Consider the following 144179-nt stretch of genomic DNA (forward strand, 5'->3'; position numbering starts at 1 on the left):
AGCTAGTCAATAAAGCTACAAAAGCCCAAAATCGTTCACATCATTCTAAGTTGAGGCAGGCACACGCCAATGTTCATCTCCCAAGCACACATGCCCATACACACACGCACATATGAAATCACATAGGCATAGAAATGCTTCTACAAGTGATCTCCCATAATTGTAAGCATCGCAGCCCATGCGTACACACAATCAAATGTATATATGTACATACATATGTACGTATGTATGTATGTGAGCACTTCACAAGATCGACCAAATGCAAATGCTGGGATTTAAAATTGCTACTGGCAGCAAGAGCTTCGCACACAGGCACACAAATGCTCATAGTACATGTAGCAAGGGAGAGTGTGTGCGTGCACGCTCGTCGCGAAAGCATTTTCACTATGAGCACCAACGCTTTCATACCCTTTCCACAAATAAAATCGAAAACACATATACATATTTTGTACGAGCTTGGCAAACAGTTTGATAAGTTCGGTATACTCTTCACACAGAAGGGAAGGCATGGGTTCTTGCTGCGAAGAAATTTCAATTTTCGTGAGCTGGCAGCTCAGAGCTGCTGCTTGTGCTCACATGCATACACACATATACACATTTGAGAGAGCAAAGAGCATCGAGAGAGAGAGAGAGCAAGGGAAACATTGAGCGCAGAGTGATCTTTTGCTCAACCATCGACCATCTCGGTCGAGCGCATAAAGCGAAATGATTGTGCTCTCGCATATTTTTGTAGTCCGACCCCTAAAAGTGATGAGCCGAGCAAATACGAAGTTGACTGGGAGATTACCCTCGAAAATAAGTGTGCAAAACACTTTACACTACGTGTCCGGTCTATGTGCTCTCTGGTTAGTGCTCGTACTGCGTATGGTATACACGAGTATGCATGCCAAATTTCAACTCTCTAGCTTTTGTATCTTCTGAGATCGACGCACTCATACAGACGGACGGACGGCCGGACAGACGGACAGGGCTATATCGACTCAGCCCATTGTCCTGATCAAGAATATATATACTTTATGATTTCTTTTGCCCGTTACATACTTTTACACAAAACCATTATACCCTGCTTTCTCATTTTCAATGGGTTCAGGGTATACAAAAAATTTTTGCTTCGCTACGGAGCATTTGCATTGTTTTTCTCTTTTCCTTTTCTGTTGCTTCCGTAGTTGCTCTCGTAACTGCTCTCGTAGTTTCTCTCGTAGCTTTTGTCGTGGCTGCTTTCATATTTGCTTCCATAGCAGCTCTCCATTTTGTCGCGTGCCACATATTCCCGGTATAATTGTTTGCATGAATTTCTCTAAGTCTTTTTTACAAGCGCATAATATTAATTTAGCTCTTGTGTAAACCTGCATCCTCGAAAAAACTCGTTTGATATTTTTAAATATTTTGGAGACGATGGGTCGTGCAAATCTTGTGATCGGGTTTTAAAAGAAATTTAAAAAAAAACATATTACTGGAGTGCACAAAATAAGAATAGATTATCAAGATAATGAGTACTCTTGTTCAGAAAACATATCACAACCCAGAAAAGAAACACTCAAAGTTAAAATAAACAAAAACCAGTTAATTCGTTCGCACATAGGACTGGTGACAGAACAAAGTGTACCTTTCAATGTTTTAAATTCGGAAAACATGAAAAACATAATATATCCTATTTGTGACGGTCTTACAGAAAAGAGCGGAAAAAGCTTTAAGCTAAATGGCAGTAAATGCAAAAACATGCTAAAACATGTGGCTGAAAACATTCGCAGTGAAATGCGCATCTCGGCTTAACCGTAATATTTTTGGAATTAGCGCGCAATTTATTAATGAAAATGAAATTATCTCCCGGATATTAGGCTTGTCTGAAATTAAAGGCACTAGTGGAAGTACATCTAAAAATCTGGCCAAAGAAATTGTAGCCACTTGTCCAAAGTCCAATATCCGATTGAATCAAATAGTTTCAATTACTTCAGACAATGGAGCTAATATGATTAGAACAACAAAAATTTTATCACATATCTGATGATGATTTTGAAAGCACAGAGGAAGTGGAAAAAAACATAGACTACACTGAGAAAATTGATAATTTGAGACTCCTGAAGAATTGCATGTGGGTAATATACAAATATGCCGGTGTGTAGCACATACTGCACAACTTTGTGCACTTGATGTTTTAAAAAAGGCAGAAATTAAAAGCTATTTACCTCAATTTCGTAACATAACGAAATACATTTGTAAGCCATATGAGAGCAGCTACGAGAGCAATAGGAAAGGAAAAGAGAAAAACAATGCAAAAACTCCGTAGCAGTAGCAAATAAAATTTTTTTCATTTGCTCTGCTCTCATCTCGCTTTCAATGCTTGTGCTATCGCTACAACTACAAATAACGACAAATTTTTTGCTATTGCTATTGCTCTTTGCTCCGATGTTCTATGCTATGGAGCAGAGCAGAGGAGCATTCATTTTGTTTTTGTACTGTCTGCTATGCTATCAGAGCAGTAGCGAGAGCAAAAAAAATACTCCGTTGCAGCATAGCATTTTCAATCAGTGGTCGTGAACAAAAATTTCAAATTTTGTGCGCGGTTGAGAGTGATGATTTCAGCGACCATAGAGAGCGAGAAATAGGGACTGAGAGAGAGAGAGAGAGGGTAGAAATAATACACATAGCTGTTCTTCATATGGAATTGGGACCATTTGGATCGAGCGCTCACAGCGCACTGTTTTTGTCGTGCAGTATTTACACTGCTCGAACCTCCAGCGAGCCGAGCAAATACGAAGTATAGTGACCAACTTAATAGTTTCGAGCTGTAGAAAAATTTGTTCTACACGTCTAGTCTATGTGTTCTCTAGTCAGTGGTATAGTATAACTTGTTTTTTATTTGTCTCTTTTTATGTTATTAGCTTTTTGTAATTAATCTTTGAACCGTTGATAAGCTCGTCTTAACACCGGTTTTATCCCTAATCTTGGTAGTCGATTCATGGGATTAATGCTCGTCTATCTGCATATGAAATCACATGATTATTGCCGCTGCCAAAACTAAAAATATTTTTTAAGAAATCGAGTACTTTGAGCTCCACAAAAAATTGGGTGAGTGCAATTGCCAAAATAAGCAAGATAACTACAATTGCATTTGAGGGCGCTAATTTGATACGCAAAATAAGTGCACGCATTCTATTCGAAAATAAAGAAGAATGTAAAATAAAACATAACTGGCTTTCTCTCGCGCTTTTTTTTTTTTTTTTTTTTTTTTTTTTTTTTTTTTGTTATGAGGAACATCTCATATGATGATAATAATAATAAAACAAAAGTTAAGAGGTTGCGTGCAATTGGCAAAGAGAAAAGTTTAAAGGAAAGGAGTGTAAGCGGGGGCACTAACCTTACGACGAGCAGTGTATGTGAATTCATATTTTTACTAAATTATATGTTTTTAAGTGACACAGATATTATTATTTGGCGAATTGTCTGCATTTATTAGCAGAAGTTCACTCGTGTTTTGCCCCCTATCTACGACAAAATAATAATTTTAGGTTTGGTTTGCTTACACCAAATCCTGTAAATTTAACGCATTCAAATTACCCTTAATAAAAGCCAATATCCAACATTAGAGGCAATTTATTAATTCGAGTAATTATCCGCCTAATGCTCAAATTTTTTTTGTGATAAGTTAGATTAGATAATTATTTAATAATTAATTTACAGTGCTTCTGACATTAATTGTTACTGTTTTATCAGAATGATTAGTATTTACAGATACAGTAAGATTTTTAAAAGATATAAGCCATTTTTAATCAACAATGAAAATAATAAAAATACTTTTTTAATTTAAATGAAACCCTTTTTCCTTTGTTGCTGTTAATAATCGATCTTTCATAATTTCTTCAGACGGGTAGTCCGGAAGCTTTAAGTAATGAACGCAGGTATTCACAGATGGATAACTTCCTTGTCCAGCATCCACTTTTCTTACGACTGTAAGCCTAGGATGTAAATTAGCCAATCCTCCCGGAGGCAGGCTACTACAGCCTGTAGTAAATTGCAAAAATGCTTTACGCTCAGCGCCCGAAAAGCTCAAAAGAACATTAACAAAACGTAAAAATCCAGGACTAGAAAAAAAAAATTAGTGAACGCAATGTAAATTGATGTTTGAGCCTTACCTATCCTTGGAATAGCCTAATTTGGGCTCAGTAAACGCCATTAGATCCTCGCGGCTCCATTGAGGATATTGCTCTCCACATATCATCATTCTAGCTTCGAACGGGTTAAATGCGGCCAATTTATTTAACGGAAATACTTCGCAAAACCCATCATAGAATGCCTGCATTTGCTTCGCAATACCATCGTGCAACATAAAGTTTACAAGCAATTCCCAATATGCTTCAAGGTTATTTATATTGACTTCAGTTAAATATCCATTTGGAATAAGCTCTACGTATGTATATCCATACACAGACGAGCTTGGCAAATAAGTAAATGTGAGGCCCAGGTCTTCCAGAGCTACTTCAATATCATTTTTAGTGCGCAATTTAAGATTCTTTATCAACTTTTGTTTTTCTTCACAGTTTAAAGTGTCATCTATATCAATAGCTTGTTTACGCATTAACAAGTCCTGTAGTTCAATTAAAAATTGATAACGTGTTGGATCAATTTCTTTTAAGTTTTCAATATTAAGAATTCCATTAATCCAGTTGCACTGTGTAAGATCCCCGTTTAAAAATTGTGCATATATATTTGCAAGCTCGGTATCTTTCGAAACAACTGAGCTCGCCATCAGATCTTGGAAACGTGATTTTGACCTAAGCTTTAAATCATTTCGAGATAATACTTTGTTATGACAAAGTAACTGTAAAAATGAGTTGGACAAGGGCATATCAACAAGTCGCATATCCTGCAATACTTTGGCAAGAAAAACGCCGAAAAACCAAAAATATTTAGAAACCTGCTCACAGAGTTCTGAATCTTGTGGCAAAGGTGCTGGGAACAATCCATTCTCGCGCCTATTTACGTAATATCCAACGGGCTTCGAGCCATCTTCTATGTTGTGAAATTGAGGTTCGTTATGAGTTTCACTATATTCATCATCACATAGCCACATACATAAATCAGATCGTTGAATTTCTGCAGCTACTAAAGCATAGAATTCAAGTGTTGGACCTAGTCCAGTTCCTTCTTCATCTAAAAACTCTACTTCTAGCACAGACTTCCGATTACAATGTGCCTTCATGACTTGAATAGCCCACTTAAGTAAATCTTTATTCCGTGGAACTTTTACACGCTCGTGTTTTAATCTTCCAACACGGAAGTCATGTTGATCGTCTCGACGTGGACTCATAATGGGAACTCTTTGCCGTTCAGTTGTCAGATCACGTTGAGATTGTAAGCATACAATACTTCTAGATGCTCCAAATGCAGTACAATTAAAATATAATTGTCGGGTCTCGAACGGAAATAAAAATGGACAGGATTGATTTAAATCCTCACACCAATTGGGCAGAGCGTTGCTTGAAAGAACAAGAGGATCATGAATTTGCTGCTGTAACTTATTTGTAATTTTTTTGCTCATAAATAGCTCAGCTGGTAAATATGAACTTTTTTGTAATGATGCGGTATTATCGGCGGATTCAGTTTCATATTGATTTAGTGCGTTAATTTGTGTAAGTAACTCTAAAACATCCTCGACGGAGCATAGGTTATTGTCAGTTATACTTAATCCACCATGGACTGGGGAGTTCGGCGATAATGTCGAAGCACCACTTCTCGATGAAACACCTGGCGTTTTTTGTCCTTCAGGTTCGATATACGAACATTCCTGAACTGTTGGATATGTTTCACGATAAACAATTGTATAGGTCGGCTCCCATAATTTGCGAAATTTGTCATTTTTATTTATTTGACTGTTTTGTAATAGTTCTTGTACTGCTCTAAATATAGTCCACTCACTATTGTCCAAATCAATTTCAACGTCTGGAATTCCTCCGACACCAGGCCCGCGCAACTTTAAGCTAAGCGTTGTTAGCTCAGGGATTATTTTTTCACTTTGTTGAGAAGCTTCCAGATTTGTGTCTGGTGGACAAATTTCCAAATCGGAAGTCTGATTGACATTTGTACGACCTGGTCTAGGGTCAAATGCTGGTATTAAGGCTGAAAATTGTCTTTTTAAAACAAATTCATCATCCCATGATTTACGCTTGCTTACACCTGCCAATCTATTTTCCAGGGACTCATCGTCCATAAATGTTAAAAGGTTGCGAGATACCATGACCTGCAAAAGTGTATTTCCTACTTCTTCATATTCATCCTCGTTTTCTTCCTCATCATTTTCTTCCTCCATATCATCTTCATCTTCCATATCGCCCAGCAATGTCGGAGCTCTGCAACTTTCTAAGAAGTCTTCTAAGGAAACTTGTTCACTATCACTTGATGTAGAAGTTAAGCTCATTGTTAACGTTGGATTAATGGACGAAGTAGGTGGCTGACCAACTTTTTTATTAGTGGGATTCGATGAAGCATTTTCTCCATTGTTAGATGAGAGGCTAGGATAACTTTGCGCAGTACTTAATAAGCCAGAATGAAAATTGCTAGATAGAGCTAGTTTTACCAAGCTTGTTACGGAGTTAGGTCCTCTGGCGAAAAATGAACCTGTTCCAACGTTTTGATTACTATGTTCAATTTTATTAGAAATTGCATTGTTTGACTGATTTGCATCATTGTTGGTGTCTTGTGAAGTGCGACGACGTGCAATAGCTGTGAATGTTTCTAATAGACCAGTATGAACAGCAACTTCTGATGTAGATGAAACTTCAGACGATGTTGTTAAATTGGGCACACTAATACTCATTTGGTTAGAGACGGAGACAACATCATCTGTAGCCTGGGGGTTTATAATGTTCTCGATTTGACCAGAAAAAGTTGATGCTTGTGGAGTTTTGGAATCAGAAAGGTTTTTATTTGGGGTGGAGGAATTAACAGATTCGTTACCTACACCATCTAATATTTCAGATTTTACAGAAGACTCCGGTTGTATTAATACCGAGAATTTAGCATTTTCCTTTGAAGTTGATGAAACGCTTGTACGAGGTTTTTGTGATTCATCTGCAGACAGTATATTATTAGTATTGTTGCGTAACATGTCTACACCATCATGCATTTTATCAATAATCTCTCGAGGTTCTGTAGAAAACTGAGAAGCACAATGAGAACTAGCTGAATTCATTTGCCTTAAATTTATCAATAGTCCTTTTGCCAAATTATTGACAGAGTTATTGACATTCATCTTATTGTTTTCTTCTATATAAGGTTTACGTTTTACGTCGTTTGATACGATGGAATTAATTTCACCTGGTTTATGTTCACTATGATTCGTACTACTACTTTCTTTTGAAAGCTCAACAACTGACAAACTTTCTGAAATTGTAGCCAGGTCTGACACATTGGGTAAATTAATCGCAGGCATTGAATTATTTATTGTAGATAAGTCCGCAATGTGCTGTAATTCACGAATTAACGGTGATGGAATATTCGATGTCACCAAGGAAGTTTGGTCGCAGATTGCCTCATTGAATATAGCTTGTGTTTCTTTTACTGAACCGGTGCTCGACTGACTTGTTGCTATGTGAGTCTTTGCTGAGGTAAATACATTTTCTGTTATGGTCTCTACAGTATGTTTCCATGCTAGGTTATCAGCTGAAACAGTTTGATTGGATGTATCTTCCGAATTTTTATTTATCTCAGTAGCTTCAGGAAGCGATGGGGTTGAACTAGATTTTCGAGAAACTAACACGTTTGTCTTATCAATTTTTTTAGGTCCTGAAGAAACTGGTAGTATTGAATTAACTCCTTCGAAAATAGAAGCATTCTCCAAGCTAGCTAATTTTAAATCGTATTTACCTTCAGCGCCCATACGATAGGAATTTCTTACACCATGGTCCCATTTAACATCAATCCAACCATTGTGAATTTCTCCAGTTACAGTACCTTCGCAAGACCCATCCTGATCTTCCCAACGCCAGTCAACTCCTCGAACTACTCGTGCTCCACTCGTAATGTGTTTAAGTTGAGCTCGAATTTGACGTCTTTCCCTGCGTGTTTTAGCTTCCGCTTCTTTAATGGTTTTACCTATATCATCACAAACACCTACGACCCGTCCGTAAATTTCAAACCCACTTAAGCTCAAATAATGAGTTTGATTAGAGGCGTTACGACCATTTTGTTGGATTTTTATGTGACGATATCCTTTTGTATCATCAGAAGAACATATTATGGGCCATGTGGCTGTACTTCCGGGTTCTGACAAACTCTTATCATCAACATGATTTATGAGTGTAGTCCAGTTAATTCCGTCTTTTGATGCTTGCAAATGCCAATTTCTTAGCGCGGAGCGACCGTATCCTCTAGCATGGCGCAAAGTGTAAGCGGTTGGCAGAATATATACTCCAAGATCTATTGAAAACCAAGCCTTTTTATTATCTTTTGTGTGGCAGTTGAGGGAAACCCCGTCACGTGACAGTATATCTTCTAGTTTTCCATAGGGCAAAGTTTTACCCTCAGAGCTTGTAACTTGCACTAGACCGTATTGCGCAGGATTGACCCACTCACATGTTTTTCCATTTGATCCAATGTAGTAAATAAGGCCCTCTTCATCAAAATCGAAATTGTACGTAAAGGAAATACCTTGCTTCTGTTCACGCAACTGTTTTAAGTATAAAAATGTAGATCGATCGAGGTCATACCATTGTTTGGCAACCATTTTTAGCAAGTATTTGGCGAGTTGTCCCACTGTTGCCAAAGGTTCTACTTTTAATGTCCGACCCGTTCTATCAAAAAGAGTACTCTCAGAAGGCGCACGTTCCAGTCGAAAGCGAAGTCGTTTTTGAAGTATTTGTAAACCGTAACCAGAGCCGGGAGCATCATACAGGAACAATGGAAGTTTTTCAGTACTTTCTAAGACAGCGACAAGCTTTTGTATAAGGATACTTGCTGTATTTTTCGTATTATATATATTTGAGTCATCACATTCACCGAAAATACATTTTTTAAATATATCAATACGATCCTTTAGCATTTTATTAGTTTTGCAACGTGACACATTGAATTCCCAATAGTTATTAGATAAAACTGCAACCAATGCTTGAACAAGGCCGGAAGAATGCATTTCATATGCACTTACAACACCATCTTCATGAATTAACTTCGAAAGATTGGTTAAAGCCGTCACCAACGTGTTTGACCATTTACTATTAGATGCCACACGTTGTTCCTCAATAGCAAGATTGATTTGCTTCACAATAGCAGTTAGCTTTGCTACTGCTCCACGCGGTATTACTTGAGCGGATTTAAAATATTTATTATAAATTTCACGAGATAAGTTTGACACTTGAACTTTCTGTATATCTGTCTTTGATTTGGAACGTTTTTTTTTTTCAGTAGACCATCCTGAAGCAAAATCGGCACCTAAGGTTGTTTCCGCTGTAAATGAATGTTTTGTTCCTCTGTTACTTTCAAATATAAAGCCTTGAATATCATCTTGTAGTATAGTAACTTGATGACCTTCTGTGTTGTGTATTTGCAGCTGATTAGGTTTATTTGATTGCAACACCCAATTTCCAACAACAAGCCTTAGTACACATACAGTTGGTAAGATTGGCTGTGATGGCGTGCCTGGGCTTACGCTAGATCGAGCTCGTACTAGTTTTTCTAAGAACTCCCCACGATTTTCTGAAAAAAAAATTAAGACATATTCATATTATTCATGATGAAAGCTTAAAAGTATCATATTCATATAATCATTTTAAATATTAAATTTTTGGTATTTTTGAAAAAAAAAAAAAAATCAAGTAAGGCTCTAGTCGAGACAGCTGGACTAGAATACGCCCTGAATCCTCTTTAACCGATATTCTATTCAATCTGCACTTCTTTTATGCACAAATGCATACACGCATCCACACGCACGTTTAATCACGCGCTCTGCTGACAGTGCAGTGTGGGCAATATTATGAGAATTTACTTGTTGAATAATTTCTTTAATATGTGTTTACATTCCAAAGCACATACTTTTAGTACTTGAGTTTTATGCAAATTGGGGCGAAGGGGCGTGGTATCCAAAATCTGTAAATAGCAAAATCTTCGTATCGATCAACTGTATATACACAGTAAATCTGAACTCTCTTGGTCATAGTGTGTTCAAATTAGGCTGAAAAAACGAAATCAATTTTTCGATTGCTCTCGATAAAAAAGTAATCGGATGAATTATCGAAAAAATATGATAAACTTGTATTGCATATGGTACACACGAGTATGCATTCCAATTTTCCGCTCTCTAGCTCTTAGCTTTTGAGATTCGACGCATTTATAAGAACGGACGGATGGGGGTATATCGATTCAGCTCGTCGTGCTGATCAAGAATATATATACTTTATGGAGTCTGCGATGGTTCCTTCTGCCCGTTACATACTTTTTTACAAATCTATTACACCCGGATTTCTCATTTTCAATGGGTTCAGGGTATAAAAACTGGATGGTAATATAATCTAATCTGATTCATTGTAAAAAACTTGCTGAAAATAAGAGGTACACTCATCTTCTTCAACCTGACAAAATAGCAATTAGAATACGAAATAATAAAATAGAAATCATACTTCCTATAGATGGTAAAAGTCGAAAAACAATTATTAATTTCGCATGTAGATGGGCCGAGTGCGGTACGAAACTGATGAACAGATCTCTTAATTTCGTGCGAAATGCTTTAAAGGTGCACCAAAAAAGGCAATAAGTAGACGTCCATCGACAACCAAACCAAAACGTATTAAGATAAATTCAAAAGCCGACACTTTCAAATCTTCAAAGTTCATTGAATCGGTAATGGATATTATTATTAATGCTTCTTCAATTCGGAAATGACTTTAAATGGGTAAGCTATCAGGTCGGATCCAAAACAGGATTCCTTTAATGCGCACTAAAAATTTGATGATGAAGCAAAATTTTGCTGAAGACCACATCACATGGGAAGGATCTTTTATGCACATACACATATTTTAATTTAAACAAGTAAGAACGTTGCAGTCGGGCGTTACCAACTGCAGAATACTCATTCACACCTCATAAGCAATTTAGTAGCTAAGTTTAGCTCTAATACCGTAGAAAGTTCAGTTTTTCTCGATTTGCCCCGCCCCTACTGGGCGTAGACTCTTCATTTGGTCAGCTTAGAGAACAAGCTAACGATAACCTAGCAGCAAAATTAGGATGCTTACGCTCCAAAAATGAAAAAATGCAGGATATTGTTTGATATTTCACGCCCCTAAAGAGGCGTAACAATATTATTTAGGGAATCGATAGAGGAGGTTACTGGTAAATAATGAAATTATATAAATAATAAAATTTTTTGAGTGAAAGCAATAATATCATATTGAACACTGAAACTATGTACGACTAGTATAGTATTTAAGCCGCGTACATATTGGTAAACTAGGGACATATGAGTAGAATATTGTAAACTGTTCAGTTTTTTTGTATAATTTTCTATGTTGATGGCACAGAAGGTAGATTCAAGGAAACAGGGTTCGATTTGTTACGATTCTTAGGTTTGAATTCATACACAACTACATGAGGTGGCCAGAAATTAGAATCACATAAAGTTTTAAAATATTCTACCGGCACATTTATTTTGAAAGCAGCAATTTCACGCGGAGTTGCGAAGCTAAGCTTCAATATAAATAATAAATTAGCCGAAGTCTTGTTTGCAATAGAAGCAGATACTACCTCACTAGTCGTATCAGATGAAAACTTGCTTTCGAGGAGAGACGATAACTCATGGTTTGATAAACAATTGGAGAAGAATCCAATTTTTGAACAGGGAATTGAGGTTCAATAGCAGCCTCGACAGAAGAACCAATAGATTCAGGAACAGGTGATATGGGATCAAGTGAATTAGGAGCGGATGACAAAACGGAAGCACAAGGTGAGGGAGAGGCAAGCAAATTAGGTGACGGTGTTGGTACAGAAGAAGGTATCAACAACGAAAAAGCCTCCAAGTGAGAAGGGCGACTCTCGAAATTATACTGGGTTAATATATATTCAGCAGAAGCCATATCACTGGATAAATGCTTAGAAATCTACTTCTGTTTTAAAAACTGAGCCCTTACAGCGCTGTACACTACCAATTTTTACCGTGGACATAATCTTGTCGTAATCACGACCAGTGAGACCTGCACATTTAATATGCATCATATTATCGCACAACCAGCAATTGACAAATTGCGCTTGTGCAGAGTCCACTGCCTGCCTGAACGTACAAGATTTTTTGCAGCAGCTCATATTGCCAATTGGGATCAAATTAGAAATTAAAGAAATGCAGCAGAAATAAAAAACAAAGAGTTTAAAATATGTTGACAGAGCGAGTCCAACAGCCGTTGAAGAGCAGAGCGAAAGATTATGTTGAGAGAGATAGTCAACAACAAACAGCCGTTACACACAGAGTTATTTGCACAGCACGGCGATCGAAATCGAGAGAGCAAACGGAGAGAGCGCCAGAAAATAGAAACACTATACCAAAGTGAAAAATAATGCAAATACGACGCTGCACCAAACTTCAAAAAATTAAAAAGCAATTAACAAGAGACAGCAATCCGCAGATCAAACCTTGCACAGGAATATTCAACACTGGCAAAAAACAACCGACCGCAGTTGTGTGACAGTTTAATAACAAGTAAGAAAGCTCTATGAGCGTCATTAGGTCCGTCATCCTCTATGCTGCGCCCATATGGGCAAGAGCGATGGCAACGCCGAGCTACAGCCGGGGCATTTGCGCGATTTACAGACTGAGCGCAATCAGAGTCAGCTGCGATTTCAGGACTATCTCCGATGACGCGGCGCTCGTCATAGCTGGTATGGTACCACTGGAGTACTTGGTCGCCAAAGCCGTGGAGCGAAATTCGCACGCGCCTGCGCGACTCAACGCTATCAGGGCGAACAGCATTGCACGATGGCAAAGAAAGTGGAATAACTCAGCTAAAGGGCGGTGGACGCACAAGCTCATCCCGGAGCTTGAACCATGGGTCAACCGCAAGCAGGGCGAGGTAAACTTCTACCTTACGCAGATCCTCTCGGGACATGAATGCTTTCGGAGCTATTTGAAGCGCTTTGGCCACGAGGAATCTGACGAGTGCCCCTGGTGCGAGCGAGGGCATGTGGAAGACGCCAACCACATTCTTTTCGAATGTGGACGGTTCCTGGAGGAGAGGCGTCGTCTGGAAGAGGCAGTGGGCCGCTCCATCAGAGTGGACAACATTGTCAACGCCATGCTGAAATCGGAGGAAGCTTGGGAACTAACAAGCACCTTCGCGGCCACAGTGATGATGGAGCTCCGCAGAGTCGAGCGAATGAGAAGTCGAGCTGCCCTAGGCTAAGGTAGCGCACAGTGCTTGCGAAGCAATGCTTTACGGCCGTCCCGCAAGCATCGCGCACTATCCTAGCCACCACGCAACTTGCATCCTGTATTATTATAAAAAACTGTTAATAAACGAATATATATATAAAAAAAAAAAAAAAAACCACACACACACACACGCGCATACATACATGGTAATGAAACTTTCAGAACGTAATCATATTGTTTAAATGTATGTATATGCCGAAGCTCAAGTCTCTAGTATTTGAAATACGCCTTTTACAAATATTAGGGTGAAGGGGTGGTTATAGGGGTAGGGGGCAAATTTTAACAAAAACCGAAATTGTATAAAATACATCTTAATATACATATTAAATTTGGAAACTATAGCTTTAAAGATGTGGGAGATATAATTTTATAACTGGTCTTCGATATGGATTTTTATCTAGCTCTTATATCTTCTGAGATCGACGCGTTCATACATACGGACAGACAGACGGACGGACAGACAGACAGACGGACAGGGCCAAATCGACTCAGCTCGTCGCCCTGATCAAGACTATATATATTTTGTGGGGTCTGCCACGCCTCCTTCTGCCTGTTAAATACATTTCAAGAAAACCATTATACCCTGATAATTATAAAAATCAGGCAAATTTGCAGAGCAGAAAACAAAAACGTCTGTACACTCTCACTGAGAATGAATATGCAGACTAAATCTGAAGTCTCCAGGTGCAATACTATTCAAATGAGGCTCAAAAACAAAATCCATTTTTCGACTATTCTCGATAAAAAAAGTTAGTTAAGTTTTTTGGAAAAAATAAGACAAACTTGTACTGCGCAACGGATACACGAGTATGCATGCCAAATTTCAGCTCTCTATCTTTTATATCTTGTGTTTTGTTTCACTGTCAAACATTTTTAATTTGGTCTATAATCTAACCATGAATCGTCATACAAACGATCAACGCTTTCATTGAATTTGATTATTAAAATGCGTGCTCTGTTAAGAAAATTCATCGCACGCTTCTTCCATTTTAACCAGTTTCATCGACCCACTGAAGCGGCTATTCGGGCTATTGTGACTAAATTTCGCACCAAATTTACATTATTGGACACGCTTACGTAACGTGCGAACTGAAGAAAATATCACAGATGTATCGGCCAGTGTTAATGATAATGAATAATCGATTCGTCACCCTTCGCAGCGATTGGGCCTCTGTTACTCAATTAGCGACGCACACCGTGCGATATAACGCCTTCAGACTATTTTTTGTGCCGCTATGTCTATTAAGACAAGCCCGCTTCAATAGACGCATTGGAAGACAACATTGAAGCATTAATTCGTGAGATACCAGCCGAAATGTTGGAAAAACTATGCCAAAATTGGAATAAGCGTATGGACCATTTGATGGCAGTCGCGGTCAACATTTACATGAAATAATCTTTAAATGCACCGTACTACCGATTCAAATAAAGGTTTCAAGCATTTTTATGAATTCTATATCTTTTAGAAAATCACCCTTTATTTTAGTCAACACCAATGAGCTGCAATTTCGTTTTTTTAATACCCTGAACCCATTAAAATTGGGGTATAATGAAATGTACATATATAACAGACAGAAGGAGGCGAGGCCTCGCAAATTATTTATATTACTGATCAGGGCGATGTGCTGAGTCGATTTAGCCCTGTCCGTCTAACCGTATGTTTAAATGCGTCGATCTCAGAAGATATAAGAGCTAGAGACCTAAAAAGCACGGAGCTTAACTTAAAAATCGAAAACATAACATCCCGTTATGATTTTATAGATTAAAAACATTCAAGCTAGCTAGCTAGCTAATTGTGGATGATTTTCAATTCTTTTTTTTTGTTTTTAATTGTGAGTTGGCGTTATGACTAGCAGCGCGACGCTCAACCTAGATGTCTCGGACTAAAATCCAGATCGTGCAATGTGTGTTTATTTTTTAATTGTTTCGAAATTCTTATATTTTTAATAAATTTAGTTTTATTTCATTTCTTATTTTAAATATATCTAAATTGAAATTTTACCCACACTTACTTTTACTTACTATTTTCAGCAAACAAATAACACACTAAGACGTAGTCTGTTTTACCCTCTCTTCTAGGGGCTCTTTTGTGCCTCAATTTATATACCCATTCACGAAAGTGAAGTGAGTATATTTGTGTCTTTCTGTCCGTCCGTCTATCCGTATGAGCGCAGTTTATTTCGGCGCTATTGAAGCTAGAGACTTGAAATTTGGAACACATACTCGTGTATATCCGATTTATAAAGTGTTGAAATTTTATCGATCCGCCCACTAGGGGCGTGGGAAATCGGAGAATGCATTTTCCGATATACCAGAAATCATATTAGTTGATGAGCTAGAAAGCTGATATTTGCAATGTAGATCCGCGTCCACCACGTGGCTCATCAAAAAAAACCTTGTAATTTTTTTTATTTTTTTAGTGTAGGCATCCAACTTTTGCAGCTTTTTTACCGTTAGCTTGTTTACGAGTGTGCCAAATATGAAGGGTCTACGCCCAGTATGGGCGTATTATTTCTACAGTATTAGAGCAAAACTTAAATTCTAAATTGTTGATGGAGTGTGAATGAGTATTTCGAAGTCGGTAACGCCCGACTGCAACGTTCTTACTTGTTTTTTAATTGATAACTCTCATTTACGGTCTCTTGTTTTAACTTTCTCGGTTTTCCAGTGTATCAGTTTTGTCGTCCTTAATAGATTTACCTGTATTTTTAAAATATATATTTGGTACTAGACTGCTATTGCAACGTGGGCGTGTGTTACTTTAATTAAAATTGCATTAATATATTAAAGGTTAAAAATATGACCCTACTAGACATACTTATAAAACAATAAATTTCAGTTAAATTAGATATAATTAAGTGTGAACACTTCTTGGAAAATTCTAGAAGCATAGATCAACAAAAAGTAAGATTGCTTATATTTACCTGAGCTGTCATTTCCATTTTCGGGGCTTCCGCTTGAATACATTGTAGCTAATTTTCCGTCAAGTATAAAGCGGAACCAGCCATTGGAACCATTAGAAAGCTCTAATGCAGCGGAATCTGACCAAACGTATAAACAATCTCGACCTCGACAAATGCTCCAGTCCCGCCAATGATAGGGCTTGCCTTGCAAAATTTCTTTAGCATCCTCCACTAAATCATCTACAAACAGAAATATAATAATTTGGCATTCTGATTAATACAAAAGTTTTGTTCTAAGACTACCTGAAACTGATCTACTCGGCATACAATAAGTTGATCCCTTTTGTGTTGACGAAAACTCTGGAGAGCCTGACGAGAATTGTGATGAATGGTCTTCGTTTTGATCCATCAGAGCTTGTACTTTAGAAAATACTCCCAATCGCGCAAAGTGCTCAATATATTCTTCTTGCGCCTTACACATCAGCTCCTCAATAATTTTCAAAATAACTACGTGGCCATCTTCATCATCCTAAAAAATTATAAAACTTGAATACACAATAAAATATATGTAATATATTATATTTTTACCTCGCTGTCCAAGACGCTAGCGATAACTTCAGTTAGCAAGTTTCCAACACTTTGAGTGGCTATTGAAGTTGTGGGTTCATCACACTTTCCACAAATATTTTTAAGAACTGAAGGGTGTGCATACTGAACAATCTTTTTTATTAGACTCAAACTAGCTCGTCGAACACTAGAAAGCATAGAACCCTGAAATGTTCGACAGAGTATGGGCAAAAGTAGTTTTAAATAGACCGGTGCCATTTCAGGATCCCCGCGCGGTTCTATAGATGTGTACATTTGTCCTTCCTTATTTGTCAGTATGTTTCCAGAAGACATCCATTCACCAGGAGATTGCAAAATCGCAGCAACTTCGCGGTGGCCATCATCTGATCTTTCACGCGCTTTATCAAGAGGTGTTTTTCCATCTTCATCGCGCAAATCTGGATAAGCACCAAATTTAAGTAAAATCTTTGCTATTCCAGGGCGGCCAAAGCAAGCAGCATAGTGAAGAGATGAGCTTCTCTGTCCTTTGTTCACATCCGCGCCCTTCTCACATAAATATTCAACCATTTCCAAAGTACCAAAAGCAGATGCCCAATTCAATAGAGTTTGCCCTACGTCATCCATACAATTCACATCAACACCGCAAGTTTCGATTGCCTCTTGCAAAGCTTCGGTATCTTTTGATCGTATGCAATCTATAAGTTGTCGATGAGTACGATCAGTACTGGAGTCATTCCGTTTTGGTCTTGGAGCCAATTGGCCTTGATTACTATTGGCACTGACCCTGTTCAATGCTTGCCGACCTTCAAATAAGAGGAGAAGTAATAGATCTGCAAATCGCATGCAGTCAAGCACGCAGCGTTCATCCCCCTTTAGAGCTCTTTCAATGGCATTCGGTAACGGAGACCTTAAGATATCACGCGTTATAGATGGTGATCCACGACATAATGTAGACAGCAGCGAAATTGTTGTCGATATTGATTGTGGCGACCGGAATTCGTTTGCTTGAATTTTTCCTGCTGCGTTCGATGATCCTGAACCATTTTCATTAAGTCGGTCTGCATTAAGGTTGGCGGATGCAGGCCCACTTAATTTAGATGTAGATAGGGAGTGACTATTGACGCCAGCAGCATTTTCTAGACGTTTGAGCAGTTCGGCAACTAAGCCATATTCAGCTAAAGGTGCAGGGTCAACCCATTTCCGTGTAAATCGATCCGCAACAGATGCAAAGCATTTTAAAGCACCATCCGATACCAGTGCATCTTCGTGTTGCAGTAAAGTACTTAAACTTTCCACGCAGTTATCTATACATGGTGAATTGGGTTCCACTTTAGTGCAAAGTCGTGAAACAACAGACATGGCTGAATGTAGTGTGTCTTTGTGAACTTGGGAACCACAGTCCCGAATAAATGACAAAACACAATTTAAACCACTGCCTTCAAAAACTGCTCCTGCTTCTCTACTGCATATAAGTTCAAGAACTTTAATACATTGCTCTGCAAGATCACGTGATGTACGTGAAGATAAGTCGGCAACAACTAATCGGTTACAAATGGCTTTAATGGCGCCATCGATGGAAACAATTCTTCGGGTACACTCCGCAGATACATCCAGATAATAGGTTATGGCGCGTGCAGTAACTTCAAGAACATTTTCAGGTGCAAGCTCATCCAAAAATATCTTGCATAAAGCTGGCAGAAATGTTCGAGGAGGACAACTGAAAGAAATCAAAAACCACATGGATTTATTTATTAAATAATAATCTACAGAATAATCTATCACGGACCAAAAAAAGCCCCAATGGCGTAGGTATATCCGCCGTTGTATCCTCAAATCAACTTTCTAAATCTCAAACCTATCACTTCAACTAACGTAGTTTCTTAGATGCCGGAAAATGCATTTTCCAATTTTCCACGACCCTCATGTGTGGATAGAAAGTCAAACTACTTTGTAATAAAGGCTGCATTTGGCTGCATTTAAAAATCCAAATTGTATCAAATTCACAATTTATATACCAAATTTGAAGACTCTAGCTCTACAAAAAAGATCAAATCTCATAACTGATTTCAGGTAACAAACTTCATCTTGAGACGAATTCCCCTGAACCCTACGAAGAATTGATATTTCAAAATTTCTTCGTGTCTTTTTGCTTACAAAGGTACACATATGGATGCAAGCATGAACACGCATTGGCTGCAGCGTGGGCTTACTATGGAAATTTAATTGCTTAATAACTTTTCATGTTGAGCTTTGCTCGTGAAAGTTCAGGTCGTTATTATAACATGAAATACGTCTTTTACAAAGTTGAGGGTGAGGGGGAGGATGTAAGGGTAGAAGGTGAATTACAACAAAAATCGTAATTATATAAAATACATATGAGTCTACATTTAAAATTTAGCGTCTCTACCGTTAAAGGTGTAGGAGATATAATCAAATAACTAGCCTTCGATAAGGGTTTTAATCAATAATACAATATCAGGATGAGATATAATTACAAAACAACGAACTAGGAAAATTTCTCAGCTCGTCGCCCTGATCAAGAATATATATACTTTATGGGGTCTGTTACATACTTTTAACAAAACCATTATACCCTGATTTCCCATTTTCAATGGGTTCAGGGTATAAAAGCAGATTACAGCAGTGGTGACAGATAATGGCGCAAATATTGTTAAGGCAATACATCAAAGCTTTGGAAAATCCCAACATATTCCATGCTTCGCGCATACTTTGAATTTAGTGTGCATGCTTTGGATATAAAAGAAGCATCGGAATTAATTACCAAATGCCGTAACATAGTAGTTTGGCTAAAACGCGGTGGAAAATCCAAAGAGAACTTGCAACAATGGCACTTCGGTACCATTGGAGCGTCTTTTTTCCAAAGCGGGTGCCACATTAACCGAAAAAAGGAACAGGCTAACGACAGACCACCTTTCCCAACTACTATTTCTTAACTCAATTTTACTGTTCTTGTTGTTATTGTTGCTTTTAAAAAATGTTCATGAAAAAAAAATTAAGCGCATTAAAAAAATCATTTAATTAACACCTAAATAAACCACCTAAAATAAATCATATGATTAAATAATCGAACAATAGTTCGATCCCCTCGACAACGAAATCCCCTGAATCTTTCGAGAAACTAATGTATAAGAAACACTCACACAGAGAAAAACATAGGGATGCAAACATTAACTTACTATGGAAACTTAATTGCTCAATAACTTTTCTCTTTGAAGAGCTATGCTCATGAAACGTGGTAGTACTAAAAAACGGTACTAATTTTCAAAAACCAAATAAACAAGGCGTTGAACCGATGGACGTCGATTCATCTTCACGTTGGCGGCAGCCAACAAATGCAAAGAGAAATTCAGGTGCAGGAGACCAATCTATGCGAACTACACAAGAATTGCATAACTTATCACATCAGCAGTCCCAGGATAACTATGAACACGCCTCACAGCAAGACATAGCTGAATCAGAGGACGAAGTATCCAATCAGTCCGAAACTTGCAATAATCTATATCAAGCCGCTCTCAGGGCTTTCATATTTCGTGCCAGTAGATAAACCATTTCACGTAAAGTAAAAGATCTCGTAAATACAAATGTGGTCAACGCGATTTGCTGCGAGCTACCTATTTTAGCTTACATTCAACATGCGTTAGCAGAGGCTTTTTCGTCGACTACCTTTCGGCATGGCAAGACATTAGTCACCGATGTGACAAATGAAACTGAGCAAAGAGAAATTGCTACTGCCGAACATAATCGAGCGCATCGTGCAGCAATAAAATGCGAGGCAGATACTGCGGGACTATTTTTTCTCAAAAATCGGCAGGTACAGCAGAAATAGCCGCAAACTGCAAAATATGCTCTGTGCTTTTGGCCACCATAAATTATAGCACGTCAATAAATAGAGCTACGGGTGAAAAATCAGTAGACATTATCCATTAAAACTAGGACATTATCAGCACAGGAAAGGAAGAAACACTTAACCAGGCCAACAAAAGTAGAGCCAACAAACAGTACCAAACCAGAGAAAAAAATTCTAATAAAGTCAAACAAAAGGCTAGGTAACAAACTATCTCCCCACTATGCTAAACAGGTACTTGAGGCAGATCTAGGAATGACAATTCACACCACGAACATAACAACTTACGAAGAGACTAGAAGAGAAACAAACGACATTTCATAAGACAACTTACGAAAATTACTTATGACAGACCTTGAACATATTGAAGACTTATTAGCCACCATTAAAGTGCATAATAGACAGGCGCGGAGTGTAAACCTCTTGGAGTCCGCACTTAGGTAATTGCAAACACACCAGACTTCGACGAATGGGAACACATTATTTATGCGAAATTATTATGTCAAGAAACAGAATGGTTATCACACATCTAGAGGATTTACTTCTTACAGTTACATTAGCTACAGAAAATTTAATAAGCCCCCTTTTTAGATAGCATTGATATAAAAGAATTGGCAAAGGAACACGCCATAAATATAAGTCGAGCAAATATATTTAAAGTATTTAATATGAAGGCTTTCCAGACTTCCGAAATGTATTTTCACATCAAATACCCTAAACACTGTACGCTGTGCCCTGTGCGCAGCAACTAATATCTGGATCTGTCGCCCATTAAACCAAACTCGACCCGATCATCTGCCACCAACGACATAAGGTTGGTTGGCGTCATAATCTTCAACGACGTCACCATGAATGTTGAGAACAAGGGTAATGACCAAACTATAAACGGAACATATTTGGCGGTCTCTGACGACAGTGTACTTTTAAATGGTACACTTTACGCGAGCGGCCGTGGAATCGTAAGAAAGAAGCCTAATGTATACATCACTACACAATTAATTGTGACCGACAGCCACCAACAGTTGAGTCCTCCCTTCCTCCACAGCCGAAATCTGAAAAACCCGCAACATATTTGCGGCTTGCAATAAGCGCAGATAATAAGACTTTGGACTAGCAGCGTTGTGATCTTCGTTCTCGTCCTGACTTACTACGGCGCTATTTGGGCGATACGTCGCAACCGCGAATACCCATCCGAGCGAGAGGCTTCTACAGGGAAATCCGGGGACGGCTTTGCCTTAAGAGAGGGAAGAGTCAACACGCACGCGCTAAGAATTGGTGATCCAGGCAAAGGGCCGGACATTGAGCAACACAGCTGTAATGAAACTCAAAGCCACCGCGCCAGAGGCGCTGCATCAGCGATTCTGTCTCCAGCGCCGCTCCCTATAGTATCGTGGCTACTATAAGAATATTTTAAGTTCAGTTGAAAAATAATGCTCATTACAATCACATCGCGATTGTTCTAAAATACAAAATATCTCGTCTCGTTCACTTATATAATTGCTTTCATTATAATATAAAAGACAACAGCAGCTAGTCATTTAAGAATTTACGTATTTTAAAATAAGTGAGTACATAAAATAATCTTATGCAATTAATTGTAACTTCGCTGCCGCCTGGAAAATAAACGTACCTTTCGAAACACCGATCAACATTATCGGACATTAAAAGTAGCATACATAGCTGCTCTAATGCGATTAACTGCATGTCCCTTTCATCTCCTTGGCCCATCGATAACCATTCCAACAACGTTTCGGGATCAACATCGCCCATCTGAAAAATAATTTATTAATTAAGATTTTAATCTGACTGTAAACTAGTCGGCATAAGTATTTTGACGAAAACGTGCTGTGACAATTAAAACTGGCATTGTTTAGTACTGTTATATAAATGAGAGAAATGGTGAGCAAAGCAACGAGTATTAATAGCTCTATGCATGCCAAATTTTATGCTTTTTAGCATAAATATTTTTACGAAAGTTTTATTCGAATGTCTATTCACTTTTGTGCAGTTGTACTTAGTTGTGCTCTAGTCGAGACTGCTCGACTACAAAAACCCTTGAACCCTTCTAAGAATTGATATTTCATAATAGTTCTTCGAATCTATATGCTTACACAAAAACAGACACACTCACACACAGATCAAGTAAGAAAGCTCTAGTCGAGACTGCTCGAATAGGAGATACCCTGTACCCTCCAAGCTGATATTCTTATCATTCTTCACTTCTTGTATGCACGCATACATACATACATATGCATCCACCCCCACGGAAAAGCGCTCTGCGAACTGCGCAGTAAGCATCGATTGCGCTTGGGCTTCGCTGCAAAGTGGGCAATATTATGAGAACTTATTTGTTGAATAATTTAATTTCTAGACGTACGATCTTTATGAAACTTTCTGAACGTAATCATACTGATCTAATGTATGTACATTCCGAAGCACAAGTCTCTAGTATTTGAAATGCATTTTTTTGCAAATTGGGCAAAACGTTTCTAATCACCATATGTATATACACAGTAAATCTGAAGCTTCCAGGTCTAATAGTGTTCAAATGAGGCTAAAAAAAAACAAAATCAAATTTTCGATTATTCTCGATAAAAAAGTTATCGGATGAGTTATTGAAAAAACGGTATACACGAGTATGCAGGCCAAATTTCAGTTTTTGTATCTTCTGAGATCGACGCACTCATACAGACGGACAGGGCTATATAGACTCAGCTCGTCGTCCTGATCAAGAATATATATACTTTATGGGGTCTGCGATGATTCCTTCTGCCCGTTACATACTTTTACTCAAAACCATTATACCCTGAATTCCCGGTTTCATAGTGCGTGTATTTATCTACATTTAAAATTTGGCGACTCTGTCTAAACGATTACACTTGACTTTGATGGTGTTTAGTTTTTGTATTGATTCTTCGGAGCCTGGGTTTATATACCCAGACTCATGTATAATTTCAACCCTTAAGTCTAATGTATCTATTGCTGAGTGTGTAAGGCTCAGCATTGGTCTATTAGCTATTCTTATCCTTTCGCTGAGTTTGTAAGGCTCAGCGCTCGTCTCTTACGTTATCTTGTCGCTAAGAGTCAAAGTCATATTTTATGCTAGTTTGATAGTTCACACTTTCACATATGGTATCTATTTTATGTGTTATCTGTCGAGTGCATAGATGTTCCTATACTTATAATATTTCGATGTTTATGCACAATAACTAGCTTTCGATAACGGTCTTAATCGATAATACAATAACAGGATGACTTATCGACACGGACTTACGAAACAAAATTTCAACTCTCTAGCTCTTATATCTGAGATCGACGCGTTCGAACGCACGGATGGACAGGGCTAAACCGACTGAGCTCGTCGCCCTGAACAAGAATATATACACTCATGATGAAAATAATAGGTACACTTCTTAAAATTGAGTTTAGTTTAGCAAAACATTTTTTCTACTGACCCAAACATTAAAATTTTAATGCACGTTTCTGTTTTAGGTATATATAAAAGAAAATAAGTAAATTTGGAAAAAAAAAATTTATTTTTTCAAAAGTTACAAACAAAAAATCAAAAGTGCAGCTTTTGTGCTTGACTGAAATAATAGGTACACTTTACTTTGAAAAGTTGTATTTAAATTTTTGATCTTCAAATCATTAAAAATCTTTTGCTATTATATTGTTGGATTAATATCCTATATATCCTTTTTGATTTTTAATAAATATTTCTATCCGCTTGGACATACTCCTAATTCAAGTTTGGCAGGTCCCAATCGGAATCTCTCTTCAAGTTTCTTGGATGCAATCCTATAACTGGCGTTTGTTATCACATTTTTTCTTTACCATTTGCTTTTTCAATTCACTCCACGAGTTTTCGATTCGATTCAGATCAAGAGAATGACTGGATCAAGCGAGAGTTTCCACTTTATTAACAAAAAACCAAGTTTTTACTCTTTTTAGACGGGTGTTTCGGGCCATTATCGTGCTGAAAATCCCACCGCAGGGGCATGTTTTTCTCAGCATATGTTATTTTTATATTTGCGATAATATCCCTGTAGTCAGCTGTTCTCATATTGCCAGATATTAGAAAAATCGGATATACTCCATACCAAAAGAAGCATCTCCACACCATAATGTTTCCACCGCCATGCTTCACTATTTTTTTTGTTTAGCGAGGATCCAATTTTTTTCCTTTAGGGATTCTTACATGTCTAGAATAATCATTTCTATATAGGCAAATTTTGGTTCCGTCGATAAATAGGATATTACGCCACTTTTTTTGACTTTCAGATCCTTCCCAGGTGATGTGGTCTTTAGCAAAAGTTTTGCATTATCATCAAATTTTTTAATGCGTATTAAAGAACCATTTTTTTGGTGCGACCTGGTAGCTTAGCCATATGTAGTCATCCCCCAATTGAAAAAGCATCAATAATATTATCTATTTCGGATGCATTAACCCTTGAAGATTTGAAAGGGTCAGATTGTGCAATTCTTGTAATGCATCTGTCCAGTTCTGCTGTGGTTTTTGATGAACGTCCACGTGTTTCTTTTTTATTTTGCACCCTTATAGCAAAATTAAGAGATCTGTTCATCAGTTTGGCGATTTCCCGCAAAGATTTGCCACTCCTTATAAGATTTTTAGCAATTCTGCGTTCCTCACTGGAACAATGAATATTCCGACCCATCTACATATGATATTGATTATTTTTTTTTTACTTATAACGTCTCTGTGAAGACTACTTAATATTTTATAACAATAAAAGACGTTTTTCTTTGGTTAAAATTTTTTTCCAGACTGAAGAGATCGAGTGTACCTATTATTTTCAGCAAGCTCTTTTCAATGAATTGTGACTACAAAAAATTTACGGGAAAATACAAAAATTTTTTTGGCATGCATCATATTGCCAGATGGTTTCCTTAAAGTTACCATCAAATTTTTTTCAAAAATATCAAATATTAATTAGTTATGACAGAATCTCTAAAAAAAAATTTGGTGTACCTATTATTTTCATCATGAGTGTATATTTTGTGGGGACTGCCACGCCTTCTTCTGCCAATTACATTCATTTTAACAATACCAAAACCAAAAACCTCATTTACATTCCATCAGCAAAGCATAGCTAAACTCTAATACTATAAAAAATTCAGTTTTTCTCATTTGCCACGGCTCTCCTGGGCCTAGACATCTCATTTTTGACCAGTTCTTAAAGAAAGGTAACGGTCACTTAACTGCTTAGCTCATGCTCTAAAAATATAAAAATTACAGTGTGTTTTTCGATATGTCACGCTCCTACAGAAGCGAAACAATTATTTTTGGCTCATCGATCGATGCAGTTACTAGTAATTAACTATTCAACTTTGAAGCTTCTAGCTATTATACTTTAGGAGATAAAATTTGGCGGTTTGCCACGCCCCGTCATAGCCTTATGGGTAGTCAGCCCGAGTATCATATTTGAGGTCTCTAGCATGCCACGCCTCCAATGATCATAGATATATCCGCCATAGCTCGCGATGGCTGGGGTCGACACGGATCTACATTCAAATTTCAGCTTTCTAGCTCCTCAAGTTATATGATTTCTGGCATATCGAAAAATGCATTTTCAGGTCTGTCATGCCCCTAGTGGGCGAATCGGGAAAATTTTACGACTTTATAAATCGGAGATATACGAGTATGTGTTCCAAATTTCAAGACTCTAGCTTGAATATAGAGAAAATTGGGTTCCTACGGACAGACGGACGGACAAGACGGGCATTGCACAAAACCAATATACTCATACTCATACTGAGTATAAAAACCAATGAGTTAAGTAACTTCATTCCTATCACTGACTCAATGGAATATGGCCAATATTTGAGAATCCTAAATGATAATGTCTTTCTCTATGACGATAGTCATATCGGACAATAATTTTTCCAATAGCACGATAATGTAGGGGTTGGAGGTAAATTACAATGAAAATCTAAATTATATTTAATACTAAAAGTCTACATTTTTAATTTGGAAGCTCTAGCTCTTAAGGTGTAGGACATATATTTAATTGATAATAAAACATCGGGAGTAGTTATCGATTTTTAAAGAAAAACTCGCTATGCGCGTGATTTACGCGGACCTAGGAAAAAACAAGTAAGAAGACTCTAGTCGAGACTGCTCGACTAGGAGATACCCTGAACCCTCCAGTCTGATATTCCAATCACTCTGCACCTTTTTTAGGCACACATACATACACGTATTAAACGTACGTATTAAAACGCGCTCTGCTAACTGCGCAGTAAGCAGCGACCGCGCTTGGGCTGCGCTGCAGTGTGTTCAATATTAAACGAATTTAGTTATTGAATAATTTATTTTCTAGACGTCCAATCTTAATGAAACTTTCAGAACATACTCATAATGTTCAAATGAATGTACATTCCAAAGCACAAGTCTCTACTACTTATACGCCTTGTACAAAGGTGAGGGTGAGAAGTCGAATTTAGGGGTGTGGGGTAAATTTTAACAAAACCCGAATTTATATAAAATACACATGAATCTACATATGAAATTTGGAAGCTTTAGCTCTAAAGGTGTAGGCGCTATAATTAAATAACTAGCTTTCGATAAGGTTTTTAATCGATAATAAAATATCGGGAGTAGTTATCGATTTTTAGTGATAAACTTGATATGCGCGTGATATACACGGACCTAGGAAAAAAAATTTCAAGTCTCTAGCTCTTATATCTTTTGAGATCGACGCGTTCATACATACGGACGGACGGACAGACATACAGACGGACAGGGCCAAATTGACTCAGCTCGTCGCCCTGATCAAGAATATATATACTTTGTGGGGTCTGCCACGCCTCCTTCTGCCTGTTACATACTTTTAACAAAACGATTATACCCTGATTTCCCATTTTCAATGGGATCAGGGTATAAAAATTTCAAGTCCGTATCTCTTATATCTTCTGAGATCGACGCGTTTATACATCGGCGAATCGGGAAAATTAAAATTTCAAATGTCTAGCTCTAATAGCGCCGAAAAAAATTGCCTTCATACGGACAACCGGACGGACAATAAACGAATTTTATTGAATGAGTACACAAATTAATTGATCTATCTATAATGACATCTACGTCAACACACATCGGCTTACTTTGATAAATTTATAGCTTAATTATAGTTTTATTTACATTATGCATTGCTCTTACATTGTTTTCTTAATATCCAACACACTATATAATTAGGGGACAATTAGATCTGAAAGTAATAGAAAAAAATATATAATTAAATAATTACCACTAGCGAAGCACGATTTGCAAATACATATACAGTTTTCTACAGTACAAAAACATTACACTTTTATATAACAGTGGAGTTATGTTGATCTCGTCCGATGACTCAAAACGGTCGATATATATATAATATATATATATAATTTAGCTCGAGGCTTGTGTTCAATCCGAACGACTCCGCGGTTCATCTTCCAGTGATGTCATATTTTCCAGAATCTCATATGCCTGATTTCCCATTTTCAATGGATTCAGGTAAAAACTCACATTTAGTATGGTAAAAATTTCAATATATATAAGAATATATAAGAAATTGAAAACACAGTTAATTAAATATATAAATATTTAAAAACTAAAAAAAAAAAAACAAGTAAGAAAGCTCTAGTCGAGACTGCTCGACTACGAGATCCCCTGAACCCTTTGAGCAACTGATATTTCAATAGTAATTCGCACATAAACACGCACACGCACACACACACACACGCATACAAACAAACACACGCACACACAGGCGATTGCGCTTGGGTTGCGCAGCAGTGTTGGTGATATTATGAGAACTTATTTGTTGAATAATTTAATTTCTCGACGTACGATCGTAATGAAAACAGAATGTAATCATGATGTATAAATGTATGTGTATACCAAAACTCAAGTCTCTAGTATTTGATATACGACTTTTACAGGATATAGGGGCGGAAGGGTAAATTTTAACAAAAACCGAAATTGTATAAAATGCGTCTTAATATATATTTAAAATTCGGGCACTGTAGCTTTAATGATGTAGGAGATATCATTTTTTAACTGACTTTCGATAAGGTTTTTTATCGATAAAAAAATATAGGAATTAGTTATCGTTTTTTAGTGATAAAATCGATATGCGCGCGATATATACAGACATTTTTTAAAAAAAGTTGAAGTCTCTAGCGCTTATATCTTCTGAGATCGACGCGTTCATACATACGGACAGACGGACAGACAGACAGGGCTAAATGGACTCAGCTCGTCGCTCTGATCAAGAATATATATACTTTGTGGGGTCTGTCACGCCTCCTGCCTGTTACATACTTTTAACAAAACCATTATTTTGTTTTTACAGACAAAGTTTAACAAATACATTCGTATTTCGGGGAGTATTACTTGTAGTGAGCACGTTAGAGAACTCAAGTAAAAATTGTATTTTATGTGTAAAAGTGTGCTGAAATGGATCTCATACGTTTGCAGCCAATTATGAGTTTGCCATTTACTCTGATCATGTCGACCAGTTTGATCATTTAAAAGAAAATATAATTTTATCAACCACATTATAAAGTATTTGACAAAGGTCAAGAATTGCTTGCAATGATTTAAAGTGACTTTCAAGGTGCGTTTTGCAGCCGAATATCTTTTGTTTGATGTAAGGATTAGTCCATCGCCATCTATAATGAACAAACACTGATCTATTTAGGGGCCGAGATCCGAATGAAAGGAATACTATGAACTTCAAAATTTGACTTTATGACAGAAAATCGGGACTACTTCAGAAGATACAAACTTTTTGTCGATTTGCCTCACATAAAGTGTTCGAAAATATATCCACTCTATATTTTATATAAGACGATAATATTTCAAATTTGTCACACCAGACTCTTCTAAGGATTGTCAAAAAATATACTGTCTACGCCTACTCGAAAGCCGAAAACTTAAATCGGAAAAAGTGTATCTTTTATAGGTTAAAAGACAGAGACTCATATTTCAGCTTAGAGTTGCAAAGTTCTTACGAAGTCATTGAAAATGAAATGAAGGTATATTGGTTGATTTTATTGCTTCTAAGTTTGTGTATGGCACACACAGATTTTCACATAATTGTTATCGTCTGACTGACTGACTAATCATTATTTCCACAAAAAAATTTTAAAACAAGTAAGAAAGCTCTAGTCGAGACTACTCTACTACTACTACGAAGTAGCCTAAACCCTTCAAAGATTTGATAATTCACGATAATTCCTCACACAAAAAACATAGGAATACAAGCATAAACACGTATTGGGTGCAGTGTGGGCTTACTATGTAAACCTAATTGTTAAATAATTTTTCTTGTTGATGAACTATGGTCTTATATATGCCAAAGCACAAGTCTCAAGTATTTGAAATACGCCTTTAAAAAGGTGAGGGTAAGGGAGTGGATATAAGGGTTGGGGTGAATCATAACAAAAATCGAAATTATATTAAACACATGTTAGTCTACATTTAAAATTTGGAAGCTCTAACTTTAAAGGTGTGGAAGATTTAATTGAATAACTAGCTTAATCGATAATAAAAATATCGGGAATACTTATTTTGAAAGAAACGCGTGATAGTTTTAATCTTCAACATTAAAAAAAAAAAACAAGTAAGAAAGCTCTAGTCGAGACTGCTCGTCTACGAGATCCCCTGAACCCTACAAGCAACTGATATTTCAATAATAATTCGCTCACACACACACACACACACACACACACGCCGATAAACAAACACAAGCACACACACACACGCACATATACAGGCGATTGCGCTTGGGTTGCGCTGCAGTCTTGGCAGTATTATGAGAATTTATTTGTTGATTAATTTAAATTCTAGACTTACGAACTTAATTTAACTTTCTGAACATAATCATATTGTTTAAGTGTATGTATATTCCGAAGCTCAAGTCTCTAGTATTTGAAATACGCCTTTTACAAATACGAGGGTGAGGTGTGTATAAAATGCATCTTAATATACATATTAAATTTGGAGACTCTAACATTAAAGATGTGAGAGATATAATTTTATAACTGATTTTCGATAAGGTTTTTTATCGATAAAAATATCGGAATAAGTTATCGTTTTTTAGTGATAAACTCGATATGCGCGCGATATATACGGACATTTTAAAAAAAGTTGAAGTCTTTAGCTCTTATATCTTCCGAGATAGACGCGTTTATACATACGGACAGACGGACGGGCGGACAGACAGACAAACGGACAGGGCCAAATCGACTCAGCTCGTCGCTCTGATCAAGAATATATATACTTTGTGGGGTCTGCCACGCCTCCGTCTGCCAGTTACATACATTTCAACAAAACCATTATACCCTGATTTCCCATTTTCAATGGGTTCCGGGTATAAAAACAATAACAACAACAAAGATATTCAAATACAAATAATTTTGCACAGGGCTAAAGATTTCAAAATAAGGCAATATTAACTATATCAAACTAACTAACTATCAAAATTAAAGTTTTGAAGGACCCCCATTGGCTTCAATAACCGCTACTAACCGTCTACTCAGGGAATTTATTAGTTTTTTAACATATTCCACCGGCGTCTTCTCCCATTCCTCTAATATATAAGCCTTAGATCTCTTTTGTTTGTTGGACCTCGCTTGGCTGTTCTTTTCTTGAGATGGGCCCACAGATTCTCTATGGGATTAAGGTCGGGGCTTCGTGCACAATTGTAAAGAAGCCAACACACCTTACTGTGTTTGCTTTGTGTTTGGGGTCATTATCTTGGTAAAACCTAAATGTTGGACCATCACTTTAAGTTTTCTGAGAACTATATTGTTCCGCTCAAGGGCTTTCAACGGCTTTCGCAAAACACGGCTGGGTCCATCGTTGTAGTACATCATCTTCGTCTCGTCGCAAAATATGGTTTCACCGCAATATGAATCCACATGTCCCACATGCATCCCGGCGAATGCTAGACGTCTTTTTTCATGATCCGACGACAATGTTTTTTTCTGCTCGACTCGGGATACAGTCCCTTTCCTTTTTAGGCCTCTGCGCACACTTTCGCAGGATACGTCAATACGACATTCCTCCCGCAGCTCCCTAGCAAGCGCTCTGGTCGAAATTGTTGGGTTATCATTAACTTTCCTGGCCAGAATACGCTCTGCCCTATCTGTTAACGATCTCGGGGTCGTCCAGTTCGATTCATTGTTATGTGCGCGGCTTAAAATATTGTAAACAGTCCCCTTCGACATTATAAACATTTTTGCAATCTCCGACACCGATTTCCCCATGGAGTTGCTATAATAAACCAGTTGAATTATGTCAAACGGCAATCGCTTCCCTGGCATTTTTAAATTGTTCAAGATTGTATCGGTTTTAACAAAATGCGAACTTAGCAATAAGAAGAAATAAAGAATAGTATGTGTGCAAACATTTTCGTGTTACTTGAATTTGAATATCTTTGTTGTTATTGTTTTTAAGCTTGGTTTAAAAGTTTTTTTAATTTTTAAAAATGGTTTTTGTAAGACAACAACTTGCAAGACATAACATAAAAAAATTTTTTTGGAATCTCAGACTTAGTATATTTCTTTTAATGTTAAGATGAAAAATATAATTTTTTGCCCATGTAAAAACAATACTGCCAAACTGTATGTATGTACATGTACATACATATGTATGTACATATGTATGTACATACATGTGTACACATTCTTCTGCTATAAAAATATTTAATCTACGCAGTTATTACAACTTATTTAATATGTAAATATAAACAAAATAGTTATATAATAAAAAAAAAAGCGCTGTAGCTAAAATTATAAACGTATACATTTGATTATCATTTAGTTTTTACCCCATTGAAAAAACAAAGCATATACATACATATGTATGTACATATGCACATATGTATATACTATATACACGTGAATTTAATAATTACCTCAAGCTCCAAAGCTTGGCACTTCATATCTCCAGCCTACAAAACTTGTTACGCTTTTTTTAAATACACATTTGCAAATTTTCACAAGCTATTTTAGTATTAAATTTTCTCTTTAATATTGCCTAAAACTAAATGTCTATTGAAAATACACATACATGTTACACATATTCACAATGAACTGACAGCTATTCGATTAAAACTCTATCCTATCGATTATTCTTTTATAAGTAACATCACTGACCAAAGAACATATAGACTAGGCAACAGCACTAACCAGACAAAAAATAGACCGGACACGTAGTAAGAAGTGTTTTGCACACTTTTTTTGAAAAGTACGACCCACACAACTTCGTACTTGCTCGGCTCCTTGCTTTTAGGTTCAGACTACGAAAATATACGAAAGCACTATCATTGCTTCATGCGCTCGACCGATATGGTGGATGGTTGAACAAAAGATCCATCTATGCTCAATGTTTCCCTTGCTCTCTCTCTTTCGATGCTCTTTACTATGTCAAATATGTATATGTATGTATGCATGTGAGCACAAGCAGCAGCTCACGAAAATTGAAATTTTTTTTCGCAGCAAGAACCCGTATCTTTCTTTCTGTGTGAAGAGTATACCGAACTCTTCAAACCCTTTGCCAAGCTCGTACAAAATATTTACTCATAATGAAAATGCTTTCGCGACACAAGACACACCCTCCCTGCTCTTGCCTATGTGATTTCATACATGCGTGCGTGTATGTGCATGTGTGCATCCATGGGAGATGAACATTGCCGTGTGCCTGCCTCAACTTAGAATGATGTGAACGATTTTGGGCTCGATCGAATAGGCGCGCTTTATGTAAGTGGCTGACTAGCTAAAGTGACAAGGACATGTGTTTAGTATAGTGACTGGCGGGTAACTCGCGCTTATATTTAATCACCTGATTTCATTTCAATGAATGAATTTTGTTTTAAAATAATATATCTTATTAAGCTCATTAAGCTAATGGAATGCAATCCCATGCACCTGTTATTATATATACATGCATGCAAGTAAAAAAAAAACTTATAAGCTGTATTGACAAGTGCATTTGTCACTTTAGCTAGTGCAAAGTGGTATCCTGCAGTCTGTCGCTTTAGAATTTTTCCCGCTTTTGTTCTTCAAATAAAGCCAGCTCCTACGAGAAAAAAGCTAAAATGTCAGTTCTGCGAAAGTTACAAGTGTATTCGATAGTATCGATGGTTTTTTCCATCGTTTCGTTTCGAGTGCTGTCTTCATCGATGGATTCCCAGCTCCAGTGGGAAGCTGATATATATCGATAGCTAATTCGTGACTTTTATTGATATTATCGATATGCGTCATTAGAAAAACCGATTTTCAATATATAATTTTTTGAGCATCACTATAATTTGGTAGCTTAATAATTTTCCAGTTTTATTACACATAAGAAAGCGAATCTACTAGTAATGGTAAGATAGAATTATTAAAACTGATTACATTATTGACTTTTCGTTTTTACTTTTAAAACTCATATTTAATAATTTTCACTGCTGTGTGTATTTAAATATTGAGGGAATTAGCAATTATTTAAGTATGGTTTCATTCAAAAGGCCATAACATTCAAATGACCTTATCTTATTTGTGTAAATTTATTAAATATTGTTTAGAGATTGTCATTTATTAACTAACTTATGTATTTATACATACATATGTACATATGTATGTATACGCACTCATGTGAACTTTTGATCAAGTTAAATATATGAATGAAATATCAATTATCTCTAAGCTTATTATTTAAATTTATGTAATAACTATCGCCTGGAGTATTTGAGGTTCATAGATTCATGCTAAGTACTTTTACATGTACATATGTATGTGTATTTACTTAAATAATATTTTATGTTTATACCGATTCGGTACCTTGCGCATGAATACATACATATATGTATGTAAAGTATGTTTCTAAAGTGTTGATAAGAAAATAATGATTACTTTTGACCCTTAGATCCAATAGAACGTCGTCATGTACACACATACATGTACAAACATACATACATTTTGGATCTGTACGCACACACACACATACGCCAATCTTAATCTTACCTTACCTAATCCATAACACGCATCCATAACATATATGTATATATGTATATATATATATATATATATATATATATATATAGCGAATATATATATATATAATATGGAGATTGTTGTCCTTTCTAAGCAACTGAAGGTTTTAATTGCTACGGCTGAATATACATACGTATGTATGAGTATTTAATATTTAAATAACACTTCAGCTGAGTATTTTTTATACCCTGAGCCCATTGAAAATGGGAAATCAGGGTATAATGGTTTTGTTAAAAGTATGTAACAGGCAGAAGGAGGCGTGGCAGACCCCACAAAGTATATATACTCTTGATCAGGGCGACAAGCAGAGTCGATTTGGCCCTGTCCGTCTGTCTGTCCGTCCGTCCGTCCGTATGTATGAACGCGTCGATTTCAGAAGATATAAGAGCTAGAGACTTTTTTTAAAATGTCCGTATATATCACGCGCATATCGAGTTTATCACTAAAAAACGATAACTCATTCCGATACTTTTTTATCGATAAAAAACCTTATCGAAGATCACTTAAAAAATTATATCTCCTACATCTTTTAAGGTATAGTCTCCAAATTGAAAATGTATATTAAGACGCATGTCATACAATTTCGGTTTTTGTTAAAATTTAGCCCCCACCCCTAAATCCACCCCCTCACCCTCATCTTTGTAAAAGTCGTATATCAAATACTAGAGATACACATACATTTTAACATTATGATTACGTTCTGAAAGTTTCATTACGATCGTACGTCTAGAAATTAAATTATTCAACAAATAAGTTCTCATAATATCGCCAACACTGCTGCGCAACCCAAGCGCAATTGGCTGTATATGTATGTGTATGTATGTATGTGAGTGAGTGTGTGCGCGTGTGTTTGTTTGTATGTGTATATGTGTGCGTGTATTTGTGTGTATGCGTGTGCGTGTGCTAATTATTATTGAAATATCAGTTGCTTGTAGGGTTCAGGGGATCTCGTAGTCGAGCAGTCTCGACTAGAGCTTTCTTTCTTGTTTTTAAAATGTTCGTATATACAGCGCGCATATCGAGTTTATCTCCAAAAATCGATGTCATCCCGTTATTTTGTTATCGTATCTAAAAGTTGTCATTGAATTAGAACTCCTACATCTTTAAAAATAGAGTCTCAAAATTTTAAATATATTTTTAGATTTTTATACAACTTCTGTATTTGTTATTTTTGGGGTACCGACTCCAAATTCACCAGACTCCCTAGCGAAGGTCAGGTGCCAATATATGTAGCTAATAGTGAATAACTAGGCTTTTGTTTTAAATGTCAAATATTCAATAGAATATGTCGATCATAAGCTGAAAGTTTCATTAAATGTTTGGCCAATTAACAACCGCACGTTCCACATGCAGCAACAAATTTTTCTATACATGTGTACACATACATTAAAACTTATTCTAGCATATTAGGATTACATTGCGATGAAGTGTTATAATTCTCAGCAGTTAGTTTACTTAAGATTTGCTACGTGCCACACACTTTTAACAAACTTTCCAAATTTTTAGACAAACTTTCCAAATTTTTACGCCGAAAGATGAGAATTACTTCTCACACTATTTACAATTCACAATGCAATCCTAAATCAGATGACTTTGACGAAGCTTAAAATATTACAGACAATTCCCAAAATCAAAAATATTTTGTTTTATCTCTATTGGAATTACCTCTTATGAGGTAACCAAAAAAATTAGCGGACTCGAAAACAAACAAAAAACTGTTTACTAATAAAATCAATAGACTCTTTTACTTCTAAGTTTTTAAAAATTTTTTAATCCGTTGAGAATGTCTTACTTTGAAATTCAATATTTAACAAGTAAAAAAGCTCTAGTCGAGACTGATCGACTACAAGATCCCCTGAACCATTCGAGGAAATGATATTTCAACAATAATTCGCACACACACACTCACACAACGTACAATCGTAATGAAACTTATTATGTTTAAATGTATGTATACACTAGTCTCTAGAATTTGAAATACGTCTTTTACAAAGATGACGGTGAGGGGGTGGATATAGAGGTGGGGGTAAATTTTATCAAAAATCGAAATTGTATAAAATGCATCTTAATATACATTTTAAATTTCGAGACTCTACCTTTAAAGATGTGGGAGATATAATTTTATAACTGATCTTCGATAAGGTCTTTTATCGATAAAAATATAGCGCATATAGTGATAAACTCTATATGCGCGCTATATATTCGGACGTTAAAAAAAAGTTATTGCGTCTAGCGCTTATAATTATATAATTTAATTAATTATAATTGGACATAATAAATCAAAAAATCCTAAAATAATAGTAATTACGAAAAACGAGACTACTTGACCACGAGATTTCCTGAACTTTTAGCGAACTGATATTTTAATAAATCTTCGATCTTTTTCTACTTACAAAAGACACAGCAAATTTACACATGCGTACAAACGAACGATTAAACACGCACAAAATAACACGATTAATCTATATATAGATTAATAACTTTTCTTGTAGACTATCTTCATAGAACTTTCAGAGCGTATTAATACCAATTAAGTAGTTGTATTTGCTGGAGTATAAATCTCTAATATTTTAAATCTGCTTAATGCTAATTTTAGGATAAACAGTTGTAATTTTGATAGGCGCGTGATATACACGGACCTACTTTTAATTATTTGAGTCTGGTGTTTGTACATTGTGGCGTGCTCCCTTCTGTTTATTAAGGGGCCCATCCTCTTGCGAACATTTTAGCCGACCATAATCACTTTTCCCACCAACTGGGCAAACATTGTTCGTCGAACATCATTTTATAAAATTCGAGAGGGAAACATGTCTTGAAAATGTTTCAATGACAGAGTATTGTCTCCGTATGTGTTGGTAGGAAACGATGCATTTCCATTTTCAACAAATTTAATGAAGCCATATAGTCGTCATAGCCTTATTTTGCCAAAAGCATGGCTCATTTTTAAGAGATTCTATAAATTCCTCTAAAAATGCTTTGTTCATTTTGCACGTGTTGATTTGACAAGTAATTTTTTCAAATGATGTTCGTGCGAACATGCCAATCCATTGTCGAACATATTCGCACGAACACGCGTAAAATAGAAACACGGTCGGCGAACAAAATGTTCGTGCGAACATTACCATCCTCATGCAAACATTCGACGAAACCAAAATGTTCGGCGAACATGTTCGCTAGTGGATGGGCCCCTTTACGTACATCTAGCATTTTACCCTGATTTCCCATTTTCAATGAGTTCAGCGTACAAAAACAAATCAATCCTAACACCATTTCATTTTATTAGATTAATGAAGTCGTAAACTTCCTTTATTATGAAGCTTTATTCCAATATGTGTGTCTTTATTTATTATTTACTAATATTTACTTTAATAATTTGTAAATATATTCTTTTTGTAATTTCTAATAGGCTGAACCAATCCGCGTTGTTGTTACTGGAGCGGCTGGTCAAATAGCTTACTCCTTACTTTACATGATCGCCAGGGGAGAAGTTTTTGGCAAGGAACAACCACTAATTTTACATCTGCTTGATATTCCGCCAATGGCTGGAGTGTTAGAAGGCGTCGTGATGGAACTTTCCGATTGTGCATTGCCTTTATTGCGTAAAGTTGTGCCCACAACGGATCCGTTGGAAGGATTTAAAGACGTTTCTGCAGCCTTCCTCGTAGGCGCTATGCCCCGCAAAGAGGGGATGGAACGCAAGGATTTGTTGTCTGCGAACGTTAAGATATTTAAAGTACAAGGCGAAGCTCTCGATAAAGTCGCGAAAAAAGATGTTAAGGTGCTCGTTGTTGGAAACCCAGCAAATACCAATGCCTTAGTGTGCGCCAACTACGCACCATCTATTCCACGCGAGAACTTCTCGGCTATGACACGCCTTGATCAAAATCGAGCCGCAGCACAGATCGCTTCTAAATTCGGTGTGCCGATTTCTAACGTAAGCAATTTAATTATTTGGGGAAATCATTCCTCGACGCAATACCCAGATGCTAGCCATGGAAAAATACTTATTGATAATGAATGGAAAAATATTGTTGATGCTGTTGAAGATAATGGGTATTTGGAAGGTCCATTTGTAGAAACTGTTCAAAAACGAGGCGCAGCAGTTATAGGCGCACGGAAAATGTCGTCAGCCATGTCAGCAGCAAAGGCTGCATGCGACCATATGCATGATTGGTGGAATGGCACTGCTCCAGGCAAATTTGTTTCCATGGGTGTGTTTTCCGATGGCAGTTATGGCTCGCCAAAAGACGTAGTGTTCTCGTTTCCAGTTGAGATTAAGAACAAGCAATGGAAAATAGTTGAAAACCTAGGTATCAGTACTTTTGGTAGATCCAAACTAGATTTGACTGGTAAGGAATTGGAAGAAGAAAAAAAGGAAGCAATGTCCGTGTTGGATTCGAATTGACTAGCCGGCGCAAGGGACTCAAAGCTGTAAGCATCATCGGCATCAATTTCACAATTTTGAGGTTATCGCAATGGACAACCATATATTTTTTTGCGCTTATGCATTTATAAAATGTTTGTAAATAATATGAATCAAAAATATATTTTCTTGAGTAAAATTATTTTTATAATTTGTATTGTCTTCCTAAAGGTTTATACATTTTTGATCGAGATGAGAGATGAGTCGACTTTATTTTATTTTAGAGGCTTGAGCTTTGGAATGTACCATGAGTTTGATAACGTTCTTAGAGTTTCATAAAGATAATCTAACTACAAGAGAAATTGTTCAAAAAATGAAATGCAGAATAATTAGAGCTTGCAGCCACTAACCAGGCAACACATACTGCTCAGTTATCAGAGTGCGTGCTTATACGTACGTGTGGATGCATGTGTATGTACTTGTGCGTAAAAGGAGTGCAGAATTATTAGAATATCAGCTTGGAGGGTTCAGCAGTCTCGACTACTTGGTATAACCTGAACTAGATGTGGGCACGGACCGACTTTTTTGCACCCGGCCTGATCCGGATCAGAAGCTCAAAATGTTATCCGTACCCGAAAGCAAAAATAATTTCATTGGAGTCATATATTTCAATTTTAACATTTTTTTTTAGTTTCTCGTACCATATAGCATATACATATGTGAATTGTTGGCTCTATTTCACTTTACAATTTGTCAATTTGTATTATTTAAATTTAAATGCATAATAAATTGCTTAATTTGCAAGCGCACATAATGTTATCGATGTCGAGCACAGTGCGCCTGCAAATTAAACAATTTATTATGCATTTAACATTTTAATAAAACAGTAAAAATTTGTTCAGGTAAAACGGATTAAGCAGTCTAACCCACACCCGCCCGCACCCAGCCCGAAATTAGATTTTTCAGCCCATGCCCACGGGTACCCGATAAAAACCCGGCCCGTACCCACCTCTGACCTGAACCACTAACCAGAGAACACATAGACCGGACACGTAGTGTAAAGTGTTTTGCACACTTTTTTTTTTTTGACATTACGACCCACCTAACTTCGTATTTGCTCGGCTCCTCACTTTTAGGTTCAGGCAACGAAAATATTCGAAAGCACAATCATTCTGCTTCATGCGCTCGACCGAGATGGTCGATGGTTGAACAAAAGAGCTCTCTGTGCTCAATGTTTCCTTTGCTCTCTCTCTCTCTCGGTGCTCTATGCTCTCTCAAATGTGTATATGTGTGTATGCATGTGAGCACAAGCAGCAGCTCTGAGCTGCCAGCTCACGAAAATTGAAATTTCTTCGCAGCAAGAACCCATGCCTTCCCTTCTGTGTGAAGAGTATACCGAACTCTTTAAACCGTTTGCCAAGCTCGTACAAAATATGTATATGTGTTTTCGATATTATTTGTGGAAAGGGTATGAAAGCGTTGGTGCTCATGATGAAAATGCTTTCGCGACGAGTGTGCACGCACACAGTCTCCCTTGCTACATGTACTATGAGCATTTGTATGTCTATGTGCGTAGCTCTTGCTGCCTGTAGCAATTTTAGGTCCCAGCATTTGCATTTGGTTGATCTTGAGAAGTGCGCACACATATATGTACATACATATGTATGTATGATTGTGTGTACGAAGGGGACGCGATGCCCACAATTGAGGGATATCACTTGTAGAAGCATTTGTATGCCTATGTGCCTTTACATGTGCGTTTGTGTGTGTGCATGTGTGTAACGTGTGTGGACGTGAACATTGGCTGCCTACCTCAACTTAGAATTGTCTGAACGATTTTGGGTTCGAATTGCAGAGGCGCGCTTACATATATTTAAGTAGCTGATTAAGTAAAGTGACAAGTGCACTTGCCAATACAGCTCACATGCATACACACATATACACATTTGAGAGAGCAAAGAGCACCGAGAGAGAGAGAGAGAGCAAAGGAAACATTGAGCACAGAGAGATCTTTTGTTCAACCATCGACCATCTCGGTCGAGCGCATGAAGCAGAATGATTGTGCTTTCGAATATTTTCGTTGCCTGAACCTAAAAGTGAGGAGCCGAGCAAATACGAAGTTAGGTGGGTCGTAATGTCAAAAAAAAATGTGCAAAACACTTTACACTACGTGTCCGGTCTATGTGTTCTCTGGTTAGTGCCTGAACCCATTGAAAATACGAATTCAGGGAATAATGGTTTTGTTAAAAGTTTAAAAACGGCAGAAGGAAAGAGAGAGATAGAGAGCTAAAGAGTTAAAGTTAAGGTTACTTTATTTTTCCAGCCGGGGTCAGAGTCTCAGTCTGCCCAGGGCCATTACAAGAAATTTATATGTTAATACGGGACATATAGAGTTAGAGAAATGTGAGAGTGGGGGAGGGAGTTCTTATAGGTTAGGCGACCATGCGGGCTGCGCTCGCCGACCACGCCCACGCCCACGCGTTTGCACGCGGGAGGGCGGCAGCAATCGAGTGGCGCGATCAAGCGCACTCTAGATTGCGGGGGTCGGGGCTGCGAAGGCGCGCTGTGGGGAGTTAGTGGGACCACTATGAATGGTAGATCGCGGATCGAGGAACGCCCAGAGTTGCAGCCGGCGTTCACTCACAGACCACGCGATTTTCTCTGCCAGAGATTTACCCTTCTGGCGAACGGGGCGTAACCACGTTCAAACTACCAGTTAGCGGTGTTAAAGCTAATTGCAGCTAGTGCCAAATATCAACATGTTAGTTAAACTGACTACGAATGAATACTCGACCGTTTCTTTTACATGTGCTTACTTTATTACGTTCCCAAGCTTAACCTTAATTTCAATGCTGATTCGATTTCTTGCGTCTGCTCATCCCGAGAGCTCAAAGCTCACTCCTTCCGGCGCGCAGCTTTTGATCCCTTTTCGCCGCTTTGCAGCTTTCACCACGCGAGCTTTCGAGCCGCAGGGTTGTATTGCTGATCGCGCGCACGCGCTCAATGATTTAAATCTCTGCTTATGTCCTAAAACTAACTGCTACAACACTTATGACTACTCATTACCTACTTAATGCTATTTTACAAAATAATGCTTATTCTGACTTACTCTCTACCAAAATATGACTTCATAATTCAGCTCGTAAACAAAAATATAAATCAAAATATAACAAAACGTAATTCAGCAAATATTAAATACACATATTCGTACTTAATAATATAATGGATGACCTTTATTTCAAATTTTTTTTTCTACAAAAGAATGTCTATTTTCCGACTTGTTTTCGCCATTTCGTTCAAAATATCCTCTCGAGTGACTTCAATTTTAGAGTGGATGTTGAATTTTCGACTATTTCTGGGGGGAGAAGGGTATGAAAGCGTTGGTGCTCATAGTGAAAATGCTTTCGTGACGAGCGTGCACACACACAGTATCCGTTGCTATATGTATTATGAGCATTTGTTTGCCTGTCTGCGTAGCTCTTGCTGCCTGTCGTAATTTCAGAGATCTTGTGAACCACTCACAAATGCATACATGCATATGTTTGATTGTGTGTACGCAGGGGCGGCGATGCGATCATAATTCTCCAGTATTTGAAATCAGAACGTAAACATAATGTTTAAATGTATGTATATTCGAAATCATAATTCTCCAGTATTTGAAATACGCCTTTCACAAAGAATTGAATTGAAGAGGCGCGCTTATATTTCAGTAGCTGACTGACTACACTGACAAGTGCACTTGCACTTTTTATACCCTGAACCCATTGAAAATGGGAAATCAGGGTATAATGGTTTTGTTGAAATGTATGTAACAGGCAGAAGGAGGCGTGGCAGACCCCACAAAGTATATATATTCTTGATCAGGGCGACAAGCTGAGTCGATTTAGCCCTGTCCGTCTGTCTGTCCGTCCGTCCGTCCGTCCGTATGTATGAACGCGTCGATCTCAGAAGATATAAGAGCTAGAGACTTTTTTTTTAAATGTCCGTACATATCACGCGCATATCGAGTTTATCACTAAACAACGATAACTCATTCCGATACTTTTTTATCGATAAAAAACCTTATCGAAGATCACTTAAAAAATTATATCTCCTACATCTTTCAAGCTAGAGTCTCCAAATTTAAAATGTATATAAAGATGTATTTTATACAATTTCGGTTTTTGTTAAAATTTACCCCCCACCCCTAAATCCACCCCCTTACCCTCATCTTTGTAAAAGTCGTATATCAAGTACTAGAGACTTGTGCTTCGGTATACACATACATTTTAACATCATGATTACATTCTGAAAGTTTCATTATGATCGTACGTCTAGAAATTAAATTATTCAACAAATAAGTTCTCATAATATTGCCAACACTGCAGCGCAACCCAAGCGCAATCGCCTGTATATGCGTGTGTGTGTGTGCGTGTGTTTGTTTGTATGCGTGTGTGTGTGTGTGTGTGTGTGTGTGTGTGTGCGTGTGTATGTGCAAATTATTATTGAAATATCAGTTGCTCGAAGGGTTCAGGGGATCTCGTAGTCGAGCAGTCTCGACTAGAGCTTTCTTACTTGTTATAAATTTTTTTACTTGCATGCACCTGTAAATGTATGTACGTATATATATATACATACATATCGAATCCCATTTTGCCCACTGATCAGATACTACATATTTTAAAAATACATTCTGATAGGCTAACCCACGATCATTTAAATCAGGTGCTTAAATATACCGCGAGTAACTTGGCTGTCCCTATACTACAGACCACAGACGTGCAGCATTTTCACTGCTTGAACCTCCAGCGACCGAGCCGAGCAAATACGAAGTATAGTGGTACCTCAACTTAACAGTGTCGAGGTGTAGAAAAATTTGCTCTACATGTCTACTCTATGTGTTGTCTGGTCAGTGATTGCACTCAATTGCTCTACGTGTTCAAGTTTCACTCAATAGACCACTCACACTAATAGTCACGAAACATTCTGGTTCTTGTCTTCGCTATATCGTGTGACTCAAGTACAGTTTAACATTGCCAAGCGTTATATATTGAGACTTATTACGATCGCGCGCATTTGTTAACATTTTTGGAGTTGGTCATCGCTTGTTGTCATTAAGTGCACTTTTATTTGTTTCGATTGAAATTGTTTCCACTTGAGCATCACTTATAGCATCATGACTGGCAAGTGAGGAAAGAATCAGTCTATGGACGAGTCATAAACGGAGAGTGTCGAGGCTCTGTTAGCCGTATATAAACACCTTACAAGCGATATAACCCGCATAAACAAAGCATTGAAACCAGTAAAGCCATTTGAAATTTAATGTCGACTGAGATACTGAACCGCTTCATAGAAAAGGCCTTTAAGACACAACAAGAGTTGGACGACAATAACGCAGATTTAGTGCCTCGGTCAACGTTAGAGGATTTGTGTGTGTCAACAAGGGCACTTCTAATGAAGCGGGGTAGTGATAGCCAACCTAAAATTTAGAGTCTTGCCAACTCTACCGAATATAAAGTTGCCAAAGTTTAGCGGAGAATATTCGGAATATTATAATATCATGTTATGCTATTATTATTAACAGCACTTTGTTAATAACATAGCCCCATTTCTCCTACTGGTTCGTGGGGTACTGCTTCTCACATTGCTTCCATATATACTTTACACACTTACTTACACACCAATAAAGATTAGGAAATATACAATCTGATCTTTTGTACTTATTGAAGACGCCACCACTCCAACACTCATGCTTTTACAACGAAGCGTTATTTACTGTCAAGGCATATCAGGTGACAGATGCTAATTACCCAAAAGCGTTAAAAAATGTGTACGACATCAGTGTCTCATATTTATTAACAGCATTTCGAAACTATTTGACCTCCCACACATGACAGAACCATCAGCATCATCTTTGCGCATGCTGATTGATTCAGTACGTGCCATTTACGAGTCGTTATTATTGCTAGGATCTGATAAACAGATTTCGAATACCATGCTCATCGATACGCGCTCTAGGTGGGAAGAGAATCTTGATTACATTAAACTTTCATTGTGGCAAGATTGTGAAGCTGCCTTAAACAGACGGTATCAGCATTTAAATGCTGAAGAATCATCTTGTCCAAGTTGGATGGTAGTTCAGGATAATAGGAAAATAATTGGGAAATCTTAACTTGCTGTCGCTCTGCCAAGTCAGCCTCATGCGTGTTTTGCAAAAAGAATGACCACTTCATTCACTCTTGTTCGTCAATCGCAGCGATACCCTGTCAGAAACGTTTTGCGTTCGTAAAGAGCTATCCGCTCTGTATAAATTGTTTACGAACGATCTGGGATTCCAATGTTGGGCATTGCTAACTGTCAGTCAGTCTGTTCGGCACTTCGTTCCAATTTCGATAGCGTCCCGAACGGACGACATAGAAATCCGAACAGACTTTGGTGTGTTCCATATCGTCGTACCAATCAGACAAGCATACTGAAGACAGTAAGGTACCCGATATCTGTTTTGATATATTAAGACTTTGATAAGATTTCGACTTCGTCATTGGGCTGCTACAGCAGACATCGCTAAAATAAACCGTCAAATTGATCTTGACGAGTCCCACCACAATTTTAAACTTATTGTGTGGAGGGAAACGTCCACTGAACCGTAACAAATATTTCGTTTAAATACAGTAACGTATGGGTTAGCGACTGCTCCATTCTTAGCAATTCGATGTTTAAAACACCTAAGTGACTTGCATGCTTCCACTCATCCAGCTGCTGCTTGATCGTTAGCCTCGTTGTTGACAGGAGCAGAAAGCGTTGAGGAATTGTCTTTGTTGCATCGAGGCTTGATAGCAATTCTTCATGGGTTTGGGTTTCCTCTCACAAAATGGTCCTCCAATTGTAAACAACTCGCAGCCAGCAAGAGGCGCTAGAGTCATTGGTCAACAAGAGGACACAAAAACATTAGGATTAATTTAAAATCTGATGAATGTCATTTTTAGATACTGCATGAGCAGAAGTAAAACCGACCAAAAGACCCGTTTTGTCATTTGTGGCCCGTTTACACGACCCCTTAGGTTTGTTAAGTCCGATCGTGACTCGTGCGAAAGTTCTTCTGCAAGATATGTGGTCGCGCAAACTTGGGTGGGATAACCAATTGCAAGAATTTGAGGCACTAACTAGTTGTTTTCATGGATTTACTGACACGTCAATGAGAGCTTACGGTTGTTGTTTATACGTAAGACTGCAAACAGATGAGGGTGTCACTGCATTCGTTGCTAATCGCGTTGCATGATTTAACAAGAGTTAACAACTAATGTATCTTGGCGTCATGTACCAACGAAAGATAATCCAGCAGATATTATATTTCGAGGATGTTCATCAGGATTTTTAAAGCTTTCTGACACGTTATGGCCAGCTAACCCAAAAATCACATTATCAAAAGAGTGAGAGTTGCTAGAGAAGCGTAGAACTGTAATTACTTTGATATTGAATATACTTCGTCATTCTCTACATAAATCCGCATAGTTGCATACATAATCCGCTTTATCAATGGAAAACAAGAGAGTTATACTTCACTGCTTCCTACAGCTTCTGAGTTAAGTTGCGTTTTCCTTGCAGTCATATCCATAATTCAACATATGGAATTCAGCGAAGAAATAAAACACGTAGGAAGACTCTAGTCGAGACTCTAATAATTCTGCACTTCGTTTATGCACGCACACATACATACATATGCAAAAAGCAGTGACTGCGCAGGAGGCAGGCGTGTGTTGTGGTTGCTACGAGTAGGAGGTCGTTTATTGAAAGCTCCGCTAATGCCAAATTCCCTCTATTGCTTCCAAAAAAGTGTCGTTTCGTGACGCTTTATTTGGACCACTTGCATCGCTCACCAATCCACCACGGTAGTCCGAAAATGCATACATTGCTTTCGCTACAAGCCGAAACTCTTGTCCCAAATAATGGGCAATCTTCCCGCTGACCGCTTACATGGAAATAGGGCATTTGAGATTAGTGGAGTGGACTTTTGTGGTCCAATAATAGTTTCGTTGGGAATTTGTGGCAAATCGCCAATAAAAATGTATGTTGCCATATTTGTTTATTTAGCTCGAAGGCTGTGCATCCAGAATTAATTACCGATTTAACCTCGAAATCATTTTTAATGTGTTTATCCAGGTTTGTTGATCCACGTTGCCTTGTACGGAAGCTGTATTGCGACAATGCCCCTAATTACGTGGATGCTGCATGCACTCTAGACCTCAAGGGTACTTTCCATGGAAACGTTTGCTGCGGAGCGGGGAATGTAATTTTTTATCATTCCCCTTCGAGCACCGCATTTCGGCGGCCTGAAGGCAATGGGCAGCGCGATCTTACGTCAAAATGAGTTGGTCACAGTGCTGGTCTAGGCCGAGGCCGTGTTCAATTTGCGGCCAATGGTCGCTCCCAGCAGCAACCCCAAAGATAGCGAAGTGCTCAGGCCAGGGCACCTGCTGATAAGGACAACACTCGCGGCGCTGCTAATCGTGTCCAAAGAGCCAATGACATCCTTAAAAAGATGGCAGCTGACATCAAATATCAAGCGTCGGTTTTGGATCCCCTGGTCAAGGGACAAAGGACCTAAGCAGAAGTCAAAATGGACGACGGGGAGGCAAAACGTGGAGGTCGGAACAGTCATGCAGTGGATGCTGAGATGGTAGGGTACGCGCGGTTGTCATAAAGACAAAATCCGGAAATTCTTCACGTTGCCCCGCTGTCATTCAACTAATATACACACCATTATACTGGCCTTTCAACGCGGCCGATGCCGATATGCCCTCTGCTTTTGAAATGGTTTAGATTAAGAAATTGAATTATTTAATCATGGATTTAAACCACTTTAGAGTAGTTGTTTTACGCGCTAGCACGGGAGTGTCGTTCTCCCAACGATCGCTCTCCTGCTGCTCGCGCTTAAAAGCGCATAGGTGCGCTCTCTACTGGGCTGCGCTTCCGTTAATAAATTAGTTCAAGTTGAAACACTGATGCCAATACTTTGCGTTCTGATCCTAAGGAGCTCGCTAGTTGATTTTCAATATATATTTTATTATACATATATCATACTCTGGACTTTTAAAGGACCGGACCCTTATCACAGGACAGAGGCTATTTAATAATTATTCAAATATCAGTTGCTCGAAGTGTTAAGGGGATCTCGTAGTCAAGCAGTCTCGACTAGAGCTTTCTTACATGTTTAATTATAATTTTAGTTGATTCTCGATGCTTTCAATCTAAATAAATAAATAAATCAATTACTTGAAGATATTGATTTTTCAAATTCTGCTATATTTTGGACACTATTGAGTTAAGTTAAATTACTAGTAACATCCTCTATCGATTTTCCAAAAAATAATGTTGAGCCTCTTTAGGGGCATGGCATATCGAAAATACTGTTATTTTCTAATTTTTTTTAGCGTAAGCATCCAAACTTTGCAGTTGGGTTACCGTTAGCTTGTTTTATGATCTGCCCAATAATAAAGTGACTACGCCCAGTAGGAGCACTAACCAGAGAGCACATAGACCGGACACGTAGTGTAAAGTGTTTTGCACACTTATTTTCGAGGGTAATCTCCCAGTCAACTTCGTATTTGCTCGGCTTATCACTTTTAGGGGTCGGACTACAAAAATATGCGAGAGCACAATCATTTCGCTTTATGCGCTCGACCGAGATGGTCGATGGTTGAACAAAAGATCCCTCTGCGCTCAATGTTTCCCTTGCTCTCTCTCTCTCTCGATGCTCTTTGCTCTCTCAAATGTGTATATGTGTGTATGCATGTGAACAGCAGCTCTGAGCTGCCAGCTCACGAAAATTGAAATTTCTTCGCAGCAAGAACCCATGCCTTCCCTTCTGTGTGAAGAGTATACCGAACTCTTTAAACCGTTTGCCAAGCTCGTGCAAAATATGTATATGTGTTTTCGATTTTATTTGTGGAAAGGGAATTGGCATATGCACTTGTCACTTTAGTTATAAGCGCGCCTCTTCAATTCGAACCAAAAATCATTCAAACAATTCTTAGTTGAGGTAGGCAGCCAATGTTCTCGTCCCATGCATACACACATGCACACCAATGTTCACGTCCCATGCATACACACAGGCACATACACACACGCACATGTAAAAGCACATAGGCATACAAATGCTTCTACAAGTGATATCCCATAATTGTTCGATTCAGATTCCATTCATACACACACAATCAAATGTATATACATACATACATACATACATACATACATATGTATGTGAACACTTCACAAGATCAACCAAATGCAAATGCTGGGATTTAAAATTGCTACTAGCAGCAAGAGCTTCGCACACAGGCATACAAATGCTCATAGTACATGTAGCAAGGGAGAGTGTGTGCGTGCAGGCTCGTCGCGAAAGCATTTTCACTATGAGCACCAACGCTTTCATACCCTTTCCACAAATAATATCGAAAACACATATACATATTTTGTACGAGCTTGGCAAACGGTTTAAAGAGTTCGGTTTACTCTTCACACAGAAGGGAAGGCATGGGTTCTTGCTGCGAAGAAATTTCAATTTTCGTGAGCTGCTGCTTGTGCTCACATGCATACACACATATACACATTTGAGAGAGCAGAGAGCATCGAGAGAGAGAGAGAGCAAGGGAAACATTTAGCATAGAGGGATCTTTTGTTTAACAATCGACCATCTCGGTCGAGCGCATGAAGAGAAATGATTTTGTGTTCCCATATTTTAGTAGCACAAGCCTAAAAAGTGAGGAGCCGAGCAAATACGAACGGTCTGGAAACCAATGCTTGAAAATAAGTGTGCAAAACGCTTTGCACTACGTGTCCGGTCTATGTGTTCTCTGGTTAGTGCTTCAAGTTTTTTTTTTAAATGGCCGTATATACAGCGCGCATATCGAGTTTATGACTAAAAAACGATAGCTCATTCCGATACTTTTTTATCGATAAAAAACCTTATCGAAGATCACTTAAAAAATGATATCTCCTACATCTTTCAAGCTAGAGTCTGTAAATTTAAAATGTATATTAAGATGCATTTTATACAATTTCGGTTTTTGTTAAAATTTACCCCCCACCGTACGTCTAGAAATTAAATTATTCAACAAATAAGTTCTCATAATATTGCCAACACTGCAGCGCAAGCCAAGCGCAATCGCCTGTATATGTGAGTATGTGTGTATGCGTGTGTTTGTTTGTATGTGTATGTGTGTGCGTGTATTTGTTTGTATGCGTGTGTGTGTGTGTGCTAATTATTCATGAAATATCAGATGCTTGTATGGTTCAGGGGATCTCGTAGTCGATCAGTCCCGACTACAGCTTTCTTACTTGTTATTAATAGAAATGCTGAATATGCCCTCGCACAAAACCACATAAATCATACGGAAACGGGACCATTTTGATTGAGCGCTCAAAGCGCATTGTTTTTGACGTGCAGCATTTTCACTGCTCGAACCTCCAGCGACCGAGCCGAGCAAATACGAAGTATAGTGGTACCTCAACTTAACAGTGTCGAGGTGTAGAAAAATTTCGTGTAACAAATTCGTCTGTGGATATCCCCCATAAATTTTCTGACGTTATCGATTATTTTTTTTAGCACGAGAATGCTTTTTTTAATAGAATACATTCTTTTTCAGTACTTAGTATTTATTTAGTAAGTATTTTTTCGGCTTGTTTTCATTCACTCATTAAGGTTTTTTGGATGTCTACACAACGAAATCCATTGTGATATTAAAGAAAATATTTCTTTAGAAAGGAATCATGGAATCCATTGGAAATAATGACGCCAATCGTGACGAATTAATTATACAACAACAGCGGGAAATAGAAAAGGAGGTAAGAACCGCTATTGAACTTTCTAAACTAGCAATAATAACAATTTTGTATTTAGATTAGTGACTCCACTCCTCTGGTCAGTGAGCAACTAGCGCTTACCTGTTTACAAGCCGAATATAAAGGTGATGTGGTCTTTACAGATAAGATACAAGAACTATCTAAGAAATATAAATTTATTCGGCGCACTCGACCCGATGGTAATTGTTTCTTCAGAGCTTTTGCTTATTCGTATTTGGAATATTTGATCACAAATAACAGTGCTTACCAAGAATTCCGAAAACTTGCTGAAACTTCTAAAGACAAACTTGTGGAGCTTGGGTTTCCTAGTTTTACATTGGAAGACTTTCATGAAACTGTGAGTTAATTATTTATTCGACTATTAATGATTGAAATAATATTTGTTTTTTCGTTTTATGTCAGTTTATGGATGTAATCAAACGTGTATGCCCCATTAATTCCGAAACAACTGAAAAAGTGAAAAATGAACTACATACAGTATTTAACGACCAGGGATATTCCGATTATGTAGTCGTTTACTTGCGCCTTATAACGTCTGGAAAACTTCAGGAAGATGCGGACTTCTATCAACATTTTATTGAGGGTGACTTTTCAATTGAAGAATTTCGTCACCAAGAAGTCGAGCCAATGTATAAGGAATCAGATCATATACATATCATAGCGCTGTGCACAGCGTTAGGAGTAGGTGTGCGAGTTGAGTACCTGGATAGGGGTGAAGGTGGTCAGGTAAAAGCCCATGATTTTCCTGAAGGGTCGGATCCAAAAGTTTATCTTATTTATAGACCAGGACACTATGACATATTATATCCTAACTGAAGTTGACATGGTAAAACTATGCCTATCCATATGTTTTTCAAAAGCAACTATAGAACAATACCGTTTTAAGATTTAATGATCTAAGTCAAATAATAAATTAAATTTTCGTAATCCATCAAATTATGTTAATTTCTTCAAGCGTTAAAAACTTTAGAATTGATATTATTAGCCTTGGTTAATATTTGTCACTGAGCATGATTTTTTATTTTACTGATGGCTGTCCATAATTCGTAAACTAGCAGCAAGTAGTTTCTAAATGAAATGCTTATTTGATCCACGACGAAATTTAATTTAAGAATTTTTTCACACAGCTTAGAGGAGATTATTAGTTACATATTCCATATAAATTCTTTTTTCCAAAATCTCAGTATAATTACTTTATATGTGTATGATTTATATTATATTTAATCTATTGAACTAATTCGAATATTTTGTTTATATACATGTAAAAATACACAGAATTATTTATATTAGAAGTAAATTAAATATAATGTTGACAGCGCCAATTCCTTAAATATACATCATTTCAGCCATTGAGGACATCTTCTTAGGAATATGCACCATGGTGTCGAAATAACTAGCCAACTCTACTATGGTGACATCGTCACAATTTCTCGGGCTTGCTCCACTGTTGCCCGCTTGCTGGGAACATGAAAGTCGGGAACTGGAATTCGAACTGAAGCTGGTGAGGGTGGTATTGCAGCATTGATCACGATGGTTAAATGCCTGCTCATCTTCATTAATAACGCTATTTCTATTGGTTTCTTTTAAATTTGACGTCCCTCGTTGCTGACATGTTATGAAATTTTTTGACATATGAAAGTTGTCTATGGGTTCCTTCTTAGATTTAGATTCATCGAGTAAGACATTGCATTCACTTATTAAATCCCGAAAGCTACAAATACCGTTTATACTTGACTTAATATTTATGTTAATTCGTGGTTTATGAAAATTTGCACGATTTCTTTCATCTAAATTTAATGGAATCGAGCGACGAATACGGGTACCACATTTCGTATGTATATTGTCGTGTGAGATTCGTAGTACAGGCTCTCGGAGCATATTTCTTTTCGATGGCGTAATATTGCTTCGTTTCAACTGAAGTTTATTTACCCCGGGTAGAAATCTTAGAGGACTCACACAAATTTCAAAACTATCTGCAGAAGCAGCAACTGAAGAATCCAACTGCTTCTTATGGAAATCATCAATATTGCTCTCTGAACTTCGACGCATCCTGCGTGTCTTACAATGAATTATTTGCTTAGTACTTTGCATGGGTGTTAATATATTCTCAGTCCTATATGTAACGCTTGGGCTATAAAATGGATTTCTATCACATAATTTTGTGTGTTCCATGTCTGGTGTTATTTTCAGTTTATTTAAATCAGATGGCAACTCTTCTGTAGACATCTTTTTTCTTCTTGTCTTTGCATCAAATATCCAAAAGAAAAACGTTGCAGATAATTTTTGCAGTATGCAGATCAATTTCAATTGCTTTTCTTGTTGAATGACTCTTAATTTTAGTATATGAAATTTCCTTTATTATTTACAATTTTATTATTAGTGCTGGTCAACGTCCATAATTTACTAAAAAAAAAAACGTTTTCACTGATTAGCATCAACATTCTAATGCGAGCTTTTAAAGTGATGAAATACAAATATTTTAAACTGGTTCGGGAACAACAAGAAACTTTTTATCTATTATGGTACCAGAGAACATATAGACTAGACATGTAGGACAAACTTTTTCAACATTGAAAAATCCGTCTAGTAGGTCCAATCAACTCCGTATTTGCTCGGCTCTTCACTTTGAAGTTACGAAGTTAACCGTGATTACGAGCGAGGCTCAGTCAGTAGGCTCGGTCATTCAACGGCTGAGTTGACCTTTGCAATTGTTCCTAACGAATGCTCGCACGAGCTAAGATAGTGATAATAAAGATTGTATTAATATTATACTTGGCTAAAAGCAGCTCATTGAGGTGAACCGGCTCACTCGCTCTTTTTTGTGAAGTGAGCCAACTCACTCATATGGCTCACTGGCTCACCTGCGGATTGCTCGTGAGCCGATAGTGATCGCAAGCAACTTGAAAATAAAAAAAAAAAAACTGTCAAAATACGGTACATTTAAACTTAAAAAAAAAATGACACATTTAAAATTTGTTTCTTAAAACTAACAGAACAAACTTTTAATAAAATATATATATTTTTTAGCTCCCTTTATTGGGAATATAACAAAATTATGAGATAAAATATAACAGAAAATAATAAAAATACAAAAATAACAAAATTATGAGATAAAATATAACAGAAAATTAAAACAAAAAAATACGCATTCGACATCCATTTATTGGGAAGTATGAGAGATTATATATACTATAAAAAAAAGGAAACGATTAGGTATACGGTGTGAATTATTAGGCTGACTGACTTGAAGAGAGGAGTTGTCATACTCAGCCCATATGTCGTCCCCATTTGAACTTTTCTTAGTTTCGTCATTGCCTATTACAACTGTGGTTTGTGCAGCGACTGGACACATTGATATTATTATTCCGCTGCCGATTATTCGAAAGCGTTCGCAGATTTAAAACATCTTCCTTTGAATCGGAGATCTAAAATTGTGCTCTCCGCAAACACATTTGTCTCGCAATTCTTAAATCTCTCATGGATATCTAATATAACATCATTGCAAATATTCATTAAAATAAGATCTTTCACGGTTTGGCTTAAGGTCACCATTTTTTTTTTTTTTTTTTTTTTTTTTTTTTTTTTTTTTTCGCAATAAGCCAATAATGACAATTATTTTGGACAGAGTCACATTTTTCTCTGCCGAAATTTCCTTGGTTATGTGATACAATGCCTGCAAAATAGGAAGAACTCCATTAATAAAATTTCACTCCTCTGGGGACATCAAATCGGTTCGGGTCGACAGTGCTGCCACCACCGCCTCCCTTGAGATTGACAGCCTTTGAAACATTTTAAACGTTGAATTTCAACGTGTAGGTACGTCTTGGCTCATTTTTACTTCAGGAAACTTAAACAAAGCTTGCATTTCCTTCAATTTTTTTAACCGGATGAGCTGCGGCTAAAATATTCAGCAATCGCTTTAGCTTTTATGCGTACGCTACTCATTTTTCTCAATAACTTTTGAGCAATAAAATTTAGGGTATGGGCGAAACACCTGACATGCCTCCAATTTCCCAATCGAATGGCACTAACAATACTGAAGGCGTTATCAGATGCTATTGCCACTATTTTGTTTTTAATGCCCCATTTCGCCGCGGTGTTGTGAATAAATTCACAAAGATTTTTAGAAGTGTGGGACACGGAAAATTCTTTACAAACTATTTTATAAGATTTAAGCACCGTTTCCTCTTTTTCAATGAAGTGCACTGTCATTGCGAGATAGCTCTCGTTGGCAGCTGATGTCCAGCCATCTGTTGTAAGGCAGACCGCTGTAGCCGCACTAAGCTGATCTACAATATCTCCTTAAAACTCATCCCGAATTTTTGAGAGCAAAACATTCGTCAACGTCTTCCTTGTTGGGAGGGTATAGTCTGGAGATTGCCTGTCAATCTGCGAAGATTTGCTCGCCGGAATGGGCTTGCGGACAAACGAAGTGATTTTTTGTTTTGTTTTTTTCCAGAACAACTGAGCCTTCCACGTTTTGTCGTATACCGGTCTCAAGAGCTGCTGGATGCTTGGTTTTTAAATGTCTATTCAAATTGCCTTGTGACTTGCAGCTTAAGACACTTTTGCAAATCTTGCAATTAGCCTGTTGCGTTCCCATGTCCTCACAATGAGTCCAAATTTCGCTGTGCTTTCTAATTACCGACATTGAAAGTTTGATGAAATACACGATTCGCGGGAAAAAACGTTAACTTTGCGATTGAGAAGAACCACTGACCAAACAACACATAGACTAGACATGTAGAGCAACGTTTTTCCACGCCGCTAAATCTGTCTAGCAGGGCCCGGCCAACTTCGTATTCGCTCGGCTTGGTATTGGCTGGCTCGGGTAATGAAAGATAGCACGACGAAATCAGTGCGCTAAGCACGTAAACGAAAAGGTCATGTAAGCGCTTTTCGTTTTTTGTCTTACTCTCCCTCTCTCTCTCCCTAACTCTCTCTCTCTCTGTGGGCTCTCAAATCATGACGCTCAGCAGCGCACAAAAATTGAAATTTCTTCGCGACGGTCCCAGCTCTTTTCTTTTGAGTGAAGAGTATATCGAAATCTTAAAAGCGTTTGCGACAGTCATGCAAACAAAATGTTAGCGTTTCGATATATATTTATGGGAAGGGTATGAATGCGTTGATGCGCATAAAGAATATGATCTCGCGACAGGCAGGCACATACACACTTGTCGCAAACGATTTTAAGATTTCGGTATACTCTTCGCTCAAAAGAAAAGAGCTGGGACCGTCGCGAAGAAATTTCAATTTTTGTGCGCTGCTGAGCTTCATGATTTGAGAGCCCACAGAGAGAGAAAGAGAGAGAGAGAGAGAGAGAGAGAGAGAGAGAGAGAGAGAGACAGAGACAAAGAGAGTTAGAGAGAGAGAGAGGGAGAGTAAGACAAAAAACGAAAAGCACATACATGGCCATTAATTAATTTGATTCATTCAGAATATTAAACGAATTTAAGAATGCATATGTAAGTGAACTGCTCAATTTCCTTTTACGACATACAACAATTTTAATAAATAAATTCTTAATTTTTATTCCAAAATTTGAATTAATAAATTTAAATAAATGTGACACTCTTAAATATAAAAAAAGCTTGTCCGAATAAATCATTCATTCTTCAATAAGAATTGAATTTCGTTGAGATCACTACTAAAGTAAAGCGATTAAACGCATGCAGGATAGCAACAGCTCGGACGATAGCAGCGGTGACGAACTTATTTCTTCTTTTAGCAACACAGACGGAAAAAACGACTGATGACCAAATAGCACAGCTCGGGGTGCAAATGCAAAATGCACTCGAGCAGCAAGCGGCTACTTTTTAAAACAAAATAAAAGCCCTTACAAAACAATTCAACATATCTGTAGGACTGACCGCTCAGGTCGAGGTTTACGAAGAGATACAAATTATCGAGGGTTATAAGAGCTACGAGCCCCTAGATATCGTTAAGTCAATTCCAGAGTTTGATGGCAAACAAGAAAATTATGTTTCTTGGAGACAAGCAGCCTGCGCAACCTATAAGGTTTTTGAACCTTACGATGGCAGCTTGAGGCACTATCAAGCAGCTGCAATAATTCGCAACAAAGTCAGAGGACCAGCAAACGCTGTGCTTGCCTCGTTCAATACTGTACTAAACTTCAAGGTCAGGTTAGACTTCACATTCTCAGACAAGACGCCTGTGCATGTGATTCAGCAACAGTTAAGCACGATTAGGCAAGGCGATCTATCGTTGCTCAAATACTACGATGAGATCGAGAAAAAGTTAACACTATTAACAAACATAACGATTATGACACATGACCCTGCTGCAGCGGCTATCCTGAATAGCAAATTCAGGAATGACGCCCTACCCACCTTCATTTCGGGACTCTGACTGAGGTGGGCCGTTTTTCCAGCACAACCCAAAGACCTACTGCTCTAGCTTTAGCTCAAGAAGCTGAATCGAGTAATGAGAGAGGCATTTTTGCAGCCAAATAGTCTAAGGAGCCAGAACAGGCGTCAAGGTGAATGGTGGTTCATATCAAAAGAAGAACCCTCATTTTCAGACAAATACAAATTCAAATCAACAAGCCGGGCAGTTCTAATCAGTCAAATCATTTTTCTTCATGCCTCGAATCACTAAAAGATTTCGATGGCATCATTGGCCTTGATCTGTTAAAGCAGGTTTGCCCAAATCGACGTAACAAGTAATAAAATAATATATGATCAAGGTATGGAAGAGATCAAATTCACTAATGTGGACGTCCCTGCCGCGATCAGACCTATCTTCAATCAAATGATGGAAGAGATCAAATTCACTAACTGCCAACAAGTGAATCATGGAATACTTGGGATTCACAGTATGCAGAGGCGGGATCCAAACAACGGCCGACAAAGTAAGAACCATAAAAGACTTTCAACCGCCAAAAACTTTATTCAATCTTCGATAATTTTTAGGATTAGCAAGCTATTAGAGATGCTTCATAGGATTCGCCAACATTGCAAGACCCCTAACGGAAGTCTTGAAAGGCGAAAATGGTAAGATAAGTGCTAACCAGTCGAGGAGGGTAAAAATTGAATCAAACACAGTTAACGCCTTTAATAAATTAAAAGAGCTGTTAGCTTCCGAGGATGTGCTGTTAGCATATCCCGACTTTAAAAAACCATTCGACTTGACAACAGACGCGTCAGGCCAAGGGCTTGGTGCTGTGCTATCTCAGGGCGGACGCCCTATAACCATGATCTCGCGCACATTGCGGGAAACGAGATTAACTTCGCCACAAATGAGAGAGAACTCGTAGCCATGGTGTGGGCACTGAAAACCCTCAGAAATTACGTGGACGGTGTTAAAATCCTCAACATCTACACAGACCACCAGCCGCTAACATTCGCAGTTTCAGATAAAAATCTGAATGCCAAGATAAAGCGCTGGAAGGCTTTTATTGATGAGCACAATGCAAACATCACTTATAATTCAAGCAAAGAAAACCTTGTGGCAGACGCTCTGTCTCGCCAGAATATCAACGCTCTGGAAGATTCGGCAGAATCCGATGCCGCTACAATCCGCAGCGAAGAGTCTCTGACTTACACAATTGAGACAACAGATAAACCAGTAAACTGCTTCCGTAACCAGATTATACTGGAAGAAAGCACTATCCCACAACAAAAGACATATATTTTCTTTAAAACAAAGACCCGACATGTCACAATCGGAGCACAATCGCGCTCATCGTGCAGCTCAGGAGAATGCTCAGCAAATACTTAGGGACTACTTTTTCCAAAAAATGGGCCGTTTAACAGCCGAAGTAGAAGCAAATTGTCGAATATGCGCTATGAACAAACATGACCGACATCCGATCAGGCAGGAATTAGGGAAAACTCCCATACCTTCATATGCTGGAGAAATGCTATATATAGAAAATATAAACATTTACTCCACAGACGGGAAATAGTTTTTAACCTGCATTGACAAATTCTCTAAATTCGCTGTGTTCAACCGATACGATCACATAAAAGCTCCACTCTTGCAAATTCTTACTTTTTTCCCAAAAACAAAGACTATCTATTGTGACAACGAGAGATCGCTAAACTCAGAGACCATCCGGACAATGTTAGCAAACAACTTTGACATTTCAATCGCAAACGCACCACCCTTACATAGTACATCCAACGGACAAGTTGAGCGTATTCACGGTACTTTAGGAGACATAAGTCGATGCTTGAAAAATGAAAACCACATTGAAGATACCATTGACAGCATTCTCCTTGCGACAATCAAGTACAATAGGTCGATCCATTCGGTGACAAAAAAGAAACCGATAGAAATTATTCACAATATCCCTGTGAACGCTGCGGTGTAGATAAGAAACAATATCACGTTAGCACAAGAAAAGTCTCTAGAGCAACATAACAAGAACAGTGCTCAAAAAACGTACGAGATAGGTGAGAAAGTATTCGTAAAGTCCAATAAGAGACTAGGAAATAAACTTTCACCCTTATTCACCGAAGCAGTGGTTGAAGCAGACCTTGGGACAACGGTCCTTATAAAAGGGAGGGTGGTCCATAAGGACAGCCTTAAGTAGACCATTATTATTAACTTTTTACCTCTTTGTATCTTTTACCTTAGAATAACGAGTATTTTAGCATTAGCGGTTGTGAATCTGACTAGAACCAACGCGACCTCAAGACTCAACGAAATTTCAAGAAATCTTAATACAATCTAAAAAGCAGATACTGAAGTCGAACACTTTTATACGACTATCTTGGCGAAAAATAGAATGATAATTTCGGACCTACAAGATTTAATTCTTTCCATTTCAATATAATTTTCATTTCAATAAATTTTATCAGCCCACTCATACTTGACAGCATTGACGTAAAAGAGTTAAATGAGCAACTCACCAATGTTAGCGTAACAGACCTACTAGAGGTATATAATATTAAGTCCTTTCAAAATTCCCAACTACTATATTTTTAAATTAAATTCCCTAGACCTAAGTTACATTGCAAAAAGATCAACACTTTTCCTGTTCAGCATAATAACATAATAATAGATTTAGAAGAAAGGGACGTGGTGGCCGATTGTGAGAAGAAAACCTTCGCCGTGCGCAACATATATATGAATATATATATGTGTGGTAACTGTGCAAGTTTATACTCGAGGAAAAGGTGTATGTAATTATGCAGCCACAAGTGTGCATATATATACGAAAGTAGGTGTATATATTTCGGGGTATGAGAACATGTATATACGAGGGGATGAGAGCGTGTATATATATAAACGAATATAGGTGTATGTGTGAGAGCGAGCGCATATATGTATGCAAGTTTAACAGTACGCATACATGTGTGGGGGGACAAGGGCACATATATACGTGAGCGTAGGTGCATGTGTGTATATTCGAGTTTTGGGTGTATATATACATATGAAGACGGGTGTGCATATATGCGCAAAGAGATGAGCGTATATATATATTCGATCGTAGGTGTTTATACATATGCGATCTTGGGTGTGTATATATATGCGAGAATGAGCGCATAAACACATGTGAGAGGTGCGTATAAACATATGAGCGTTAGTGTATATAAGTATGCGGGCGTAGGCGCATGTATATGCACGAACAAAAGTGGACGTTTGGCCAGAGAGCGGCTTGACGGCGCAGGGGCCATAAAATCTGAGCGCACAGTGCTTCGAGTGCAGTGGATGCCGAGGTAAAAACGTATCCATAAAATAAAATAAAATAAAAATATATAAAATAAAATAAAATAAAACAAAGTAAAGTAAGGTGAAGTAAGGTAAAAAGTAAAAAAAAGCGAAATAGATTAAGACGAAATATAGAAGGTAAAACAAAAGGAAATAGATTAAGACGAAATAAAGAAAGCAAACAAAAAGAAAAAGGTTAAGAAGAAATAAAGAAAGTAATTTTATTTAAAAGGAAATATATTAAGACGGAAAACAAGACAGGTATTAAGCGTCGGGTGGATCTTCTAGCGGTGCAAGGAGGAGCTAATCACAATAGCTCGGGGGTTCGGCCTGGATAGTGAAAGGCGCGCTGGGCGCTCTTGTTTAGAACAGATGCAGTGTTAGATTGACTATTACATACTTAGTAGCGGACAGCACGACAGTCTAGTCGCTTGCTCGTGTCTATCACACATGTAACTCTGTAAACTCAAATAATAGTTAATAAACTAATCGTTAATTAATTTCAATCCTTTAATAAATTTAAAGCTATTCGAAGAATCTCGATAGCTCAACATAGTGATTAGTTAAGGTTAGTAGTAAGCGAATAATTAATATTGATGAGGTTTTGGTTTAGTAATAAGTTAAAGTTAAGGTTAGTGATAAGGAAATAATGAATATTGATTTGAGTTTTGGTTTAGTGATAAGTTAAGATTAGTAGTAAGTGAGTAATGAATATTGATTTGAGTTTTGTTTTAGTGATAAGCTAAAGGTAAGATTAATTGTAAGTAATCGTTGGATATTAATTTAAACTCTCATTAGAAAAGGCGGCCCAAAGCGCAGATGATTTATCGGTGATCGGCGGAGCAACCCTCCGTGGAGGTTTCTTGAGTGGAGAGTTGCGTCGCCGACGTCGAGCGCTTTGGGCGAGCGTAAGAAAGAAGATGAAGTTGTCGAGTGGCCAGCGTAGAGAACAGTCAAGTTACGCATATCGGAAAAGTTGTTAAGCGATCACCGCAAGAAGCGGCCGCGAAAATAGTGAATAAGTTGAAATTTATAATTGAAGTGAGAAATAAAAGGCGAAAGACCAAAAAAGAGTAGATTGATTGGAAAAGGGGCGGAATTGCAGGATTAAAGATTGGCGGAGGATTCAATACCCGGCGGTGACAAGAAGAAGACTGGCAGAGAAAAGAAAAATCATAACGGTACTCGTGAGTGGTGGTTTTTTATTAATTTCTCCTCTTTCCCCATTCCCTGCCATAATACTAAAGCATCACCTTCCTGTTGTCACACTTTTCAAATAAATATTCTTGTGAGGGTACCCGGCAGCCTGAGTCTATCCCAAGCTGGAAATTTACTACATTACAGCTTTACGTTGTGGGCTGAATGCTACAATTTTTGTCACTCTGCCGTAGATTCTCCAAAGAATTTATATATAGTCCTTGTTGTCCATGGTTGACTCTATAAAAAAGAGATTTCCAACACCACTGGCCGCCATACATCAGCACACCTAGGAACACGATATCGAATGCAAATATCGATCATGTACTCATAAGGAGTATCAATAGAAAAGCATCACTAACCAGAGAGCACATAGACCGGACACGTAGTGTAAAGTGTTTTGCACACTTATTTTCGAGAGTAATCTCCCAGTCAACTTCGTATTTTCTCGGCTCATCACTTTTAGGGGTCGGACCACGAAAATTTATGAGAGCACAATCATTTCGCTTCATGCGCTCGACCGTGATGGTCGATGGTTGAACAAAAGATCCCTTTGTGCTCAATGTTTCCCTTGCTCTCTCTCTCTCTCTCGATGCTCTTTGCTCTCTCAAATGTGTATATGTGTGTATGCATGTGAGCACAAGCAGCAGCTCACGAAAATTGAAATTTCTTCGCAGCAAGAACCCATGCCTTCCCTTCTGTGTGAAGAGTAAACCGAACTCTTTAAACCGTTTGCCAAGCTCGTACAAAATATGTATATGTGTTTTCGATATTACTTGTGGGAAGGGTATAAAAGCGTTGCTGCTCATGATGAAAATGCTTTCGCGACGAGCGTGTACACACACAGTCTCCGTTACTATATGTGTTATATGTATGTTTATGTATGTATGCATGCGGCATGAGCATTGGCGTGTGCCTACCTCAACTTAAAATTGTGCGAACGATTTTGGGTTTGAATTAAAGAGGCGCGCTTATATTTCAGTACTGAAATATAAGCGCGCCTCTTCAATTCAAACCCAAAATCGTTCACGCAACTCTAAGTTGAGGTAGGCACACGCCAATGCTCATGTCCCATGCTTACACACATGCACATACACACATGCACATATAAAGGCACAAAGGCAGTCAAATACTTCTACAATGCTCACCCCATCATTTGGGAGCATCGCGGCCCCTGTGTACACACAATCAAACATATGTATGTATGCATGTGTGAGTAGTTCACAAGATCTACCAAATGCGAATTCGGGGCTCTGAAATTACTACAGGCAGCAAGAGCTACGCAGACAGGCACACAAATGCTCATAATACATATAGCAACGGATACTGTGTGTGTGCACGCTCGTCGCGAAAACATTTTCACTATGAGCACCAACGCTTTCATACCCTTCCCACAAGTAATATCGAAAACACATATACATATTTTGTACGAGCTTGGCAAACGGTTTAAGGAGTTCGGTATACTCTTCACACAGAAGGGAAGGCATGGGTTCTTGCTGCGAAGAAATTTCAATTTTCGTGAGCTGCTGCTTGTGCTCACATGCATACACACATATACACATTTGAGAGAGCAAAGAGCATCGAGAGAGAGAGAGAGCAAGGGAAACATTGAGCATAGAAGGATCTTTTGTTCAACATTTGACCATCTCGGTCGAGCGCGTGAAGCGAAATGATTGTGCTTTCGTATATTTTCGTTGCTCGAGCCTAAAAGTAATTCGCCGAGCGAATCCAAAGCAGTCTGGGGCGCTAAAGTCCCAGAAAAAGCGTGCAAAAAGCTTTCCACTAGTTGTCTAGTCTATTGGTTCTCTGGTTAGTGGTTAGACGCACTGGTACTTTCGTTAATATTTGCTTTATAACTTTTATTTGGAATGCAGTTTTAAACAAGAAAGAAAGCTCTAGTCGAGACAGCTCGACTACGAGATCCCCTGAACCCTACAAGCAACTGATATTTCAATAATAATTAGCAAACACACACGCACACACACACACATACAAACAAACACACGCAGACACATACACATACAAATAAACACACGCATACACACACTCACATATACAGGCGATTGCGCTTGGGTTGCGCTGCAATGTTGGCAATATAATGACAACTTATTTGTTGAATAATTTAATTTCTAGACGTACAATCGTAATGAAACTTTCAGAACGTAATCATAATGTTAAAGTGTATGTGTATACCGACTCACAAGTCTCTAGTATTTGATATACGACTTTTACAAAGATGAGGGTGTGGATTAGAGGTGGGGGGTAAATTTTAACAAAAACCGAAATTGTATAAAATACATCTTAATATACATTTTAAATTTGGAGACTCTAGCTTGAAAGATGTAGGAGATATAATTATTTAAGTGATCTTCGATAAGGTTTTTTATCGATAAAAAAGTGTCGGAATGAGTTATCGTTTTTTAGTGATAAACTCGATATGCGCGTGATATATACGGACATTTTAAAAAAAAGTTGAAGTCTCTAGCTCTTATATCTTCTGAAATCGACGCGTTCATACATACGGACGGACGGACGGACGGACAGACGGACAGGGCCAAATCGACTCAGCTTGTCGCCCTGATCAAGAATATATATACTTTGTGGGGTCTGCCACGCCTCCTTCTGCCTGTTACATACTTTTAACAAAACCATTATACCCTGATTTCCCATTTTCAATGGGTTCAGGGTATAACAAGTAAGAAAACTCTAGTCGAGAGCGCTCGACTAGATACTACCCTGAACCAAACTAATAGAAAAGCACATTTAGTATGGTTCAAATTTCAATTTCAATGTATTTATTTATTTATATAAATGAAATAGAAAACTCATTTAATTAAATATATAAAAATTTTGAAACAATTAAAAAAAATAATTACGAGACGCTCTGAGTTTGAACCCGAGTCCTCGTGATCAAGCGCAGCGCTTTCTACCTTGACGCCACCCTTCTGTTCTAATTTTCAATGTCAAAACTGAAATAGATTCACTGCTACAGCGCCATCTACCAAATCTAAGTCAAACTAACTGCTGATGTGACTTTAAGAATGTGCAAGAACAACCAAACTAATTAAAACGTACATATAGTATGGTTAAAATTTCAATTTCGATTTTTGAAAAAATATAAGAGAAATTTAATCAAATATATAACAATTTCGAAGCAATTAAAAGAAACCTACAACACGCCCAGCAGGATTTGAACCAGATACCTCGCGATCGAGCGCCGCACCCTCTACCATGACGCTACTCCTCTGTTTTTTTTTATACCCTGAACCCATTGAAAATGGGAAATCAGGGTATAATGTTTTTGTGTAAAAGTATGTAACAGGCAGAAGGAATCATCGCAGACCCCACAAAGTATATATATTCTTGATCAGCACGATGAGCTGAGTCGATATAGCCCTGTCCGTCTGTCCGTATGAACGCCGAGATCTCAGAAGATATAAGAGCTAGAGAGCTGAAATTTTGTGTGCATACTCGTGTATACCATACGCAGTACGAGTTTGCTTTATTTTTTCGATAACTCATCCGATAACTTTTTTATCGAGAATAATCGAAAAATTGATTTTGTTTTTTGAGCCTCATTGGAATACTATTAGACATAGAGACTTCAGATTTGCTGTGTATATATATATGATGAATACAAACATTTTGTAATCAACAGATTTTGGATACCACGCCCCCTCCGCCCCCAATTTGAAAAAAACGTATTTCAAGTACTAGAGACTTGTGCCTTAGAATGTACACACATTTTGAACATATGATTACGCTCTGAAAATTTCATTAAGATTGAATGTCTACAAAAAAAGTTATTTATCAAATAAATTCTCATACTATCTCCCACACTGCAGCGCAGCCCAAGCGCAGTCGCTGCTTACTGCGCAGTTAGCAGAGCGCGGACGCGTGAGGGTGGATGCATGTGTATGTATGTGTGCGTGCATAAAAGAAGTGCAGAATGATAAGAATATCAGCTTGGAGGGTTCAGGGTATCTCCTAGTCGAGCAGTCTCGACTAGAGTCTTCTTACTTGTTTTATTTGCAATGTCAAAACTGAAATAGATTCACTGATGCAACGCCATCTAGCAGAACTAAACGAAACTAACTGCTGATGTGATTCTAAGAATGTGCTAGATGTTTGAATATATGTGTGCACACGTATAGGAAAACTGCTGTTGCTGCAGCACGTGCGTTTGTTAATTGGCCAAACATTTTGTTAATTTTTAACGTCGATTGACTAAACCGAATTTAATGAAACTTTCAGCATATGATCTACATATTTTATTGAATATTTGGCATTTAAAAAAAAAACATGTCAAATCATTCACAATTAGCTCTACTAGCATCTGACCTTCACTGGGGATTCTGGTGAATTTGGAGCCGGTATCCAAAATATAACGAAAAACGAAATTGTATAAAATGCATTGGAATATATTTTTAAAATTTGGAGACTATAGCTCTAAAAATGTAGGAGATATAAATTTATAACCTATTGCGCTTGGGTTGCGCTGCAGTGTTGGCAATATTATGAGAACTTATTTGTTGAATAATTTAATTTCTAGACGTACGATCGTAATGAAACTTTCAGAACGTAATATTGGTAATAACACAAGCACACACACACGCGCAAATATACAGGCGATTGCGGTTGGGCTGCGCTGCAGTGCTGGCAGTATTATGACAATTTATTTGTTGAATAATTTAATTTCTAGACGTACAATTCTAATTAAACATTCATATTGCTTAAATGTGTGTATATCCCGAAGCACAAGTGTCTAGTATTTGATATACGACTTTTACAAAGATGAGGGTGAGGGGGTGGATTTAGGGGTGGGGGGTAAATTTTAACAAAAACCGAAATTGTATAAAATTCATCTTAATATACATTTTAAATTTGGAGACTCTAGCTTGAAAGATGTAGGAGATATAATTTTTTAAGTGATCTTCGATAAGGTTTTTTATCGATAAAAAAATATCGGAATGAGTTATCGTTTTTTAGTGATAAACTCGATATCCGCGCTGTATTTACGGACATTTTAAAAAAAAGTTGAGGTCTCTAGCTCTTGTATCTTCTGAAATCGACGCGTTCAAACATACGGACGGACGGACGGACGGACGGACAGACAGACGGACAGGGCTAAATCGACTCAGCTCGTCGCCCTGATCAAGAATATATATACTTTGTGGGGTCTGCCACGCCTCCTTCTGCCTGTTACATACATTTCAACAAAACCATTATATCCTGATTTCCCATTTTCAATGGGTTCAGGGTATAAAAACGCACATTTGCGATGGTTAAAATTTCAATTTCGATGTATTTAAAAATATAAATGAAATAGAAAACTCATTAAAATTTTGAAAAATTAAAAAAAAAATTACAACGCGCCCATTATTTGAACCCGAGACCTCGCGAAAATACTATGGTTAAAATTTCAATTTCGATTTTTATAAAAAGACAAATAGAAAACTCATTTAATCAAATATATACAAATTTTGAAACAATTATAAACAAGTAAGAAGGCTCTAGTCGAGACTTCTCGAGTAGGAGATACCCTGAACCCTCCAATTTTATATTCTAATCATTCTATACTTCTTTAATGAACATATTTATACATACACATGCATCCGCGCGTATAAAAACGCGCTCTGCTAACTGCACAGTAAGTAGCGACTGCGCTGCAGTGTGGGCAATATTATGAGAGTTTATTTGTTGAATAATTTAATTTCTAGACGTACAATCCTAATGAAACTTTCAGAACATAATCATAATGTACATGTGCATTCCAAAGAACAAGTCTCTAGTATTTGAAATGCGTTTTTTATAATCTGGCGGTGAAGGGAGCGTGGTATCAAAAATCTGTAAATTACAAAATTTTTGTATTCATCATATGTATGTATATACACAGTAAATCTGATGGTTCCAGGTCTAATACTGTTCAAATGAGGCTCAAAAAACAAAATCCATTATTCGATTATTCTCGATAAAAACGTTATCGGATGATCGAAAAAATAAAGCAAACTCGCACTGCGTATGGTATACACGAGTATGCACGTTTCAGCGCTCTAGCTCATATATGTATCTTCTGAGATCTCGGCGTTCATACGGACAGACGGACGGACGGACGGACGACTCAGCTCGTCGTGCTGATCAAGAATATATATACTTTATGGGGTCTGCGATGATTTCTTCTGCCCGTTACATACTCTTAAGCTAGGTACACACGATGCAAACAATTTGCAGCATGTTAAAAATAATTTGCAGCAAAAGTTTGCACAAATGTTCACATCAATGCAAATTACTTGCTTCAATCAATTTTTGTTTTGCACGCAAACTTTTCCATGGCTATTTCGTGCATTAATGTCTACACGTGTTTTCATGTTTGTTTTTGTTTGCACTGCTTGCAAGTGACACTCATTTGCAAGTTCAGTTGAATTGAAAAATTTAAGAAATAACGACGTGTTTATATTATGTACATACATACATATGTCGGCACAAAAATCGAGAGTTGCTGCTGTTTAGCAATTTTGAAAAAATTCTGTCTAAAATTTTTTAGTTTTTAAAATTAATTGCTGCGGCTATTAATCGAAATAAAACTTTATATCAATTTTACTATATTTATTTTTTAATAATTTTTAAATTTATGTTTGTAATAATTAATAATAAAAAAAAATTTTCAAAAATTAAATAAAAATATAATAACTGCTGGGCTCAGCAATGATCGCTTCATTGTAATTAATATTTTTAACTTTTATTAATTACTAAATTTGAATATAATTTAACCCCTTATTTGTGTGTATATATTTATACATATGTAGTTATATAATTCAATAAAAAATAATTTTATGTTTATCTTTAAAGATAAACTGGACATCTGCGCTGTATATTTAAAAAAAAATCAAGTCTCTAGCTCTTATATCTTCTGAAATAGACGCGTTCATACATACGGACAGACGGTCGGACGGACAGACAGACAGACTGACAGGGCTAAATCGACTCAGCTCGTCACCCTGATCAAGAGTATATATACTTTGTGGAGCCTGCCACGCTTCCTTCTGCCTGTCACATACATTTTAACTAAGCCATTAAACCCTGATTTCCCATTTTCATTTAATTTCATTTTTTTTAAGGAAACAAACTTTATTTTAAGTATTATTTTTATTTTTTATAATTTTTTAAGCAATAAGTAAATATATATTTCAATAATGAGTTCTGCTCCTTTTGTTCGAAATAACCTCATAGACTCGGTCCTTCATGGAGTGATACAATATGCTTATGCAGCTCAGCGAAATCTCGCCCCATGCATATTTATTTGCAGCAGTTAGTGTTTCTTTGTCTTCGTGTTGATTACCCCCTTCAAATACTTTCCTAAAAAGCCATTCCCAAACATTTACAATTATTATAAAATCTGGGGAATTCGGCGGCTAAGTCGTGGCTTAAACATTTTCACTCGTAATAAATGAGTTCACAGCTCCAACGTTATGGATCGGAGTATTATCTTCTTAGAAAATCGATGGCAAAGGTCAGGAGAGATCTTTAATCCTAGAAATTACGGACTACAACGCAGTTTTGTAGCGCTCATCGGTCATATTCTGATCTATGAAAATTAAATCTGTTCTTCCGTAATATGTGATGGCACCCCACAGCATGACTCCACCTTCTCGGCTGTGTTGGCGGCTGAAATACAGCTCATCTTTTTGTAAATCATGGTAGTAATTCTGAACCCATCATGGCCATCCAAATTAAAACGTTTTTCATCAGTAAAAACAACTGAACGCCAATAATTAAGTCGAGTGATTGAACATGTATTCTCTCAAGCATTAAAGCCGATTTTTTTTTACGTATAGCATTTAGAGGTGGGGTTTTCATAATCTTCAGACACTTTAGATGTTTTACATTTACACTGGATTATTCCTTAATTTTGGGTGCAGACTTAGTCAAATAGGAAGCAATTTGAAAATTTTTTCGCTCATCTCGGGAACTAAGTGCTCGTTTTCGCCTTTTGAAGTGTGTTCCTTATGCCTCTGGATCTTTCAAGTATCTGTCAACAAAATTGGAGCAGTGTTTTATTTTTTTGTTGGTAATATTGGTAATAACACAAGCACACACACACGCGCAAATATACAGGCGATTGCGGTTGGGCTGCGCTGCAGTGCTGGCAGTATTATGACAATTTATTTGTTGAATAATTTAATTTCTAGACGTACAATTCTAATTAAACATTCATATTGCTTAAATGTGTGTATATCCCGAAGCACAAGTGTCTAGTATTTGATATACGAATTTTACAAAGATGATGGTGAGAGGGTGGATATAGGGGTGGGGGTAAATTTTAACAAAAACCGAAATTGTATAAAATGATTCTTAATATACATTTTAAATTTGGAGACTCTAGCTTGAAAGATGTAGGAATTATAATTTTTTAAGTGATCTTCGATAAGGTCTTTTATCGATAAAAAACATCGTAATGAGTTATCGCTTTTAGTGATAAACTCGATATGCGCGCTATATGTACGGATATTTAAAAAAAAGAATTAGAGTCTTTAGGTCAATGACCGCGTGGGATCAGACTTAGTTGTTAGTTGCCTTAACTCACCGATTTAAATAGTTTGGCACTTGCACAGAATACTCTTCAAGACACAGTTTTTTCGCACTTTTAAAAGTTTTTAGGTCTGCTGCGGCCGACGTGTAAATTGCAAAAGAAAGTATGGCCGGTGTTCGAGCGGAAAGGCAGTGATGGAGAGCAGTTTTTTTCTCTTTTTGTCTCTCCAGCGAGAGTGACGAATCCATCTGTTAAGAAATCTACTCCTTTCTTATGCGATTTTAGTCAGCGGGACTAAATATCATCTTCCTAAATGGAGAGTCTGCTTTTAGGCAGTAGATATATTGGCTCTATTCCAGCGGCACTACAGTATGTTTGAGCACGTCGCTTTCAGGAGATATGTATAAGAGCTAGACTTCAAATTTTTTTGTTAAATGCCGTATATATAGCGCGCATATCGAGTTTATCACTAAAAATCGATAACTCATCCAGTTACTTTGTTATCGATAAAAAACCTTATCGAAAATCAGTTATAAAATTATATCTCCCACATCTTTAAGGCTAGTCTCCAAATTTGAAACATACAGTGGCTCACACCTTATTTCGTGCAGCAGCATAGTACAACTTTGAAACCGTATTCCCGCTAAACCAGTTAAGATATCCCAAAAATTTAAATGAGGTCTTATTTATTGGTTATTCATTATGTATTAACGCTTTCAATTATTTTTCTATTATAATTAATAAGATTTAAAATTAAAGAAAACTAAAAAAAACAGCCCTTTTCCATGTCACAGCTTATTTCGTGCACTTCACTTTCAATGACTTTATTGTCCAAAAATTCTCAAATTAGGATAATTTTTTAACTCATTTTTGTTTAATCACCTCTTTGAATAGTGATACCATCGAGTTTACTCATTTTCGGGTGATTCCGCTGGAGATTTTTGGCCAATCCTCCAACACGGCCGTTTTGAGGTCATTTTTATTGAATATTGACCATTTCCGAATGGCCACGCCCAATTTCGCCCACAAATTTTCTATAACGTTCAGGTATGACCACTGGGCCAGCGGATTTACCACATTTGGACTGTTCCAGATCAGCCAGGACTAGTCAATACCCGGTTAATTGTTTTGGTCATTTGTCTGATGCAATCGGGATCGCCCTTCTAGAGCCAGTTCTTCTCCATTTTGGAGCAAATTCTTCTTAAAAAAGGATAGGTACATGTTATTGTTCATATTACCATCAATGAAAACTAAGTATCCAACTCCCAAACTCGACTTGCAGGCCCAACCATGCAACAGCCACTGCCATAGCTCATATTTGGTTTTAGGTGCTGATCTTGGAGCTCAGTATTTGCTTAGCGGCAATCATATTGGAACCCATCCGACGCAAATATATTAAATTTCGACTCATGTGCATATATATGGGTCGGATTGGAAGCAATCTGCTTGGCGCCCACCAAATACTGAGCTCCAAGATCAGCACCTAAAATCAAATACGACCTATGGCAGTGGCCGTTGCATGGTTGGGCCTGCAAGTCGAGTTTGGGAGTTGGATACTTAGTTTTCATTGATGGTAATATGAACAATAACATGTACCTATCCTTTTTTAAGAAGAATTTGCTCCAAAATGGAGAAGAACTGGCTCTAGAAGGGCGATCCCGATTGCATCAGACAAATGACCAAAACAATTAACCGGGTATTGACTAGTCCTGGCTGATCTGGAACAGTCCAAATGTGGTAAATCCGCTGGCCCAGTGGTCATACCTGAACGTTATAGAAAATTTGTGGGCGAAATTGGGCGTGGCCATTCGGAAATGGTCAATATTCAATAAAAATGACCTCAAAACGGCCGTGTTGGAGGATTGGCCAAAAATCTCCAGCGGAATCACCCGAAAATGAGTAAACTCGATGGTATCACTATTCAAAGAGGTGATTAAACAAAAATGAGTTAAAAAATTATCCTAATTTGAGAATTTTTGGACAATAAAGTCATTGAAAGTGAAGTGCACGAAATAAGCTGTGACATGGAAAAGGGCTGTTTTTTTAGTTTTCTTTAATTTTAAATCTTATTAATTATAATAGAAAAATAATTGAAAGCGTTAATACATAATGAATAACCAATAAATAAGACCTCATTTAAATTTTTGGGATATCTTAACTGGTTTAGCGGGAATACGGTTTCAAAGTTGTACTATGCTGCTGCACGAAATAAGGTGTGAGCCACTGTATATTAAGATGCATACAATTTATACAATATCGATTTTTATTAAAACTTACCCCCCACTTCAAAAACCGCACCCTGACCCTGATATTTGTAAAAGGCGTATTTCAAGTACTAGAGACTTGTGCTTTGGCATGTACACACATTTAAACATTATGATTACGTTCTGAAAGTTTATTTAGATTGTACGTCTAGAAATTAAATTATTCAACAACTAAAATACTCAAAATACTGCCAACACTGCAGCGCAGCCCATGCAGGATACATGGAGGTGTTCCAGCTGACACTGTATGAGTTTAGGGACCCTCACTCGTTCCTCTGAAGTAGCTCTTTATTATCTCTTTAAGATATTTAGGGATATTATATTGTGATAGCGCATCCAGTATTATGTCCCAACTAACTGTGTTGAAGGCATTCTTTACATCCAGGAACGCGATGATGCCGTATTGCTTCGTTCCATGCCTCCATCTGGTGCCTTAGATGGCGGAAGTTGCCAGGTCAACAACTTTTCCTAGTGCATCAGATGTTGATCGGTCCTTCCGGAAACCAAATTGATTATGTGACAGGCCTCCAGCGCTAGCAATAGAGCAAATCAGTTTCTCAAACACCTTTCCCATGGTGTCTAAGAGGCAGATTGGTCTATACGACGATGGCTCTTCTGGTGGTTTGCCAGCCTTGGGTAGCAATACCAAGTTCTGGGTTTTCCATTTTGCAGGGAACGTCTCCTGAATTAAACATTCATTGTATAATTCGGCAAACGTACTGGGGTGCAAGGCGAGGGCTAGCTTTAGCGCACGATTTGGGATCCCGTCCGGCCCTGGAGCTATGTTAGTTCTAATACCTCTGAGAGTTACTAATATTTCCTCGTCTGTAACTGAATCAGTTTGAGTGCTCGTTGAGCTCTGATCAGCAGCCTAGGACACAGGGGCATGAATGGAGCTTATTCGTTCTGGAAAGAGCGTTTCCACAATTGATTTAAGCTCCAAGCGCTCCGCTCAACGGGGAGTGAGTTATCCTTCAACTCCACCCTAATTGCCTCCAAGATCTCCACTTTGCTTGCTAACTCATCTAGTTAACGAATCACAATTTGAGCCGATTCGGTAGGTGTTTTAACTACCGCTCGGTCGCCCAAGGCTTTGCCTACAGCTTCGTGCAGAGCCTCAGCGCCTCAGTGCTATGCTCCGGCTTCGTACTCAATTGCAACAAAAGGTCCCCCTTAGCTGTCTTCCTACTGCCCTGAACGTCGCCGTTCAGATGCTTTAAATTTGGGTCGCTCTTGACTACACGTAGCATGTCCGCATAGCTACAACTACCTATGCCTGAAATCGTCAGTTCTGAGACGTTTTTGCATAGGCTTGCGTCCTTTAACGACTGGCCAGCTGCTCGGGTTTGTCTGTCGATCTGCCTGGTTTTCAGCTGTAGCCCGCAGAGCCATTGGCTCTGTTGGGTTTGCTGCACTTTTATTGGGCCTCGGCTGTTTTGAGGGAGTTTTCCTCTGTTCCCCTCTACCGCTTCGACGTATTGCTACCTAGAATAGGTCTAGCGCTAGCTTTCTCAACTACTTTCTTGACCGGCGTGGTCTGTACCTCACAGTTTTTAATCGGTCGGTTACAGAATGCTTCGGCCGTCTTGCGACCAGCCTAGCCAGCTCCTCTCCCATTAAGGCACTTATATGCCGCGGACCCCCAAATAGGGCAGACAAACCCTCTAAGGTAACTCCTATTTGTGCTAACGCCCAACTATTGGGGACTGATTGGAGGTCGACGGCTGCGGCAACGCCCTCTGTTGTTGCTGCGGCGATCGCTACCACGGAGAACGGCGAAAGCTTGCAGCTCGCCCTCCATCATTAGAGCTGGGAAACCATCGATGCAACCATCGATGGACTTTTGTCGATATATCGCCGCTTTGAGTAACAAATCAAACAAATTATCTTTTGTAACAAAATAATATTTATTTTTTGCGTGCTTGATCTATTTTTTGGAAATTTAATAAATAGTTGACAAGCATAGCATACGGACATTGTTAAACATTTGTAGTTCCTTTTCAACATGGACAAGAAAAAAAGTCAATCAATTTATTTTTTTGAACAAAAATGAATGGCTGTTCCCTGAAAACAATGAGACTAATTAATATTTTAGTATTATTTTACTTTAGTAAATATTGAATATTTACTATATCTTTATTAATTTGTTATTTTTGTTTTTTTTTTTTTTTTAATTTGTCGATAAGAAAGAAAATGGATCTCTTTTATATTTAAGTTATCTTTAAAATCGTTATGTTGAATTTGTGTTATGTTTTAGAAATGAAAATTTAATGAATTAAACTTTTATATTTTCTCTATATTTGTCTATATTCCTTATTCTTATTCTGTAAATATGTGCAAGGAAAAGTATTAAATTACAAGTGCATTATTTACATTTATTTCTATTATGAAAAGTACGACTTTTATACAAAAAAAGTTTAAAATTTAAAAGGAAAAAATTGTTCGATGGAACCATCGATATAATCGATTATTTTTGTCCATCGATGGTTTCTCAGCTCTATCCACCATCATCCATTTTTGCGCCCCTCTCTTGCACCACCGTATTCGACCGCTGGGGTACTCCACGAAATGCCGCGCATTGTGTGTGTGTGTGTGTGTGTGTGTGTGTGTGTGTGTGTGTGTGTGTGTGTGTGTGTGTGTGTGTGTGTGTGTGTGTGTGTGTGTGTGTGCTCGTGAAGGTGCTCGTTTGTTCCCAAGCTTCCTCCGATTCCAGCATGGTGTTGACAATGCTGTCCGCTCTGATGGAGCGGCCCACTGCCTCTTCCAGACGACGCCTCTCCTCCAGGAACCGTCCACATTCGAAAAGAATGTGGTTGGCGTCTTCCACGTGCCCTCGCTCGCACCAGGGGCACTCGTCAGATTCCTCGTGGCCGAAGCGCTTCAAATAGCTCCGGAAGCATCCATGTCCCGAGAGGATCTGCGTAAGGTAGAAGTTTACCTCGCCGTGCTTGCGGTTGACCCATGGTTCAAGCTCCGGGATGAGCTTGTGCGTCCACCGCCCTTTAGCTGAGCTATTCCACTTTCTTTGCCATCGTGCAATGCTGTTCGCCCTGATAGCGTTGGGTCGCGCAGGCGCGTGCGAATTCCGCTCCACGGCTTCGGCGACCAAGTACTCCAGTGGTACCATACCAGCTATGACGAGCGCCGCGTCATCGGAGATAGTCCTGAAAGCCCAGCTGTCTCTGATTGCGCTCAGTCTGTAGATCGCGCAAATGCCCCGGCTGTAGCTCGGCGTTGCCATCGCTCTTGCCCATATGGGCGCAGCGTAGAGGATGACGGACCTAATGACGCTCATTAGAAGGAGACGTCGTTGCTGTTTAGGTCCCCGCGTGTTAAGCATAATTCTCGAGAGAGAAGAATCAGCTGCCTTTTTTTGCACATACTCTAAGTGCTCGCGGAAAGTTAATCTTGTGTCTATCATGACACCAAGATACTTTATCGCCCTCTTTGACGCAATGGTGACGCTGCCGATCTTTATATTGGCAGTTTCCACTCTTTTGCGACTGCTGACTAGGACAACTTCAGTTTTGTGTGCCGCTAGCTCGAGCCCAGCTCCAGTCAACCAGCTTCTTATGCGATTGATACTTTCGCTGCACATATCCTCTGTATCTTTGAGTTCCTTTCCTATGGCTACGACAGCTACATCATCAGCAAAGCCAATGGTGTGCGCACCTGTTGGTAGTTCCAAGCGCAGTACGCCGTCGTACATGATATTCCATAGGAGAGGCCCCAGCACTGAGCCTTGGGGTACTCCAGCTGACACTGTATGAGTTTGGGGACCCTCACTCGTATTGTATACCAGTGTTCTTCCTCTGAAGTAACTCTTTATTGTTTCTTTAAGATATTTAGGGATATTATATTGTGACAGCGCATTCAGTATCATATCCCAACTAGCTGTATTGAAGGCATTCTTTACGTCCAGGGTCGCAATAATGCAGTATTGCTTCGTCCCATGCTTCCATCTTGTGCCATGAATGGCGGAGGTGGCCAGACCAACAACTTTGTTTAGCGCATCCGTTGTTGACCGGGCCTTCCGGAATCCAAATTGATTTGGTGACAGGCCTCCGGCGCTAGTAATCGCAGTCTCCAGTCTGGAGCAGATCAATTTCTCAAACACCTTTCCCATGGTGTCTAAGAGGCAGATCGGTCTGTATGAGGATGGCTCATCTGGTGGTTTGCCAGCCTTGGGTAGCAACACCAGGTTCTGGGCTTTCCATTTTGCCGGGAACGTCTCTTGTATTAAACATTCGTTGAATAATTCAGCGAACGTATTAGGGTGCAAGGCGAGGGCTAGCTTTAGCGCACGATTTGGGATCCCGTCCGGCCCTGGAGCAGTGTTGGTTCTAAGACCCCGGAGAGTTAATATAATTTCTTCCTCTGTGACTAAAACAATTTCAGTGCTCATTGAGCCCTGATCAGCAGACTCGGACCGAGGGGCGTGAATGGAGCTTAAACTTTCTGGAAAGAGCGTTTCCACAATCGATTTAAGCTCCAGACGATCCGCAGGCTGCACCTGTCTACCTGCGTATAGTCTTTTAACTACTATCTTATATGCCCTGCCCCAAGGGTCATATTCGGCTGTGTCGCACAACTCTAAAAAACATTCTCTTTTGCTTGCCCGAATGGCCCTCTTCAACTGTCTTCTAGCTGCCTGGTAAGCTAATTGTTTCTCTAAAAACGTAGACCTACCGCGAGCGCGTTGGTAGCTTCTTCTCGCCTGGATGCATTTGCGACGAATGTCACCTATTTGTGCATTCCACCAATACGTAGGCTCTTGTTGTCGCGTGAACTGCTTGCGGCGTAGCATACTGCTATTGCAGGCACTCTGTATTTGGGCTACCATTTAGCAAGCTCTGGCCTCAGCATTACCAATTGTGCCCAGAGACTGAATGGCCTCAGAAAAGACCGCGGGATCAAAAGTATCTAGCCGATACGACTCCCTCCACAAGGGTGACGCCCTGGCAGGTGGCTCACCTATTGTGAATAGAAGTGCCGTATGATCGCTGCCCGTATAGCTATCGCAATGGCTCCATGTTGCTCCCCGAAAGAGGGATGAAGTGACAAAAGTAATGTCGATAACAGATCCGTATCCCGCCCGACTGAAGGTGTACTCGTGCCCAGTGTTGAGCAGTGCAACATCTAGTGTTGCGAAGATCTCCAGTAGGATACGACCTCTGGCATTTGTTGTGAGGCTACCCCATTCTAACGCCCAGGAGTTAAAATCTCCAGCTATAATGGCCTTCCGACCCCTAGCATCCTCGGCAAGCTCGTCGAGCACCGTCGTGAATTCACTGAGCTGCATACTGGGGGCCAGATAGCAACTGTAAAGCCATAAGTTGCCATATCGGCCGCGTACGAACCCATTGAATGACTTAACATTCGAAAGTACGTTCGTTGAGTTGCCGCATACCCACAACGCAGCTTTGCCATTAACGTCAGTTGACCATGTCCTAGGGCAGCTGGTTATACAGTGGTGGGGCTCACTGAGAAAAGCTACGTCTATACATTTTTCCCTAACGGTCTGCTCAAGAAGGTCTTGGGCAACAATACAATGATTTAGGTTAAGCTGCAAGAACCTTAACATTTCATTTTACGAGCAACTGCACGGTAAGATGGGCACTTGAAGCTGCCTGCTGAATGGTCCGTCTGCTTTTCACCTTTCCGGATGCAGAGGCTACATTTTGGTGGCTTAGTGCATGCTTTTGCACTGTGACCCATCTCTCCACACCTGAAACAGTTTGCTGCCATATGACCGTAATCGAGGCACTTGAAACAGCGTTTAGGCTGTTCCACGGCTCGAATACGGCATACTACCCATCCTATTCTAATTTTGGACAGCTCGAGCAGAGTTTTAGCTTTCCCAATTGGAAGAGCAACCGTAGCTCTTTGCTGACCACCAAAAGCTGGCCGAAGCGATTTGATAGCCTCAATGGGGAGTGAGCTATCCTTCAACTCCACCCTGATTGCATCCAAGATCTCCTCTTTACTTGCTAACTCATCTAGGTCGCGAATCTCAATTTGAGCCGATTCGGTAAGTGTTTTAACTACCGCTCGGTCACCCAAGGCTTTGCCTACAGCTTCGTGCAGAGCCTCAGCGCTATGCTCCGGCTTCCTACTCAGTTGCAACAAAAGGTCCCCCTTAGCGGTCTTCCTAATACCTTGGACGTCGCCACTCAGATGCTTTAAATTTGGGTCGCTCTTGACCACGCGAAGCATGTCCGCATAGCTGCAACCACCTACACCTGAAACCGCGACGGCGTCGCTTCTGGAACGTTTTTGCAGCGGCTTGCGTCCCTTAACAACCGTCCAGCTGTTCGAATTCGTCTGTCGACCTACCTGGTTGGTTTTAACGGCTGCAGCCCGTAGAACCATTGGCTCTATTGGATTTGCTGCGCTTTTATTGTGCCTCGGCTTTTTCGAGGGAGTTTTCCTCTGCTCAGTGGCAACTTCCCTCGACCGCTTGGGCGTATTACTACCTACTGTAGCACTAACGCTCGCTGTTTTAGCCTTCTGAGCTACTTCTTTGACCAGCGTGGTCTGCACCTCGCAGTCTTTGACCGGTCGGTTGCAGAACGCTTCGGCCGTCTTGTGGAGACTGACCAGCCTAGCCAGCTCCTCTCTCATTAGTGCATTTATATGCCGCTGCCCCCCAAATAGGGCAGACAAACCCTCTAGCGTAACTCCTATTTGAGCTAACGCTTCTTTTAAAGACTTGGGTGCCTGGCACTCAGCCACTGGAGACTGGTTAGAAGTCGACGGCTGCGGCAACGCCCTCTGTTGTTGCTGCGGCGATCGCTGCAACGAGGAACGGCGCGCGAAAGCTTGCAGCTCCTCCTCCAGCATGGCCTCCATATTGCTCCGACTACCACGGCGTGAAGCCTGTAGTGGGCACTGCCTACTAATATAATTTGAGTTTAGAGACCACAGTAACTTAAACTCAACCTAACTACAGCGAGAGCCCGAAAGTATGCACTACTTTTAGTACCTGCTACCTCACACCAGCAACTGGGTTGCTGTCTTTGCTGAGACTTAGCAACTCACCAAAGTTAGTGAGCAGCCGATTGTCCGCTGCAATTTCCAGCACTACTATCAGCTGTTAGAGTGAATGCACCTGATTATTTATTATTTGCACAAATGTGACGCCTAATGCGACAAATTATTTCGCGCTTAAAAAGAAAGGGAAGGAGAAAAGCCCTGACGCCAAAAACAGTGACGCTATTGCCCCCCTCTCTTGCACCACCGGATTGTACCACTGGGGTACTCCGCGGAACCGCCGCAAAGTAAGTTTTTTATTGTTTCGTTTTGCCGTCGCTGGGTGCGTCGCGCCCACAGCAACCACGTTGTCTACAGTTCTTTCCACTTTCACAGGGAAAAACAAAGATCAAGCTATTGTCCACGGTGGATCGCGATGACATCGACCGTACTCCACGAAAACGCAACTCGAACTCTGTGTGTGTGTGTGTGTGTGTGTGTATGTGCGAATTATTATTGTAATATCATTTGCTCGAAGGGTTCAGGGGATCTCGTAGTCGAACAGTCTCAACTAGAGCTTTCTTACTTGTTTTTTCATTAATCTTTATAGAATCTTAGCATTAGCTCACGCGTAAAATTTGAGCAAGACAGCAATCGACTCAGCTCGTCGTATATACAGCGCGGATGTTGAGTTTATCTTTAAAAATCGATAACTATTCCCGATATTTTGTTATCGATTAAAAACATTATTAATCAAGGCAGATGCCACTGTAGCTAATTTTGAATTTTTTTTTTTTTTTTTAATTTGTCAAATATTCAATAGAATATGTAGATCATATGCTGAAAATTTCATTAAATTCCGTCAATCGACATTAAAAAATAATAAAATGTTTGGCCGATCAGCAAACACACTTGCAGCAGAACACATATGTACATGAATATATAAATTATACAACGAAAATATTGAGAAAATGGTTTGCAAACGCATTCATTCCAACATTAAAATCAGACCATTACCCCACCACCATCATGTCAACAGTTAATGTATGTGTGATATTGTTTTTGTCAAATGAAGAATTCGGCTTTCTTCAAATAGTTTGGCTCATAGAATATATTGAATTTACTCTCATCAGAGAACATGACTTCATTCCAGTTCAAACGGTTATTTTTATCACCATCTCTAATGCACGGATTTCGTCTAGTCACACGCGCTTTGTAGTCGGCCTTGCATCTGCTTATCGTAATCGGGTGTATCTGATGCTGATACAGCTTACCCATGTATCGCATTGCTACATATATATAATATGAATGAATGTAGAAAATTATGAATGAAGACTAAATAAAATAAATAGAAGTGTTTTCTTTCCTTCGTCGCAGTTGCTCCCACGTTTGTATACCGCTTACATTTTGCATCTGGCAAAATCTCAGAATACACCTGGCTCTCTGTTTGTTTGCCTATCTATCCATCTATCCTATCACGAGTGATTTACTAGTTTACTGTAAATTGAACGAAAAGCTATCATCGCAGAATATAAATGTATATTGGATAGTAGTACCACTAACCAGAGAGCACATAGACCGGACACGTAGTGTAAAGTGTTTTGCACACTTATTTTCGAGGGTAATCTCCCAGTCAACTTCGTATTTGCTCGGCTCATCACTTTTAGGGGTCGGACCACGAAAATTTATGAGAGCACAATCATTTCGCTTCATGCGCTCGACCGTGATGGTCGATGGTTGAACAAAAGATCCCTCTGTGCTCAATGTTTCCCTTGCTCTCTCTCTCTCTCTCGATGCTCTTTGCTCTCTCAAATGTGTATATGTGTGTATGCATGTGAGCATTCATTAAAATGAAATCAGGTGCTTAAATATAAGCGAGAGTTACTCGCCAGTCAATATACTACACACATGCACTTGTCGCTTTAGCTAGTCAATAAAGCTACAAAAGCCCAAAGTCGTTCACATCATTCTAAGTTGAGGCAGGCACACGCCAATGTTCATCTCCCAAGCACACATGCCCATACACACACGCACATATGAAATCACATAGGCATAGAAATGCTTCTACAAGTGATCTCCCATAATTGTAAGCATCGCAGCCCATGCGTACACACAATCAAATGTATATATGTACATACATATGTACATATGTATGTATGTGAGTACTTCACAAGATCGACCAAATGCAAATGCTGGGATTTAAAATTGCGACTGGCAGCAAGAGCTTCGCACACAGGCACACAAATGCTCGTAATACATATAGCAAGGGAGAGTGTGTGCGTGCACGCTCGTCGCGAAAGCATGTCACTATGAGCACGAACGCTTTCATACCCTTTCCACAAATAAAATCGAAAACACATATAAATATTTTGTACGAGCTTGGCTCGCGCCGCGCGCTGAAAATCTCAACTTGAGCGCGTTCGCTCACTCCCAAACAACTCTCTTCTCGGCGAGTACCCAGAACTAACTAAAACTCCGCTCGCAGCTTAAGCTGCTCTTCTCCTTTGCCCGGCGCAGCTTTCCCCAACGTTGCCTTGCTGATCACCCGCCCTATTCAAATTACGCTTACCCTACGAAACTAACTGCTATGACACTTACGACTACTTACCGACTAATTAACAATGTCTTACAAACTAACAACTTGTTCTACTTATTACTTAACTTACTCGCTACCAACTATTAGCACAAACTCCTATTTACTACAAATCTTACGCAATGTAAGGTGGGCCGTGGGCGAGTCACCTTACAACTTTTTTTCAAAAGACCAATTTGATATTGGCAATGGAAAAGTTGCTGTGCATGAAAATACTCGATCATTAACATTGCAAACCGATTTCTGCACAATCATCGCAAGATGCTCCCATTGACTGTATATTTCCCGATGTACGCGCAATATAAACATCATGAATGGCTAACAGAAAGAGCCATTTTAACAGCGAAAAATGTGGACGTTCATGGGTTGAATTTTAAGATGCAACAATTATTGCCAATAGAATCAGTGTCATACAGTTTGATACAGTTTGCGATACTACCGAAGCTGTAAATTATATTGCCAATTAAATTGGCATACGCGATGACAACCAGTAAGTCACAAGGCCAAACGTTGATAGATATGGCAAAGCCACGTTTGCCGGGTCAGCTAGTACACATATGTATCCCATTGAAAATATTAAATCAGGGTATAATGTTTTTGTTAAACAACAAAAAAACCATTATACCCTGATTTCCCATTTTCAATGGGTTCAGAGTATAACAAGTAAGTAAACTCTAGTCGAGACTGCTCGACTAGGAGATACCCTGAACCCTTCAAGCTGATATTCTAATCATTCTGTACTTCTTTTATGCACATATACATACATACATACATACATACGTACACACGCACGTATTAGAACGCGCTCTGCTAACTGCGCAGTAAGCAGAGACTGCGCTTGGGCTGCGCTGCAGTGTGGGCAATATTATGATAATTTTTTTCTTGAATAATTTCTAGACGTACGATCTTAATGAAACTTTCAGAGCGTAATCATAATGTTTTAATGCATATACATTCTAACGCAGTCTCTAGTACTTGAAATATGCCTTTTACAAAAGTGAGGGTGAGCGGGTGAATTTAGAGGTGGGGGTAAATTGTAACAAAAATCGAAATTATATAAAATACACTTAACTCTACATTTAAAATTTGGAAGCTCTAAATCTAAAGGTGTAGAAGATATAATTAAATAACTAGGTATCGATAAGGTTTTTAATCGATAATAAAATATCGAGTTGTTATCGATTTTGTGTGATAAACTCGATATGCGCGTGATATACACGGACCTAGGAAAAAAATTTCAAGTCTCTAGCTCTTATATCTTCTGAGATCGACGCGTTCATACATATGGACGGACGGACGGACGGACGGACAGACAGACGGACAGGGCCAAATCGACTCAGTTTGTCGCCCTGATCAAGAACATATATACTTTGTGGGGTCTGCCATACCCCTTCAGGGTATAAAAATGTAAAAAAGTTGTAATTAAACAAGTAAGAAAGCTCTAGTCGAGACTGCTCGACTACGGGATCCCCCGAACCCTCTAAGCAACTGATATTTCAATAACTATTCACACACACACACATGCATACGCACGCACGCATAAGCACGCATTGGCGGTAGTGTGGGCTTACCTTAGAAATTTAAAGATTGAATAACTATTCTTGCGGATGGACTATATTCATGAAGCATTATGGCATGTTATACTCACAATTATAACATGAACATTTATGCATTTGCCAAAGCACAAGTCTTCAGTATTTAAATACGCCTTTTAAAACTTATGACTCAAGGGGTGGATATTGGATATTGGATATTGGTGGGGAGTAAACTTAATCAAAAATCGAAATCTTAAAAAATTAATCTAACTAAACAAGTAAGAAAGCTCTAGTCGAGACTGCTCGACTACGAGATCCACTGAAGCAACTGATATTTCAATAATAATTCGCACACATACACACGCACATACACAGGCGATTGCGTTTGGGCTGCGCTGCAGTGCTGGCAATATTCTGAGAACATATTTGTTGAATAATATAATTTCTAGACATACGATTTCAATGAAACTTTCATAACGTAATTATATTGTATAGGTGTGTGTGTATTCCGCAGCACATATCTCTAGTATTTGAAATAAGCCTTTTACAAATATGATGGTGAGGAGTGGATGTAGAGGTGGGGGGCAAAAATTAACAAAAACCGAAATTGTATGAAATGCGTCTTAATAACTCTGGCTTTAAGGATGTAGAAGATATAATTTTATAACTGATTTTCGATATGTTTTTTTATTGATAACAAAGTATCGGAATGAGTTATCGTTTTTTAGTGATAAACTCGATATGCGCGCTGTATATACGGACATTTTAAAAAAAATTTGAAGTCTCTACCTCATATATCTTCTGAAATCGACGCGTTCAAATATACGGACAGACGGTCGGACGGATGGACGGACGGACAGATAGACGGACAGGGCTATATCGACTCAGCTCGTTGCCCTGATCAAGAATATATATACTTTGTGGGGTTTGCCACGCCTCCTTCTGCCCGTTACATACTTTTACACAAAACCATTATACCCTGATTTCCCATTTTCAATAGGGTATAGGATATAAAAATTTGAAGTCTGTAGCCATTATATCTTCTGTGATTGACGCGCTTATACATACACAGACGGACAGACAAATAGATAGACAAAGCTAGACCAACTCAGCTCGTTGCCCTGATCAAGAATATATATACTTTTTTTTACATACATTTCAACAAAACCATCATACCCTGATTTCCCAATTTTAATGGGTTCCGGGTATAAAAGTTTAATTTCCTTCTTTGCAGATTTTGCAATTAAATAGTTACGATTTGTATACCCTGAACCCATTGAAAATAGGAAATCAGGGTATAAAGGTGTTGTGTAAGAGTATGTAACGGGCAGAAGGAATCATCGCAGACCCCATAAAGTATATACATATATTCTTGATCAGGACGACGAGCTAAGTCGATATAGCCCTGTCCATCTGTTTGTCTGTCCGTCCGTCTGTGTGCGTCGATCTCAGAGGATACAAAAGCTAGAAAGTTGAAATTTGGCATGCATACTCGTGTATACCATACGCAGTACGAGTTTGTTTTATTTTTTCGATAAATCTACCGATAACTTTTTATCGAGAATAATCGAAAAATTGATTTTGCTTTTTGAGCCTCATTGGAATACTATTAGAAGCGGAGACTTCAGATTTACTGTGTATATACATATGATGAATACAAACTTTTTGCAATCAACAGATTTTGGATACCACGCCCTCTTCGCCCCCAATTTGTAAAAACGTATTTCAAGTACTAGAGACTTGTGCTTCGGAATGTACATACAGTGTGCCACTAAAGTCACCGTACTCTTGTTGTATTTGCGCGAATCACCCTGAAACTTTTTTTGTTAAATTAAAAAATTTTAATGCAGGAGTATAAACTAATATATTTTCTTCTAAACTAAAAAAGAAAAACAGTGAAATTTCAAACTTAACATAATAATATTAATTAAAAACAAAAGGAACTCCAATGTCTGCGTCAACAAAAGTCTACGTACTCTTACAAACTAATAGAAACTTACTAACTATAAGGAACAATCTTTTTAATTAAACTTCAAATTTAGTATCTTGTGGGATAACCCTTCATCTTAATCACCTCTCTGAGGCGATTTGGCATTGAAAGCACCAATTTTTCGATATATTTGGGATCTAACACGCACCACTCCTGGTGTAATGCCTCTCGCAGGCGGTTTTTGTTGCTTATTTGGTGCTTCCTTATTTTTTTCCGAGCATATTCCAAACATGCTCGATTGGATTGATATCCGGGCTCTGTGGCGGCGTCTCTAAAAGATGTGGAGTGTTGTACGCGAGATACAACCTAGTATTGATTGCTTTATGTTTAGGGTCATTGTCTTGTTGAAACCAGAAATCAGACCCAATTCCAAGTTTCTCGGCGCTGCCCTTTAAATTTTTTTTTAAATATCAATGTACACATATTGGTCCATCACTCCTTCGATGAATTCCAAATTTCCGACTCCTGCTGCAGCTATGCAACCCGAAACCATAATACCTCCGCCGCAGTGTTTTACGGTTTTTATTGTATTTTTGGGGTTCAATGCTTCTCCTGGTCTCCTCCAGACGCGGAGACGCCCATCTGAGCCAAAAATGTTATATTTAGACTCATCTGAGAAGATGACCTTCCGCCAGAAGTTCATTGGTTTGTCCACATAGGCTTTGGCAAACTCTAAGCGCTTTCTCCTATTTGTTAAATTTACAAGAGGCTTCTTCCGAGGTGTGTTGGACCTAAAGTTATAGGTTTTAATGGCTCTACGGACTGTTTCCGGTGAACTTCCTTGTCAATTGTTCGACCCAGCTCTGACGCAATCTGCACTGCGCTACAAAAAGGATCCTTGTCCACCAGATGCTTTATTGTGCGCTTGTCACGATCGGATAGTACAGGTGGCCGACCAGATCTCTTTTTGTTTTTGATGCGCCCTTCATATTTGAATCTACCATGACAGTCTGTATAGTAGACTTGCTTCTGGACATGATTTCTGCTATCTCTGCATACGACTTTTGCTCCTTTGTGTGGAGATGCAAAATCTTTCCACGATCTTCAAGTGATAACTCTTTTCGTATCATTTTTACTGCAAAACTCAAATATTTTGTCCAGCTCAAGCAAAACACGCCAACTATTAAGAATTTACTCATTATTGCATACATATTTCGAAAACCCCCGTTATTTCTAAGAAGAACGCTGACGCCAGACAGTGCAAGAAAATAAGAGTACGTAGACTTTTGTTGACGCAAATATTTGGGTATGTTTACATTCGCTGTAATATTATGGAACTAAAATTAAAAGTAAATGTTTTTCTTTTATAATTTAGAAGAAAATATATTAGTTATAATCCTGCATTAAAATTTTTTAATTTAACAAAAATTTGGCCAAGTTTCAGGGTGATTTGCGCAAATATAACAAGAGTACGGTGACTTTAGTGGCACACTGTACATTAGAATAATTTGATTACGTTCTGAAAGTTTCATTAAGATTGTACGTCTGCAAATTAAATTATTCAACAAATAAGTTCTCATTATATTGCCCACGCTACTTACTGTGCAGTTAGTAGAGCTCGTTTTTATACTTGCATGTGTATGTACATATGTATGTATATGTGCATAAAAGAAGTACAGAATGAATATCAGCTTGAAGGGTTCAGGGTATCTCCTAGTCTCAACTAGTGCCTTTTTACTCGATCAACTTTGTTAAATACGTATGCATGTATGTTTGTTAAAAATACATATGTATGTATGTACATGCAAGCATACATAAATATGATTGTGATAATGTACCGCACTCGGAAATCTATTTCTTTTAATAATAGGAGCTACATACATATGTATGTATGTGCATAAAAAGTCATACACTCACATATTTTTTCACGTACATACATATGTATAAACTTTTATTACCATGGGATTAAGTAGAGGAAAAACACGCGATCGAACTCTTTCAGTCGAGTAAAGTATTTCTTTTTTCTGGTCTTTTACGTGAATCAAAGATGGTTAAGCTGCATGTACATATCTACATACATATGTATGTATGTTGTATGTACATTAAATTTTTTCTATTGCTCACACTCTTATACAAAAGAAGAAATTGTATTAATAAATCCATTATATGTATATTCATATACATACATACATATGTACATATGTTGGCCAAAGAAGAAATCTGCATATATCGTAGTATGGAAAATCAATTCTTAACGGAATGAGAATTGTTGACCGATTACAGATGCGATCTTTTATAACTGGGCTGTATGCATATTTAAATTTGATCATTAAATTATATTTATTTTCGTAATTAGATTAACTAAATTTAATTATTAAATAATGTTTTTTTTATAAATTAGAAATTGTGTTTCATTATTTAAAGTTTTATAAAAAACATATTCAGTAGACTTACTATTATTTATTTAATGTAATTTTTAAATATTTGTTGACTAGTGTTTGCATCGTCATCAAAATTTGAGACTAAAGGTACAATTATTTCTCACTGATTAACGTAAGTGCAAATTATTTTGCCATGTAAGTTGGCATGGTCTATAAATGCCTCATAAAAAAGCCCAAGCATTCATTGCTGCATAAGATCGTCTAGTATCAACAACAAAAGTAAAAAAAAGAGTTTCTGCAAAAACATTTATATATCGCTAAATAATGATTATTCACGTAAGGATAAATCATTCAATCTTGAATACTGACAAATAAGATTTACAATTTCAGATTTCATTAACATTGTTAATTATAATTTCACTATTTCTGTATACGGGAAAGACACAAGCAAGCTCGATTCCAAATGAAAGAGACGCGACCGATACTAATTTACAGCATTCGCAAATGTATTCAGATTATCAGCAGTTTGAGAACTTTGACCCAAATTTTATTTTAAATCGCAGCTTCGATGAAACCCGAAAGCGCAGATCAAAAAACAAACGACAAAATGCGTCTACAGCTGCTCATCTACAAAAATCAGCTCGAAATTCAAAAAATGTAATTTTCACTACCACTGCAAATCAACAGACTAGACCCAAGAATAACAAAGACATGAGGATATATAAAACATTTGAAGAAATTCACGAACATATAAATGAGCCTCACGGTCAAGAGCCAGACACCCAGCCTTCTAACCAGCACAAGAGTCATGACGAACTTTTTGATGGAGTAGAAATCAGTGGGAAGGAGAATCATGATACACCTATGAAAATCAAAGTAAAACATCATCATCACCATCATCATCATAATCATATTAAAGAAGTGATAAAGACCGTACCAAAACCGTATCCCGTGGAAAAAATTGTGCACATTCCGATGGAAAAAATTGTGGAAAAAATTGTCCAAGTTCCAAAAATTGTTAATGTAACGGTTGAAAAAATAATACATGTTCCTGTCGAAAAGATTATTGAAAAAATTATTCGAGTTCCCAAACCCGTTCATATTCCAAAACCATACGTAGTTGAGAAAATTACGGAAAAAATTGTACATGTACCGAAACCGTACCCAGTACTAAAAACAGTTCCATATCCAGTTGAAATCAAAGTGCCCGTAACTGTTGAAAAAAAAATTCCTGTACCCTATACCGTAGAGGTTGAACGAAAGGTGCCAATATATATTAAGTCCCAAGAACCATACAAATTTGAGCAAAGACTTAAACAACATGAGGAGCATACACAGTTTGAAGAAACATCTAACTCTCCAGTTTATTCATCCGAAAATTTCAATAATAACCATAAGCTCAGCCAATCCAAGCAAATGGAATTAGCTACCAGTCCTCAATATCAAGCCTATATCGAAGCCACAGATCAGCATCCGGCGAACATAGATGGCTCACAACATCTTAGACAGATAGAACAATCAACAGCCGAAAGTACACTTCTTCCCATTAAATATCTAGAGACGAAGACTCCATTTAACTTTCTTGTGGCTAATAATGACTCATCGTTTGTTATTAATCCTCAAACATTCGCCAATAAATTACAAGACTTACCATTTTCATTTCCCATTGAGTTTATTCAAGTTCATCCAATGCCTTTTCAAAATCCTATTCGATTGGAATCATCTGTATCCCAACAATCGTTTAAAAATACCTGATGCAAACCAAACTTAAAGTATTTTCTTTCTTTTCTTATGAAAGAATTTAGTTTAAATTATTAGCTATAGCTTAAAAAAATGTTCATTGTTATATATGTATAATAATATAAAAAGATAATTGTATTTAAAGAACTGATTGAAAAAACTTAAATTTTTTTCATATTCTTTAAAATCGTTTTCTGTACCTTAAATTATCTGGAATGAGTTTTTTTATACCATGAACCCATTGAAAATGGGAAATCAGGGTATAATGGTTTTGTTGAAATGTATGTAACAGGCAGAAGGAGGCGTGGCAGACCCCACAAAGTATATATATTCTTGATCAGGGCGACGAGCTGAGTCGATTTGGCCCTGTCCGTCTGTCTGTCTGTCTGTCCGTCCGTCCGTCCGTCCGTCTGTCCGTATGTATGAACGCGTCGATCTCAGAAGATATAAGGGCTAGAGACTTCAACTTTTTTTTAAAATGTCCATATATATCGCGCGCATATCGAGTTTATCACTAAAAAACGATAACTCATTCCGATATTTTTTTATCGATAAAAAACCTTATCGAAGATCACTTAAAAAATTATATCTCCTACATCTTTCAAGCTAGAGTCTCCAAATTTAAAATGTATATTAAGATGAATTTTATACAATTTCGGTTTTTGTTAAAATTTACCCCCCACCCCTAAATCCACCCCCTCACCCTCATCTTTGTAAAAGTCGTATATCAAATACTAGAGACTTGTGCTTCGGTATACACATAAATTTAAACATCATGATTACGTTCTGAAAGTTTCATTACGATCGTACGTCTAGAAATTAAATTATTCAACAAATAAGTTCTCATAATATTGCCAACACTGCAGCGCAACCCAAGCGCAATAGGTTATAAATTTATATCTCCTACATTTTTAGAGCTATAGTCTCCAAATTTTAAAAATATATTCCAATGCATTTTATACAATTTCGGTTTTTGTTATATTTTGGATACCGGCTCCAAATTCACCAGAATCCCCAGTGAAGGTCAGATGCTAGTATATCTAATTGTGAATGATTTGACATGTTTTTTTTTTAAATGCCAAATATTCAATAAAATATGTAGATCATATGCTGAAAGTTTCATTAAATTCGGTTTAGTCAATCGACGTTAAAAATTAACAAAATGTTTGGCCAATTAACAAACGCACGTGCTGCAGCAACAGCAGTTTTCCTATACGTGTGCACACATATATTCAAACATCTAGCACATTCTTAGAATCACATCAGCAGTTAGTTTCGTTTAGTTCTGCTAGATGGCGTTGCATCAGTGAATCTATTTCAGTTTTGACATTGCAAATAAAAAAAAAAAAACAGAGGAGTGGCGTCATGGTAGAGGGTGCGGCGCTCGATCGCGAGGTATCTGGTTCAAATCCTGCTGGGCGTGTTGTAGGTTTCTTTTAATTGCTTCGAAATTGTTATATATTTGATTAAATTTCTCTTATATTTTTTCAAAAATCGAAATTGAAATTTTAACCATACTATATGTACGTTTTAATTAGTTTGGTTGTTCTTGCACATTCTTAAAGTCACATCAGCAGTTAGTTTGACTTAGATTTGGTAGATGGCGCTGTAGCAGTGAATCTATTTCAGTTTTGACATTGAAAATCAGAACAGAAGGGTGGCGTTAAGGTAGAAAGCGCGGCGCTTGATCACGAGGTCTCGGGTTCAAGCCCAGAGCGTGTCGTAATTCTTTTTCTTAATTGTTTCAAAATTTTTATATATTTAATTAAATGAGTTTTCTATTTCATTTATATTTTCAAATACATCGAAATTGAAATTTGAACCAGGGTAGTATGGGTATGGTAGGGTAGTCGAGCGCTCTCGACTAGAGTTTTCTTACTTGTTTAAATATGTAACAGGCAGCAGAATGTTATGCATGTTGAAGCCTCTAGGCCTCTTTCAATGTTATTTCATCTAGCCATGCGTTTGACTTTCCGTTTGTATTCGTAGGTGTTTATCTAGGAAAATATTTCAAAAATTATAACCATTTTGCTACTGCACCAATAGAATATTTGGTAACATTTAATAATGTACTGAAAACAGTTAAGTTGTTTTAGATAAGGGCATTAGAAAGCATTTTACAGCACTACCACTAACCAGAGAGCACATAGACCGGACACGTAGTGTAAAGTGTTTTGCACACTTATTTTCGAGGGTAATCTCCCAGTCAACTTCGTATTTGCTCGGCTCATCACTTTTAGGGGTCGGACTACAAAAATATGCGAGAGCACAATCATTTAGCTTTATGCGTTCGACCGAGATGGTCGATGGTTGAACAAAAGATCCCTCTGTGCTCAATGTTTCCCTTGCTCTCTCTCTCTCTCGATGCTCTTTGCTCTCTCAAATGTGTATATGTGTGTATGCATGTGAGCACAAGCAGCTGCTCTGAGCTGCCAGCTCACGAAAATTGAAATTTCTTCGCAGCAAGAACCCATACCTTCCCTTATATATATATATATATATATATATATATATATATATATATATATATATATATATATCCATATGCACACTCGTCTATGCGCACATATGTACATATATACACTTCACTATTTCACTTTCCTATCACCGGGTATATTCACTCGTAACCACTATCAATTTCAATTATTAATTTCTCGCTGCAATTATAATGTCTCTCAATGATACTTTTATTTCGCTTTATTTTAGACCACTTTTAGATTCAGCTAGGTTCATTGCCGCAATCATAATACCTCTCTTTTTTTCGTTACTTACTCTCGGAGTGGGCGCATATACCCGCTCTGTTCTTACCACTTCTCTTTGCTCACTCTTTTCTTCTTTCGCTGGATTACGGCGACGTTCGCTATGCTGCCCCCGCGCGTGCACATGCTTATACATATGCGTCTTCGGCTTACGCTTCTGCGTAATATTCTTCGCGCGCACTGTACTTTTCGGCGCCGTAACTGTTTTTGCATCTTCCCTTGACGCTTCCCGTAATTTCTACCCTCGACCCCGTGGCCGTCGTAGGGTATACACGTTTTTAATTTTTACACTTGCTACGAATGTTCTCGATTTTTCACTACTTTTACATGCACACTGCCTATATACATATATATATGTCCCAAAATAACCGCCACCAACAACTTCACAATCACCTATATTACACAGCACCTCTATTTGTGTATGCCGGCGGGATTTTATGCCGCCCGCATACCACACTCTCTCCAGCCCCGCGTCCCTGCTCGGGAGCCACTCGTAAGGTTACATTATTTTTCCAGCCGGGGTCAGAGTCTCAGTCTGCCCAGGGCCAAAACTCACAAGAAATTTATAAGTTAATACGGGACATACAGAGTTAGAAAGGGGGAAGGTATTAGTTAGAGGTTAGGTGACCACGTGGGGCACATCATGCCGGCCACACCCATCGTTAGTAGCAAAGGTTAATAGAGCGATAGTAAGTGAGTGAGCGATAGTAGTGAGTACACGATTTTCTCATATAAGCTTACTTTATTTATTACAAATCTAAATCAACACCCCTACTACCGGTATACTCTTCACATATATATATATATATATATATATATATATATATATATATATATATATATATATATATATATATATATATATATATATATATATATATATATATATATGTAAAAATACGCATATGACACTAGGCGATTTTTTTTAATGCGCATATGACATGAGGGAGATCTGAAGCGAAGTAAAAGTAAAATGAAGAAGAGTAAAGTAAAGGGAAGAATAAAGTCCAGTAATGTAAAATAAAGTTACGAAAAATTAATTAAGGCGAAACGAACTAAAGAAAAGTAAAAATTAGGTAGAGTTAAAGTTGAAGTAAAGTAAAAATAAAGTAGAAACAAGTGAAATAAGAGCAAGGCAAAGTCAATCGAACTGAAATAAGAGTAAAGTTAAGTCGAGAAAAGTAAAAGTATAGCAAAAGTAGGTAAAGTAAAGTCAGATAAAACGAGAGTGGAGAAAGGTAAATAAGTAAGACGGAAATAAGATTAAGAAAATCGGGAGAAAAGACAAGACAAGAAAAGACAAGAGCAGAAAATAACTGGGAAGAGGAAAAAAAAAGAAAAAAAAAAACATAATAATAAAGTCGAGAGCGCTCGACTAGATACTACCCTGAACCAAACTAATATAAAAGCACATTTAGTATGGTTCAAATTTAAATTTCGATGTATTTAAAAATATAAATGAAATAGAAAACTCATTTAATTATATATATAAAAATTTTGAAACAATTAAAAAAAATAATTCCGACACGCTCTGGGTTTGAGCCCGAGACCTTGTGATCAAGCGCCGCGCTTTCTACCTTGACGCCACCCTTCTGTTCTGATTTTCAACGTCAAAACTGAAATAGATTCACTGCTACAGTGCCATCTATCAAATCTAAGTCAAACTAACTGCTGATGTGATTTTAAGAATGTGCAAGAACAACCAAACTAATAAAAACGTACATATAGTATGGTTAAAATTTCAATTTCGATTTTTGAAAAAATATAAGAGAAATTTAATCAAATATATAAAAATTTTGAAGCAATTAAAAGAAAACTACAATACGCCCAGCAGGATTCGAACCAGAGACCTCGCGATCGAGCGCCGCGCACTCTACCATGACGCCACTCCTCTGTTCTCATTTACAATGTCAAAACTGAAATAGATTCACTGATGCAACGCCATCTAGCAGAACTAAACGAAGATGTTTGAATGTATGTGTGCACACGTATTGGAAAACTGCTGTTGCTGCAGCACGTGCGTTTGTTAATTGGCCAAACATTTTGTTAATTTTTAACGTCGATTGACTAAACCGAATTTAATGAAACTTTCAGCATATGATCTACATATTTTATTGAATATTTGGCATTTAAAAAAAAAACATGTCAAATCATTCACAATTAGATATACTAGCATCTGACCTTCACTGGGGATTCTGGTGAATTTGGAGCCGGTATCCAAAATATAACAAAAACCGAAATTGTATAAAATGCATTGGAATATATTTTTAAAATTTGGAGACTATAGCTCTAAAAATGTAGGAGATATAAATTTATAACCTATTGCGCTTGGGTTGCGCTGCAGTGTTGGCAATATTATGAGAACTTATTTGTTGAATTTAATTTCTAGACGTACGATCGTAATGAAACTTTCAGAACGTAATCATGGTGTTTAAATGTATGTGTATACCGAAACACAAGTCTCTAGTATTTGATATACGACTTTTACAAAGATGAGGGTGAGGGGGTGGATTTAGGGGTGGGGGGTAAATTTTGACAAAAACCGAAATTGTATGAAATTCATCTTAATATACATTTAAAATTTGGAGACTCTAGCTTGAAAGATGTAGGAGATATAATTTTTTAAGTGATCTTCGACAGGGTTTTTGATCGATAAAAAAGTATCGGAATGAGTTATCGTTTTTTAGTGAAAAACTCGATATGCGCGCTGTTTTTACGGACATTTAAAAAAAAGTTGAAGACTCTAGCTCTTATATCTTCTGAAATCGACGCGTTCAAACATACGGACGGACGGACGGACAGACAGACGGACAGGGCTAAATCGACTCAGCTCGTCGCCCTGATCAAGAATATATATACTTTGTGGGGTCTGCCACGCCTCCTTCTGCCTGTTACATACATTTTAACAAAACCATTATACCCTGATTTCCCATTTTCAATGGGTTCAGGGTATAAAAAAAACGAAACAAGTAAGAAGACTCTAGTCGAGACTGCTCGACTAGGAGATACCCTGAACCCTCCAAGCTAATATTCTTATCATTCTACATACGATCTTAATGAAATTTTCAGGGCGTAATTATATGGTCAAAATGTGTGTACATTCCAAAGCACATGTTTCTAGTACCTCCCTTCGCCCACTCTAGTACAAATTGGGGGCGAAGGGAGCGTGGTATCCAAAATCTGTTGATTACAAAATGTTTGTATTCATCATATGTATATACACAGTAAATCTGAAGTCTCCACGTCTAATAGTACTCCGATGAGGCTCAAAAAACAAAATCAATTTTTCGATTATTCTCGATAAAAAAGTTATCGGATAAGTTATCGAAAAAATAAAGCAAACTCGTACTGCGTATGGTATACACGAGTATGCACACAATTTCAGCTCTCTAGCTCTTATATCTTCTGAGATCTCGACGTTCATACGGACGGACGGACTATATCGACTCAGCTCGTCTGCGATGATTCCTTCTGCCTGTTACATACTTTTACACAAACCCATTATACCCTGATTTCCCATTTTCAAAGGGTTCAGGGTATAAAAAAAGAAAAAGAAGAAGAGAAAGGAAAACAAAATTAAAGAGAACAAAACTAGAATGAGTGAATAACATAGAATAGGAAATAAACGAAGTGACAGAAAACGAAATAGAATAAGACGGAATGCGTTCATATATACGGAATGGAATATAATAAGAGAATACAGAAGTAAAATAAGATAGATTAAGACGGTAAAAGCAATCGAAATTGTATAGAATAAGCAAAATTTGAAAAAAGGGGAGTAGAATAAGAAAGAAAAGAGAATAAAATAGAAAAGGATAAAATTCGAAAGAGGAGACGAAAGAGAAAGAAAAGAAAACAAAAATATAAAAGATGTAAAGATGTGAAAGATGAAAGGGATATAAGAGGATAAAGAAAAGAAAGCATAATAAAGAATGTAAAGGGACGAAGTCGAAAGGAAAATATAAGAGGATAAAAGATCAAAGGAATGAAAGGGTGGGATAATCCAGAGTAATAGAGTAAGACTAATGTAAGCGGAGCGGAGAAGCAGACTATGGAGACATCGAGGTGCGAAGAAGACGGCGGCGCGACTGGCGCAGAGGCAACATTGGCCGGGCATGTTCGGAGATGCCACCAAGTACGCGACGCGCCGCGGGTAACAGAAGCCGGCCGGGCAGATGCTGATCAGGCGAGAAGCGGAGCCGATGGCGGTTTTGTGCGCAGACTTCGTGTTCCAAGACGCTCTCGCCGAGTGGGCGTTCTGGGCGCGCAATCAATCAATCTGGTTTGCAAAGAAGACGAGTCGCACAGTGAAGACCATGACAGCGCAATACATCGAGGGCCATCAAAGTTCGTGGAACGAGCTATTGCACGAGGTAACGTTGGCGGTCAATTCCAGTGTAGCCGGCTCTACGGGTTTCACACCGGCACGTTTGCCTGCCACACTATACGATGAGCGAAATGGAGCAGCAGATGGAGCTGAAGATTAGGCTGGCGCACGGGCCAGCGCTGAACGTCAGAAAGAGAGAGACGGCTTCGACAGAGGGAGGGGGCTGGGCGTCCCGCAAGAGCTACAGAAAAGAGTAAGGATCTGATGGATGGACTCAAGGAGCGGCCACCGCAGATCAAAGTAAGGATCTGATGGGTGGACTCAAGGAGCGGCCACCGCAGATCAAAGCAATCAAGTTGGAGAAGGAAGGCGAGAAGGTGAATTGAATGAGTTTCTACAAGCACAGAAGGTGATCGATGAGCAGATGGATGAGTCGCTTCGAGCTGGAGCCATTGAGTCGTCGACGAGCCCACACAGCGCACACACAGTTGCGCCGGCAAAGGAGAAGAACAGCTAAAGCTGCGAGCGGAGTTTTAGTTAGTTCTGGGTACTCGCCGCGAAGAGAGTTGCTTGGGAGTGAGCGGACGCGCTCAAATTGAGATTTTCTGCGCGCGGCGCGTGCGGCCGCGTGCTTTCGGTAGTAGGGGTGTTGATTTAGATTTGTAATAAATAAATACTTATTTGCCTTACCTTTTTTATACTAATAAAACACGTATATTTATTAATCACGTTTGCGTATTAATAAAATGTGCATTCATAATTGTTTTACATGAGAGCATGACCGAAAACTGTCACTGTTATCAAGCCTACTGTGTAAATTCTCAATGACAATGTAATGATCCTCAATAGCAATCAATGCTATTTATTACAATTCTTTCTAATCAGAATTTAAAAAAAAAAACTGATTAATACATTTTCTATGCTCAAAATAAGGGTGGAAATAAGAACGGAAATTAGTATCCGAATGCTTAAACGCGTCGATCTTAGAAGATATAAGAGCTAAAAACTTGAAATATGTGTTTAAGCTTTCAATGTAGATTTATGTATGTACTTTATTAAATTTTGATTTTTGTAACAATTTACTCTTACTTTTATATCCACCTCCTTACTCCTATGTTTTTAAAAGAGGTATTTCAAATACTAGAGACTTTTCTTTTAGCAAATACATACATATTCATGTTATAATCCCAATCGTAAAGTTTTATGAAGATAGTCTATCCACAAGAACCGTTATTAAGCAATTAAGTTTCAATAGTAAACCGACAATGTAGGCAATGAGTGCTTATGCGTGTGTGCGTATGTGCATTGCGAATAATTATGGAAATATCAGTTGATCTAAGGGTTCAGGGGATCTCGTAGTAGAGCAGTCTTGACTAGAGCTTTCTTATTTGAAAATGGGAAATCAGTGTATAATGGTTTTGTTGAAATGTATGTAACCGGTAGAAGGAAGCATAGTAAACCCAACAAAGTATATATGTATATTATTGATCAGGGCGCCGAGCTAAGTCGATTTAGCCATGTCAATAGAATATGTAGATCATAAGCTGAAAGTTTCATCAAACTCCGTTAAGTCAATCAACGTTAAAAATTAAACAAAATGTTTGGCCAATCAACAAACGCACGTGCAGCAGCCATAACAGTTTTCTTTTACATGTGTACACATACATTCAAACTTATTCTAGCATATTAGAATCACATTGCGATAAAGTGTTAGAATTCTCAGCAGTTAGTTTAGTTAAGGTTTGCTAGATGGCGTTATAGCATTAAATCTATTTCAGTTTTGCCACCACACTTTTGAAAAGTGAAGTTGCTATGAACAACAGCAGCGGAAGGTTGATCGAGAAGTCACGGGTTCGACTCCAGAACGCGCAATTTATGTTTATTTTAATTGTTTCAAAATATATAATTTTCCTAATTGCAACTAGTACAAGCGCGCCATAAAAAAGTTTAGGTACACAATGATTTTTCAAATTAACTCTATTAAAAAGTGGTAAAATGCAACAAAATAAACAAAAGTGTTTATAAGATCTTTTAAATTATATTCTTTTAAATTATCTTTTGAAAATATATTTGGCTACATAAAAACCTTATCATTAACTGATTTCAATAAAAAATGTGAAAATCAGTAAGAATGCTCTAGTCGAATCTGCTCGACTACGAAGTCTTCTGAGCCCTTCCATGAAGTGTTTTTTCACGGTAATTCTTGGATTCTTTTTCCTTTCACAAGAAAAACCCACACTCACACAAAGAACAAACTGTATACCAGTGCTTATGACTGAGCATTGCGAGTGGTTTCCCTAAGGTAATTTAATAGAAGAGATTTTATTTTTGGAAGAGAAATTTACACATAGAACATAAAACACACTATGAATAACGCACAAGGAATATGCCGTAGTGCACACAGGTAAATGAAGCGGACGATAATGTCTAGTTGTTCGGGACGGAACCGAAAAATTAGGATGCATCAACAAAGAGGACGAATCAATACCACCGTTAATCAATTTGAGCAGAAAAACAGTACCTAAAATTATTCTGCGATTGATTAACGATGGAAGATCAAAGAGCTGAAGCCTACTATGGTAAGCCGGTAATCGTACATTACTGTCCCAGCTAAGATCTCTTAAGGCAAAGAGAAGAAACTGTTTTTGAACCGATTCGATGCCGATCCTGATACAGTTTATGCATGGGACGCACAAGCGAAATAAATAATTGCTTTGTAATATATGGATCTTTAAATTCCTTAGCCCAACGTTAAATAAAGCCAAGCACACTTTTGGTTTCATTTATAATGGTAAAAATATAAAGAATAATTTTAAGTTAACAGTCAAAGAAAATACCAAGATCGTTGACTGTAAAGATGCGTTTTAAGGATATGTTACAAATTTTATAGGCAACAATATAAGGAGTTGTACGACTGAAAGTCATTGTCATACACTTTGAGCAATTTAGGTGCAACTGGTTTGCGACACACCAATGCTGAAATGCGTTAAGGTCATCTTAAAGGTGTAGATACCCATTCGCACTGGAGTAAGGAAGGCAAAGTTTTACATCATCCGCATACATAAATATCTTAGAATAGGAGATATAGCCAGGAAAGTCATTTATAAAGAGGGAAAAGAGTAATGGACCCAAATGGCTACCCTGAGGTATACCAGACGAAACACAGATGAGTTTAGAAATAGCTGTTCTCAGCAAGACTCTTTGCGTTCTTCCCTTTAAATAGGATGCAATCCAGGACACGACTCTAGGTGAAAATCCCAAACGTTCCAGCTTTAGAATTAGTATTTGATGATGTACGAAGTCAAATGATTTACTGAAGTCAGTATAAATAACATCAGTTTGCATTTTTTTTTTTAAGAAAAACTGTCATTGACAAGCGATGTAATTTCAAATAAATTAGAGGACGTTGATCGATTTTAAACAAAACCATGCTGAGACGGTTTGCAAAAATGTTACAAGCCCGAAGTTATAATTTTTTCAAATAACTTCGGAATACAAGAAAATTTTGCAATGCCTCTATATTTGGAAATAATAGATCTTCCACCTTTTTATACCCAGAACCCATTGAAAATGGGAAATCAGGTTATAATGTTTATGTGAAAAAGTATGTAACAGGCAGAAGGAATCATCGCAGACCCCATAAAGTATATATATTCTTGATCAGCACGACGAGCTAAGTTGATATAGCCCTGTCCGTCTGTCCGCCTGTCCTTCCGTCCGTCCGTCCGTCCGCCCGTCTGTCCGTATGAACGCCGAGATCTCAGAAGATATACGAGTTTGCTTTATTTTTTCGCTAACTCATCCGATAACTTTTTTATAGAGAATAATCGCAAAATTGATTTTGTTTTTTGAGCCTCATTGGAATACTATTAGACGTGGAGACTTCAGATTTACTGTGTACATACGATTTGTAAAAAACGTATTTCAAGTACTAGAGACTTGTGCTTTGGAATGTACACACATTTTGACCATATAATTACGCCCTGAAAATTTCATAAAGATCGTGTCTTTACAAAAGAAGTTATTCACCAAGTAACTTCTCATACTATTGCCCACACTGCAGCGCAGCCCAAGCGCCGTCGCTGCTTACTGCGCAGTTAGCAGAGCGCGGGCGCGTGAGGGTGGATGCATGTGTGCGTGCATAAAAGTAGTGCAGAATGATAAGGGTTCAGGGTATCTCCTAGTCGAGCAGTCTCGACTAGAGTCTTCTTACTTGTTTATATAGGGGAATAATGAAAGATATTTTCCAAATTGAAGGGAACACAGAGGTTTCCAAAGACAAATTAAACAATTTCAGTAATGGTGACCGAAGAGACACACTGCACTCTTTAAACACACAACTTGGAATATTATCAGAATATTATCAGCACCATGAGAGAAAGATGATTTCAACGTCCTAATGGCCGCAGCCAGAGAGTTAGCAGTGTCCTTAGGAGTGGTAATGGACCCATAATTGGGAAATGAATATGGATATGAGTTGTTATAGGGATCAGAAGAATAAGTGGATTGAAAAAAATCTGCAAATAGATCAGAGGAATCCTGGTCATTACAAGTTTTTTCAGCACCAAGGACAGCACCAAGGACAGATGAAGACGGCAAACCAGAAGACTTTCGCTTTAAGTTTACAAATGAGTAAAATTGTTTAGGATCTCGAGCAAACTGACGTTTGCAACGTAAGATAACTCTCATAGCAACGAGTATTTAAAAGATTTAAATTAGACTTGGCTATAGAATACTCAGACCAGTCGACACTAGAAGCAGACTTTTTATAGTTCTTAAAACATTTAAATTTAATATTTCTTAAATTCGAAAGTGTCTTAGTGAACCAATGCAGTTTATTTGAAAAGGGCGTCATACGGCAGAGAGAGACGCACACATCCAGAATAGAGTTTAAGAATATAAAAAAAAGCGATACTGCCAAATTAATATCAACCGACTCAAATAAAAGATGATTAGAAATAGATTTAATCTGAAGCAAAGGCAGGATAAACAATTCATCTAAAAGATAGTGATCAATTGTCGGAATAAAGTAATTTGCATTACAAGTTGCTGACCAAGAAAACATGTTCATAAACTTCTTTAATACAATTAATATGTTGATCATAAGCTTATACATCAGAAGAGGGAAGGATATAAGAACATGTGATAAACAATGAGCACGATGGGAGAGTTAATTTAACCCCTAAAATCTCCGCTTCATGAAGGGACGAAAAGGTAAACACATCGGAGAGGGTACTGGATTTAACCGCAATTAACACACCACCCCCTCTGCGCATTGAACGATCGAGTCTATAAGTAGTGAAATTACTCAAAAGGATTTCACTATTATGAATATTATTACTTAGCCACGTTTCAGTGAATGCAAAAATATCATATTGTACACTAAAACTGTGTAAGAATAGACATTTCAGTTTAGAATTTAAGGCACGTACATTTTAATAAATCAGAGACAGCTGCGAAGAAGATTGGAAAGTATTTAGTTTTCTTGTACAATGTTTGATGAAGATTGCACCGAAGGTATTTTTACAGAAATAGGAGTCGATCTGTTACGATTTTTAGGTCTAAATTCATGAACACCTACATGAGGTGGCCAGAAGCTTGGATCACATAAAGTTTTAAAATATTCTACCGGCTTATTTATCTTGAAAGAGGCAATTTCACGCGGAGCTGCGAAGCTAAACTTCGATATAAAAACCTTAAACGAAGTCTTGTTTGCAATAAAAGCAGATACTGCCTCACAGGTCGTATCAGATGAAAGCCTAGATAAAAAAACTTGCTTTCGAGGAGAGACGACAGATAAGGAAATGCCGGGAGTGACTGAATTATTGACACTCGTGGCTTGAACAACAATTGGAGAAGATTCCAATTTTTGAACAGAGACCTGAGTATCAATAGCAGCCTCGACAGAAGAACCAGTGAATTAGGAGCGGATGACAAAACTGAAGCGCAAGGTGAGGGAGGCGCAAACGAATTAGGTGACGGTGTTGGTACAGAGGGAGGTACCAACAACGATAAAGACTCCAAATGAGGTGGGGACTCTCGAAATTATACTGGGTTAGTATTTCTTCAGCAGCAGCCATATCAATGGATTACAACAGAAATCTTATTCAGTTTTAAAAACTGGGCCCTTACAGCGCTGTACATTTAAAAAAAAATTGATATGTTTTTCAAAACAAATCGGACAAGACGAGCGAACACCAATTTTCGCCGTGAACATAATCTTGTCATAATCACGACCAGTGAGACCTGCACATTTAATATGCATCATATTATCGCACAACCAGCAATTGGCAAATTGCGCTTGTGGAGAGTCGACTGCCTATTGAGATCAAAGTAGAAATTACAGAAATGCAGCAGAAATAAAAACAAAGAGAGTTTAAAATATGTTGACAGAGCGAGTCACTATAGTAAATGGGAAATCAAATGTATGTAACAGGCAGAAGGAGGCGTGGCAGACCCCACAAAGTATATATATTCTTGATCAGGGCAACGAGCTGAGTCGATTTGGCCCTGTCCGTCTGTCTGTCCGTCCGCCGGTCCGTCTGTCTGTCCGTCCGCCCGTCCGTCCGTCCGTATGTTTGAACGCGTCGATTTCAGAAGATATAAGAGCTAGAGACTTCAAATTTTGATTTTAAATGTCCGTATATAGCGCGCGCATATCGAGCTTATCACTAAAAATCGATAACTCATCCCGTTATTTTGTTATCGATAAAAAACCTTATCGAAAATCAGTTATAAAATTATATTTCCCACATCTTTAAAGCTAGAGTCGCCTGTGTATGTGTGTGTTTGTGTTTGTGTTTGCGTGTGTGCGAATTATTATTGAAACATCATTTGCTCGAAGGGTTCTGGGGATCTCGTAGTCGAGCTGTCTCGACTAGAGCTTTCTTACTTGTTTATTTAGTTTTCATTATATATTGTACAATTCATTGAACGAAATTCATACAACTCTTATTTAAACTATTTAAAATGCTCGATTAGGGCGTAAAATATTTGGAATCAACCTGTCGCAAAGCAAGCTTTTGGTCTACCCATGGTCTTAAATAAGAAACCTTAGCGTATACACCAGGTATATTCTCTTCGCCACAACCTATACCCCATGCGACTATGCCAGCGGATTTGAATCGATTTGGTTGATTTTTAATTGGACACACTAATGGTGAGCCACCATCGCCCTTACAAGTGTCCTTACCCTTTTCTCCCCCAGCACACATAAAGCTATCATGCAATATAAAATGCCTTCCAAGTCGTGTTTCCCGTAAATTGGCTTGGCATTTTGCGTTTGAAACGACGGGTAAATCTATTTTTTTCAAAATAACTTGATATTCGCCTTCCTTTCCAAATTTATTTTTTCCCCAACCAGTTGCGTAACAGCGATCCAGCTCGAATTCCTCTCCTACATTCGGTAGGCAAATAGGTTGAATATTCATTTTCAAGTTAAATGGGCTTTCCAGGAAAAGCAGTGCAACATCATTATAAAGTGATCCCTTATTAAACTGTTCGTGATATATTATCTCCTTAACATAACGATCCTCGTGTGGAATTATTTCTACTTTCGTCTGCGTATCCCATTCACCAGCCCGTACTGAAATCAATATAGGGTATTACAAATTATTATAAATAAACTGTTCAGGCAATCTTACCTATAAGGGATTTTGCATCCTTATTATGAACACAATGGGCTGCTGTCAATATAACATCTGGGGCTATCAAAGCGCCTCCACATTCATATAAGTTGAGTTGCGATTCTTCTCTTAAAATTGCAACCATCCATGGAAATTCTCCAAATTCTGCTTCTTGATCAATCGCTCCCGTTATCTTAAAACCAACTCCGTTAGGGTTTTGGTATCCACAGCCCCGATCAATAGGTTCGATTGTTATATCTGGCTTTTCTTTCTGGTTATACAAAATATATATACATATATATTATATTAATGATGTTTAATTTGTATACCCTGAACCAATTGAAAATGGGAAATCGGGGTATAATCGTTTTGTTAAATGTATTTAACAGGACGAAGGAGATGTGGCAGACCCAGCAAAGAGTATATATTCTCGACATGTTAACATTTTTTTAAGTGTCTAGCTCTTGTATCTTCTGAGATCGACCCGTTGAAACATACGGACAGACGGACAGGGCTAAATCGACTCAGTTCGTCGGCCTGATCAAGAATATATATGCGGCTTATCATTTATCATTTTGCCTCTAGTCGAGTCTGCTCGACTAGTAGATACACTGAGCCCTCCAATCTGATATTTTAATCACTTTGTACTTCTTTTAGGCACACATACATACACACGCACGTTTTAGAGCTCAGTGATAAACTCGATATGCGCATGAAATACACGGACCTAGGAAAAAAAATTCAAGAGTCTAGCTCTTATATCTTCTGATATGAACGCGTTCATACATACGGACGGACAGACAAACGGACAGGGCTAAATCGACATAGCTCGTTGTTCTGGGGTCTGCCCCACCTCCTTCTGTCTGTTACATACATGTCAATGGGTTCATCGTATAGCTATCTTAAAAAAAAAAAAAGAACCAGAAATAATAGTTTAACTTTTACTTATAGTTAAAGTACCTTGTTGGGAATTTCACAACATAGTTCCAAATAATTTGAGCAAGTTCCGTCGAATCGAATATCTATTATATTTTCTCCACTAGTATTTATCGTATCATTCGCACATAACCATCGGGGCACACATTCCTTCTGTATACCACATGACTCATACTTGGTTTTCTCTTTAGCAGTCTCAGCTATTTGTGAAGGCCGCGTAGACTGGGTGGGATGTATCGGGGTTGAAGGAGTGGAACTGTCTGTTTTAAAAATCTCAGCAATAAGATCGTTTAACGAGGTATCATCGCCCAGGCAATAGCATGCAAAAAGCACTACAATAAAACACTTAATTTTCATCATGTTTTCTAAAAGAAACAAGGTAATTATTATTATTAGGTAATATTCTTCCAAGAACCTGTACAAGTAAATAAATTAAAATATTTCTTTAATAATAACCGTAGACCTTACAAGTTATATCTCATAATTGTGAGCATCGCATCCCATGTGTGCACACAATTAATAGGTTCTCAGTGAGAGTTAACAAACGTGTTTAATTTTGTGCTCTGCAATTTGGCTTATTTTCTTGTTAAATAATTTATTAAAGCTTAACAAAAGCTCCTTATATTTACTGTGCAAGGCTTGAGCCGTCGTTCACTGTGTCTTTTATAAACTACTTTTTATACCCTGAACCCATCGAAAATGGGAAATCAGGGTATAATGGTTTTGTTAAAATGTATGTAACAGGCAGGAGGAGGCGTGGCAAACCCCACAAAGTATAAATATTCTTGATCAGGGCGACGGGCTGAGTCGATTTGGCCCTGTCCGTCTGTATCCTTGAACGCGTCGATTTCTGAAGATATAAGAGCGCGCATATTGAGTTTATTACTAAAAACCGATAACTTATCCCGTTATTTTAGTATAGATGAAAAGCCTTATCGAAAATCAGTTATAAAATTATATCTCCTACATCTTTAAACCTAGTCTTCAAATCTTAAGTATATATTAAGAGGCCCTCACCAATATATTTGTAAAAGTATTTCGTATTTCAAGTACTAGAGACTTGTGCTTTGGAATGTACATACATTATGATAACGTTCTGAAAGTTTCATTACAATTGTTTGTATACGTATTGAATAAAATTATTTAACATATAAGTTCTCATAATATTGCCAACACTGCAGCGCAACCCAAGCGCAATAGGTTATAAATTTATATCTCCTACATTTTTAGAGCTATAGTCTCCAAATTTTAAATATATATATATATATATATATATATATATATATACGGATATATATAATATATACGGACATTTTAAAAAAAAGTTGAAGTCTCTAGCTCTTATATCTTCTGAAATCGACGCGTTCATACATACGGACGGACGGACGGACGGACAGACAGACGGACAGGGCCAAATCGACTCAGCTTGTCGCCCTGATCAAGAATATATATACTTTGTGGGGTCTGCCACGCCTCCTTCTGCCTGTTACATACTTTTAACAAAACCATTATACCCTGATTTCCCATTTTCAATGGGTTCAGGGTATAAAAAAAAGCCTAAACAAAGTACACGATATAATATCAATAGTAACACCGACCCGATGGGGGTATTTTAACTGAGTCAAATGCTTTGCTGAAGTCAGTATAAATAACATCCGTTTGCATTTTTTTAGAAAAACTGTCATTGACAAGCGAAGTAAATACAAGTAAATTAGTGGACGTTGATCGATTTTGAGCAAAACCATGTTGAGATGGTTGAATAATCGATTTGCAAAAATGCTGCAAGGCCGATGTTATAACTTTCTCAAATAACTTCGGAATGACAGATAATTTCGCAATGCCTCTATAGTTGGAAATATCAGATCTTCCACCTTTTTTATATAAGGGAATGATGAAAGATTCTTTCCAAATTGAAGGGAACACAGCAGTATCAAGTTAAACAATTTTAGTAATTGTGACTGAAGAGAAACACTGCATTGTTTAATCACACAACTAGGAATATTATCGGCACCAGCCAGAGAGGCTGCAGTAACTTTAGGAGTATTTATAGACCCATATTCAGAAAGAGGATATGAATATGAGTTGTTGTAGAGATTAGCAGAAGAATAAGTTAATTGAAAAAAATCAGCAAATAGATCAGAGGAATCCTGGTCATAGCAAGTTTTTTCACCACCAAGGACAAATGAGGACGGCAAACCAGAAGATTTACGATTCAAATTTACAAATGAATAAAATTGCTTGGGATCTCGAGCAAACTGACGTTTGCAACGTATAAGAGAATCCTCATAACAGCTAGAATTTAAAAGATTGAAGTTTGACTTGGCAATGGAATATTTGGACCAGTCAACACTTGAACCAGACTTTTTATAATTTTTAAAACATTTAGTTTTAATGTTTCTCAAGTTCAAAAGAGTCTTGGTCAACCAAGGTGGCTTATTTGAAACTGGCGAAATACGGCAGAGAGGGACACAAACATCCAGAATAGAGTTTAAGGTAGAGTAAAAAAACGATGCTGCCAAATTAATATCATTCGACTCATATAAAGTAGACCAGTCTGTTGAATTAATTAATTCATTAAGCAAAACAAAATCGCATTTACGATAACAACGACTTAGATTAGAAGGCAAAGGAGTAGAATTGGGATGATTATCGACAGCTAATAATACTTCTAAAGTGGGGTGATGTATATCCTCAGGTATACAGAATGGAGTCGATCTCACGATTGAACGATCATGTCTAAAAATAGTGAAATTATTTGAAAGGATTTCACTATTATGAATATTATTACTTAGCCACGTTTCAGTGAATGCAAAAATATCATATTGTACACTAAAACTGTGTAAGAATAGAGTTTTAAGTTTAGAATTCAAGCCGCGTACATTTTGATAAAGCAGAGACAGTACTTTAAATACGTTTTTACAAATTGGTGGCAAAGGGGGCGTGGTATCCAAAATCTGTTGATTACAAAATGTTTGTATTCATCATATGTACATATATACACAGTAAATCTGAAGTCTCCACGTTTAATAGTATTCCAATGAGGCTCAAAAAACATCAATTTTTCGATTATTCTCGATAACAAAACTATCGGACGAGTTATCGAAAAAAAAAATAAACTCGTACTGCGAATGGTATACACGAGTATTCACACAAAATTTCAGCTCTCTAGCTTGTTTCTTCTCAGATCTCGGCGTTCATACGGACAGGCGGGCGGACGGACGGACGGACAGACGGACAGGGCAATAGCGACTCAGCTCGTCGTGATCTGTATGGGGTCTGCGATAATTTCTTCTGCCTGTTACATACTTTTTCACAAAAACATTATACCCTGATTTCCCATTGAAAATGGGTTCAGGGTATAAAAATGGGTTAAACTTCATAAACGCAGCTCGAAAAAGTTTAGGAACACTTCGTCTGAAGTTTACAGTTAGGTCAATTTTAACATTTCAAACGGTAAATTTCTTTTTCTTTACTTCGATGCACATACTTGAATCATTATGCATTGCAATTTCATTTTTGTAATTTTTGGGTCAATATGGTCGAGGTAAGCAAATCCCACTAGAATAATAATAGATCTCTACTTAGAAGGGAAAAGAGTAATATAATAGTATCCTACAGAAAAAGGGCAACACTTGAAGCTCAGCCAAGATTGGGCCGGAGTTACTGTGTTACGCGATGGTCTGGAGGTGTATGGCCACACCTAGAGTTGGGAAACTGGTAAGTATAGATACCAAAATGGATAAACATTACTCTTTGAGAGCATTGAAATATAATCTCAAGGAGAGCGGGACTCAGCTCCGCCTGCAAAAGGCGGTCCTAATAAATATATTTTTTCATACTTATACAATTGTAGTTTCTTTTAAGTGTACCTAAACTTTTTTGGCATGCTTTTCTTGTTTCTTTTTATACCCTGAACCCATTGAAAATGGGAAATCAGGGTATAATGGTTTTGTTAAAAGTATGTAACAGGCAGAAGGAACGCCTCCTTCCGGCAGACCCCACAAAGTATATAAATTCTTGATCAGGGCGACGAGCTGAGTCGATTTGTCCCTGTCCGTTTGTCTGTCCGTCCGTCCGTATGTATGAACGCGTCGATCTCAGAAGCTATAAGAGCTATTTTTTCCTAGGTCCGTGTATATCTCGCGCATATCGAGTTTATCACTAAAAATCGATCACTACTGACGATATTTTATTATCGATTGAAAACCTTATCGAAAGCTAGTTATTTAATTATATATTCTACACCTTTAGAGCTAGAACTTCAAAATTTAAAATGAAGACTTATGTGTATTTTATATAATTTCGAATTTTGTTATAATTTACCCCCCACCCCTAAATTTACCTCATTACCATTAGCATTGTAAGAGGCGTTTTTCAAGTACTAAAGACTTGTGCTTTGGAATGTACATACATTTGAACATTATGATTAAGTTCTGAAAGTTTCACAAGTTGCACATAACATACATACATACATACATACATATGTATGTACATACAGTCGGCAAAAGAAACTTTAGGTACACAACGTTTTTCAATCGTTTTATTAAAAAGTGGTTAAATAACAAGAAATAAAAAAATGTGTTGAGATATTTTAAATTATACATTTGGCAACATAAGACCCTTATCATTAATTTATTTCAATAAAACACAGATGAATTAGACTAAATAATATGTATCAAGTAAGAAGACTCTAGTCGAGACTGCTCGACTAGGAGATACCCAATCTGATATTCTACTCACTCTGCACTTCTTTTAGGCATACATACATACACACGCACTTATTGGAACGCGCTCTGCTAACTGCAGCGACTGCGCTTGGGCTGCGCTATAGTGTGGGCAATATAATACGAACTTATTTGTTGAATAATTTAATTTTTAGGCATACGATCTTAATGATCTTAATTTTCTTCATTGAAAAAAAGTTATTTTTGGACTTGTTTTTTAGTTTGTATGCATACTTTTTCTAAGTGAATTTTCGTTGTTTTTTTCTTATTTAAAAAAAAAAAAAAAAAAAAAAAAAACTGTTTAATATTATTTAAAAAAAAATTGTTGATAAATGTGTGTTATTAAATAGTTTTTAACTAAAAAATATAATATTGATAACAATACTAATATTTATCATATTTACTCTATCAAAGTCTCACGTTAGGCCTGTACGCATAGTTTTTCTGGCAAGTGTATATCAATTTAGGTTTAGTTGAAGAATCTGTGTATTACTCTGAAGCCATCTTTATAAAACTTTCTTATCAAATTAAATTGACCTATAGCTACAACCTCAGCTTAAAGTATGTACATATGTATGTACAAATGTATGTATGAATGTATGTACGTAAGTGCCGAAGGTGATAAAGCCACATAACATTTAATAAGGTGGCAGGGGGTTTGTTATTCTTCAGCTCTGAACCCTTTTATTTAGGTACATACTATGTACATACATATGTACATGTATGTATGTATTTAATAAATATGTAAAAGCATTCGCAAACGTAAACATTTATTAATGACTTAATAGATCTACATGTACATACATAGTACATACAGTACCTTAATCTATACAAACATACATATGTACATACTTGTATACATATGTATGTATGTATGTAGATACATATTTCACTTCTTAGCCATTCAGACTTTATGATGATACAAAAAACCAATGACTAAATTAGTTATATAACTCCCTATCTCTCTATATCATACGAGTGTAATTTAATGTTTATACAGACCGGTTTAGCTTGCAAAGCCGCATATTAACAATAATACATATGTACATATGTATGTATGTCTGTACATACAACGTACATGTGTATCTATATTTAATACAAGCATGCATGTGTATGTATACATACATATGTATGTATTTATACGGATGCATTACTGTACTTTTATTACACACACAACCGTATCTTCAAGCGTACATATGTATGTATGCATGTCTAATGTACATATGTACATACATACATACAATACATACATATGTACATACATACAGTGTTGCCAGATTAGCTATTTAATAGCATTTTTAGCTATTTTTGAACCCTAAATGCTATGAAAATTTTGAAAATGCTATTAGCTATAAATTTAGCTATTTTACAAACGAATATTTTTATTTGATTTTAGTATTTAAAGCAAAAAAAAAAAAAAAAAAACATTTTTCGATTAAGTCCCAAATTGTACGTAATGATCTGCGCGATACTACCACCACGACTTTATTGTACTTGTGAACTTATACCATCGCTAATTCTTCTTGGCGCGCTTCTTGGCATTAATTGTGATGGATAAAAAATATAAGCAGAAATTTCGTGATTCCTGGAAAACAATCACCGAATTTAAGGATTGGATTAAGGAGGATGAGTCGGACAACACGCGGGCGTATTGTATATACTGCAAATGCAGTGTTTTTGCGTAATTGCACGATATAAAAATGCATGTCGCGACAAAAAAACATAAAACGGTTGGCGCCTTTGGGCAAAAAAACAAAATTGTTTTCGAGTCATTGGCAACAACTAAAAGTGCAAAGGAGGAGGCGGCATTATGTTTGTACGTTATTACCAATCCTCAAATGTTTTCAATGTAAAAACATTGAAACTATTCTGCGGCAATACGCAAAAATAAATTTCATTGAGTGGCACAACACTTCAGAGACAGTCAAGTTCTGGGCGGAAGTCCTTAAATATACTGATGCCGGTGGCGTAAAAGTTTTTAAGGATTTGGCTGAGTTTGCGTTGGAGCTGTTATCTTTACCATGGTCCAACGCAGAAGTAGAACGAATATTTAGCCAAATGAATCTAATTAAATCCAATTTAAGAAACAGAATGCAACTGAAGACGCTTGACGCTATCTTAAGCATAAGGCATATATTTTATGTGTTTTATTTGCAGATATGGATTGCGCAGGAATGGCAAATGCTGCCATGATTATACCGTGCCTTCCAAATATTTAAAAATGATTCCAGTTAATCAAAAATATAATTCTGATGATAATTTGGATGTGGACCAAATTGTAACATTATTAAATAACATTTAAAAATAAAATTTAAAGTAAATGCATAATGCATAAAGGTTTCAGCTATTTTGTAAGCTATTTTAAAATTTGTTTAGCTATTTTCAGCTATTTTTTAGAGACGATTTTGCTATTTTTATGTCTCAAAACCTGGCAACACTGCATACATAGGCACTGATAGATTTGTGCGCTGCGATAGACACACGCACATGTGTGTTTCTTCCAAATATATGTACTAAACATTGGTTATTGTTTACAAACAATGATAAATGATATATATATGTATATACATATGGACATATGTATGGATATATATGTATATATACGTATTTATAATTATGTATATGTATAAATATACATCCATATGTATGTATACACTCACATTTAGATATAAATTTAAACATGTAAACATTGTTATAACACAAGTTCTTACTGGTTAATATATTTAACATATTAAGTTAAATAATACACTGAATAAAAATACGTACATAAATATATATGTATGCACATATGTATGTACATATGATTATAGCCTTTTTGAAATAACTTCACGGTTCGCTGTACTACACTCGGAGTATAAAACGAAACTGATGCTCTTGTATTTTGAAATTGAACTTGACTTTGTAAGCTTTTGATCGCTTAGGTTGCGATCATCTCCATAGAAGCTTTAAGTCAAGGCAGAGATTTGATATTTTACTCAAGAGCTCTCGCGCAAAACGCATCGTGTGTATGTACATATGGTTGTATGTAGATGTACAGATGTATGCTATATACATCACATATACATATATTCATACATTCATACACATGTACGTATGTATGTATGTACATTTTTCAGTTTTCTCACCTGCAACTATGCAATATACATACATACATATGTACATACATATGTACGTACATATATACAGGTTTTTAAGACACTTAAGAAAGCTCTAGTAAAGACTGTTCGTCTTCGGAATCCCCTAAACCCACTGAGGAACTGATATTTCAATAATTATTCGCGTCTTCTTACACAAGAAACACACACACACTCACAGCCACACATACATACATACATATGTATGTATGTATGTATGTGCGGGCTCGTAAACACGCAATGGCAGTGTGAGATTACTTCGGGAACTTATTAAACATTTCTTCATTAAACTTTCAAATCGTCATGATAAGAGTCTAGTATTTGAAATACGCCTTTTATAAATTCAGTTAAAAGACGGATATAGTGGATATGGGTGGGTGTGTGTGTGAATTATAACAAAAATAGAAATTCTATAATAAACATATGAATGAATATATAAATTTTTGCGCATCTAACTCTAAAGGTGCAGAATATATGTATACTAATTATTCCCTGAACGTATTCAAAATGGGAAAAATGTTAAAATATATGTAACAGCACTAACCAGACAACACATAGACTAGATAACGAGAGGAAAGATTTTTGCTCGCTTTTTCTGGGGCTTTAGCACCCCAGACGGCTTTGAATTCGCTCGTCGAATTATTTTTAGGTTCGAGCTACGAAAATATACGAAAGCACAATCATTTCGCTTCACACGTTTGACCGAGATGGTCAAATGTTGAACAACAGATCCCTCTATGCTCAATCTTTCCCTTGCTCTCTCTCTTTCTCTCTCTCTCTCTCTCTCTCTCTCTCGAAGCTCTTTGCTCTCTCAAATGTGTATATGTGTGTATGCATGTGAGCACAAGCAGCAGCTCACGAAAATTGAAATTTCTTCGCAGCCCGAACTCTTCAAACCGTTTGCCAAGCTCGTGCACACAAAATATTTTCGTTTTCTTTATTATTTGTCACTTTAGTCAGTCAGCTAATTAAATAAAAGCGCGCCTCTTCAATTCAAACCCAAAATCGTTCGCACAATTCTAAGTTGTCGTAGGCATACGTCAATGTTCATGTTCCATGCATACATACATGCACATACACCCACGCACATGTAAAGACATATAGGCATACAAATGCTTCTACAAATGCTAATCCATAATTGTGAGCATCGCATCGCATGCGTACACACAATCAAATCAATATGTATGTATGTGAGCACTTCGCAAGATCGACCAAATGCAAATGCTGGGCTTTAAAATTTCCACAGGCAGCAAGACTTTCGCACACAGGTATACAAATGCTCATAGTACATGTAGCAAGGGAGAGTGTGTGTGTGCATGCTCATCGCGAAAACATTTTAACTATGAGCATCAACGCTTTCATACCCTTTTTAGAAATAATCATGAAAAAGCTAGCATTTTGTATACGTGACAAACGCTTTACAAATTTCGGTATACCCTTCACTCAAAAGGAAAGAGCTGGGATGGTCGCGAACAAAAATTTAAATTTTTGTGAGCGGCTGAGAGTGATGATTTCAGCAACCATAGAGAGCGAGAGAGAAGGACTGAGAGAGAGAGAGTAGGAAAAATGGCACATACAGTGGCTCACACCTTATTTCGTGCAGCAGCATAGTACAACTTTGAAACCGTATTCCCGCTAAACCAGTAAAGATATCCAAAAAATTTAAATGAGGTTCTATTTATTGATTATTCATTATGTATTAACACTTTCAATTATTTTTATATTATAATTAATAAGTTTTAAAACTAAAGAAAACTAAAAAAACAGCCCTTTTCCATGTCACAGCTTATTTCGTGCACTTCACTTTCAATGACTTTATTGTCCAAAAATTCTGTAATTATGATAATATTTTAACTCATTTTTGTTTAATCACCTCCTTGAATAGTGATTCCATCGAGTTTACTCATTTTCGGGTGATTCCACTGGAGATTTTTGGCCAATCCTCCAACACGGCCGTTTTGAGGTCATTTTTATTGAATATTGACCATTTCCGAATGGCCACGCCCAATTTTGCCCACAAATTTTCTATAACGTTCAGGTATGACCACTGGGCCAGCGGATTTACCACATTTGGACTGTTCCAGATCAGCCAGGACTGGTCAATACCCGGTTTATTGTTTTGGTCATTTGCCTGATGCAATCGGGATCGCCCTTCTAGACCCAGTTCTTCTGCATTTTGGAGCAAATTCTTCTTCAAAAAGGATAGGTACATGTTATTGTTCATATTACCATCAATGAAAACTAAGTATCCAACTCCCAAACCCGACCTGCAGGCCCAACCATGCAACAGCCACTGCCATAGCTCATATTTGATTTTAGGTGCTGATCTTTGAGCTCAGTATGTGCTTAGCGGCAATCATATTGGACCCATCCGACGCAAATATATTAAATTTCGACTCATGTGCATATATATGGGTCGGATTGGAAGCAATCTGCCTGGCGCCCACCAAATACTGAGCTCCAAGATCTGCACCTAAAACCAAATATGACCTATGGCAGTGGCTGTTGCATGGTTGGGCCTGCAGGTCGGGTTTGGGAGTTGGATACTTAGTTTTCATTGATGGTAATATGAACAATAACATGTACCTATCCTTTTTGAAGAAGAATTTGCTCCAAAATGCAGAAGAACTGGGTCTAGAAGGGCGATCCCGATTGCATCAGGCAAATGACCAAAACAATAAACCGGGTATTGACCAGTCCTGGCTGATCTGGAACAGTCCAAATGTGGTAAATCCGCTGGCCCAGTGGTCATACCTGAACGTTATAGAAAATTTGTGGGCAAAATTGGGCGTGGCCATTCGGAAATGGTCAATATTCAATAAAAATGACCTCAAAACGGCCGTGTTGGAGGATTGGCCAAAAATCTCCAGTGGAATCACCCGAAAATGAGTAAACTCGATGGAATCACTATTCAAGGAGGTGATTAAACAAAAATGAGTTAAAATATTATCATAATTACAGAATTTTTGGACAATAAAGTCATTGAAAGTGAAGTGCACGAAATAAGCTGTGACATGGAAAAGGGCTGTTTTTTTAGTTTTCTTTAGTTTTAAAACTTATTAATTATAATATAAAAATAATTGAAAGTGTTAATACATAATGAATAACCAATAAATAAAACCTCATTTAACTTTTTTGAATATCTTTACTGGTTTAGCGGGAATACGATTTCAAAGTTGTACTATGCTGCTGCACGAAATAAGGTGTGAGCCACTGTAGCTGTGCTTCATACGGAATCGGGACCATTTCGATTGAGCGCTCACAGCGCACTGTCTTTGTCGTGCAGTATTTTCACTGCTCGAACCAGGGATGCCAACCCTCCATCTTTTTACGTAGATCTCCGTATTTTAAAGGAGATCTACGTACCTTCGTACTTTTATAAAATATTGCAAAATACCCTAAAAACTAAAATTTTTTTAAATAAAAAGGATGATATGATTTATATTGGGTTAGCAGCACTAAATTCCGTTTTCGATATGCTTACGAAAACTTAGAGCCTTCTGACAAAAACATGTATAAAGTTTTGTAAAACGTACATTAATTAATATGTATAATTTGAACAATGTAATTTGCTTTCTAAAACGGCAAATGAAATTAATAACAACAAGTGTTATACAGTTAGTTTAAAAATGTAATGGTTAATTTTTTTGTTATTGTTTTTAAACTTAAAAAAAAAGTACGTAGATCTACATATTTCAGCAAAATTGTGCTACGGAAAAACACGTAGATTTTGGAGCCTGGCTACGTAATTCTCAAATTTTGACTTGGCATCCCTGGCTCGAACCTTCAACGACCGAGCCGAGCAAATACGAAGTATAGTGGTCGACCAACTTAACAGTGTCGAGCTGTAGAAAAATTTTTTCTTCATGTCTAGTCTATGTGTTTTCTGGTCAGTGGCACAAGTCTCTAGTATTTGAAATGCGTTTTTTACAAATTGGTGACCCAGGGGGCGCGGTATCTAAAATCTGTAAATTACAAAATGTTTGTGTTTGTCAAATGTATATATACACAGTAAATTTGAAGTCTTTAGGTGTAAAAGTGTTCAAATAAAAAAATCAAAATAAATTTTTCGATTATTCTCGATAAAAAGCTATTGGATAATTTATCGAAAAAAATAAGAAAAAATACACTTTTTATTTTTTTACTTGCATGCTCCTGTATATGCATGTATGTATATATATGAACAGGTGCAAGGGATCGACAATCGCATCCCATTTCGTATACTGAACTTAATCACGTACTACATTTTATTTTTTAAAGAGAGCATAGAGAGAGTGAGAGAGAGAGAGAGAGAGAGAGAGAGAGAGAGAGCAAAGGAAACATTGAGTATAGAGGCATCTCTTGTTCGACAGTCGACTAGTCGAGCGCATGAAGCAAAATGATTCTGCTTTCGTATATTTTCGTAGCCTGAACCTAAAGTGAGGAGCCGAGCAAATACGAAGTTGTCTGGGTTGCAATCCCCAAAGTGTGCAAAACGCTTTACACTACGGTCTGGTCTATGTGTTCTCTGGTAAGTGTCTTAACTCTTAAATTATTGCAAAAACTATTCACAAAAATCTGTAGTTATAACAAAAAGTGAAATAAATTGAAATTGAAACGTACATTAAATATACTATTATATCGAATTATGTTTATAAATGTCTGTATTTAAATATTATTATTGTATATAATTATATTTACATATTTTATTCACATTTTAATCCGAAAAAATTATCGTGATATTTAATGCTTTGCAATATATGTATTGACAAGAGGACTATAAAAACTTTAGGTGAAACATGAAATCCACATGTCAAGATGTAATTTTGACAGCCAAAATTACCGATTAAGTTAGAAAGGCTTATTTGACAGTCACTCTAATATTCAAACCATATAAATGTTCATACGTTTAGTAAATACCGAGCCAAGCGAAGACGAAGTTGATGGGTACCTATTAGACAGATTTCTCGGTGATTAAATGTATGTAACGGGCAGAAGGAGGCGTGGCAGACCCCACAAAGTATATAAATTCTTGATCAGGGCGACGAGCTGAGTCGCTTTGGCCCTGTCCGTCTGTCTGTCCGTCCGTCCTTCCGTCCGTATATATGAACGCGTCGATGTCAGAAGATATAAGAGCTGGAGACTTCAAATTTGTTTAAACTTCCGTATATACATATGTATAGCGCCACTAACTTGCACACTTTTTTCGAGCTTAAGTACCCCAGACAACTTCGTATTCGGTCGGCTCTTCACTTTTAGGTTCGGGTTACGAAAATATGCGAAAGTAGAATCATTTGCGCTCGACCGCGATGATCTACTGTTGTTAGAGCGTTAAATAAATTAACTTCACATTTGACGAATTCAAGATCGAAAATTGAACTGAACTGTTTATTGCTTAAAATCCTAGCTCTTATATATCTAACAGAGACTCTTAAAATTACTTCCAGTCACTGGAAAGGTGCATTTTCCCATATAATCAAGTGCACAGATGTTTACTCAAGTGTCCCTTTTTTAGATTGCTGGGCCAGCCTCGCTGCAACTAAGGGATGACATATTTATTACTTTGTGTCGGATAACGCGCAGGTTATCGAGTAGTGTCTCTATTTTTATGTATATGACATGTACATGCTTGAACAACTGTCGAACAAAAGATCCCTCTATACTCAATACTTCATTTATTCTCTCTCTCTCTCGACATTCTCTGCTCTCTAAAGTGTGTATATGTATGTATGCATGTGTATGCAGCAGCGCACAAAAATTGAAATATCTTCGCAGCAAGAACCCATGTCTTCTCTACCGAACGCTTCAAACCGTTTGCCAAGCTCGTTTAAAATTTTTGCGTTTTCGTTATTATTTATAGGAAGGGTATGATGTCGTTGGTGCTCATAATAAAAATGTTTTCGCGATGATCGTACTTACGCATACTACAGCCCATTGTTACATGTATGAGCATCTGTATGCCTATGTGCGAATCTCTTAATGTCTGTAGCAATTTTAGAAGCTGATTACCTAAAGGACAAGTGCACTCGCCAATAATTTGTGGCACTGTGACCGGTGAATAACTCATACACATATATGTGTGTGGTATACCACCGGTGGGTAAATTTCACTAATATTGAAGCACCTGATTTCATTTCAATGATCGTGAGTTTGCGTATCAGAATGAATTTAATAAAAATGTAGTTCCTGATTGAGCTCAGTGGGCAAAATGGGATTCGATTCCCTGCATCTGTGCATATGTACATACATATACAGGTGAAATTTACATTTTTAAAAGTAAGCATATGTTCATATATCAAGATATCATAAAAACCATGTAAGTACAAAAAACTTATAAAAGTATTGACTTGTCACATTAGTTAATCGGCTACTTAAAGATAAGCGCGCCTCTTCAATTCGAACCCAAAATCGTTCCGAATCTGTAGAAGGATGACTCAATCAATTTTTTAGGGAACGCTCCCAACTACCGTTCATCGAACTCAGTTGGTTGGGAGAATTGTAAATATTCTAATCGACACCGGGGCTGTCAAGAGCTACATTAGACTACTGACCAAACAACACATAGACTAGACATGTAGTACAAAGTTTTTCAACACCGAAAAGTCTGCCCCCTAAGGCCTCTCAATTTCTTATTTGCTAGTCTCTTCACTTTTAGGTTCAAGCTACGCAAATACATGGGTGAGCAATCATTCCGCTTAATGCGCTCGACCGAGACGTTCAAATGTTGAATAAAAGATGCCTCTGTGCTCAATTTTTGTTGTTGCTCTCTCGCTCTCTCTACTCTCTGCTCTCTCAAATATGTATATGTATGTATGCATGTGAGCACAAGCAGCAGCTCACAAAAATTGAAATTTTTCGCGTTCGACTGCCGTTTCCTCCCTTCTGTGTGAAGAGTATACCTAACTCTTCAAACCGTTTGCCAACCTTGTACAAAATATTTGCGTTTTCGTTATTATTTGTGAGAAGGGTATGAAAGCGTTGGTGCTCCTAATGAAAAAGTTTTCGCGACGAGCGTGCACACGCACACTACAGTCCCTTGCTACATGTATGACCATTAGTTTGCCTGTGTGCGTAGCAAGGCCTTCACACGTACACAGGCAAACTAATGGTCATTTGCGTAGCTTGAACCTGTAGCAATTTTAGGCCCTAGCATTTGAATTTGGTCGATCTTGAGGAGTGCTCGCATATGTATGTACGCATGGGCTGTGAAGCTAACAATTATGGGAGATCACTTGTAGAAACATTTGTATGCCTGTGGGCCTTTACATGTGCGTGTGTGTATGTCCATGAGATATGAACTTTGGCGTGTGCCTACCTCTACTTAGAATTAGTTGACCGATTTAGGGTTCGAATTGAAGAGGCGCGCTTAGCTTAAATCTCTAGTACTTGAAATACGCCTTTTACAAAAGTGAGAGGTGAATTTAGGGGATGGGGGTAATTTATAACAAAAATTGAAATTATATAAAATACACATAAGTCAACATTAAAAATTTGGAAGCTCTAGCTCTAAAGGTGTTGAAGATATAATTAAATAACTAGCTTTTGATAAGGAGTTTAATCGATAATAAAATATCGGGAGCAGTTATTGATTTTTACTGATAAACTCGATATGCGCGTGATATACACGGACCTAGGAAAAAAAATTTGAAGTCTCTTGCTCTTATATCTTCTGAGATCAACGCGTTTATACATCGGACGGACGGACAGACAGACGGACAGGGCCAAATCGACTCAGCTTGTCGCCCTGATCAAGAATATATATACTTTGGTGGGTCTGCCACGCCTCCTTCTGCCTGTTACATACTTTTAACAAAACCATTATAACCTGATTTCCCATTTTCAATGGGTTCAGGGTATCACAAACGCCTGGTCATCGACTCTAGAAAGTTAAATGAACCATTGTTGACAAGTACCCCATGCCGAGCACCGCAATAATTTTGACTAATCTTGGAAAAGCTAAGTACTTCACAAAGCTAGATTTAAAATCTGACTACTATCAGACTTACCTTGCGGAACAACACCGCGAAAAAACATCATTTCTTAAGAAAGCTCAACGAGACAGAAATAACCCTAACAGACAGAACAATGTGTTTGAGGTAGGAGAGAAAGTGTTTGTTAAACGAAAACTAGGCAACAAAGGAACAAAGAAATTATATTAGGCATACCATCAACTTAACTGAATTCTCTATGATAATAGAATTTACAGAGAACTTGCCCGATTATTTCCCTCAGTCTCACATGAGAAAGTTGATAGATGTTGACACCAGTCACCTCAAGAGCCTATTGTCCGTATTGAAAGTACACCACAGGATAGCTAGAAGCATGGACTTAAGGGACACGAGCCCGAGTTATTTAGAGCTACATTGTGAGCTATTTGTAGCCAACAGTTGCGTACATAGTGCTGACAAGGAAAATGTCTAGGGTCAGCGGTGGTAACCTGATCCCTTGCATATGTCGCAAGAGCAGTGCTATCGTTCATAACCTGTCGGCTTGCCGGCTGCAGTAGTGTAGCTTATGCTGAGTCAGTTCCGTTGAGCTCTTATGTGTAGCTTTAATTTGACCATTTCGATATAGAAGAGCCTCTTATATTAGGGCTCTAATTTTAAGTTTAATTCAGTTCATACAACGAAAGCAGAAGCGTCGCAATAAAGCTTAACTTCTGTATAAGCCGTAATGAATTTGATTTGATTTATTAATACTTACATATATCGCTGTAGTGGGCAGCGATAGGGGAGACAGTCAACTCCCCACTATAATCTTCACACAGAAGTGCGATCCGGCAGGAAACACACCCAAACCATCTTCCACCGTTAAACCGCCGACGAGGAGTGCGAGCCGACAGGAGATACTAATAAACATAATTTACACACACGCACATGTAGGGACACGAAAAAAGTATCGATATTTCTGGTATCGGGTACATTGGGGTGACGATACCGATATTCTGTACTAGATCTTTTGAATGCATTTTTTTTTAATACTTGATATGCACTTGTCAATACAGCTTATAAGTTTTTTTTACTTGCATGCATGTATATATAATAATAGGTGCAACGGATTGCATTCCATTAGCTTAATGAGCTTAAAAAAATGCATTCATGGAAATGAAATCAGGTGCTTAAATATAAGCGCGAGTTACTCGCCAGTCAGTATACTACCACTAACCAGAGAACCCATAGACCGGACACGTAGTGCAAGGCGTTTTGCACACTTATTTTCAAGCATTGGTTCCCAGACCGTTCGTATTTGCTCGGCTCCTCACTTTTTAGGCTTGTGCTACTAAAATATGGGAACACAAAATCATTTCTCTTCATGCGCTCGACCGAGATGGTCGATTGTTAAACGAAAGATCCCTCTATGTTAAATGTTTCCCTTGCTCTCTCTCTCTCTCTCGATGCTCTCTGCTCTCTCAAATGTGTATATGTGTGTATGCATGTGAGCACAAGCAGCAGCTCTGAGCTGCCAGCTCACGAAAATTGAAATTTCTTCGCAGCAAGAACCCATGCCTTCCCTTCTGTGTGAAGAGTATACCGAACTTATCAAACCGTTTGCCAAGCTCGTGCAAAATATGTATATGTGCTTTCGATTTTATTTGTGGAAAGGGTATGAAAGCGTTGGTGCTCATAGTGAAAATGCTTTCGCGACGAGCCTGCACGCACACACTCTCCCTTGCTACATGTACTATGAGCATTTGTATGCCTGTGTGCGAAGCTCTTGCTGCTAGTAGCAATTTTAAGTCCCAGCATTTGCATTTGGTTGATCTTGTGAAGAGTTCACATACATATGTATGTATGTATGTATGTATGTATGTATGTATGTATATACATTTGATTGTGTGTGTATGAATGGGATCTGAATCGAACAATTATGGGATATCACTTGTAGAAGCATTTGTATGCCTATGTGCTTTTACATGTGCGTGTGTGTATGTGCCTGTGTGTAAGCATGGGACGTGAACATTGGTGTGCATGTGTGTATGCATGGGACGAGAACATTGGCTGCCTACCTCAACTAAGAATAGTCTGAATGATTTTGGGTTCGAAGAGGCGCGCTTATACATACATACATATGTATGTATTTATGTAAGTAGCTGATTAACTAAAGTGACAAGTGCATATGCCAATTCTTTGTGGCACTGTGACCGTCGAATAACTCATACTGTATGTGTATGTGTGTAGTATAGTTACTGGCGGGTAACTCGCGCTTATATTTAAGCACCTGGATTTAATTTTAATGATCGTGGGTTGGCTATCAGAAGGAATTAAAAAAAAAGTTTAGTACCTTATTTGGCTCAGTATACAAATGGGATGCGATTTTCGATCCTTTGTACCTGTTCATATAGTTACATACATATACAGGTGCATGCCAATAAAAAAAAACTTCTAAAAAGAATTGGCATATGCACTTGTCACTTTAGTTATAAGCGCGCCTCTTCAATTCGAACCCAAAATCATTCAGACAATTCTTAGTTGAGGTAGGCAGCCAATGTTCTCGTCCCATGCATACACACATGCACACCAATGTTCACGTCCCATGCATACACACATGCACACCAATGTTCACGTCCCATGCATACACACATGCACACCAATGTTCACGTCCCATGCTTACACACATGCACACACACAAACGCACATGTAAAAGCACATAGGCACACAAATGCTTCTACAAGTGACATCCCATAATTGTTCGATTCAGATCCCATTCATACACACACAATTAAATGTATATACATACATACATACATACATACATACATATGTATGTGAGCACTTCACAAGATCAACCAAATGCAAATGCTGGGATTTAAAATTGCTACTAGCAGCAAGAGCTTCGCACACAGGCATACAAATACTCGTAATACATGTAGCAAGGGAGAGTGTGTGCGTGCACATTCGTCGCGAAAGCATTTTCACTATGAGCACCAACGCTCTCATACCCTTTCCACAAATAATATCGAAAACACATATACATATTTTGTACGAGCTTGGCAAACGGTTTAGAGAGTTCGATATACTCTTCACACAGAAGGGAAGGCATGGGTTCTTGCTGCGAAGAAATTTCAATTTTCGTGAGCTGGCAGCTCAGAGCTGCTGCTTGTGCTCACATGCATACACACATATACACATTTGAGAGAGCAAAGAGCATCGGGAGAGAGAGAGAGCAAAGGAAACATTGATCACGGTCGAGCGCATGAAGCGAAATGATTGTGCTCTCATAAATTTTCGTGGTCCGACCCCTAAAAGTGATGAGCCGAGCAAATACGAAGCTGACTGGGAGATTACTCTCGAAAATAAGTGTGCAAAACACTTTACACTACGTGTCCGGTCTATGTGCTCTCTGGTTAGTGGCCATATCGATTTAAAAAATACGCAGGACCATGCGAAACTCGCCAGTAAATTAGTCTTTTTAGGTGTCCCCAAAGGTTCTCAATTGGATTGTGATCTGTAGACTGACTTGGCCACTCATAAATATCAATTCTATTTTCATGAAACCAATCCTTAAATACTGGGGAGATCCTAAATAGGTTAGGATCGTTATCCTGTTGGAATTTTAGAGGCATGTTGTCGTGGCTATATGGTAGCATAACACTACTCAATAATTCATTTTCCATTATGAAAATGGTCGATAAGTCCAGTTCAAAACCCATGCCATGAAAAGCAGTTCGAAACCATTATGCCGCCTCCCACGTGCGTATCCGTATTTTTTGTATATCTTGGAACCAATTCTTTGCCTTTAGGTCTTCGAACATTTATATTTGAGTCATTCCCAAACAAATTTCTTTTTGTTTCATCACTCCAGAGAATGTTCTTCCATTTACGCTCTCCCTCTAAGCCAAACTAGGCCTTGTGAGTTTGAGCAAAATGTTTGCTCATCTGAATATTTGATCCACGCAGAAGAGGAACTCTGCGAACAACTCTCCTCGTCGGTTGCGGTAGTTTTCCGCCGAAAACCCAGCTTCCTTTTGTCTTTTTTTGATTTAAGGGCATTTGTGATGAAGTTCTCGGATCGTCCCATTAGTGAGAAAATGCATTCATAAGTTTTATCCTCTTCACGAAGCTGGCGAACGAGGGTTCTCTCTTCAGCACTGCAGTGAACTCCACGAACCATCTAATTTTATTAAAATGTTGCAAATAAAAATTTGTATGCTTAAATCTAATTATATTTAACGAAAATGCTATATTTGCTTACTTAAAAACTCTTTAACTTTTTAATATTTTTTTTTTAAATAAAATAATGTGGCCAGCAAAATTTTGAGTATTTTATATTTGCCAAAATTATGTCAAACGTTACACCGACATATTTTGTCTCGAATCTAATTAACTCCGCCTAAACAGTGTCCACAGACTCGGCATTAAATTAATAAATAATAAGCTAAATTATATCGTTTTGGTTTTTATTTTTTGCCTTCGTAAATGATTGGAGCCAGAGTTGTCGAAAAAGCTCGGCAGCTTCAAACATTTTGGTGACCCCGACGTGATTCTAATACACTCTGTGGTGCTCGCTTAGCGCGTTATAAGTTATTACACCATCTTGTCGTCGCTCAGTGAAATTTACAAAACATTTGTGCACGATAGTGCATTCAAATTATCAATTTCATTGTGACACAACCTTGTAGAACATTAACATTTCGTTCGAACTGCATATAGCTGTGTATGTAATTGTGCGTATAATCTGCATGCACTCGCTTTGCATTGTAATTATCTTTATTATTTTTCATTTTCGTCCGTTGATCATCGCGTTTGGCGCCTTTTTTGTGCAGCGTCTTCACAGTTATTCCGAAAATAGCTGTGTCGATCACACATTTACAAAAATACATACATACATATGTACAGTGGGCTTGCATATAAAAGGTGCAGTTAAATTAGAAGTGTATAAGTGGTAATATTAGCTTGTGCATTAACTTTGCAATTGCAAGTGTTTTTTTCAAAAGTGAACATAAAACAAATAAATTTGTGACTAAAATGAATAATTTAGAATCGAGTACTGATCAAGTGCCTGTATCTCAGGTCACTTATCTAAAGCGTAAAACGAAAGCGCTGTTCGATAGACTTGAAAGACTATATGCCGAATCAGACGCGGACAAATTAAGCCATATAGATTCGTGTGATTTACGTGTACTTCTTGAATCGATCACCAAATTAGAGTCTAATTTCGATGCGGTTCACACTAACTTAGAAGAATCAGATTTTGAGTCCATATCCAGTGATTTACCTGCGAAATTTGAATCAATTCTACTGAAGTTTAAGGCCTTGCTTCAACGTGAACTGGGAAGTCGGCCAAATCAACAGTTTTCTTCGACACAAGCTTTACAAATGCTCAGCCAGTGCTCGTTATGTCAAATCGGTCGCGTTTGCCGCAGTTGGAATTGCCAAAATTTAGTGGAATCTATACTGACTGGGAAAACTTTTTCTCTATGTTCAAAACGATCATAGATGCTGACTCTGATCTCAGCCCTATTGAGAAGCTCCAACATCTTCGGTCCTGCTTAAGTGGTGCTGCGCTGGATACCATCAGCTCATTGGAAATAAATAAGGCTAACTATAGCGTCGCTCAGGATATTCTTCAACGTCGATTTGATAATAAACGTTTTATTTTACAGGCACACATCAGAGCGATATTTGGGCTTGAGAAGGCAGATTCATCTGTGGGCAGACTGAGGCAGTTGGCGGATAAGGTTACATCTCACATTCGTGCTATGGATTCTCTTGCATCGAGGGAAGAAGTCGCTGATTGTATCATCGTGCAGACAGTGTTGCAGAAATTGGACAAATGCACTCAGGCCAAATGGGAGGAACGATCATCAACAAATGAGTTACCATCGTGGGCCAAGTTGTCAACGTTCTTGCAAGAGCGGTGTCGAATGCTTGAAAATGTGGATCAAGTTTTGCAGGATGGTCAGGTTGGCAAGTCCGGAAAGATCGTGAGTACACATCTAAGAAAATCATTTGTTGCTTCTAAAACTCCCAGTCGTTGTGTCTTTTGCGAAGACACGAGCCACATGATATTTCAATGTAAGCGTTTTGAGCAATTACCACCCATTGCACGACATAAGGAGGCCAAGAGACTCGTTCTGTGCCTAAATTGCCTAAGAAAGGGGCATCAGCTGAAAGATTGCAAATCTAGTACCTGCCGCACTTGTCAATCGAAGCACCATACCTTATTGCATTACAATCAATCTTCAGTAGATACATCCAACACTGTCCAACAAACAAATGCAATACATTCCTCTGCTATGGTTGCAATGTCACCTTCTTTGCCTCAAGGTCATCTGTCGCCTCATTCGTCTGATGTTGTGCTTCTAGCCACTGCTATAATCCTTGTTAAGAACTGAGCTGGAACATTCGTTCCGTGTCGTGTACTCTGAGATTCAGGATCTCAACTTCACTTTGTTACCACGCAATTCGCTAATCAGCTTCAGCTCCGAAAAAGAAAGTCGCTTACTGCAGTTTCTGGCATTGGAGATGCTAGCTTCTCAACTGAAGGATACTCAGTCGATCTCGTTCTGTAATCGCGGATTTCAGATTGCTCAACCACCATCAGCGCAATCATCGATTACTGATAATCATCCTGGAATTTCAATGTCTACTAATAGTTGGAACATACCCTCAAATATAAAGTTAGCTGATCCCTTATTTTATAAGTCACAGCGGATTGATCTTCTCATCGGAGCTGGTCTTTTCTTTGAGCTGCTGTGTATTAGGAAAATTATGTTGGCACCTGGGTTGCCAGTCTTGCAAAAAACTCAACTCGGTTGGATCATATCAGGTGGCGGGCGATCGGCCCCCAAACTCTCGTCGTTCATCGCAACTCAAAGACTTTCGGATGATACCAAACACAGCGCTCGGCTTGATTATTTGGCTCGTCAATTTTGGGAAGTGGAGCACGTTTTCGAGCCTATCGCCAAGGTAACAACAGAGGAGCTCCACTGTCAGCAGCATTTCATCGCAACTCATCGTCGATTGTCTTCAGGGGAATACTTAGTCTGCTTGCCAAAAAAGCAAGCCTTCGAATCTTTGAGCGACTCTTATGTGCAGGCCAAGCGTCGGCTCTTAAATTTGGAGCGTAAGTTTGCTCGAAATCATGCTATGAAGGAGAAATACTCTGCATATATGAAAGAATATATTGATCTCAGCCATATGTCACCCGTGCCCAGCGCAGAGATACTTCTTGCCTCATCATTGTGTATACAAAGAAGAAAGTTAGACAACAAAGTTGAGAGTGGTATTCTTATGTCAGGACCGACCATACAAGCTACATTGTTTCACACACTCGTTCGTTTTCGCACATTTTCCATTGCACTTACAGGTGATATTAGTAAAATGTATAGGTGTGTGAAGGTTTCAGAGCCTGATGCAATGCTTCAATGTATCTTATGGCGAAACTCATCAGACGACGACATTCTAGTCTTCAAATTGAATACTGTCACTTATGGGACCGAGCCCGCTTCTTTTTTGGCTATTCGTGCATCATACCCACTAGGAGCTAAAACGGTTTTGCGAGATTTCTATGTTGACGATCTGATCTCAGGAGGCAATTCAGTTGAAGAAGTTCGCGACATAATGGAACAAACCAAAAATCTTCTTGAGCGAGGCAACTTCAAATTGAGAAAATGGTGCTCAAACTCAATCGACATTCTTCGCGGGGTTCCAGAAATCGAGCAGGAGAGTTTTCCCAAACTCGGCGATGGGACCGATGTGACAAAAACTCTTGGACTCATCTGGGAGCCTCGAAAGGATAGCTTCGTATTCACTTTCGAGGCCAAAATTAGTGTTGGAAAACACACAAAACGTTCAGTTCTGTCAACCATTGCGCGATGCTACGATCCGTTAGGTTTGATCGGCCCAACATTAACTAGGGCAAAAATCATCTTGCAACGCATGTGGAGAGACAAGCTACAATGGGATGAGAGTCTTCCACAATCGTTGGAAACGATTTGGAGCGAATTTTGTAAGGACTTTCATCAAGTGAGCAATGCAGCATTTCCTCGTTATGTACTCCAACTTAAAGCAAGAGTTGAATTACATGCCTTCTGCGATGCTAGCCTTCAGGCCTATGGCTCTGGTGTTTATGTTCGGTCATCGAAGAATAATGCTGTTAAAGTGCATCTAGTCTGTTCCAAGGCTAGAGTCGCCCCACGAAAGACCCTCACTGTGCCTAAGCTTGAGTTATGCGCTGCATTTCTGCTTGCGAACTTGATAAGCGAGATAGAGAAACTGAACTTGTTCGAATGTGAGATGCATTGCTGGTCAGATTCAGCGGTTGTCTTGTCTTGGCTAAAGGAAGAGCCATCCAAATTCAATGTTTTTGTTGCTAACAAGATTTGTGCCATACAGCAGCTCACAATCGGCATGGAGTGGCATTACGTGCCAACTGAGATGAATTCTGCAGATATGTTATCTAAAGGAGCAGCAGCGTTAGAGCTCTTGCACTCGAAATTATGGATGCATGGACCTTCTTTTTTACAAGAGGAAAAATGTTACTGGCCCAGGCACTGCTTGTCTGAAGCATGCTTGCCTGAAATGCGTCAAAGAGTCTTGCTGTCGGCAGAGCATGTGGACATCTCTTTGTCATTCAAGTACATAAATTCATTCGGAATAATGAAGCGAATCTTTGGTTATGTTCATAAATTCATCCGGAAAATAAAATCAACTGAGTTATCATCGGATGATCTGCGTCAAGGATCGTTCCTATTATGTCGTCTTGCTCAAAGAACTCAGTTGCAACCGGAATACTCTGCCCTACAGAATGGAAGGAATATACACTCGTCAAGCGCCATTCTTTCGCTATTTCCGTTTATGGATGATTTTGGTCTACTAAGAGTTGGTGGTCGTTTGGGGCATTCTACTCTCGGCTTCGATGCGCGTCACCCAATTATTTTACCCAAAGACCATCCCTTAACCTTCGCTATAATATCCCATTTTCATCAAATGCATCACCATGCCGGACCGCAGGCTTTGCTTGCAGCTATTCGATTGCAGTTTTGGCCCATAGGCGGCATGAAAACTGTTGCCCGAGCATTGCGAAAATGCATAATTTTCTGCAGATCCCGGCCACGCCTAGTTGAGCATATAATGGCAGACTTGCCTAAGGAGCGTGCACAGTGCTCACCGGCATTTACAATCACTGGAGTTGACTATTGTGGACCTTTTTATTACAAGCCCGATGGACGAAATAGAGCATCAGTAAAATGCTACATCTGCGTGTTCGTTTGTTTCACAACTAAGGCTGTATGGCTGGAGCTTGTCGACAGCTGCTTTTTTGGGCGCCCTCAAGCGTTTCGTTAGTACCCGCGGCATTCCAACATGCATCTGGTCAGACAACGCAACCAACTTTGTGGGTGCACGGAACGAGTTGGCGGATCTGAGGCGTTTATTTTTGAGCCAGGAACATCGTACTGAGGTTCACAACTACTGCATCAACAACAGCTTCGATTGGAAATTCATACCTCCTCGTTCGCCGCATTTTGGCGGTCTGTGGGAGGCAGCAGTGAAGACAGCTAAAAGGCACCTATATCGGTCTATGGGATCGGCACTTCTTGGTTTCGACGAACTGCGCACATTGGTATGCCAAATTCAGGCTATAATCAATTCTCGTCCTCTTGTTCCAATTTCAGAAAACCCTGATGATCTTGGAGTTCTCACTCCAGGACATTTCCTGATTGGTCGACCACTTATCGATTTCCCCGAACCAGATCTATCTCGGATCAACTGCAATCGCCTCGATCGCTGGCAGCGTATGACATACATACAGCAGTTGTTTGGAAGCGATGGAGTGAGGAATACCTCACAATTCTGCAACAGCGTGGAAAATGGCGGACCCCACGGCCTTCTATCAAGGTCAACGATTTTGAAGTGGCCATTAGCCCGGGTCGTTGAGATTATTGCTGGAGCCGATGGAGCCGTGAGAGTCGCTGTTCTGCGTACACCCACTGGAACTACACGTCGAGCTGTCAATAAGCTGTGCGTCCTTCCGGTTGATGATCCTGTTAAAAGTCATGGGATTTTAACGGTGGGGAGGATGTTCGGCCCAGCAGCTAATAATTGCTCTTAAAAGTTAAATAAGTTTCTCTTAAGTTAATCTCTTTCTTGTCATTCTCATTCGCTGTTAGCGCACTCTTGCACATAACACACATACATATGTAAATCTCATCCGCTCTGTTAATTGCATACTCCTCTTTACTTATATTTTTTTAAACTCTGTACAAAAACGGTCTTCATTCGCGCAACACCTACATATTTTGTCCCGAATCTAATTAACTCCGCCTAAACAGTGTCCACAGACTCGGCATTAAATTAATAAATAATAAGCTAAATTATATCGTTTTGGTTTTTATTTTTTGCCTTCGTAAATGAAGTCGAAAAAGCTCGGCAGCTTCAAACAGTTATTATTTTTTAAACTTTTTTTTTTGCTTTTATTATTCTGAGATATGTAGTAGTATGAAAAAATATAGATATTATCACCATTTAAATAAAAAAAATATTTCACACCTATTATGTGTATGTACATACATATGTAAGTGTGAGCACTTTTCAAGATCAACCAAATGCAAATGCTGGGATCTAAAATTGCTACAGGCAGCAAAAGCTACGCACACAGGCACACAAATGCTCATAATACATGTAGCAACGGAGACTGTGTGTGTGTGCACGCTCGTCGCGAAAACACAAGACACAAATAATAACGAAAACGCAAATATTTTGTATGCACGAGCTTGGTAAACGGTTTGAAGAGTTCGGTATACTCTTCACACAGAAGGGAATACATGGGTTCTTGCTGCAAAGAAATTTAAATTTTCGTGAGCTGTATATGTATATGCAAAGATATGAGAGCAAAGAGCATCTTTTATTCAACATTTGACCAGGTAGCGAAATGATTGTGCTTTCGTATATTTTCGTAACCTGAACCTGAAAGTCAAGTGCTGACGAATACGAAGTTGATTTGGACCTATGAGACAGATTTTTCGGTGGTCAGCGCTATACATATATAAGGACATTTTAAAAGTTTTGAAGTCTTTAGCTATTATATCTTCTGAGATCGATGCGTTCAAGCATACGGACAGACGAATAAGGCTAACAGCTCAGCTCGTCGCCTTGATCGACTAGGCGATACCCTGAACCCTCCAAGCTGATATTCTAATAATTGTGGACTTCTACGCTCACATACATACACATGCATCCACACGCACACACAAGCCGCGCTCTGGTAACTGCGCAGTAAGCAGCGACTGCGCTTAGACTGCGCTGTAGTGTATTTCTTATACTATAACTAGCTGGCCCGGCAAACGTTGCATCCCCTATCCATTATTTCTAGGTAAAAAATTATTGAAAGCTATGTTGTTCAGGTTGTCAAAGATTGACCCTGTAATTTGTTGAACGTCATGGCAAAGGCCAGAAGAATCGGGAATTTAATTCGTTTAAACTCAAAGGGCATATCTGTTGGGATTATCGGAATCCTAGGAATAACAACTTCCTCATCTTTAAATTTTCCTTTGAGTATCGACGCGTGAATCACATTGCTCATCAGTTTTCTTATCACCAAACGCGTTCCATTTCTAAGCATGATAACTACCGACCCAACCTTCAGTTGTAAATTGTGCGGTGGTAAACCAGGCACATCCAAGGAGTTCAAAAATTCAGTTGGATAATTAGTGGCTTCTTTTTCGTTTGTTACACAGTCGATAGATTTGAATGAATACAGAGTACCAACAATTTTATTTTGAATTATAAAATTAAGGTCACCCATATCTTTATTTTTAGCCGCCAAAATTGGTCGCTCATCTAACCATTTAGTATTTTTGTGGAAAGCAATGATATTCGGAAATACTTTTATGAGAAGCACGAATCAAGGCCCTTCTTTGCTGGGTACTAACGCGGCGACTTTCTCGGGCGATTTCTCGTTCTTTGTCAGAAAATTGACTCGCGATTTTCCGTTGCCTAATTGCATTATGGGTCCGCCGGGAAAGATTAGATCTAGGATGCGGCATTTTTATTAATAGTAATACTGAATATGCCCTCGCACAAAACCACATAAAACAATCGAGAAATATAAATATAAATAATTTACACAAATTTATGTCTGAGACAAACAAATAACTGAACTTTCGAGATATTTAGCTTCTGTATGCACGCGTATTATTTTTATCAAACGTGCTTTTTTTATGAATAGTCAGGTTCGCCTGAGGCTGTGCCGTAGATTGACTTACTATATTTTTTTATTTACTTCTATACTATTGTATAATATGAGAGCAGGACCGAAAACTGTCATTGTTATCAAGTATCAATGGAAATTTGAATCTTTAGGGAAAAAACCGCGTTTTTCAAGTATTCGTCAAATATTTTCAGTATTTTTAAGATCTAATATCCTACTCGTAGCGGAGACAAATCCAACAAATCAAAAACCATGAAAATTGGTCCAGCAGATCTCGAGTTATAAGTGTAGGAACACTTTTCACAACTCTCTTTTATATATATATATATAAATATAAGATAAGATACAGATTTCTTTTGTAGGCATACAGTCTTAATGAAAGCATAATCAGAATCGACCTTATGGGGTCTGCGATGATTCTTTCTGCCCGTTACACACAAAACCATTATACACTGATTTCCCATTTTTAATGGGTTCAGTATAAAGGCTCTAGTCTAGACTGCTCGACTAGAAGACACACTGAACCCCGCAAGCTGATATTATAATCATTCTGCACTTCTTTAATGCACACATATGTACATACACATGCATGAATAATTTCTCTTGTAGACGGATTTTCCTTTTACTAATGATATTCTTCTTGCCGGCGAGCTGATCATTGCAAACGACGCGTGAATAAATAAATATTAATTTGCAAACTAAATAACCGATAACTGTGTTTACTTAAACTCGGGCAAACACGGTTTAATACATTGGCGACGAGGTGAAAACACAAAAAAAAAGCAAGTAAGAAAGCTCTTGTCGAGACTGCTCACTCGACCACGAGATCCCCTGAACCCTTCGAGCAAATGATATTTCCATAATATTTCGCACACACACACTCACATACACAGGCGAATGTGTTTGGGTTGCGCTACAATGCTAGCAATATTATGAGAACTTAAATGTTGAATAATTTAATTTCTGGACATACAATCTTAATGAAACTTTGAGAACGTTATCATAATGTTCAAATGTATTTGCATTCCAAAACACAAGTCTCTAGTACTTGAAATACGCCTCTTACAAAAACGATAGTGAGAGGGTGGATATAAAGGTGGGGATAAATTTTAACAAAAGTCGAAATTTTATAAAATGCATCTTAATATACATTTTTAATTTGGAGACTCTACCTTTAAAGATGTGGGAGATATAATTTTATAACTGATCTTCGATAAGGTTTTTGATCGATACTAAAATAACGGAATGAGTTATCGTTTTTCAGTGATAAGCTCGATATGCGCGTGATCTTTAGCTCTTATATCTTCTAAGATCGACGCATTCATACATACGGACAGACGGACGCACAGACAGACGGACAGGGCTAAATCGACTCAGCTCGTTGCCCTGATCAAGAATATATGTATATACTTTGTGGGGTTTGCCACGCCTCCTTCTGCCTGTTGCATACATTTCAACAAAACCATCATACCATGATTTCCCATTTTCAATGGGTTCAGGGTTTAAAAAGCAAAGACGGGCTCAGACGATCTCGGCAATAGTTTTCTTACTTGTATCTGTTTGGGACACTACAAAATAATAAAGAAACTCCATTCAACTCAATTATTCTATTTAGCTCTCTCTGATACTCTTCATCCTTCTCTATAAAGACAAGAGCCCAACTTGAACACCAGCAAGACCGCATCATTGCCTTGTAATATCATTTCATATACATTCTTTTATCTTGCTTACACCAGTCTATACTCACATATTTTTTATCATCGTTCACGCCAACTTTTTAAAGTCAATGTCAATTTTTCTTTATATAAATTAAACCCGAATTATACGCATAGTAACGATCCTTTCAAATTATTATTATTATCCTACAAATATATATTATCCTATAACAATAATATGTAATCCAGGTCATAATTAATTATTGTTTTTTAATTTTTATTTTTATGTATTTTTTTTAGCAATAAATCCAATGCTTGTTGGTACAATACAATACAAATACTGCATTTTCTTATCATAGCTGTGTTACATTTTCACCATGGCTTCCTATTGGCCAAGGGGAATCAACAGAACACATCCCATTGGTTAATGCTTGAGGGTGTTTTCGGTGTATTGGTGTGTTCAATATTTGTATATCATAAAAGTGAGTCTTAGTTTGGAAAGTGTGTTTCAATTGTACTTAGTTTTTTCCGTGTATCAAATCAGAATATATCCCAATAATGCAAACGCGCGTTTGCTCCGAGTGTATAATAAAGATAATTGATAAAAATAATAATTTAATTAATAAATTAATTTAATTTAATGAGTGAAATGTCTAAATATGTTAGTTCTGTGTGTCCTGAATCTTCCTTTTATTGCAACGGTGACTACAATAACTCACCCATATCAGATTTAAGTGCATTTGATTGTATGTATTTAACAATGGAATTTATACAATATATAAAACATGGAATGTTATTAATTTTTTACCCTGAACCCGTTTTCAATGGAAAATCAGGGTATAATGGTTTTGTAGAAGTGTATGTAACAGCCTTCCGCCTGGCAGACCCCAAAAAGTATATATATTCTTGATCAGGGCGACGAGCTGAGTCGATTTGGCCCTGTCCGTCTGTCTGTCCGTCCGTATGTATGAACGCGTCGATCTCAGAAGATATAAGAGCTAAAGACTTCAACTTTTTATACCCTGAACCCATTGAAAATGGGAAATCAGGGTATAATGGTTTTGTTGAAATGTATGTAACAGGCAGAAGGAGGCGTGGCAGACCCCACAAAGTATATATATTCTTGATCAGGGCAACGAGCTGAGTCGATTTAGCCCTGTCCGTCTGTCTGTGCGTCCGTCCGTCCGTCCGTCCGTCTGGCCGTATGTTTGAACGCGTCGATTTCAGAAGATATAAGAGCTAGAGACTTTAACTTTTTTTTTAAATGTCCGTATATATCACGCGCATATCGAGTTTATCACTAAAAAACGATAACTCATTCCGATACTTTTTTATCGATAACAAAGATTATCGAAGATCACTTAAATAATTATATCTCCTACATCTTTCAAGCTAGAGTCTCCAAATTTAAAATGTATATTAAGATGCATTTTATACAATTTCGGTTTTTGTTAAAATTTACCCTTCACCCCTAAATCCACCTCCTCACCCTCATCTTTGTAAAAGTTGTATATCAAACACTAGAGACTTGTGCTTCGGTATATACATTAAACATTATGATTACGTTCTGAAAGTTTCATTACGATCGTACGTCTAGAAATTAAATTATTCAGCAAATAAGTTCTCCTAATATTGCCAACACTGCAGCTCAACCAAAGCGCAAACGCCTGTATATGCGTGTGTGTGTGTGGGTATGCGTGTGTTTATTTGTATGTGTATGTGTGTGCGTGTATTTGTTTGTATGCGTGTGTGTGTGTGCGTGTGCGTGTGCTAACTATTATTGAAATATCAGTTGCTTGTAGGGTTCAGGGGATCTCGTAGTCGAGCAGTCTCGACTAGAGCTTTCTTACTTGTTTTAGAATGTCCGTATATATAGCGCGGATATTGAGTTTATCTCCAAAAATCGTTAACTCATTTCTTTATTTTTATCGATTAAAAACCTTATCTAAAATCAGTAATACAATTATATCTGCTAAATCTTTAAAGCTTCAAATTTTAAATATATGTATATTCAAATGTTTTATATAAAACTTAGAATTTTGACATAATTCACCCCACCTCTATATTTACCGCCTCATCCTAAAATCTGCAAAAAGAGTATTTCAAATACTAGAGAACTGTGTTTTAGCGAGTATACACATTTTAATAATATAATTATATTACATTACAATCTTAAAGTTTTATGAAGAAAGTACATCCACATATGCAGAGGCGTAAAGGATCCCATGAAATTAATATTTTTGTGAGCAGTACGATGACCAAAGTAAATTTAGCCATGTTAGCCTGCCTTCCATATTTAAAAACAGTTTGAGTTATATAAATAATGAGCTAAATTGGGACTGTTTAGGAGTATATATTTACGTATTAAATCTATAGTAGTAGAAGTAGTGGCTTACTAGTGCGTTCTTACCGACGGATACACGGAAACATCGGATAGACTCAGCTGAAAAATATATATTATTTATGGAAGGTCCTTCTACTTGTACCTTCCTTACTATTCTACAAAATCACTATACTCTGAACTTTCGATTTCAATGATATCTACCAATTAAAGCATAAGAGTCTTAAAATGCGTAAGCTTTCGTATTTTATATACAGTCTATCAAGTCTATCAAGACTGAGTTGGCACACTGAAAAAATGTAATATTTATACTCTTCAATAAAGTAAATTCAGTATATTTGTTTTGAACAATGTCCGTCTTGCTGCTTGTCTGTCCGTGTGAGCGCAATTTTTCGGCGCTATTGAGGCTAGAGACTTGAATTTGATAGTTAAGTTACTAGTAACTTCGTCTATCGACGACCCAAAAATAATTTTTACGCTTCTTTAGGGGAGTGCCATATCGAAAAATACCATGTAATTTTCAAATTATCATATAGTATCTATGAGTGGTTGTGTCTCTTGTGTAAGCAGAAAGACGCTAAAATTTATTTAAATATAATTTGCTCGAAGGGTTCAGGGGATCTCGTAGTCGAGTAGTCTCGACTAGAGCTTTCTTACTTGTTCATAAATAAGTTTTAATATTTATGCATAAAAAAACGTTCAATTCTTTATTAAATTTCTTTTTAGACTCCAACATCAAAGGTGCCGGTGAAATATATTCATCCACCAATCATCTTAATTTTATTCCACATCCAACTGTTCGAATTATTAAAAAGAGAAATACAGCTAATAAAAAAGAACGCAGGAGAACACAAAGTATTAATAATGCGTTCTCATGCCTACGCGAGAGAATACCAAACGTTCCTTCTGATACTAAGTTATCTAAGGTAAGTATTTTGACAAGAACAATGTCTAATATTTTTTTTTTTTTTTATCAATATTGTTTCCTTCTAAGACCTTGAAGATTGTTTCAGTCAAGTTGACTGAATGATGAAAAAAAAAAAAAAAACAATTTTCCTGTGTTTATCATCAATCTTTATAGAGTCATAACATTAGCTCACGTGTATTTTAACGTTCTAGCTTAAATACTTTAGGAGATACAGTTTTATCCGATATCCGCCATTTCACGTGATCTTGGGTGGTTTATGCGGATCCACATTACAAATTTTAGCTTTTTAAATCTTCAACTAATATGATTTCTGACATATCGGAAAATGGGCGCATGGGGAAAATTTTAGCATTTAATAAATCGGAGATATACACGTGTTGAAGGACGGACAAGACGGACATTGGATAGAACCAATATACTCATTTCCCTTTCGTGAATGATAAAAAAAATAATAATAAAAAAGTCATTGAAAAAATTATTTAAATTTCAGGCCTCTAGCTATTTGATATACCAAAAGTTAAAGCCTACAACAGAATTTAAATTTTCGACTTTACTTTTTGCACAGGCGTCAAGAGTTTCGTACACAGACAGACAAATGCTCATACATGTAGTAAGGGACTGCAAGTGTGTGTGTGCATGCCCGTCGCGAAATTCATATTCTTTGTACGCATCAACACTTTCATTCCCTTCCCACAAATAATCATCGAAACGCCTATTTGCATATGCAAGGGAAACGCTTTTAAGATTTCGGTATCCTCTTCACTCAAAAAGAAAGAGCTGGGATCGTTGCGAACAAATTTAAATTTGTTGCCGTGCTGAGCTTTATGATTTGAGAGCGCATAGAGAGAGATAAGACAGAGGTGAGAGAGATTAAGACAAATAACTCAAAGCGCATACAACTGGATGAATTCGTTTGAATGCTTGCAGCGCACGGAATTCGTCATTATTCTGAGCCAAATATACCGAGCCGAGCGAATACGAAGTTGGTTGGTTCCAACGAAACAGATTTTTCGGCGTGAAAAAAATTGGTTCTACATGTCTAATCTATGTGCTGTCTGGTTAGTGGTTCACCCCAAGTGCTGTCGCTGTGATTATGTTTGTGTGTTGATTGTTAGGTATATACAACGTAAACATAAAATGCTCTTTGCAAGGTTCAGGAGACCTCGTTGTCGAGCAGTGTCTACTGAAGAACTCTTGTTATATTTTATTTCGATAACATTAATATTCACATATTCTTATGTATTACCGGTGACCAGTGACACTTTTTACCACTTTGAAAGCAGAGGCTACTCGAGAGCACATATGTACGCCTACAGAAATTTTAGAAGTATCTTACTATATGCCTTTTCGGGAAATCTCATTTAAAACATATACTTGTATTTCGCGTTGGTAAATAAAGATAAAAAAATAATTAAGCTCCATTTAATATTTTACGAGCCCCTGAGCCCAAATAAATACGTTTAATAATTCATAATTAATAATAATTTTAAAATTGTGCCAAAGCACAAGTCTCTAGTACTTCAAATACGCCTTTTACAAAGGAAACGGTGAGGGGATGAATATAGGGGTGGGGGATAAATTACAACAAAAATCGAAATTATATAAATTACATATGAGTCTACATTTAAAATTTGCCGACTCTGCTTCTAAAGGTGTAGGAGATAAAATTAAATAACTAGCCTTCGATAAGGCTTTTAATCGATAACAAAATTACGGGATGAGTTATGGTTTTTTGGTGATAAACTCGATAAGCGCGCTATATATACGGACAATAAAAAAAAAGTCTCTAGCTCTTACATCTCTTGAGATCGACGCGTTCAAACATACGGACAGACGGACAGGGCCAAATCGAATCAGCTCGTCGCCCTGATCAAGATAACATTACATACATTTTAAGAAAACCAATATACCCTGACTTCATTTTCAATGGGTTCAGGGTATAAGAAAATGAAATTCTACAAAATAATCATCTTACATACATTATATTACGTATTAATATTTAATGTAACATTCACAGATAAAAACATTAAGGCTAGCAATATTATACATAAATTACCTAGTGGGCATTATAGATGGAGATCAAGATCCCAAAAGCGGATTCCAGGCAGAGCTAAAGCTTCCAAGCCGTAAACTCTACTTAGACAGAAAGCAGAAGAATGAGGTATGTATGTGTTAGAGATTTTTAACAACTAATTTTCGTATTTTAAAACGCAATCAACTAAATTTATCAGCTAGCAATAACTCTATGGGATCTTAATGCCACTGTGTATGTTGAAGTTGAAGGTATTCATAATGAAATTTTAGCTTAAAAATTATATTAGCAATTTGAGGATTTGATTTGATAAGCCTAAAGTTTTGTATGTTTTGTGAACGTATTTTTTATGTTTATTTAAAGCAAAAAAATTGAAATTGAAAAAGTTTCATTAATTTCGTTTGTGCGTATTGCTCAGTTGTTTGGTCTCCGCAGCATAAACTGTATCAGGATCGTATCGAATCAGTTCAAAAACAGTTTCTTCTCTTTGCCTTAAGGGATCTTAGCTGGGACAGTAATGTACGATTAGTAGGATTCAGCTCTAGAGATTTCCATCGTTACTCAATCGCAGAATGATTTTAGGTACTGTTTTTCTGCTCAAATTGATTAACGGTGATATTGATTCGTCCTCTTTGTTGATGCGTCTTAATTTTTCAGTTCCGTCCCGAACAACTAGACAATATCGTCCGCTTCATTTACCTGTGTGCACTACGGATTATTCCTTGTGCGTTATGCATAGTGCGTTTTATGTTCTATGTGTTAATTTCAATCAAAATTATCATGTATTTTCCATAGAGCTCTCTCTTCCTAAAATAAAATCTCTTCAATTAAATTACCTTAGGGAAACCACTCGCAATGCTCAGACATAAGTGATTTCTCAATCCTATCCGATATTCCTTCTATTTTTCTCTTGTTTAACTCATTTCTTTTTATTTCTTACGCTCTTTTCACTATTTCTTGCAATATTTGTTCTACTTTCCTTCTTCCTTACATTAAGACTTATTATAATTTTAATTAAATTAACTATATTTAATTTATAATTTCCGTTGAAATTTTAAGTCTACTAAAATTTGGTTATATTAATTCATGAAAATTGTGCATGCGTACAATAAATGGAAATCTCCCCTGTTCATTTCCGCCCCTTTTGTTTTTTTGTGGCCTTCCAAAATAAATTTCACATGGCCCAATTACTTTGGATGTATAAACATACATATGTACGTACGAATGTGCGTGTATGCATAAATTGAGTATGTATGTATGTACACTCACAAACAGAAATATACATATGTATGTATGTATGTATGTTTTCGGCAGAGGGTGCGACTTGCTGTTACATGTTTACTCAATTTAGAAGTCAAGTGCCATTGGTACTTATGGACATTAAGGCAGATATGCATACATACATACATATTTATGTAGGTACATACATACAGTTGTAAGTGCAATATACATATGTATGTACATATGTATGTATGTATGTTATTAGATTGGGTAAAATTGTTTTGATATTAAACAAAATTGGATTATGCCATAATAAAATCACTCAATGTTTTTTTTGGGTGAATATGTGTGTAAAATACCAATCTTGTAATGAATGTATGTATGTACATATGATACGCATGTAAATAATTAATGTTAAGGATAGAAAATGTTAGTTAATTATTTTATTTTTTTGGAATTTTTATATAGTGTGTATGTCCGTACGACTACAATAACAAGTAAGAATGCTTAAGTCGAGACTGCTCGACTAGGAGATACCCTGAACCCATTGAAAATGGGAAATCAGGGTATAATGGCTTTGTTTAAAGTATGTAACAGGCAGAAGGAGGCGTGGCAGACCCCACAAAATATATGCATATACATATTCCTGATCAGGAATGATTTAGCCCTGTCTGTCTGTATGTCCGTCCGTCCGTATGTCTGAACGCGTCGATCTCAAACAAGTAAGAAAGCTCTAGACGAGACTGCTCGCTACGAGATCCCCTGAATAATTTGCGCTCACACACACAGGCGAATGCGCTTGGGCTGCGCTGCAGTGTTGGCAATAATATGACAATTTATTTGTTGAATAATTTAAGTTCTAGACGTACAATCCTAATGAAACTTTCAGAACGTAATCATATTGTTTAAATGTGTGTATACACCGAAGCACAAGTGTCTAGTACAAACGAGGCTCTATAATTCGTACCCCGCTAAATCGAAAACCTCAATAATTCGTTAGAAACTGCTGGTCCCTTGAAAAAACTTCGTTAATTCGTAAAAATCCAATACATTTTGGTCAACTCGTTAATTCGTAATTTTTCAGCCTACTCGGCCATGATCTTGCCTCTTTTGAGTCGTTTCGAAACCTCTTATAATTCGTAATTTCGTTTCGTAACCTCTTGTAAATCATAATTCTTGATTTTTCTGTTAAACTACCGTTAGACTGAAAACAGTGCGCGCTAAGACGAAGATGAAGATGAAGACGAAACGCAAGCTTCAACCCATTTAAAATGAGAAATCAAAGTATAATGGTTTTGTTTAAAATATGTAACAGGCAGACCCCACAAAGTATATATATTCTTGATCTGGGCGACGAGCTGAGTCGATTTGGCCCTGTCCGTCGAGCTAGAGATTTCAATTTTTTTTAAATGTCCGTACATAACGCGCGCATATCGAGTTTTTCAATAAAAATCGATAACTCATCCCGTTATTTTGTTATCGATAAAAACCTTATCGAAAATCAGTTAAAAAATTATATCTCTCACATCTTTAAAGCTGGAGTCTCCTAATTTTAAATGTATATTAAGACACATATTATATAATTTCGATTTTTGTTGAAACTTATCCTCCACCCCTAAATTGACCCCCTCACCATCATCTTTGTAAAAGTCGTATATCAAACACTAGAGACTTGTGCTTCGGTATATACATTAAACATTATGATTACGTTCTGAAAGTTTCATTATGATCGTACGTCTAGAATTTAAATTATTCAACAAATCAATTGTTATAATATTGCCAACACTGCAGCGCAACCCAAGCGCAATCGCCTGTATGTGTGAGTGTGTGTGTGTGCGTGTGTTTGTTTGTCTGTGTATGTGTGTGCGTGTGTGTTTCTTACTTGTTTTCCTTCCCAGTTGTTTTGACACTGTGTAACACTTTGACTTCCAGTACGTTTATGTCGTCAATTTCGTAGGCAGGCTTTTCATTGGGCTCGACCAACCAAATATCTCTTTTGTTTTTATGTTTTCGGTCTAGTTTCCCAGCTATAAAGTTGGTCTGTGTCTATAGCGTGGTCGGCAACTGCGACTTTTATGAACTCTTTATTGGTCCTGATTTCTGCCATTATATATTTCTCTTTAAATATTGATGGTTGACGACACCCAGTTGTCTGTTTATTGTAGATCCATTGTCTTATCCCATTGGAATTTTATACTCATTCACGAACGTGAATGCAAATCGGATAAAACTGCACGTGAGCTAATGTTATGATTATATAAAGATTTATGATTATATATATGTGTACGCGTGGCAAATCGGACCTGAAGATATACTGATTTTTCAAATTCTGCTATATTTTGGGTTGGGCTGACCTCCCAAGATCAAAAACATTTGGTGAATATAGGTCCGCCCACAGGGGGCGTGGCAAACCGCATAAGTTTATATCTCCTAAAGTATAAAAACCAAAAGCTTCTAATTCGGATAGTTAAGTTACTAGTGAATTCCTCTATCGATTAACCAAATAATATTGTTACGCCTTTTTATGGGCGGGGCATATAAAAAAATACCCCGTAAT

The 144179-nt window shown here is 37.8% G+C and overlaps 7 protein-coding genes, 2 long non-coding RNA genes and 1 pseudogene across 10 annotated transcripts in view; 7 read left to right on the forward strand and 3 right to left on the reverse strand.

The window, feature by feature from the left end:
* Positions 1-3674: 3674 nt before the first annotated feature.
* Positions 3675-32877, reverse strand: Ufd4 (ubiquitin fusion-degradation 4-like). 2 transcript variants are annotated; one of them, XM_089257585.1, is made up of 8 exons: positions 32665-32877; positions 27918-27966; positions 22371-22510; positions 16897-18592; positions 16612-16837; positions 16330-16548; positions 4134-9690; positions 3675-4082 (listed from the first exon to the last, which is right to left on the reverse strand). In XM_089257585.1, the coding sequence occupies exons 3-8, from the start codon at positions 22508-22510 to the stop codon at positions 3800-3802; spliced, it is 8121 nt and encodes a 2706-aa protein (XP_089113711.1). In that variant the 5' UTR covers positions 27918-27966; positions 32665-32877; the 3' UTR covers positions 3675-3799. The 2 variants fall into 2 exon arrangements, with proteins under 2 accessions (XP_089113711.1, XP_089113710.1); XM_089257584.1 differs by lacking the exon at positions 27918-27966.
* Positions 30638-64536, forward strand: LOC149091975 (uncharacterized). Its single transcript, XR_016196443.1, has 2 exons — positions 30638-30707; positions 64107-64536. It is a non-coding gene; the product is annotated as an uncharacterized LOC149091975 (long non-coding RNA).
* Positions 33979-39335, forward strand: Mdh1 (malate dehydrogenase 1). The gene is made up of 2 exons (XM_089257690.1): positions 33979-34119; positions 38193-39335. Exons 1-2 carry the CDS (start codon positions 34117-34119, stop codon positions 39189-39191), a joined length of 1002 nt encoding a protein of 333 aa, XP_089113816.1. The 5' UTR covers positions 33979-34116; the 3' UTR covers positions 39192-39335.
* Positions 41737-47853, forward strand: LOC149091976 (uncharacterized; annotated as a pseudogene).
* On the forward strand, positions 50811-52951 carry LOC108649671 (ubiquitin thioesterase otubain-like). The gene is made up of 3 exons (XM_018098657.2): positions 50811-50972; positions 51028-51327; positions 51393-52951. Exons 1-3 carry the CDS (start codon positions 50898-50900, stop codon positions 51804-51806), a joined length of 789 nt encoding a protein of 262 aa, XP_017954146.1. The 5' UTR covers positions 50811-50897; the 3' UTR covers positions 51807-52951.
* On the reverse strand, positions 52184-53399 carry LOC149091977 (uncharacterized). The gene has a single exon (XM_089257800.1). It carries the CDS (start codon positions 53214-53216, stop codon positions 52317-52319), a length of 900 nt encoding a protein of 299 aa, XP_089113926.1. The 5' UTR covers positions 53217-53399; the 3' UTR covers positions 52184-52316.
* Positions 64537-87205: 22669 nt separating the features above from the next.
* LOC149091978 (uncharacterized) overlaps positions 87206-144179 on the forward strand; it is a 192948-nt gene continuing 135974 nt past the window's right edge. Inside the window, exon 1 of the long non-coding RNA XR_016196444.1 lies at positions 87206-87228. This is a non-coding gene — a long non-coding RNA (uncharacterized LOC149091978). The remainder of the gene's footprint in view (positions 87229-144179) is intronic.
* On the forward strand, positions 88300-89883 carry LOC115565471 (uncharacterized). Its single transcript, XM_030390662.2, has 2 exons — positions 88300-88406; positions 88461-89883. The coding sequence occupies exons 1-2, from the start codon at positions 88395-88397 to the stop codon at positions 89823-89825; spliced, it is 1377 nt and encodes a 458-aa protein (XP_030246522.2). The 5' UTR covers positions 88300-88394; the 3' UTR covers positions 89826-89883.
* Positions 103743-105822, reverse strand: LOC108658760 (phenoloxidase-activating factor 2). Its single transcript, XM_030390694.2, has 3 exons — positions 105482-105822; positions 104540-104792; positions 103743-104481 (listed from the first exon to the last, which is right to left on the reverse strand). Exons 1-3 carry the CDS (start codon positions 105815-105817, stop codon positions 103874-103876), a joined length of 1197 nt encoding a protein of 398 aa, XP_030246554.1. The 5' UTR covers positions 105818-105822; the 3' UTR covers positions 103743-103873.
* Positions 135734-144179, forward strand: part of Hand (heart- and neural crest derivatives-expressed protein) — an 8908-nt gene continuing 462 nt past the window's right edge. The window contains exons 1-3 of the mRNA XM_089258464.1: positions 135734-135846; positions 138168-138367; positions 140387-140530. Of these exons, the coding sequence (XP_089114590.1) occupies positions 135741-135846; positions 138168-138367; positions 140387-140530 (450 nt within the window). The 5' untranslated portion in view covers positions 135734-135740. The remainder of the gene's footprint in view (positions 135847-138167; positions 138368-140386; positions 140531-144179) is intronic.

This window comes from Drosophila navojoa, chromosome 3, assembly GCF_054131105.1.
Source record: "Drosophila navojoa isolate 15081-1374.11 chromosome 3, UAZ_NAV_1.0, whole genome shotgun sequence".
Classification (NCBI taxonomy): Eukaryota; Metazoa; Arthropoda; class Insecta; order Diptera; family Drosophilidae; genus Drosophila; species Drosophila navojoa.

What these genes read in the sequence shown, in the direction of transcription:
- LOC108658760 (XM_030390694.2), bottom strand. Translation starts at nt 105,817, where the DNA reads ATGATGAAAATTAAGTGTTTTATTGTAGTGCTTTTTGCATGCTATTGC. An exon ending in GTTGTGAAATTCCCAACAAG is followed by an intron (nt 104,793 to 105,481) that starts GTACTTTAACTA and finishes TTGTATAACCAG; the next exon opens with AAAGAAAAGCCAGATATAAC. An exon ending in GGATGCAAAATCCCTTATAG is followed by an intron (nt 104,482 to 104,539) that starts GTAAGATTGCCT and finishes TATTGATTTCAG; the next exon opens with TACGGGCTGGTGAATGGGAT.
- LOC108649671 (XM_018098657.2), top strand. Translation starts at nt 50,898, where the DNA reads ATGGAATCCATTGGAAATAATGACGCCAATCGTGACGAATTAATTATA. An exon ending in AGCGGGAAATAGAAAAGGAG is followed by an intron (nt 50,973 to 51,027) that starts GTAAGAACCGCT and finishes TTTTGTATTTAG; the next exon opens with ATTAGTGACTCCACTCCTCT. An exon ending in TGGAAGACTTTCATGAAACT is followed by an intron (nt 51,328 to 51,392) that starts GTGAGTTAATTA and finishes GTTTTATGTCAG; the next exon opens with TTTATGGATGTAATCAAACG.
- Ufd4 (XM_089257584.1), bottom strand. Translation starts at nt 32,691, where the DNA reads ATGAAGTGCCAAGCTTTGGAGCTTGAG. An exon ending in CTAGCGTCTTGGACAGCGAG is followed by an intron (nt 16,838 to 16,896) that starts GTAAAAATATAA and finishes ATAATTTTTTAG; the next exon opens with GATGATGAAGATGGCCACGT. An exon ending in AAATGGAAATGACAGCTCAG is followed by an intron (nt 9,691 to 16,329) that starts GTAAATATAAGC and finishes TTTTTTTTTCAG; the next exon opens with AAAATCGTGGGGAGTTCTTA.
- LOC149091977 (XM_089257800.1), bottom strand. Translation starts at nt 53,216, where the DNA reads ATGTCTACAGAAGAGTTGCCATCTGATTTAAATAAACTGAAAATAACA.